The sequence below is a fragment of the Hyaena hyaena genome, unplaced genomic scaffold (genome assembly GCF_003009895.1).
Source record: "Hyaena hyaena isolate Hyena2069 unplaced genomic scaffold, ASM300989v1 scaffold_161, whole genome shotgun sequence".
Taxonomy (NCBI): Eukaryota; Metazoa; Chordata; class Mammalia; order Carnivora; family Hyaenidae; genus Hyaena; species Hyaena hyaena.
In genome coordinates this window covers 2,665,229-2,800,791 of record NW_024080792.1, presented here as the reverse complement: position 1 = coordinate 2,800,791, position 135,563 = coordinate 2,665,229, and the positions used below count along the sequence as shown (strand labels likewise).

The 135,563-nt window shown below is 34.9% G+C and overlaps 1 protein-coding gene across 4 annotated transcripts; it reads left to right on the top strand.

The window, feature by feature from the left end:
- Nucleotides 1-34,963: 34,963 nt before the first annotated feature.
- POT1 (protection of telomeres 1) lies at nucleotides 34,964-110,921 on the top strand. 4 transcript variants are annotated; one of them, XM_039239695.1, is made up of 20 exons: nucleotides 34,964-35,139; nucleotides 35,940-36,121; nucleotides 44,281-44,353; nucleotides 47,595-47,686; nucleotides 57,762-57,875; nucleotides 58,651-58,698; nucleotides 61,295-61,409; nucleotides 73,767-73,897; nucleotides 77,197-77,487; nucleotides 82,443-82,598; nucleotides 87,466-87,635; nucleotides 88,741-88,829; nucleotides 93,140-93,196; nucleotides 95,254-95,410; nucleotides 96,829-97,034; nucleotides 100,465-100,600; nucleotides 104,985-105,073; nucleotides 106,405-106,496; nucleotides 108,008-108,113; nucleotides 110,060-110,921. In XM_039239695.1, exons 2-20 carry the CDS (start codon nucleotides 35,999-36,001, stop codon nucleotides 110,170-110,172), a joined length of 2,358 nt encoding a protein of 785 aa, XP_039095626.1. In that variant the 5' UTR covers nucleotides 34,964-35,139; nucleotides 35,940-35,998; the 3' UTR covers nucleotides 110,173-110,921. The 4 variants fall into 4 exon arrangements, with proteins under 4 accessions (XP_039095626.1, XP_039095627.1, XP_039095629.1 ...); XM_039239696.1 differs by having other exon boundaries at nucleotides 35,937-36,121; XM_039239698.1 differs by lacking the exon at nucleotides 82,443-82,598 and having other exon boundaries at nucleotides 34,971-35,139.
- The last annotated feature ends 24,642 nt before the right edge of the window (nucleotides 110,922-135,563 follow it).

Below are 135,563 nucleotides of genomic sequence, written 5' to 3'. Positions count from 1 at the left end.
TGTGTAGCAACATGGATGGACCTTGAGGGTGTTATCCTGAGTGAAATAAGTCAGGCAGAGAAGGACAAATATCATATGTTTGCACATATAGGAGGATTAGGAGGAACTTGATGGAGGAACAAGGGGGAGAAGAAGGGGGGAAATGGTGGGGGAAAGGGAGAGAGGCAAACCATGAGAGACTCTTGAATGCTGACAAAAACTGAGGACTGATGGATGTGGGGGGGAGGAGGGGATGGGCATGGAGGAGGACACTTGTGGGGATGAACACTGAGTGTTATGTGGAAACTAATTTGACAATAAACTATTTGTAAAAAAAAAAAAAAAAAGAATTTATTAAGCCCAACAGCCAAAAAACAAAGAATGCAGTTAAGAAATAGGCAGAAAACATGAAAAGAGTTATTTCCAAGGAAGACATACAAATGGCCAACAGACATGAAAAGATGCTCAATACCACTAATCATCAGGGAGCTATAAATCAAAACCACAATGAGATACCACCTCATACCTATCAGAATAGCTGAAATTAACAACACAGGAAACAAGAGACATTGGTGAGGATATGGAGAAAGGGAAATCTTCTTATACTGTTGGTGAGAATGCATACTGGCACAGCTACTCTGGAAAACAGTGTGGAGTTTCCTCAAAAAGTTAAAAATAGAACTAACTACTCTATGACCCAGCAATTGCATTACTAGGTATTTACCCAAAGGATACAAAACTACTGATTCAATGGGTCACATGTACCCCAATGTTTATAGCAGCACTATCAACCATAGTCAAAGTATGGGAAGAGCCTAAATATCCATTAACTGATGAACGTATAAAGAAAGTATATATACATACACAATGGAATATTACTCAGCCATAAAAAAGAATAAAACTTGAAACATCTGGGTGGCTCAGTTGGTTAAGTGTCTGACTCTTAATTTCAGCAAAGGTCATGACCTCACCGTTTGTGAGTTTGAGCCCCAAGTTGGGTTCAGTGCTAATAGCATAGAGTCTGCTTGGGATTTTTCTCTCTCTTACCCTTTGCCCTCTTTCTCTTTCTCTCTCTCAGAAATAAGTAAATAAACATTTACAAAAGAATGAAATCTTGCCACTTACAATGACATGGATGGAGCAAGACTGTATTGTTAAGTGAAATAAGTCAGTCAGAGAAAGACAAATACCATATGATCTCACTCCTATGTAGAAGTTAAGAAACAAAACAGATGAAGATAGTGGAAGGGAAGGAAAAGTAAGATAAAAACAGAGAGGGAGGCAAACCATAAGAGATTATTAATTACAGAGAACAAACTGAGGGTTACTGGAGAGCAGGTGGGTGGAAGATGGGCTAAATGAGTGATGGGCATTAGGAGGACACTTGTTGGGATCAGCATTGGGTGTTAGATGTAAACCAATATTATATGAAACCAATATTACACTAGCTGTTAAGTAACTAGAATTTAAATAAAAACTTGAAACAAAAGTCAGTTGTATTAATAGACTCAATACGCTTATGAATGAATAAGTGCAATGAAAGAAAAAATTTGATTATTACATAAATATGAAGTGTTTGCCTTTTTCTTAAAAGGTGAGGATCGAATTGATGCATGATTATATAAAAAGTTGCAAAGCAATTTCCAGTGGTCACCCCCCATTCAGTTAAGAGGACTAGGAGGCCACTTTTGACCATTTTTCTATGGCTGCCATTTTATGTTTTCCTATTTATTTTTCTTCCTGTTTTTAAAATGAATCCTGACAAATTAGTTAATTAATTAATTCCTTACAGCTAGTCTTAAAACTTCTTTCTTTCATTGGAAAACTTGCAATAAAAATATTTAAAATAACAGTTAATAATAAACACATGCATGGCATCATGTAGTTGAAAAACAATTTTACACTGGAGATTACATTTTTCAGATATCCTTCTAAAGTCCTTATTGATACATCATATACTATTTTGTTTCTTAAAGACAGGTTGAGATGTGTGTAGAACTTAAATGAAGTTGCTTTCATGATACTAAGGATTAAGTTGTATTCAAATTCATTGGTGCATCTTCCACTTTTCACACATATGCAAAGTAAAATTGAACTCCAAAATAATTTTAGCAACACAAAAATTAATGTTAAAAAATATATATCCCCTCAAACTGGCTAGGGGCAATTTATGAAAATATACATTTTTGTAATCATTCTCAAGAATGAAAGAGACAGAGAAATAGAGAAAGAAAGAGAGAAGGAGAAGAAGAGACAGAGAGAGGGACGGTGCACAAGCATCCAGTAAGTCAATTTTTTTTCCTTTAGAAATTGCTTACATTTCATTTTTGTCCCAAAGAAACAGAAGTGTCATATGGAACGTTTCACTTTGACAGAACTAACATCTTAAAACCAAAGGCAAAATGTGACAAGATTTTTAACAAGGGTGAATGAGAACTCTTTTTAATTTGGAGCTGCATAATGGATCAGGATGCAAGAACTTTCAACTGGAGGAGAACAGAGAGTGTTTCTCAATAAATGTCTTCTCCAGAGCTTTTAGAATTAATACTCTCCTCTACAGATTATATCTTGTACATCAGCCTCATCTTCTTAATGACAGATAGCAAATACCACAGAGGAAGTTGAGGAGCTGTGCAAGGGAATACAGACAGAAGTGAAATAAAATCCTCTAAACTATATGGCAAACATACAAAAATAAATATATAAATAAAAATAAGAACCGGTCAGAAATAGATGCCCAAACTTTAAATTTTCTCTGTTGCTCAATCCATTAGACCATGTTATCTCTCAGGATGTGCTGAATTGAGCAATTCTTATTCACAACACTAGAAACAATTGGGGAAACACTGATTCTGTTTTAAGCCTGAATGGGTGTGAACCGACAGGCAGTTTGATGAAGGTAGTCATATGATGACTCTTTGTAAGAAAATGTTTGACAAGCTGTCAAAACTCTTTTAGAGAAAGAAATAGTGGATAGAATTGCTCTAAGGAATACATGTCAATTCAGTTATCCTATTTCTACATCATATTTTGATGCTAGTTGAGTAATCTCTATGGATCTCATGCTAAAAATCAGGATGAAGTGAGTCAGATTGGTTTTGAAGCATTTAGCTAATGTTTTCAGAATATTCATGCCAAAATTTTATCACAGGGTAAGGTTGGTTTTACTATGGTTTAAAAACAAATACTGATAATATACAAATGCAAGCTTATGGCTTGATCAGATAATTCAACCAAACACTGCTGTTCAGAGGCTTATGTATCAAATGTCAAAAGTTAGAATCTGAAGAGAAAAGATGCCAGGGAATAGGGATAGAAGGGTAATTCTCTGAAAACTGACAAAAACCTGGGGCACCTGGGTGGCTTAGTCGGTTAAGCTTCCGACTTTCGCTTAGGTCATGATCTCGCGGTTCGTAGGTTCGAGCCCCACGTCGGGCTCTGTGCTGAGTGCCAGCTCACAGCCTGGAGCCTGTTTTGGAGTCTGTATGTCCCTCTCTCTCTGACCCTCCCCTGCTCATGCTGTCTCTCTCTCTCTCCTAGAAATAAATAAACATATTAAAAAAAAAAAACCTGCACTCTGTCAGCTGGGTAATGAGATCAAGAAAGAGTTGTATAGTTGACATGCTGAGTGGAATATGATTAAAAACAACAACTCTATCACTCACTAAAATAATTTTAGGACTTGCCATTTCTCAAAGACTATTATGCAACTACTTTAACTTTGGCATTCTAGGCCCTCTGTGATCTCAATGTCATATGTCTGTCCTCATTCCCTACATTCTGGCAGCCACACCAGACTTACCTGATGTCTACATTTACTGTCTAAAGCCTTCATTGCTAGTGTCCTTACCTGAATTCCTCTCTCCATCTCTGACTGCTGAAAGCTTACCCAACTGTTAAAGCTCAATTCAAATACACAAATCTCATATCTTCCTAGAAAACACTTTCAATTCCCTGGTGAGAATTATACTCTCTTGTAATACATACAGATTTCGATTTGACTTTCTAATTGACTCATCACATTCTACCATAAATTATGGTCAGTTTTATACATCTGTCCCTTCCCTGTATCTAGTCCTAAAGCACAGGAACTATATTGATCAATTTGTATCTCATTTATATTTGAAAGGTTTGTGGAATTTGACTACCATTGACCCTTGAACAACGTGGGTTTATACTGCATGGGTCCACTTATGGGTGATTTTGTGTTTTTTTTATATATAAATACAGTACAGTACTATGAGTGTATTTTCTCTTCCTTATAATTTTTTAATAGCATTTCCTTTCTCTAGGTTATTTTATTGTAAGAATACAGTGTACAATATATATTATATTTAAAAATGTGTTAATCAACCATTTATGTTATTGGTAAGGCTTTCAGTCAACAGTAGGGTATTAGAAGTTTTGGGAGAATCAAATTATATGGGATTTTTGAGTGTGTAGAGGGGTCATTGCCACTAATCCCCACGTTGTTCAAGGGTCAACTGTGAATGAATGAATTAGCAGATTAGCAAATCACAGATGATGTTTCATTTAAATATCCTGTATAAAACAAAAACAAAAACCTCAGAAGGGCTTTGCAGACCTTGATTTCCCATTTTATATAAAAGGGGAAAACACCCCCTGCTTCTTTGCCATTTGAACACCCAAGTATTATTCTAGACCAATAACATATCTTTGAAAATTCTCAGACTTACCTTATTTATCTCCTGGAATCTGACTATAGCATCACATATTCATTTCTAAAAGCGTCACATATTCCTTCTCATTTGGAGTAACAATGGTTTCCGGGCAAAACATTACACTGACTGTATTTTGAAGGCTGAAAATTAAAGTTGGAGGCATGAGATATTGACAATAATTTTAATATACTTTTATATCTATGTATGGTTTCAGATGCTAGACTAAAATGAGGAGTGTTTCTTTACCCTGCCATAACTGCAGAGTGTTTTGCAATAACATTCTGACGTTTCCTCTGTAGTGAAAGGGAAATGTATCTTTGTGTTTACTGACTGAAAAAAAATAAAAAGACTATGTTGGAGTTACAACCCAACATAAACTCAGACCTCACCAGAGCACTCAGCAGTTAACATCCTCTAACTAAGCCTTGTAATGTTAATATTTTATGAAGAGACTGGCTTAAATGATCAATATAAGAACTACCTCTGCCAGAAAATTGTGTCTTCACCCTGTTCTGGCAATCCCAGAGTACTCGGCTATTTGTTTTCAGATTATAATACTTCTATAGGCATCCAGACAAGAGTTACTTGGGTCTGAAATTCATCTTTTTGAGACAAGAATAAAGAAAGTTTGGGGAAACAGTCTCAGCTTCAGAATTCCTTTTCTTTCTCATTCCTCTGGCTGTGCCTCTGTTCTCAAGTTACATCGCCCTTGTTCCTTCAATTGATGAAGATTTCTGATCCATCAGAGTCTTAAGCAACCCATCTCCTACTGGTGCTTCAATTTCTTCAGATCTCCTGATCCTGATTAATACATGAAACTTGTACCTCCTGCTCTGCTTTGTCTCTTATTCTACTTACCTGGGCATCGGATACTTCCCTTGCCGGGACATAGCATGTTTGTCTGTGTTTGGCTTCCTTCATTATACTTCTTCAAGGGGCTTCTCTGTCCACTGCTTGAAGAGGCAATCACAAATAATAGTTTTCACCTTCTCATCTTTTCTCAAATACCAATTGGCCATTGGCTTTTTAAAAGCACTGAATTAAAATTTTCACTGTGAGGAAAGGATGAGGGAGAAGACAGTATGGAAAATTACCAGAAACTGAAGGACCTCAAAAAAACATTTATTCTCCCCCAGTTCTGGAGCCAGAAGTCCAAAACCAAGGTATCAACAAAGTTGTTCTTACTGGAAACTCTGACAGATAATCTGTTCCATGCTTCTCTCTCAGCTTCTGGTGGCTTCTGGAGATCCTTGGTGAGCTGGTTTGTAGGTGCACTCATTCCAATCTCTGCTTTTATCATTACATGGTGTTCTCTCTTTGTGTCTTTGTCTCTATGTTTCTTCTTTTCCTCTTATAAGGACACTATTAAAAGCCCACTTGACTCCAGTATGACTGCATCTTAACTAATTACATCTGCAGCAACTTTACATCCAAATAAGCTGGATTCTGCGATTGTAGAGATTAAAATTTCAACATATGTTTAAATTCATAACAAATGGTCATAGGCTGACTGGTCACATTTGTTAGCAGAATTTTAGGACTGTTCAAAATTATTAGAATTTCTGACTTCAGATAAATATACCTCTGCTTCTATAGGTATGATTTCTCTGCCTCAAATATGGGTGGGTTTTTTTTTTTTTTTTTTTTTTGAGAAGAAAACTTCTTAAAGTCTTTGTGTTAGGTATATTAGTGGGGTTTAGGGTGTTTTGTTGTTGTTTATCTTGTTTGCTGTAACTGCAAATACTTTCACATTTATACTATAAACAGGCATACACTTTATTCAATAAATATTTACATCTCTATTTATCACAAGATACTATTTTAGGAGCAACAGTTTATAAAAACATATAAGGGCAATTCATTCCTTCAGCAATGTTTTAATTTAGAAGACTACTTAAATTTTAATTCAGAAGAAGACTACCTAAATTTGAAGGTATTTGCTGTACTGAACTTCTAATAATCGTACAAACAAAGTATTATAGATTCCAATAGAGGTGAAAATGATAGCTGAAGATATGAAGAAAAGCTTCCCATTAATACAGTTTTAAGTTTAGGTGTTAAAGGATAAGTTAGGAGAAGAGCAATTATTACTGGAGTAAGTGCAAATGTGTATATCTTGCCCCAGAATTTTGAACTTGATTCCATCATCTTACAAATATAAACATAGATTGATAATGGGCAACATTCCAGGCAGAAGAAAATTGAATTGTGAATCAATCATTAAAGGACAGCAAGGACAGTACACCTCAGTGTGGTTGGATTAGAGCTAAGGGACCTAACTGGAGATGAGACTGGAAAGGTGGGCCATGTATGACCCAAGCTAGTTGCTAGCAACAACAGCTGAAATTTCTGCTTTCAGGACCAATCTCGATCAGAAATAAGAGAGGTATAAACATTTCCCAGCTAAAAATCTTAAGTTTCAGATCATCTTTACTGCAAGTTCTGCCTGCTCAGTAATGTCATTTGTGTCTGAGTTTGCAAAACCTTAAAAGAGCACTCTGGGGAATGCATAGTCGCTATGTATTACTAGTGAAAATTTAAACTGTAAGATGTTTGCTGAGCAATCTTACAACATCTGTTAGAAATGAAAAATATATAAATTCTCTATCCAGGAATTCATCTTTTCAGCATTAAACAGCTAGATAAAAATCTAATAGAAAGATATATGGTAGCATTGTTAATAGTGAAGAAAAGATTTAAAAAACTAACATGAAAAAACTATGAACAGGAATGATTGAATGAAACAAAATTTATTAATGACTTAATTTTGCATGTATTAAGCTGTTATTTAATCCATTCACATTGATATGATTTCACCGTTCTGTTTGGAAAGGATTACTCTATTACTATTATCAATAGTGTTCTTTTCTGACTTTTCCTTTAGAAAAATAGTAGAGTGCATATGTCCCATTATTACTTTTGAGTATCTTGACTAAAATCATGAAAACAATTCTTTTTCTGCTTTAAAAACTCATTATAGAAGAAACATGTATGTATTTTAGAAAATCTGAAAATGATATAAGCAAAGTGAGGAAAAACTACCTATTGATAAATACTATACTCCTTTTAGTGTATATTGCCCCAGGATTTTTTTCCTCTGAAAATATTTTTCACTAAAATGCGATCATACAAAATGAGATGTTGGGTGATAAATTAGTTTCCTATTGCTGTTGTAACAAATTATCACAAACTTGGAGGCTTAAAACAAGACAAATGTACAATATCACATTCCTGGATGTCAGAAATCTTAAATGGGTTTCACTGAGCTGAAATCAAGTTGTGTGCAGAGCCATGCTCCTACTAAGGACCCTTAAGAAGAATCCATTTCCTCACCTTTTCTAGCTTCTAGAGGCTGCATGGTTTCCTAAGATCATGGCTCCTTTCTCTATATTCAAAGCCAGCAGACTACCATCTTGGAATCTCTCTGAGTCTGACCCATTTTTTTTTAAATCATATCTTCTCTTCTGAATCTAATATTCCTTCTTCCCACTGGTAAGGATCTTTGTGTTTATACTGGGCCCACCAAATGGTCTCTACCCATTGTAAAATCTTAACTTACACCTACAAAGTTCCCTTTGCCATATATGTAAATGTTTGGAGCCATTCTGAACTCACTAGCTGAGAATACTCCTTGTGAGGTTAAGGCAGGCTTGCGAGGTGTCCTACCATCAGGTGGCGACCAATAGCTGCCTCTTTGTTCTTAGAGTTTCTGCTTGAGCACCGTACACCGGAATGCTTTGTTGATTGAGATCAGGAATGGCTTGTCCCCTTGCTCTGGCCCTGGTATGATGATTGCACCTGGTTAGGGACTTGTGATATGGAGAGACATTAATGTTCAGTAGCCTGGGAATTATGATTAGAACTAAGTAATTGATAACTTCGAAAGGTTAGATCCCACCCTGAGTTTAACAATTAATAAAATAATATTACCATATAGAGTAACACACTATTCCTGGGCACAGATGACCGTTGTGGGAACTATGGGCTCTGTGGCTAATGCTAAAGAGATCTTCTTTTGAGGTTGTGAGAGCAGACATTGTATCTCCAGCAGGTCCTGTTTTCCTCGACACTTCCCTTGAGCTCTAAATAGGCTAATGACTCTTACTCATAAAAGATTGACCTTTACTTATACAATTCTGTTTGTTTCTTGGTAAAAGGTTTTTCTCAAGGCTATGCTGGAAACATTGTAAACATCATCTACTAAGGCAAATGCCACTTTTCTTATTCCCTGTAACCTCACATATAAATTAAGTTGAGAACCCAGACTGAGCAGAGATGCCTGCCTGGTGATCAGAAAGAATCTCGGGGCTCTCTCATCACTCTCTCACCGACACTGTCCATCCTTCATGGAACCCTGGACTGGCTGGAGCTGGACTCTGGCACGTAAACATATTCATAAGATCCTGTGATTACAACATGGATATCTCTGGGAGGAATTGTACCACAGATGAGTTCTCCAGAAGAAGATGCTGAGATGGAGTTTTGGATGGAAGATGTTTTTAAGAATTTAACCTGTGAAAGGGAAGGGAAAAACAGGTTTGGGGGGAGGAAGAAATTAAGCTTTTTCAGGTCTAAAAAACCTCAGCCAACCCAAGGAGGACTTCTAGAGCAAATCTTATTTTTCAGAGTGGTTTATGTGAGGTCCAAATTGTCAAGTCCTTATACCCCAACCTGCATCAATCACTGGGTGTGGGCTGCCCCAGGAAGGGAATGAGGTGAGGCAAAGCAATTTTCTGAAGCAGAGGCTGACCCAAAAGGAATGGACAGCTGGAGGCTGTCTGCCAACTACATTCCCTGTGGCTGAGCAGGAAATCTATCCTTGAAGAAAGGATCTGGGTGGCATGTCCTCACGTCACCTATGTAATGTTTGCAAGACATTATCTATGGATTACTCTTTCATAAATTATTTTTTTCATTTAATATATTTTTAAACATTTCCCAAAAGACTGAATATTTCTTAATGTCTAATACTCATGGTATCTATAACAGGTATCTCATAGCTGAATATTAGGGTTATTTTCTTTTTTCACTCTTATGAATGATTATGCCATGAACTATGAACATTAGAAATATTTGCTAATATTCACCTTATATTTGCTCTTTCTTACCTGCCCAAAATACTAATCACACTTTTTTCCCATCTCTCATAACAATGAGACATTGGAATGAGACACAGTAAATCATTCAAAGCCTAAACTTATCTTTCAAAAGTTACGTTTTAGAATAGGATGTTGTACTTTTTGTGGCATTAAGATCTAGAGTGTTCCTTAAGAATGTACTTTTACCCTAAAGAATGCTAAGACAGGAAATCTTGTCAAAATTTGTAAAAGTTAAACATTCATTCTAAAAATAAAAATCTGTAGCAAATCTAACATTCCTCATTTATAGTCAACCTGCCTATTTTAGGTATTCTATGGCTCTCACTTCCCATTGACTCTGCCCTGTTAATCCCATTGTCATGGAGTTTGTCTTTATTCCTAGGGAGACACAAAGGACTGCTCTTCCAGTCCTTGAACTTTAAACTAGACTAGAGATAATACCTTGAAATCATGCAGACTAGGGAGATTTCCAAAATGTAAAATGTAAATGTAAACATTCCTTTTACATTAAGCCTATCCTGAGTGCACGTTTACATTAACAGAGGAGAGCCAAGAATTTTCCAACCACAGAGAAAAAGTGGTTGGGAGATGAACCTCATCCCTCTCTGGACCAAAAGTTAGTTATTTTAGGAGTCATGTCTGCTTATTTTCCTGGCTGATGTCTTTATCCAGATGCACTGAGAGAATTAGAACACATTTGGGAACAAATTTGTACCAAATAGGGAAAAATCTGATAATGTTTTCAAATACGAATCTCTTTTACATAGACAGATACAGAAATAATTCTGCCAGCATTTGGAAGTAAAATTGCATTCATAAAAATAACTTTTTACATCCTTAAAGACATCCTACTCATAATTGCTCAGTACAGAATGTTTATTTTGCGCCTGTTTCTTTCACTTTTAAAAGAACACCAACTTCCAAAATTTCATTGGCTACTAAACTGTCATGTCACAGATTATACAGCCACATGTAATTTTTAAGAATATTATAAAGAAATATTCAGGGAAAATATTTAAAATGTTAAATGCTTAGTAAACATGTATTAAAAATAATTTTAGGTTTGTACTTTTAAAATGTCATATGCCTATACTGTCCTTCACTTAGGAATTAAAATGAAATATTCCACAAGACACATAAAACGTTATGTAAAAATCTCCTTTTTATGAGATAGTTCATTAGCAAAGTAAGTGCAATTATTTTTTGCTAGAATTTATAAACAAACTGGTATTTGCATGTCTGTGTCTGTGTACCAAATTTTTTATATTCCAAGGTAAGGAATATTATATCTGAATATAAAGCAGTCACTGTGACAGATTATTGATGAAAACAAACAATAAGCTATTGCTTACTTTTATGGAAAAGCGTTGGGTGGAAATGAAATTAATTGAAGTAAATATGATCTGACAGTTGGATGATAGTTCTGAACTAATTAGTGTAACACTAAATGAAAAGAAGGCATAATTGGGTACCAAACCAAGATATCTCATTTTAAACAGATGCTTCCTCGTTCTTTTAAAGTATGTAAAGAAAATGACAATCTCCAAATCAATCTCTCACCCACCTTAGAAGTTAAGACACTAACAGTGAAAATGGGGGGAAAGAGGATCACAAGCATTGGTGAGATTGTGAATCACTTAGCACTTCTATTTAAATTGCTATGTTTTGGGGCGCCTGGGTGGCTTAGTCGGTTAAGCGTCCGACTTTCGCTTGGGTCATGATCTCACGGTTCGTGGGTTCAAGCCCCGCGTCGGGCTCTGTGCTGACTGCCAGCTCAGAGCCTGGAGCCTGTTTCAGTCTGTGACTCCCTCTCTCTCTGACCCTCCCCTGCTCACGCTGTCTCTCTCTCTCTCTCCTAGAAATAAATAAAAAATGTTAAAAAAAAAAATTTAAAAAAAAAAATAAATTGCTATGTTTTTTTTTTCTCATTGTAAAGCCATTTTTTAATAACTGGTAAGACAGTAATACCTTGAAACATAATAAGTGTGTGATCATTGTTAAAACCTGCCAAAGTTTGCCATCAAACCAACTGTTATCAATGGAACTTATTCAATGTGAGGCCATGGTAGACCCAAACAGCATAGAGGAGAAAGGTGATTATTCTCTTCAGATATTGGTTCTAAAGGAGACATTTATGGTAGGAGGAATATAAGCCCTCCTATACAAGCACTCTAGCTCCCCATTTTTAGTTGTTGGAACAGGTCATAAGTGTCTTGAGGGACCTCACAAAGGGCTGTTTAGCCAGAACAGACCTACGTTGATAAGACATTTCCAGTGGTAAATGTTGCTTTGGCTCATTGTTCCTACAATTTGTTATAGTACCAGGAATTGGTCTCCAAGTTTGTAATGGCATTGGTTGGTGCCAAAAGGTTGGCAGTTTCTTAAAGTCCTGGACTTTCATCTGAGGCTGACTCATTCCTATATTTTTATCTAATGAGGTAGAATTTTAGTTCTTTCATCCCTGTTAATGGCAAAATATCTGGACCTTCTTTTTTCTTGCTCTTTTCTTTTTTCTTTTTTTCCTTGGGATCTATTCTTGATTTTATTTAGTTCTTCCTGCTCCTACATGTGTTGCCCTGGAAGTTACAGAAGACAATGGGTTTGATATTCATCCTTTGTTCCCGGACTCTCTTTACCTCTGGCCAAGCCACGGAAAGAATAGGAATCAGAATCAAGGCAAGTTTGCAAGCAAGAAAATGGTGTTAAATAATAGTCTCGCAAGGCAATAAAAAGAGAAAAAAAAAGTGAGGTCAAAAGAGTGAAAGATTAGAGACAAATTAGAATGTGGTGGGTATAATGTTAGGATTTAGTCTTTATGACAGTTACCAAGAAAAATGTAAGGATGTCATTGACCACTTAAATGAAATGCCAACTGTGTATTATAGACAGGAGCTAGACAGCATGTCCCTTGGAATGCATTTGTTTAACCCCACCTCACCTGCCTGAACACCTTATTCATTCCTCAGCTTCCTCCAGTGGTCTCTTTCAATTATCTGCTTATTTCTTTGATAACATTTGCAACCATTTGAAATTAATGTATTTTATTTATTTTTGAATGGGCTTATTGTCTATTGTATCTAATGGAGAGTATGTGATATGATTGTTAGGAGCCTCTCTTTCTTGTTTACAACTATAGTCACCAGTAAGCACAGTGCCTGGCACAAAACTGTTGCTTAATAATTCTGATAAATGCATGTATGCACAAATGGATGAATTATGAATTTAAGATATATTTCAAGCATTATATTCTTTGTGAATTTTTTGCTATATACCTTAGTAATTTCATTCTTGCTATAATGATGGCACCTTCTATATACAATGGTATTCTACTTTAATAAACTCATTTGTTTAATTCTTATCTCTAATAAAATATGAGTCCCTTAAAGATTGAGCCATATATTCCTGTTGGAACTCCCAACCATTTATTATATGGTTTTGTGAGTGAATGAGTACTTTTGAGAAAATATTAGGTTTCCAGAGCCATAATGATCACATGAGAATATTTAAATTTTGTAAGTTATCAGATGTATAAAATATAATTTTTTACAATTCAGCTGGCAAGAGGGTTTATGATATTTGCTTATGGAAATATATCATAATTTACCTACATATTTTCTCCTTACCTAAATTCTATAATCAGTTTTATCCACTGTTTTACAAAAAAAAAGTTATTCAATATAGGGATATTCAAGGTTAAGAAACATTTCTGATATGTTCTTAAGAATTGGTTACTAGGCTTAGAATTCTTTCACCTTCTTCAACTTATCAGATGCTGTGATGCTTGAAAATAATTGTGAGTTTCTATAACTTACTTAATAAAAATTCCAGGAATACCAGAGACTTCTTGACAACAGATCTTAGTTTAAAGGAAAAGTCATTTTCCACTGCTTTGCAAATTTTTCACTTCATAGATTCCCTACATTTAAAACAAATTATAAAGGGATAGGCTACAAAATATGAATATTTTTTAAACAATAGAAATAGAGGACTCAGATTAAGCAAAACTGTTTATATTTTTCTCCATTATAGATATTAACTTTTCATCTTTTTGCCTAAACATTTACTTAGGTGAATTTTCAATAAAAAGTATAAAATGTATATGCTTTGGCTTTCGCAAAAGAAAAGTGATATTATTGAGCAACCAAGTATCCCTGGTGCCTGAAGAGTTTCCTGGGATACAGGACTTTGAGTGCTAAAATCGGGCAAACCAAGATGGTTGTTCACCCTAGATTGATAAAACATTTTTTTCTTTTTTAACTTAAATAATATACTTGAAAGAGTTTTTAGAATTTTACAAGAATATATCTCTAAGGTATAGTTAAAAAGAGAAAGGTAACTCATTTTTGTTTGAAAGGTTGACACTTTTATGTTTCATTTTTATCCCAAGATGATGATGATTATTTATTTATAATAGTTGTAAGGGTACATGGCACTTACAAACACATAAAAGACAAAGCTCCTGTGAGATTTCCCATCTACCTCGATCTACAATATGCCATGTAAAAGCAAAAGGGGAGACAGAAAAAGGTTGGAAAAAAATCAATACTGGAAGGCTTAGTGAAAGAAATGTGTTCTAAGCTTTCAAGAAGAGATGTCAAGGAATAAAAGGAAGTTTATTCAAGTAGGACTAATCTAGTTTTAAACCTTTTGAGAATTATACATGCATAAGTAATAGGAAAATGGATTTCTAGAACTCTTTTCTTATTATATTGTCTTAGTGAAGTATTTTTTTAATTTATGATTTTACAGTGACTCTTTAACCTTACTAATGTTTTCTGCCTTAAACTATTTCCCCTGGGAGTTGTATAGCTACACCAGCTTCTCATGGTTAATATTTTTCAGGTATATAATTTTTATTCCTCTTGCTTTCAAATTTACCATGTTACTGTGTTTTAGATGTGTCTTTTTAAAATAGCATACAGCTATAAATTTTGGAATCCATTCATCAAATTTTCACCTCTTAAATGTTAAGTTTATTGCATTTTCCTTTGCTGTGTTTCTTAGTGTTTTATTTCTGCCCACTTACTTCATATTTTCATGTTCTTTGTTCCTTTACTGTCTCCAGTTGCACTGACTAAAGAACTGTCTTTATTCCATTTTTTCCCTCTAAACTACTGGAAGTTACACATTATTTTTCTTTATTGAACAATTCCCCTTAAGTTTCTAATATATGTAACCTACGCTGACAAAATCTGATATTAATCAATATTCACTCCTCACCCATAAGATAAGTAACTTTTAACCCCTTCCCTGTAAATTCATGTCTAGTAATTTAGTTGTCTTATTTTTAAACCACATGCAATTAGTTATCTTTACAGTAATTTTAATTTAGATTCTCTCGTATTTATCAACACCCATTCTTACCATCCTTTTAAATCCTGCTACTACCGTCTGTGTGTAATTTTCTTCTTCCTACAGTAAATTGCTGAGTGGTATTTAAGTGATGAAAGGTATTTGTTGAATTTTTTAAAAAAGTCCAGCAAACAAAAAGTCCTCTCTATCTGGAAATATCTCTACCCACAACTCGTGAAAGAATTATTTAGTGAGGTATAGAACTCTAAACTGGTAGTTACGTTCTCAAAGCATTGTGAGACTATAATTTATGCTTTGTTTTCTAAGCTCTTTTATTGTTTTTGATATACCTACTATGGTCTAATGTTATTACGGTGTAGTTAATCTCTTCATCTCTCTTACCTTTTCTTTCCTGGTAACCTTCTTTCTCCTGATTGTCTTTATTTTCTCATTGCCTCTAGTGTCCAGCCATTTCAACTAGATATTATTGGTATAACTTCATTTTTATGTAGCCTGCTGAGAAATCATTTTGCTTCTGGACTGTAAGGATTCTTATTTTTCTTCAACTGGAAAACACTCTTAACCGTTTTCAAGTCAAATACTGTCCCTTTCCTACTTCTTTATATCTTTACATGGATATATATGTTGGCTCTTCTCTTCTGTCCTCTATGTGTCTTCATCTCCCATCCATTTGTCTAATCTTTGCATCTCCATGGGCTACATCCTTAGAAATTTCACTAGCCTACCAAGTCTACCATTTTCTCTTCAGCTTTATTTCATCTACTGTTTGGCCTGCTCATTGCTCATTTTCATTTCAAGAATCCTTAAAATTGTTTAATTTTTAGAAGTTTCAAGTGATGATTTTTCAAATCAGTGTGCATTTTTTTCCTTGTGCATAATTCATTTTTTATGGTTTCTCTTCATAGATGGGTTTAATTATATTAAATAAACTCATTTTATTTTCTGTCTCAGTTTTATTATTCTTTTACACATTTCAAATATATTTCTTATATTTGCTGGATCTCAGGTAGATAATTTCCTTATGATTTTTTTAAATATTTGGTTGTGATCTTGCAAATCAACTACTCCATGGGCATTTTGTGCAGCATAGATTATAGAAATATCTCTTGGAAGTAGTTTTACATTTGTTTTTTCCAGGTGTGTCAGGAGAAACACTGACCTACAAATAATTTTTAAGCATCTTTACTGAGATACAGTTCACATACTATAAAGTTCATGAGTTTAAAGCTTACAATTCAATGGCTTTGGTATATTCACACAATTCTGCAACCGTCATCACTGTCTCAATTTAGGAAAAGTTATCACCACAAAAAGAAAGACTGTACCCATTAGAAGTTACTCCCTAGCCCCTCCCTTTCCCCAAGCAACCACTAATATACTCTCTGTCTCTAAGGATTTGCCTATTCTGGATTTTTTTTTTTTTTACATAAATAGAATCATGCAGTATGGGGTCTTTTGGCTTCTTTTGTTGATTATGTTTTCAAAATCCATCCATGTATCAACACTTTACTCCTTTTTATCACCAAACAATGTCCCACAATATAAATATACTGCATGTTGTTTATTTTTTCTTTAGTTGATGGACATTTGTGTGCTTTTCACTTTTTGATTACGAATAACACATTTATGAATATTCATGTATAAGTTTTAGTGTGGATATATGTTTTCATTTCTCTTTGAGTATATACCCAGGAGTGGAATTACTACACCATTTGGTAACTCTATGTTTAGTATGTTAAGGAATTGCCAAACTGTTTTCTATAATGTTTACAGCATTTTGTGTGCCCAGCAGCACTGTTTGAGGGTTCTGCTTTTTCCTCCTCCTCATCATTTGTTATGATCTATTGTTTTTATTATGAGCCATCTAGAGAGTGTGAAGTGGTATCTCATTGTAATTTTGATTTGCATTTCCCTAGTGGCTAGTGATGTTGAGCATCTTTTTATGTGCCTATTGGAATTTTGTATATCTTTTCTGGAGAAATGTCTATTCAATTTTTTTTAATGTTTTATTTATTTCTGAGAGAGAGAGAGAGAGGCAGCATGAGCAGGGGAGGGTCAGAAAGAGAGGGAGATACAGAATGTGAAGCAGGCTCCAGGCTCTGAGCTAGCTGTCAACACAGAGCCCGATGCGGGGCTCAAACCCACGAACCGTGAGATCATGACCTGAGCCTAAGTCAGATGCTTAACCGACTGAGCCACCCAGGCGCCCCGAGAAATGTCTATTAAGATGATCATCCCATTTTTTGATTGTTATTTGTACTTTTTTTTATTAAGTTATAAGTGTTTGTATATTCTAGATACTAGTCCCTTATCAGATGAATGATTTATAAATGTTTTCTCCCATTCAGTGGGTTGTCCTTTCACTTTCTTGATGCAATTACTTTCAGAAAAAGCAATTTAATTTTGATGTAGTCCAATTTACCTATTTTTTCCTTTAGTCCATGTTGCTTTGGTGTCAAATCTAATAAACCTTTGTCTAATCCAAGTTCATGAAGATTTCTGTCTTTACTCTTATATTTTCTTGTAGGAATTTTACGTTCTCTCACTCTTAAGTCTATGATCCACTTTGAGTTTATTTTTGAATTTAGTTTAAGGAAGGGATCCAATTTCATTCTTCTGCCTGTGGATATTCGTTTTTTTTTCAGCACCATTTGGTGAAAAGACAATCTTCGCTCTAGATTTGTCTTGGTATCTATGATGGTGAATTTTATGTGTCTGCTTGGCTAAATCATGGTAACCAGATATTTGGTGAAACATTGTTTTGGATTTTTCTTTGAAGGAGTTTTTTTATATGAGATTATTGTTTAAACAGGTAGCTTCTGAGTAAAGCAGATTACTCTCCACAATGCCGATTAGCTTCAGCCAATCAGTTGAAGGCTTTCTTAGAACAAAGACTAATTCCCACCCTCCCACCGCACCCACCTCCTCAGCAAGGAGGAATTACTCTAGCAAACTGCCTTTGGACTCAAGCTGCAACTTTTTCCTTGGTCTTCAGTCTGCAGGCCTACCTTAAAGATTTTGGACTTGCCAAGCCTCCACTATTGTGTAAGTGAATTCCTTAAAATCTATCTATCTATCTACACACACACGCACACACACTCACACACGTACATTTTACTAGTCGTCTTTCTATGGAGAACCCTGACAACCCTGACTAATACAATACCATTGTCAAAACTTAACTGGCCTTAATTACAAGGGTTTATTTCTGGACTTTCAATTCTCTTCCTTCTATTCCATTTATCTATATGTCTGTTCTCATAACCCAAACTACCAATTTTAATATTTATGTTTCTGTTTCAGGACTCACACATACAGGATTCATGCATAGAAATATTAGTTTAGGATCAGGTTTCAAACTCATGCATGGCACACACTTGACTTTGAATTCTTGTGATATATTTCTGTTTTCTATCCAGAAAACTTAAACATACATATGATAATTTGATTCATTATGTCACTGGAAATATTTTGTAATCCCTTTACCATCAAAAAAAAAAAAAAAAATCAGAGGGCTCCAGATATGTGCAGGTACCTTCATTCCAATTTCAGGTCTTAATTGCTTCCAAAAGTCTCACCTCTGTCTCTGCATGGCTATTAAACTCAAGACTTTGGGCATTGGAACTCATATCTGAATTTGATAATCACCTCCTAGATGTACAGCAACTTGTGTTCTTAATTGATCACACTTATTTTTAACACTTCAAGATTTGTATTCATTCATTGCAAACATACATATTGAGATATGTTTTTATATTTATATCTTTATATATCACTTTGCGTTGTAATTTATTATGTCTTCTAAGTGTTTATGGGAGTAGAGATATTTTGGTCAACATCTTTGCTGGAAACAGAATTCAAATATACTGATTATTTTTCTTTGACAACTTCAAAGGTCCACAAATGAAAATGCAAACACAGATGAAAAAGTTCAAATATGGATTATATATATGGAAACAAAAAAATAAGTACTCTAAATTCTATTAACATGAATACTCTAAATTATTTATATATTGAATATACAAAGCTATTATCAGGATTAAATGAGATAGTCTGAGCCAGTGTGTTAGTAATTAGCATAAGTTAGTTGCCACTCAGTAAATGAAATTATTATATTAATTTTGTTAATATTATTTAGTTATACATTGAATTACATGTGTGTCTGATTTACCTTGGGAGTTAATTAATATTATGTTTCTTTCCTTATAGGAAAAAATGCATTCTGAGTTCAAAATAATTTACAAATGGATTTTGAAATAAAAAGATATATATATATATATATATATATATATATATATATATATAGCTCTATTTACTTGAAGTTGAAATCATTTAGTCAAATATAAAGGCAGGTTATAGTGTAGTGAAGCATACAATTTCTAAATGTTGTTTCTCCCTCATTGCAATGAAACATTCATAGAGATGCATGATTTGAATAATTGATTTTTAACGTCTCAGAACAAAGGTTCCAGAGAGAATTTTAACTATTTTAACTGAAAGAAATAATTAGCTATGGAAAACTTTCCAACTTCAATTATTAATGCACTGAAATGATGCAATGAACCACAATAATCTTGAGAACATTTACCTTTAATTTGGGGGGATGGGCTATCCATCTTTCATTGTAATAAAGAAGCAATAAAATAAATACTTATTTCTAATATTTTTAGTATTTTTCAAGCTCTGATTTTTTCATATTGATGACATTATTCAAAAAGTTCATCTACAAAATATGTCTTTTAACTAAAATTTTAAACATTTAAATTTTTTCTTATCAAAATGTCTATTTCTAGAAAGCTATTACTGTGTTGTATGCTGTTAAATACATTTTGAGAGGCAATAAATCAGTATTTTAACACCAACAGTTATCTTTTTCTAATAAATATTTTAACGAAACATTAATTACAAATCAGAGGTTTTCTTACAAAGCACCGATGACTTCACGTAGCCCAAGAATATTTTCTAGTCATGCAACTTAGACTATCAGCATTTTACTTGGCTAGAGAGCTAGCAAGTTTGGTATCTGCATTAGATTTCTATGGGCTTATTCAGGAAAGACAAGCAAAACCAAAGATACAAAATCCTCTTCCTTTGAATAAATGTATCAATTACTCCATCAATTAGAACAATTGCTAAGCTATACATCTCATACTATATGTACTACATTGCATAAGCAGAATTTTTCCTAGCTTCAACACAAAGATTTTACAGGATCAGATGGTTATGTCTACAGAATGTAAAACTGTTTCATTTTATATAAAATGCTGAAATTATTTCAGACATTTTTGAACTTGTGATTTGGATGAAAATTAATCTAAGCATACTTCCAGTTTATTAAAATGGATATTTGGCTTTCCATAATTCTATATGTTTGATGTAGAATGAACCTTTAAACATGCTTTCTCAGCAGATATAGTCTGCCTTAGCCATGTGAACTTATTTCATAAAGAATTGTTTTGCTGTTGTATTTCCCAATAGATGTTAATCTCATTTTCTCATAATTTAATCTTTTAAAATCTTTAGAAGTATTGTTTTATTATGTTAATTAATTTCTAAAAAGCATTTCTCTCCCACTGTGGAAATGTAATCTATTCAGTTTCACATTTAGGTGAAAGTATAAGATTTTTATTTGTAGAATATCTGTTTTTGTAGCTTATTTGCTTTTATATCATTCATTATTTGCAAGTTTCCTTTCAGTTGTTTGATCAAATAACAATGGTGCCATAAAATAAATATAAAGGGCTTTTTATTATATATATTTGAGATCTAATAGTCTATCAAATAGTAATTGATTAATAAAAATTACATTCTCCCCAAGATGCCAGGAAGAAGACCCTCACTATATTTATCTCAGAACCTTTTTTATTAAAATAAAGGGAAAAGACATGACTGCCTGCATTACTCATATTTAATAGATGAAAATTCACAGTGAAAAGTTAAATATCTGACCCATCCCAACAGAGATTTTGAAAATGATGACTTCATTTCCTAGACATTAAAAATTAGTCCTAAAATAATTATTAAATATTTTGAATAAATTAGCAGAAACTGCAAGAATAATGTCAAGTACAAATGCAACACATAAGTTTTTGTCACTTATTATACTGACATTTTCTATGGAGATTCTCATTGGTGTTATAGCTTACTTAGCAGTTTTCTTGATATATGTGTTGACAGAAAGATTTTGAAGACCGGTACGAGATAATGGCTAACCATAAGAAGTAAGAGTAAATATGATTCTGTTTTCATTTCAAAATATCTTCATTTTTGAGATGATTTACTTTGTTTCACATGAGCTCTATGTATGAACAATAGAATGTGCAGGCATGTTCTTCTCTGTATAGATTTGCTGTGTTTTCACAATGTAAGATTCTAGTTACCAAATAATAAAACAGCAAGAAAAAGCCAGACGGCCTGGGACAAGTTAACACCAAGAGAGAGGTGTAATTTTGCTCTATTTATCTTAATAAAGTGTTAACTTCAGAATATTTAAGTGCTTACAGTTATATTCCAAAATAAAAATGCTCAGATCAGTTGTGGAAACTTAATGAAATAGCTTTTCATTTCTTAATATCTTCCTTAGGTTCTGCTATTTAACTACTACTATTTTAAAAAGCATTCTTAGAATTAATGAAAGTAATTGGCAAAGTAGATTTCTGAGCATAAACACACACAAAAAAGCATTTCACAATACTGCCAAAGATTTTATCAGTAAAAAATGAATAATAATTCACCTATCATGTTATAAAACTGCAACGTGACTATAGAATCATACATTGGCATAGAACAGGAATTTACCTTGATTTTAAAGTAATGAGTCTGGGGGCACCTGGGTGGCTCAGTTGGTTGAGCATCTGACTTTCCACTCAGGTCATGATCTCACCATCTGTGAAGAGTTCAGAGCAGCTGGGGGGTGGGGGGAGGGGGGCAGAGAGGCTGTCTGGCTCTATGCGGACAGATCCGAGTCTGGAGGCCGCTTCAGATTCTGTATCTCCCCCTCTCTCTGCCCCTCCCATGCCCATACTCTGTCTCTGTTTCTTTGTTTCCACTTTTTTTGTTGTAATATTATTTCTTCTCTGAGTTCCTGTATTTCTGTCTTGACATCTTCATGCATGGGGAACTGTTTTTTTTTTTGTTTTTTTTTTAACAAGGTATTTGATTCCAAAGGAAAATACTTCACCAAAAATTTGACTTACTCCATGTTAAAATATTTTGTTGGCCAGCTTTCTTTTTAACTTTTCATGTTTTTTTAAATGACTTTTTGCCTTGTATGTTCCTTTTAGAATGCTGCACATCTGTAAATGTGAGAGGTTCTTTCCGGCCCCGGTTATTTACAGAATTTGAAGTGGGAAAAGGCCATATGAGTACTTTGGGCTAACATAAAGAAGAGTGTGGTAAACTGCTTTGTTGCAAAAATGGAACATACGTAGTTTTTTTCCTTCAACTGTAACTCCCTTGCCACTCCATGGGAACAAAGAAGGATTAGGAAGGCTTCTTCAGACCACTCACTGGAGCCTGATTTCTAACACGAGTTAATTTCCCACTGGATGGCACCAACCACTTTGGAAAGCTACTGCTCTGACAGATTTGCTCGTGATCTGAAGTGGTCTGTGATCTCTCAGCCTTCTATCTCAAATTGGTCCCCTGTTCGATGCGCATCATGTCCTTTATTAAAATATTTTAAAGTTTGGGATTATGTGTGCTAATGTCATCTACTATAACATTTCTACTTCCACTTATCATTTTCTTTGTTAAAAGTTGGCAGAGATTTTGTTTCTCCTTCAGCTTAAAAGTGAAATGTCTTCATTGTGTATTTTTTAAGAGTAGTCCTTCTCTTGTCTCTTCCATTTTATCTAAAATGGGTAGTTAATTCAGTTTCTATAACCCTAGAGCTAATCTGAGTAGTTTATATTTCCCCTCATAATTATCCATTTCATTTAGCCTTTAAATATTATTGGTGTAAATTTTTACACCAATTAATGTTGCTTATTTGAGCTTTTAAAATTTTTTCATTATTATTTTTTTAATGTATATTTATTTTCGAGAGACAGAGAGATAAGTGGGGGAGTCCAGGCTCTGAGCTGCTAGCACAGAGCCCTACAACAGAGCTCGAACCCACGAACCCACACGCTGCAAGATCATGATTTGAGCCGAAATTGGACGCTTAACTGACTGAGCCACTCAGGTGCCCCTGAACTTTTTTTTTAATACAAACATTACAGCATAAATTTCACTCTAACACCTACTTCTGCTGCATTCCATAGGTTTTTGGAAAATTGTGTTTTCTTTTTCTTTTGTTTTGAGACATACTTTTCTTGAGGCATTTTGATTTGCCATTTGGTTTCTTGTTTGGCCCATTGTTTGTGTAGCCATGTGTTTTTTCATATTTACATATTAAATATTTCATATTTATAAGTAATTTTTACACCAAGTGCTTTATACTCATTTTACTTCTACAATAGGTCCCTTTATTATTTGTGATAGTTTGTAACATCTAGACTCACTTCAAAGATGTTAATTACATTCCTTTTAAAGTCTACTGTTAGCTCTCTAAAATCTTGAGATTAATTTCTTGTCAAATTGGGTTTGGTGACTGTTAAAACATATTTTCCTCAAAATGTTGGCATTTTTTTCCCTAGCTTCCCATATTTTTGTTTGATGATTTCCCATATTTTTGTTTGATGATTTGTTTTTGCTTGACTGTGGATGTACATTCTGACATTAAGAGCTAGCCTCAGGAGATTGTAGGAGCAAAGTGCTGGTAGACTACGCCAGAAATTTGTCTGATTATATCTGGCTTCAAGGATGCAGGCGCTCACCCTTGCCACTTTGCTCCAAGGGCAAATGTAGCTGCTGCCCAGGGAAGGAGAGGACTCTGTCCAGCTATTGCACATTCACTTACCCAAATAATCCCTTCTCTGGGGGCCTCTCCAACTGTTTGAATGTGTTACTCTGGGCTTGAAGCAACCTTTGCTACCATGTCACATCTGCTGCTCAATCCCCTTCTGTAAGCCTTTTGGGCTGTGGTTTACATGAGCCTCTTTTCTCCGTTTTCTGTATTTAATGGATTCTTCAAATGACAAGACCTAATTGATAAAAGATATTCTAGTTTTCCATCACAACTTTTGATTTATTATTTTGTAATATCTATGGCCACTTAAAGGTGCTTTGGGGGGCAACTGGTGGCTTAGTAGGTTAAGTGTCCTACTCTTGGTTTCGCTTCAGGTCATGATCTCAGTTTTGTGAGTTTGAGCCCCACATCAAGCTCTGTACTGGCATCTCGGAGCCTGCTTGGGATTGTCTCTCTCTCCTCTCTCTGCCCTTACCTGTCTCATGTTATCTCGGTTTCTCTCAAAATAAATAAATAAATAAACTTGAAAAAATAAAGGTGATTTGGGTTGGAGAGAGTTCTGATGTTTTGTCGGCCATCTTCGTCCAACATCCTTGTTTAGCACTTCTGTGATAACTGATTTGAACCCGGTTTTATTTTTCTGTAGCTTGGGCTAAACATTTCTACAAAGGTAATGTAGTATCTGTAAAGACTTACCTTTTCTAGGAATCTGGAGGTTTGCTTTAGTGGCACTTTTTTTTGAGGGAATTTGTCACTTGCAGAATGTTTTTCCTTGTCCGTTTAAAAGACAAGGCAGCTTATAAAGGCCGTAATAGTGGAAGACTGACCTGATTTTACTTTATATATAATTCATGGTACAAAGATCTGAAGAATGTCATTAGATATTTTATTAATTAACAGGCTTAACTATAAGGGGCCTTTCCTAATTTTTTTAAAATTATTTTTTAAAACTTAATTTTTTATTTTTGTAAGTTTATTTATTTATTTTTGAGGTGGGGAAGAGCACAAGCAGGGGAGGGACAGAGAGAGAGGGAGACACAGAATCAAAAGTAGGCTCCAGGCTCTGAGCTGTCAGCACAGAACCTGACACAGGGCTTGAACTCATGAACAGCAAGATCATGACCTGAGCTGAAGTTTGACGCTTAACCGGCTGAGCCACCCAGGTGCCCTGAAGGGGCCTTTTTAAACTTTTGATTTAGCTTATTGGGGCCTTCTACATGTTTGGTGGTGCCTATGTTTTTCATCTCTGTGGTAGTCATCACCATAGAATGAAAATATCAGGGACCAGACACAATACAGACAATTCTATGAAAAATGTGTCTATTTGCACTACAACTTAACTGGCTGTTGGTTTTGTTTGTATTGAGAAGGAAAAACTTTCTTCTACCATTGAAGATTCTTTTGGCTAATCTAAGAATTAAATTTACAAGAGACACATTAACAGGAGAAAATCAAATTTAATTATGTATACACAGGGAATCCACATAAACTTGACAGACTCTAAAGACAGTAAGGCAAAATGAGGTATATACATATCTTTCTCAACTCAGGACAAGTGGGTAACTGATCTGGGACTTCAAAGGGAAGGAAAGCAATTCACAGGAAGAAAAAAAAAGTAATCAAATGTTTGCTGATTTGATAATCAAATTGTTGCTGGGCCATTCTGAAACAATAGGACATACAGAGAAATCGTAACAGATTTTGCTAAGTTCCTTTCTGTCTATCACACTTAGCTCATAATATACTGTAGTTATTTATAGTAATAGCTCACTTCTTGGAATAGGTCCTATATCTGAATTCTTTTAGGCAGTTAGGGAGAAGGTGAAAGGTTCACCCTGAGCCTTCTGTTTCTTAAAACTAATCAGCCCAAAATAATCCACATGCCAAAGAGACACATTTTAGGGTGGTAAATTTTCTCCCTTACATTTTCTTGCTTTAAAAAATGGGGGATATGACAAAGATAACTTAGAAAATCATATTAAATCTTGGAGCTATCTGAATATAATCAACTATGCAAATATAATTAGAAATATGCTTAAACCATCAATCTACAAATGACTCTAGCTATACTGTATATTTTACTATATGCTTCTGAAGAAAGCTAGAAAATGGTAAAGTTTATATAGGCTTATAGAAATTATCCCATGTAAAATTTCTGGGAAGGGTCTTAACATTTTAATGTTTCATCCTTACATTAATTTTTAAATAGGCTTTCAAGGATTTCTGATAGTGCTAAACTGTGATAAATAATTGTATTTACCAAAGGGTCCTATGAAACTGGAATTAGATTAAGAATTGATCACAAATCCCAGTTAGGTCCTGAAAAGTGTCTTTGTTCCTGTTTTTTCCCCCGATTGCTTTATTCTGAAAAACAACCAGTTTGAATTAAGTTTGCTTTGCCTTGAGGCACTCACTGTCTGGTCTTGTTCTTTTTTATTCAGTAATCCCTAAAGGGTAATTACTTTACCTCCTAATTCATATCTTGAAAATAGTTTTAAATTAGTCTTCAAAAAGTGGAGGAAAGATTCCCAGAAGGACATGCCATATATCCTCTCTTTGTCCTTCCAGACCTTCTTGCTATTCTGTTTTGACCTGCTATCTTCCTGAGAAGGCTGACAGGTACAGACCTGTATTGTGGCTACCCCATATCGTCTAGCTTCTGGATGGCTTCAGCCAGCGGTAGCCCTGGTGGTAGATCTTAGGGGGTATGGCTCTGTGGGGTGGCCTGAAGTCTGCCACCTCATTACATTGAAGGTCACATCTGTGCTCAAGACAGTCTCCGTTTAGCAGAGAGATTGCGGAGGTTATTTGAATACAAAGTTGAAGGTGGTGGGAGGCAAGATTATTTTTTTCTGGGTGTGATAAAAAGACATTTAAAAATATTACATAGAAGAATGTCATTTTCTGATTATATATATATATATATTTTTTTAATGTTTATTTATTTTGAAAGAGAGAGCATGAGTGGGGTAGGGGCAGAGAGAGAAGGAGAGAGAGTCCCAAGCAGGGCCTGTACTGTAGGCACAGAGCACCATGTGGGGCTCCATCCCACCAACTGTGAGATCATATGACCTGAGCCAAAATCATGTCTGCCGCTAAACTGACTGAGCCACACAGGCACCCGAATTATATTTTAAAAGACTAACTCTGGGTCCAATGTGGAGAATCAAATGTAAGAGAATAAGAAGGGAAGTTTGGAAAGCAGTTTAGGAGGCTGTTGCTTTGAAATAGTGAGAGATATTTGGCCTAATGGATGTGGTGAGAAGTGCTGGATCCGGGGTGGATATGTTCTGAAGAGAGAGACATGACTTGCTTACAGATTGGCTATGGGCTTTTATAAGAGGAATTAAGTGTACCTTCAAGGTGGCTTGGCTTAAGGTGATTAGTTGTATGAAGCTCATCGTGTTTGTTGAGTTAGGGAGGTATAGTATTAAAGAGGAGCAGTTTGGGGGTTTATAAAATCAAGAGTTCTTTTTTGGGCTTGGTATGGTTTGCAAGTTGGAAATATCTTCTAGACATCTGAGTGGAGATAGTTGAGAATACAAGTCTGGAATTCATAGGAAATAAGAATTTTGTTAATATGTCTAGAGCAGACATGTTTACTGGGAAGTCATGAGTATGTAACTGCTTTGAGAGTGGGAAGGGAGTGATTCACCAATAGAATGTCAAGGTGTTGTAGGGCAGTGGATGGACAAGAAATTAAAATCAGAATCCTTAGAAACTATTTTTTTATTCTCTCATTTAGTATTGGATTTTGCTAAGGGGAGATTTCTAGTGATGTTAGATGTCTTGTACCTATGAATTCAGGTGTTCACCTGAAATAAGGCTGCTTTTGACAGCCAGCAACAAAAAACTGAAAACTGGAAATGATTTAAACAATAAGGAAATTTCCTAGCTCATATACCTAGGAACTCAAAGAAATGTCAGGTTTCAGAGCTAGTTGATTCAGGGGCTTAATACTATCATCAAGTTTGCATAATAAAAACAAAATCTGGTATTCTTTAGAGTCACTAGGGACTGGATTCATCTTAAATTTGGTTCCTTTTCAGTCATGGAATGGGTGTCAGGGGTCACTGGTCTATGGGTTTCCTCACTTAGTACCAGGAACAAGGGAGGCTGATGTGTTATGTTATCTCTACAGAGACAAAAACAAACAAACAAACAAACAAACAACTCACCCAGTAGTCTCCAGCAAATATCTCTTCATCTCTTTTCGGATTGCATTGGGTCACATGTTCCTTCCTGAACTTGTAACTGCGGCAAAGACAATAGGATTTTTTTAATGGAGGAGTAGATGATTTGATATGAAGAGAATCAGGCAGAAAAGCGGGATGGGGAAGAGGCATTTCTAATATAAGGAAATATTAGAGAGGAGGTGGATCAAGGTTAATATTATTAGCATTTGGAAGTCTAATATGAATAGAATTAGCAGATTACTTTGAGTACATAAACTCTTAATGGTCAGATATAAGTGATAAAACAAAAAAGAATATATTTTCTTTTTATCTTTTTTAAAAAATTCTAATACACTTACAAGATGGTTAAACAAACGTGCCTCTAGACCTGTTTACATCATATTAATATGAAAATAAGTAGGAATGGACAGAGTATTTGTTTTTATCCATCTGTTCTATTCCTTCGGCTGTGCCAGACTCTGACACTGCACTCTGGGTTGAATGTACCCTAATTAAATGGAAGTTTTTCAAATGTGATTATATGGTAATCATTTCTATTCTGCTCTAATTATAGGAAAGATGTTTTGGACTAATTTTTTACTACTGAGAACTAGATAAAAGTAGGGCCAACACAAATGGTATTTTATCCTCTAATTAATACCATAGCTACAACCTTATCATTCTAGCAACATATAATCTTTGATGGGCAAGTTGTGGGAAGAAAAGATACACTGTCACTTAGCCATAAAAAAAGTCTCACTGTTATTGTACACAAGTGAAAAATGAATAAAATACCCTCAATGTTTGTCAAGGGAACTCTGTGATGTTAATTTTTCCATTTCCTGAAAAAATGTGTGAATATAATGAATAAATGCAAATTCTATTTAAACTAATAGAAGATCTGACAAAGTTACAAAATGTCTTTCCGTGTTAAAAATGCATTCTGAACTTATAGCAAATGTGGTTCTCAATTATTCAAAATAAGCATGATGAGTTTGAAAAATATGCAACTTCCTAATCAATTTTCAATTACTTACAACCTTTCGTTATAAAGGGTTTTAAAAGTGCCTATTTTGGGTCACTCAAACAAGAAGGGATAAAAGAGAAAAATATCAGGCTAACAAAGAGCTCCCTGCTATGGTGCTCTTCAACTTTTAGACCATTGACTTTCCAAAACAAATAAGACCTCAGTGCAATATTTATCCAAATTTGCAGAGAATAAGGTTCTGTATGTGCTATTGTATGATTTTCCAGGAAACCCGCATGGTATAACATATAGGGCATGTAGAAAAAGAGGTACTCTAAACTCTAGACACAAACCTTTACTTTTATAGTGTTAAGAAGTTGAAATATCCTCAAATTTATCCATGTCTGTCCCTCTTACTTTTCTTCATCTCCTTTCTGTGTATGCTGCCTCAACTATAATTGTATCAATCTGAACATAAACCAAGTTCTTCACTTCCTTACTATGAGCTCAATAACTTTACTAGAGATTATTTTTTCTTTTCAGAATGGGTGAATGGAGGACAATGCAAGCAAGCATCAGAGGGTGTACACCGTCTACCTTTTTGATGAGCCCTCCTCAATTTCTCTCGTCCCCACCTCCACAGAGAAACCTGAAGAATCAACCACATTCTTAGGGAATATGGTTCTTCTCACACATAGGCACATGTGTGAGACATGTGCTCACTCACAAATGTGAGTCTCATTTCTTTTCTATAAACCAGCTTGTCAGAGAATCTTTTTCTGAATTAATACTCCTGTTAATGTTTGTGAATCCAGGTTTTTTCCCATCTCAACGTGTATCATTGGTGTAACTCAACAGAAGGCTATCTCTGTTGAGTCAGCCTATCTTAACCCTCTTATACACTGTGAGTCACTAAGTGCCACATGGCATGGTCCAAAACAGGAGGATGACTCCTTCTTCATGTGAAAATGTTGGCCCTTCTTGCTGGGTCCAGGCCTTGCTTTGTACTCTCAGATTCCTTATTATGCTACCTTGGTGTTTAGTCATTTATTTTCTGTTGTTAGTGATTCACTTTTCCCTTAGTATTGGCTTGTCCCTTAGCATTCCTCTCAAACAAGGCATTTTGCCAAATTTGATTTGAAGGAAAATGGAAGTTATGCATGTAAAATTTTTAAAATTCGCTACTAAAATACATACATTTTGGGGAGTCTTCAATAGACACTGATGTTTTTCTCAATTTATGGTATTCAATATTATGATTTTAAGAAATCTTTATCTTCTTAATACACCCTGATTACTGACTTCATTTAATCATAAATTAAATTTATAACTTACACATAAATTTTCTATAAATTTATGTTTGAATTCTCTTGTTTTAAACATAGAGAATATAAAAAGTTGATACTTCATTGAAATAGGATTTTATACATTGATCAAAATGTTCAATAGGATTGGACAAAAATGCCATTAGATCACTAGAAAATGAACTCCAACCAATGTAGACTAGCTAGGAAGTCTGCTGGGAAATCTCAGAAAATAGTAGATGATATTGTCAAGCTGTCGGGATGCAACATGACAACAGTAGCTTCCAGGAAGGTAGTAAATCACAATAGAAATGGATTAATGGTTCAGCAGTTATCGCAAAGAAAATAAATGTAAAATGTTGTGTGATTAGAACATGTAAACCCAAGTTTCAAGTTAAAAAGTAAATAGTAAAGAGCAATTTGAACATGCTAAAGAGAGAAGAAATGTATCAGGGAGACTACTTAGCATGTCTGACTCCAAATTGCTTCTATTTCTTTCGCTGCTGTGACCTATAGCTTAGAAACTTCTGCACATAGGCTAAGATTTATAAAAACTGCTTTTTACCCCAAATCTACCTCATCTAAGGATATAAGGAAATATAAACAGAAGTGACTATGCTATGTTTAAGATTTACAGAAATGGCATGACCAGATTTCTGTATGCAAAGATGAACTGACCAAGGACAAAGAAGTCACACAACTTTTCCTTGGATGTCTACTGATGTCAGTCACCTTTTGACTCCAACTTCCTCCCACTTTCCCCTTTTGCTAACATAAAAGAAGCTGGAATTTCATGCCAGGGGAGATGGTAGTTTGGGACAATAGTTCACCATCTCCTCAGTTTGCTGGCTTTCCAAATAAAGTTGTTTTCCTTACCCCAACATCTTGCCTCTTGACTTACTGGTCTATTGCGTGGCAAACAGAAGGAGCTTGGACTCAGTTACAGAAGTCCCAGAAGTTTGCAGATTAATTCTTTTCATCTTTGCTTAATTATTTATAAACAGCACCATATCTTTACATTTACACTTTTATTAATAAAAATACCCACCCACTTTTAATGCTTATTACTTATTAGTGAGAATCTAATTTTAAATTTTTTAAAATTTAAACATTTCACATAGTAGTTTGAACTTGTTATGACTGCAGCCATTTTGAAATAGAGCTGGAGTGGCCACTGCAGAAAAAGTGCTTACCCTGCCTTTGTTTGAACTGGGCCATAACCTTTGCACTGAGCAAAACAGAAATTGTTCTAAGGAATTGCTTGAGAACAGACATCCTGATTAACAAACTAATGATTTGAGGTTTCTGAAGATATGATTAGTAGTCAATCAATGGATAACCTAGAACAACTGGTTAACACCCACTGAAAACTTTTTTTCCATCTTTAACTCATGTAATCAGCTCCCTTTCTTTTCCTCATAAAAGCTCTTATAATCAACAAAACTAAAAGTCAACCGACTGAATGAGAGAAGATATTTGCAAATTACATATAGGATAAAGGGTTAGTATCAAAAATCAATAAAGAACTTATCAAACTCAACACCAAAAAACAAATAATCCAGTGAAGAACTGTGCAAAAGACAAGAACAGGTACTTTTCCAAAGAAGACATTCAGATGGCTAATAGGCACATGAAAAGCTGCTCGACATCACTCATCATCAGGGAAGAACAAATCAAAGTCACAATGAGATACAACCTCACACCTGGCAGAATGGCTAAAATGAACAACTCAGGCAACAACAGATGTTGGTGACGATGTGGAAAGAGGGGAACCCTGCTGCACTGCTGGTGGGATTACTGGTGCAGCCATTCTGGAAAACAGTATGGAGGTTTTTCAAAAAATTAAAAATAGAACTACACTGCTACCCAGCACTTGCACTTATAGGTACTTATCGAAAGGATATAGAAGGGATGATTCGAAGGGGGCACATACATGCACCCCAATGTTTATAGCAGCATTATTGACAATAGCCAAAGTATGGAAAGAACACAAATGTCCAGTGACTGATGAATGGATAAGAAAGATGTGGTGTATATATATATATATATATATATATATAATGGAATATTACTTAGCAGTCAAAAAGAATGAAATCTTGCCATTTGCAGCAACGTGGATAGAACTTGAGTGTATTATGTTAAGTGAAATAAGTCAGAGAAAGACAAATGTCATATGATTTAACTTATGTGTGGAACTTAAGAAATGAAACAGATGAACACAGGAAAAGAGAAAGAAAAATAAGATAAGAACAGACAGGGAGACGAACCATAACAGGCCCTTAATTAAATATAGAAAACAATCAGGGTTGCTGGAGGGGAGGTGGGTGGGAGGATGTGCTAAATGGATGATGGGTATTAAGGAGAGTACTTGTTGGTATCTGAGCACGGGAAGTGGCTGGGAAAAAGGTGTGAGGGGTTTTACAAGAGGAGATAATTGCAAACCTACTTAGTCATTGGAGAAAGAAAATGCTTGAAAGCCTGCTTTACCCTAAATTGCAGTTGATGGCTGGGCCTGCTAGTTATTAGCAAGACTGCATTAAAGCTTTCATTCCCCAGGTTGGGGGCTCCCCCCCACACCCCTATTTTGGTTCTTCCTGATGCAGCCACTGCGGGCCACCTACCTAATTGTAAGTGATGAATAACTAATTCTACTCCTGAAACCAGTATTACATTATATGTTAACTAGGATTTAATAAAAATAAAATAGAATATGATGGTTTAAACAATAAAAGAAAAAGTTGCTTTTCCTCTACAAGCTGGACACTATTTCAGTGTCCGTCTGATTCTGTGCTCCCTGAATTGCAATTCTTTGATCCCAAATAAAATACTATTTGCCTCTTGTTGTGGTTCTTATTTTCAAGTTAACACTTTTTTTGTATCAAAAATTTAGTCATTGCCCTTTAAAAATCGTAACTTGTAATAGATAATATATTAATTGTTAGTTTTGGAATTTTTTTAATGCTGCTTCAATAGACATAGGAAAACAGTAATGGATTGCTTTAACATTTGATTTCAGTGCCTCGTCTAGTTGATCCAGTTTTTTTTCTCTCATCTTAAGTTGTATTGTATATCCATGTTTAATGTTTAATTTTCTTCACTCGTAGAACAAACTAATTGCTAATGTGAGGGAAAGCAGTATAGGCTCTGGAGTCAGACGTACCCGGCTCTACCACTAACTGGGAGATAGTAAAGAAGAAACAAGGTAAGTTACTTGGATGTGTATGAAATATTTAGGTCCTAGAGAAGCAGAGAACAATCACAACCAAAAAAGCAGTTATAGATATCTTCATCAGAGTAGAATATGGACATTTATAGGTTAACTAGATGAAAAAAGAAAAACTTTAAAAAAGATTCAGTTGATATAGGATAATAGGTAAACAAAACATGTGTTAACAAAATGAAAATGTTTAGAAAGATGTGTAAGAAACACTAAAGCATGTAAAGAGTGCCCTTTGGCTTAGCAACGAAGAGATCTTCAGTGATATTGGCAAAGGCAGATTCAATGTAAGTGGCGTGGAGGTGGGACCAAGATGGAGAGGCTGAAGCCGGAGGTGAGGAAAGAGAACTTTCTTCCTGAGCATTTGTTCATTCAATAAATACTTAGCCCCTACAATGTGTGATTCACTGAATAGGCTCTAAGCATATAATAGTGAACAATTCTCCCTGCCCTTAATAAGCTTAGGCTGTGGAAGAATATGTTTAAATGCCAATGGGAAAGAGTAAGATGAAAATATGCTGAGAGAGAATATATAACTGATGGTAGGAGGTGAAACGAAAAGCGGCCGGAATCCAGAGCCAAGGTGGAGAACTTCCCTTAGGGAGAAGAAACAGTATTTCTGGGCTGGGTGAAGCTAGGGTAGGAACAAGGAGAGGATCTAAACCTTACTTAGTATAGTTTCCTACAAACGGACAGCTCAGCTTGCGAGTTCAGACTCCTGTCACCGCTGGTTTATGCACCATATGTGAATACATGAGTGTGAGGGAACGAAGGTGGGCTGGTCCCTCCTAAAAAGTTACTTTAAGCAGCTATTTCTTCCTGCAAATACGTATCTACAGCTGATATTTTAGTCGAAATTAGCCTTGGAAATATTTATGTAATTATTACATCAGGTCTTCGCATTGAGGTGGTTTCACTTCTATAAAATGATCGGGAAATAGAAATCAGAGATTAGCCAAGAAGTCACATTTAATAATACGTCTTAGTAATTGAACCCCCAAACTATAAACCTATAGACCAATGAGGAGGTTAAGCTGATCTATCTAAAAATTGCCTTAGTCATTGATGTAATTTTTTTCTTTGCAAAACCTGCCTTTGTGGTGACTGCTCCTGAGGTGGAAAATCTGTAGTTACAGGAAGTGCCCTGCCCACAGCGGCTTCTAATTTCAAATCTCTCCCGGGTTTGGGGGAGACTTTTTATTGGTTGCAGGATGTTTGAATCGCGCAGCGGACCGCCCCCGCTTCCCTGTCCCGCGCCTGCAGCCTTGACCGCTGGAGCCTAACCCGAGACCGGGCTACGGGGAACCAGAAGATTCCGGACGGATACTGTGCCGGCTCCCCACGCTACCCTGGCGCCGCGCCGTCTGAGTATTTCGTGAAACTCTCAGGACATCTTACACCTGGGAACCATCATGCAGTTTGTCCTCCGCCGGCGTAGGAGCAGTATGCTAAGCCCTGCAGACCGTGTACGCATGCGTGAGAGACGGGCCGTCGGCGTGCGTGTGGCGTCACGCGCGCGCCCTCTAAACTTCCTTGTTTTTCTCTAGAGTGGGTGAGTGAATTTCTAAGTGGGTTTGCGGCTTCTTATGTGAGGGCAGGGTGCTTCGGGTTCTGGATGGGTATGACAAAGAGGCAGATTTAGTTTAGATCAAAACAGGGTGTAGTTATTGCAGAATGAGCTTTCATACTTACATATAGCGTGAGTCTGCTGTGGTTAATAGCCTGCTTGGCGTTTTGTGAGCAGCTGACTTAATACAAGTCCCCGCCCTCACTGAACTCACTGGATTGGGGAAGGTTGGGGCGTACGCATTAAAATTAATATTTATATTAGTGTGTGTCCTAGTCAAGAAGTATGTGAAATAAGATTGAACCTAGAAAGCACAAATTAATATCAGTTCAGTAGTTCTTTCGATTATGTATAGGGGCTGGAGAGAGGAGACAACCGGTATGTTGTGGAGTAATAAGCTTTTGGTGTCCAGTTTGCGTACACAATATTACAATGGCCAAGGGGATTGAAGAACAAAACTTTTCAATCCCCCTCTTTTCCCCAATAGCTTGTATATTTTAAAGCACAATTTTGGTAAGGGACATTGTTAGTGTGGTTTTTCACAGATCCTAAAACGGGCTTTTAGAGGTAGTTCTTTAATCAGAAAACTAAATAGAAAAGGCTGGAATTTCACTGTCTTAGGGGAATGGTTGTATTGATCTTTGTAATAAAATTATAGACTAATCCACCCCACTGCCAACAATGATTACTGACTTAAAGGAGAGGAAAAATAAAACTAAGTCAAAGAAGCTTAAAGCAATTCTTAACTGCATTTTGGATAAAACATTGGTCTTTGTTTTCAGCAGCAAGCTGTCAGATTCCCTAGTTGAATTTGCTTTGGACAGTATTTTGAAGCAGATCTGATATGCCCCTTGAATTAATAAAAGAAGTGAATGGAGTGCCTGAAGTTGAGCTGCTAAGTGAATTAAGCAAAGTAGATTTCAGATCTCTACAGCCAGGTTGTGATTATAGCAAAAAATACATCCAGGTAAGAATTTTCATAACTCAGAATGCTTTTTGTCTTCCAAAAGGGAATGCTCATTTTTATGTTGAGCTTATAAGAGTTGTTTTAGAAATGGTTTTATGTGTGTCATAGTGACTGTTTTGATGTTGTTGTTCGTAATTATTTAGCAGACATTGAATTGTTTTGTGATACAATGGAATAAATTTTGAGGGTACAGCGATGAGTGGATATTGTCCTTAAACTAAAGGGGACTGATTTTTTCTAGGTTTGGACAGGTTACCTAATCTCTAATTATAATAAGTTGGTATTAGAATCATGGTATGTGAACATTTAGGAGGGAATTTTTGGTTTTGACAAGTTAGGTCTGGAAAATTGATCTGGAAATTAAAGGATGACTGACATTATACCTTTTATTTCGGGTCTGATAGTCTTAATTTGCATATTGAAGTGTTTGGATGTTACCCTAAAAACTGTGGGAGACACTTAATTTTAAGCAGGACAGAGACATGATTCACATTGAGTTTAAATTACTCTGCCTCCTGTGTGAAGAATATATCAGAGAGGGCAAGGTTAGAGGAAGGATAATTAGTTAAGAAGTAGTTGCAATAATCTAGTCTAGAGTTGATGCTGGTCTGAGCCAGGGACAGAGGATGGGAAAGAGACAATATCATAATAAAATTATAGTAATAACAAAAGTTAACTTTGAGCTCTTTATAGAAGTTAGGTGGTATTTTAAGTGTTTTGCATATATCGTTTCATTTAATCATCACAAAATCCCATGAGTTAGGTCCTATTATTCTTCATCTGTACATGAGGATACTGCATTTCCAAAAGGTTAAGCTTAAGGCTTGGCCTGAGATACAGCTAATAAGTAGTAGAGTTGCCATTAGAATCTCGACATTCTGCTTTCAAACTGACAGAATAAAGAAGCAGAAGCAACAAGTCTTGGAGAACAATTAGATGAGAGAGGTAAAGAGGAGTTCAGGAAATTTCCATGTTTTTAAGCCCTGTCAGCCTTGGAAAGATAATAGGAATCACACATTTAGGAAGAAAGATGAGTTCAGTTTTGGATATCTTCAGAGGTTTTTGGAGGTATCTAAGTGGTAATATCCTGTAGGCAAATGGATTTGGAGCTTAATGGGTTCCCTACTTAGGAAGATTTGGTCCAAAGAATAGAATGAGGAGTGTTGAAGGATTTCAATGAAAGAAGGTAGCATGAATAAGCATCTGAGTTGATCCAGAGGTGTAGAAGAAAAAGCAGGAGAGAGCTGTGTCTTGGATATTTAGTAAGTTTCAAGGAGTGAGTAATATCAGTAACTTTTACATAAATTGCTGTTTGGTAAGCACTCTCCTAAGTGCTTTATATATATCCCACTTTTAATCCTTGGAAGAACCCTGTAAATAGATATTATTATTCCCATTTTATAGTTGGGAAAACAGATTAACAGTTTAATTCATTCAAGGTTAGATCCAAGGTTAGCTAGTAAGTGGCTGAGTGGGATTTGAATTTTCATTGTCTTTGCTACTAACCAGAGCATTATGTTGCTGCTAGATACTCAGTCTAAGGTCTGAAAAGCATCTGTTTGATTTAATAACCAAGAAAGTATAGATCATTTAAAAGACTAATGTTGCTCGGTCGGCTTTTTAGTGATTTGAGAATTGAATGTGGGTTGAGAAAGTGAAAGCAGGAAATGTCTTTTGAAGAATGTGTAGTGGTATTTTGATATTTTAATTACGGTAAGTTGTAGTCTTGAAATGGGAGTGGAAGACTTTTTAATTGTAGCCAAGTCAGTTTTGCATTTGGTTAACAGTGACTGGCTTTTGTGCTACCTAAAATCAACTTCATAACTACTGCACTAAAGTAAAATAAAATAAATTCAATTTTTAAAAATTAATCTGCATTTCCTTTTCTCTTCTGTTCTGCCCTTGTCCTGTCCCTCTTTCCCCAACACACTTACATTCAAACTCAAACTCACGGCCCTGGTCACAAACTTAACTCCTATAAGAGTTTAGCATTCTAAAAAGAAGTGGAAGTCCTGAAGATAGACTGGCTGGATTCAAGCACAGATACACGATATACTAGCTATGTAATTGGAAAAGTGATTTTACCTGTCTATACCTTGTTTTTTTCACTTGTAAGCTAGGAATTATAATATCCCATTTCATAGAAATGCAGTGAAGATTAAATGATTATTAAATTCAAGACATTTAGTCAATGCTGGTAAAGATAATGATATCATCAACAAATGCTTTTGGGCAAGGCTTTTACCTGGTATCAGTTTTCAGTGAAAATAATGTACCATAATCCCATTGACCAGTGACAAAATTATTTTGCAGTTAGCAGCATTGAAGTTTCAAAGACTCTACTTCAACAAGCCCTTCAAAGACCATATTAGGGGTCTTAGAAATGAATTTACATTTTTACATATCTGTAAAATTTACACACATGGCAAGTTTTAACCTAGAGTGGTCAAGATTGGTGTCTCTTTCCATTTTTGACTTCCCCTCCATCGCATTTTCTGTCTTGTCAAGTGGCCTTTGGAATGATTGAGAACAGTTTTGGAATGTAGCTAAGGGGAAGTTGACTTGTGGAATAATATTAGTGAGATATGTTTGTGTGGTTTGCAGCTACTTCCACTTGCAGGAAGGATATGCCAGCTCTCCTGATATAGGAATGTTTCCCAGGAACATTCCAGCTCACTGGGTAGTATAGGAGAAAAATAATGGGGCCAGAAGTTGTACCAGGGTATGAAAATATACTGTCACACCTAGCGTGGGGTGTATATAGTTGGTAGACAAAAATAAGTACTGAAACTATGGAATCTGAAGCTTTGAGGACAATTGTTACAAATCTTACAGCTAAAATAGGAAAGAGACTCAATAGAAATTTTTTCAAACTTGACAACAGTCCTAAAAATTTACATGAGGTTACTAAGAATGAGTGGCGAAATTAAATACAATTGTTGTAAACTATCAATAACAAAAATAAAATTTTAATCAACTATGCTATAGGGAAAATGGAATTTCTTTTATATTTTATATAGAAACCATGCAGGGCTCAATTCCAGGAACTGTGAGATCATGACCTGAACTGAAATCAAAAGTCAGATGTTCAACCAACTGAGCCACCTAGTGCCCCCAATTTTTCAGTGTTAGTCCTTTATTACAATAATTCCTTTTAGTTAAAAATGAACATATTAGTATTCAGTAGGGTTAAAACAAGGAAATACCTTTTACTTATTTCTCATGATTATCACATTTTCATGAACAATTCTCATTTAATTCATGAGTATCACATTTTCATGAATAATGCTCATTTGTTAAAGTTAGGTCAAAGTGTATGATGTCTGTTCTTTTATCTATCTGAATGAATCTCTTATTTTTCAGATCTCAGTTTGAATACTTAATTCTTTTTTAAAGAAAAAAATTTTTTTAAGTTTATTTTTGAGAGAGAGTGAGACAAAGCTCCCACAAGCATGGGGGAAGGGCAGAGAGAGAGAAAGGAAGGAGAGAGAATACCAAGCAGGCTATGCTCAGCACAGAGCCCAATGCGGGACTCGATCCCATAACTGTGAGATCATGAGCTGAGCCAAAATCAAGAGTCAAATGCTAAACCACCTGAGCCACCCAGGCACCCCAACATAACCTTTTTTTAACCTGCAAGTATCTCTTATGTTTCTTGAATTTTACTAAAAGCATCTTACTGCTGAATTCACTTTTTAGTATACAGTTCTGCAAGTTTTGACAGATGTATAAGAATGTATAACCACAAACATAATTAAGCTGTATAACAGTCCATCACCCCCCAAAATTTTATAGTCTGCTGCTACTCCCAATTCCAACAGCTGGCAACCACTTTTACCAATTTTCTGACAGTGTGCTTTTGCCTTTCAAAAATGCCATGTAGATGGAATCCTGCACTAAGTAGCCTTTTGAGACTGGCTTCTTTCACTTAGCATGATGCATTTGAGGTTCTTCCATGTTGCTATATTTATTAACACTTTTCCTTTTTATTGGTGACTAGAATTCCATCACAGCCCATTCCTTCGTTCCTCAGTGTAGCAGTATTTGGATTCTTTCCAGTTTCTTTTTTATAATGATACATAAAGCAGCTATAAATGCTCATACAAATTTTTACATAAACATAGATATTTATTTTATTTGGGTAAATGTCAAATGGTCAAATAGTTCTTAAGCAACAGTATATAATCCAGCTTCTAGGCTGATGTGTTGCAGTTCAGTAGATTTGGTTGGTCAGGAGACAGGGAGTCCAACAGATCAAGCTCCTACTGTGCACGAAAGCATTTGTATCCCATTTGAGAGACACTGACCTCAGGAAAACCCCACTCTTATAATAGGGTGATACATTTTTAATATCTAACACCAGTTCACTTTTATCCTGGAAGCTAACAGATTTCTGGAGTATAAGCTGACTATTATTTTTACTCTCAGCAGTGACTGCGTCAGTTTTCTATCCTGTCTTCCTCATTCAAGACAGTACAGTGAGGATCAAAAATCATCCTGTGTGTATAGAAGGGATTTCTTGTGCTGTAGAAAAGGAACCTTGAAATTATGAACCTGGGAGATTATATAGGACAGCTATCCAACTTTGCCTTCCCCTCCTGAGAGACGGAGAGAAACTAATCTCCCTAATGTGCGTACATCATTTGCAATGTAGAGGAATGTCTCTAGGTTTCACCCACCCCTTACTGAAATGAAATGTAAACATAACTGGGGACATAAATCCCCCGAAAGTCTCTCACTTTACAGTTATCTTTAAACTTCAAAGCTTAATTTTTAGTTCAGCATCCAATTTTCTCTGCTCACTTCAGCTGAAGACAGGAACAAGTTTTATACTATCTTTCTAATGGAATAACTCTTACTGTGAATAAAACTGCCTACTTTATATATAACTGAGGGCCACACAGTCAACTGAGGGTGTTTTTTTAAACGTTTGAATATTTTTTTATAACTATCTCTAGGAGCCAGTCATACTGTTTGTTTTTAGTTGATTTCTGCTTCTCACATAGGAAGCACAATACTAAGGGCATACATGCTACCCTTGGAAACAGAGTTGTTAGGGGTCCTCAGAAAGGATGTGGATCAATCAGGCAACACAGGTTGACAGGGTCCATCTGTCCAGACAGATGGTCTGCCATCTGGGAAGCCTTACTGCCCTCTATTCAGTCCTAGTACTTCAGTTTAGTCCTTGTGTCCAGAGAGACCGCTTGAGGACAGTTCGTTACATGTGGCCTACTTGCCCAGTTCATTTGCCCTATAGGTTGTGGAAACATTTGGAAGTATCTTCTATTGAAGGTACAGGCTGCGCCATGCCCTGCTGGCTCCTAGTTAGAGCCATCAGGTGGGGGACGCAGTTACTCTTCGGAGTTCCCTATAGTTTGTGAGAGCAACTCCAGTACCTTTTCCTTTGTGGTGAGGGGAAGTCTTCTGGAATAGTTATGAAAGACAAAAATTAAAATGCTTTCTTTCCCCTTTACCTCCTGATGTGTGAGGAGTTCCTTTTCCAGGTTTGGAGGGGGGGTGGGGTTCCTCCCCAAGTGCTGGACATTTCTCCCTGGGTATTTGAGTTTTTTGCTCTCCATTGTTATAGACCTGTGTGTCTCATTCCAGAAATCACATTTTTCAATCATTCTGGACTCTCGCTTAGAGCTTTCATCCAGTTGGATCAGGTGCAAGAGTAACAGAAGCATCTGTTTGAGTTGTTTGATTAATCTGATTGAGGTTCTCTTGATTGCTTTGTGTCTTGATAGTGTGTTCTTTCCTGTTTTGTTCTTTTCCATATGCCTCTGTAATTTGTTGTTGTAAGCTCTGGCTCTTGCGAAGAGCAGTGGAAACCATATTCAGTAGTTTTTATTCCTGGAAAAGTGCAGGCCTTTCTGCTAGACCTTTTGTGTGGTGTGTTGAGTTAATCTAGTGAGAAGTTGAGAAAGGTTGGGGATTTGTTGTCTGGTTACTTCAGCTCACTACAAGCTTTAATTCCTTTAGAGTTCCTTTGTATTTAGTATGAGGTCTGGTCTGCCAGACGGGACCAGATGGGTTTTCTCATTGTCTAGTTTTAGATCTTTTCCTTGTCTTCAGCCTCCGCTAAAGTTTCTCTCCTATCTCTTTTGCTTTTGTGTCAGTAGCAGGTCATGTTGATTTTGTCTGGACATTTTGTTAGTCTTGGCAATGAATGAATGTTCTCTGTTCTGGTTTAGCCTCAGTCTTTTCAGGCAACGTCACCTCGGTCTTGTGAGTGAGGTCTTCTCAGTGATTCTGCCCTGTCCTTAGCTGTAGGTCTGGCCCTCACACCTGTATACCTATTCCTGCTTATCCCTAAAAGGAGTAAAGAGTGGTTTTTTTTTTTTTCCCCCTACAGTGGGTTTTCACTGAAGCTCTAGCAAGATGCATAGGTTTCTTGCCCTTCTCCCAGCAGTGCAAAGACATTGTTCTGAGAAAGATGGGGAACATCCAGGCAGGGTTTCCTACAGTAACTGCTACCACCCTTGCCCCCGACCCCTTCTTGGCCTGAACTTTGTCGGGTTTGTGGAGAATAGCTTGTAAGTGGGTGAGCTCCTGTAGTGTTTGCAGCTCCTACGAGCTTCATTTCCTCTCACTACCTACACTTAGCAGCTTATTAAAAATGTTAGATGGGGATGCCTGGGTGGCTCCGTCACTTAGGTGTCTGACTTCGGCCCAGGTCATAATCTCGCAGTTCTTGAGTTTGGGCTCCACATCAGGCTCTCTGCTGTCAGCGCAGAGCCCACTTTGGGTCTTCTGTCTCTCTCTCTGTCTCTCTCTCTCTCTCCTCTCTCTCTCTCTCTCTCTCTCTCTGCCCCTTCCCCACTTGCACTCTCTGTAGTTCAGAAATAAACATTTAAAAAAAAGTGTTAGATGAATTTTCTGACACCTGTCAGGCAGCACTTGCCATGTACCTCAGGTAAGCAAGTGGTTGCCCCCCATCTTTCCTTGAACATTTTCCCTGTACATTTCTGAGTAGTTGGTTGCCTTGCGTCCTCAACTCCCTCTTGCCCTTCTCTTGCTGGAGGTACTTCTCTTTTCCTAGATTTCTGATTAGTTGGTTGTCTTTTGACTTCAGTTCTCTGGTGGGTCAAGAAAGATGTTGAAATGTGTACATTGTCCACCTTTTTGTTGTTCTTTCCAGCTTTCTGCCTCCTAAGTGGAACTATTTACTTGCACTTTTGACCGAATCCTACATGACTGATAACCTTGTTTTAACTTTTTTTTGGATTCCTGTCTTAAAGAAAAATTGCTCTATGCGCATAGCTTTTTGTTGTTGTTGGTTACATCCAAGTCTAGAATATTAGTGTGGGAGATCTGTTTTATAGGATCCATTTAAAAATTTTATTAAACTTTTATTTCTATATGGAAGTTTTCAAACTTCCTATATATAGGACCTATAATATATTTATTCATAGAATCATTAAATTTTAGATCCAGAAGAAATTATAGAGACTACTTCATTTTGTCTAAGAGACTCTGATTAAGTAACTTTTTTAAGCAGACAGCTGGTTCATTACAGAAGATCAAGGCCTAAACTTCCTGTGGGCCTTTGTCCATTGCATCATCCACACAGACCTTTCTTATGAAATGACCATGCTGCACATTTTAACTCTATTCAAAAATTTTTTTCAATGTTTATTTATTTATTGTGAGAGTGAGAGAAAGAGCACCAATTGGGGAGTGGCAGAGGCAGAGGGAGAGAAAATCTTGATCTCATGAACTATGAGCTCATGACCTGCGCCAATCAAAAGTTGGACACTTAATTGACTGAATCACCCAGACACTCCTTAACTCTTCTTTATAGTGTTTATTTCTTTCCAGGAGCAAACTCTTCATTTTCCTTTAGTAGAGTATAACTTTTTAGGTTAAAATGGAACTGAAGTTGAGCCTGTTCATCTTTATCTGTAAAATAAGGAATCAGATAATATTTGATTAATAAGATTGTTTAAAAATTAAATTGTGAACATAAATAATTAGGTCTTCTGACATTGCTCTAGGAAAATCACTTTCATGTCTTAAATATGGTGACTTGAACACAGTACTTTTTTTTTTAAATAAAAGTATTGCTTTTTAAAAAGTTATTCCCATTTTTCCTTATTTCTTGGTGTTATAGTAAATTCTTTTTGCTTTTCTGTATAACTATTTTTCTTTCATTTTAGGGAAAACTCTCAACTATCTCTTCTTTAACTTCTGGTGGAAACAGAACAGCTGTTTTGAAGATTGCACTACAAGGTATACAGTATGATGAAAATTATCTCTCCTTAACTTTTTGCTTATAATCTACAAATGGATAACTTAATATATATTCATACTCACTAAGTCACAAAAATAATTTCTAATGGGTAACATACACACAGTAGTGTAAAAAACTGTAGAATGGAATAATTTTTTTCATTTGTTATGGAGCTTTTCAGTGTTTCTAAAGGAATGTATCTGTTTTATCGTAGTTGTCAAGTATATTGGCATAAAGTTATTCCTAATATATTTTTGATATACTTTTATGTTGGTAGGATCTGTAGTGATATCCTATTTATTGATTTGATAATTTGTGACTATTCTCTCTGTCATTTTTCCCTCCTGATCATTCTGGCTAGAGATGTGTTTTGTTGATCTTTAAAGTCAACTTTTCATTGATTCTTCTCTGTTTTTCAGCTTTGTGTAACATTTTATTCTTTTTAATCTGCTATTAACTCTACTCAGTGTACTATTACCTTTTTTTTTAATGTTTATTTTTGAAAGAGAGAGAGACAGAGAGAGAGTGTGTGAATGGGGGAGGGGCAGAGAAAGAAAGAGACAGAATCTGAAGCAGATTCCAGGCTCTGAGCTGTCAGCACATAGCCCGACACAGAACTTGAACCCATGAACTGCGAGATCATGACCTGAGCCGCAATCGGTCACTTAATGGACTGAGCCACCCAGGTGCCCCATTATTCTAATATTATATTTTTCTACTCTGAAAGTTCATTTTGAGATTTTTTTTATGTCTTCCATTTTCTCTTCATCATGTTCATGGCTGGTAATTGTTTTTTTTTTTTACTGGATGCTGGACACTTAGAATTTTATATTATTTAATATTAATTTTATTTGCTATCCTTTAAATACTATTTGTCTTGGGGCGCCTGGGTGGCTTAGTCGGTTAAGCGTCCGACTTTCGCTTAGGTCATGATCTCGCGGTTCGTGGGTTCGAGCCCCGCGTCGGGCTCTGTGCTGACTGCCAGCTCAGAGCCTGGAGCCTGTTTCAGTCTGTCACTCCCTCTCTCTCTGACCCTCCCGTGCTCACGCTGTCTCTCTCTCTCTCTCTCTCCTAGAAATAAATTAAAAAAAAAAAAAAACATTAAAAAAAAAAGTTTAAATACTATTTGTCTTTATTTTCGGATATATTTAATTTTCTTAGAATCAGTGTGGTTAGTGGTTAGCTTTGTTGGGGTGTGTATAGAACAGCCTTTATTTTCAGGCTAATTTGGCCTTATCACTAAGAAAATAACCTTTCTGACAATTCTACTCTGGGCCTTCCATATGAGGATTCCATTCTGTCTGGTTGGAACCAGAACAGTTCCTATCCCTATGTGAGTGTCAGAATTGTTCTGCCTATTCCTTTCAAGTGGTTCTTCCACTTCATGAAGTTCTTGCCTTCGTGCACTTGGAGGTCAGTATTCAACCAAAGACCTGTAGGCACCCATCTTCAGGTCACCAGAGCACTCCCTGTCTGGCCTGCTGTCCTCCACTTGACACTCTTCTCTGAAAATTCTAGCTACCTTAGTATCCTCATATCTGAACTCTTCTGAATTCAGTGAGGTTGTTGAGCTTTGTTTGGATTTTAGCTCCATTTTCTGTTGCCTGGAAACTCTCCAGGAGGTAAGCTAGGGTATTGGTTTATTTTCCTTCTCCAAGAGATTGCTTTCTGGGGCACCTGGGGGAATCTGTCCCAATTCAGTTCAGGTCATGATCTCACTGTTCATGGGTTTGAGCCCCGAGTCAAGCTCTGCACTGATAGTGTAGAGCCTGGAGGCTGCTTCAGATTTTGTCTCCCTTTCTCTCTGCCCCTCCCCTGCTCATGCTCATGCTCTGTCTCTGTCTCTCTCTCAAAAATAAATAAACATTAATAAAAAAACAGATCGCTTTCCTACACTTCTTGTTGTCTGATACCTGAAAACTGTTGTTGCATATTTTTTTTTTTTTTTTTTAGTTTTCTAGTTGTTTTAAGATGAGAATACATCCAGTCTCTATTAGTCCATCATGGCCAGAAATAGACCTCTGATAGATCATTTCAAATACTAACCAAGTGTGTTGTATTTTGATTAGAAGCCACTATGGATTTGTGTTTCAATTTATGCATATACTTGTTTTGAGGAGGTGGATTCACGAATAAGTGAAAGGATGGGGCGCCTGAGGGGCTTAGTCGGTTGAGCATCTGACTTTCGCTTAGGTCATGATCTCGCGGTTCGTGGGTTCGAGTCCCGCGTCGGGCTCTGTGCTGACTGCCAGCTCAGAGCCTGGAGCCTGTTTCAGAGTCTGTGACTCCCTCTCTCTCTGACCCTCCCCTGCTCACGCTGTCTCTCTCTCTCTCTCCTAGAAATAAATAAAACATTAAAAAAAAAGAGTAAGTGAAAGGAGGCGATGTGCAGCTGTGTGGTAGTTGTTTCACTGATGAGTGCCACCAGACCTGACAGACTTCTGAGTCACACACCCAGGACTGTCAATTTGGCAAAGATCTTTCATATACTCTATAGATTCATAAAAATCTGATATGATGGCAGTTTCTTGGAGTAGTTGAGTATTTGAAAGCTGATAAGAATGAGACTTTTCTCCGATGATATAACTGAGTCGTTAGTGTTTGGCCCTGCCGCACTGGTTGTAGTAGGTGACCTCTGGAGAAGGAAGACTGTGGGGATTCTTTCACAAAGCCTGGAAGATCCAAATGACATTACTTGTAGAATATCCATTCCTTATTTCCCAAGTAAATTTCATTTTCAAAGTCACAGATACTTTGGTCTTTACATCACTCGGTTCTTTTACTCTTCAACTTGTGAGTGCTAGAGGAGAAAATCACTTTTCTAGAATAAAACTTAATGTACTGGACACTGTAGATTACTAGAAGTTCAATAGAAGTGAACTACTTTGGGATGATATGCTATATAGTATACAAATTGAATAATTACTGTATTCAATTTCTTTTGATTATAAACAGAAAATAAATAGAAAGTGGTTATTGTGTGCTGTTAATATATGTATAGTATAGAAGTTTATATAATATATTCTAGTTGAAACTTGTTATAATTTTGATTTTGGTACCTAGTGGCATTCTGTGCATTATTTTTGCTATATTTAAAGTTAACTAAAAGTAAATGAAAAAAATTTTAATTCTCCATAATTGCACTTTGAAGTATTGTTTTTAGAATATAGCTGTCATCAATTTTCTTATGTGTATAAAACTATATGTAATTTTTTTTGTATGTGTGTTTTTTTTCTATAGAACAAGAAAATTCAGATTCAGAGATCAACACCATCAATGTGTTATTTTTTGGAAAATTAGCAAAGGACTGTGCAAAAGTTTTCTATGAAGGGGTAAACTATTTTCATATTATTTTGTTGTTTTAGAAGTAGATTTAAAATTATTGATATTCATCCTGTAGATCTTTTTTTGAAATAGATTCATTATATATTTGTAGTTATATAAAAAATGATACTCAAGCAACATTTTTTAAATTGCAATATTCTTAAGAGATTGTAAAATTTATCATTGACATAAAAGGAGACAGATTTTTCCCTTACTTCATTTTAGTGTTTAATGTTCAACAGGATGTCTTAAAGATATGTACATTTTCCCCTCACTTAATTAAAAATAATTCTTAATAGCTAAAAACTAATATAAACTATAACTGTATTTTTATATTATTTTCCGATAATTGTTTCAAAATCCATACCTCCTAAATCCAACAAGATCCTACCAAACTGATGCCAATTGCATATTAATAGGAATTGACACTATGACCAAGTGGGATTTATTTTAGGAATACAGTTTGACTCGTCACACAACAATCAATCCTTATAATACATCTCATTGATAGAACAAAGGGAACAAACAAATAGTTGTCTTAATTGATAAAATTCTACACCCTTTTATAAGTGGAACACTCAGGAAACTAGGAATAGAGGGGAAACTCTCAACATAATACGGATCACTTATGAGAAACCACAGCTAACATCAAATTCCATGGTTAAGGAATCAAAACTTCCCCCTAAGATTAGGAACATAACAAGGTTGCTCTTCCATGTTCTACTAAAAAGTTCTAGCCCCAAAGACAAAAGGGCAACTATTGTGTTTCCATTCCTATGAATATATGGAATAGGCAAATTCATAGTGTTTGAAAGTAGATTAGAGGTTACCAGGGGTTAGGGTTGGGAGGAAGGGATGGGGAGTTATTGCTTAATGGTTAGGAAATTTCTGTTTGGGATGATGAAAACGTTTGGAAATAGATAGTGATTGCATACATTGTGATTATAATTAATGCCACTGAGTTAGACACTTAAAAATGGTTAAAATGGCAGGGTGCCTGGGTGGCTCATTCTGTTAAGCATCTGACTTCGGCTCAGGTCATGATCTCAGAGCTTGTAGGTCAAGCCTCACATTGGGCTCTGTGCTGACAGCTCAGAGCCTAGAGCCTCCTCCAGATTCTGTGTCTCCATCTCTCTGCCTCTCTCCTGCTCACACTCTGTCTGTCACACTCTCTCTCTATTCACTGAATAAACACTTTTTTTTAAGAGTGTTTTAGAGCAGAAATATGCAAGTAAAAATGCTCTGAAGTATGAATACATGTTCCAGATACAGTAGGGAGTCAGTGTCTAAATTCCAGCAGGTATGACTGGGCAAAACACTCAACTCCATTCAGCTTTTTTAATTTTAATTTTTAGAGATTAAAAAGTTCTTTCAAATTTTTTATTGTTAAAAAATCTCAAGTTAAACATTAATAAAAATTAATTTAAAAAATCTTTAGATAAGTCATAAGATAGGAAAAATAATACTTACCTTTCTGGATTGTCATATGGATTAGAGATAGATGTACCTACTGCTGGGAGTAGGCGGAAACTCAGTACATGGCAGCGTTGTTATTGTTGTTACCACTTTTTATCTTACTGAAATTAGGTGTAGCCCCAATGATGAAGAGCAGTATAGAGAAAGGCATCTGAGAGTCTGAGCCCCAGAGTGTGGCTTCCAGTTAATTACTGGATTTTGAATAACTATTGATAATCTCCAGGTATACATTTAATCAGATATGAAATGAGAATGTTGGATTAACTGAGAGTTCTGAATAATTCTGGCATACTATAATTTCAGAAAGTGATGATGTATAAATAATTCCATGGACTTGAGAAATGGTGCTATTTTTGTAAATTCTGTCTGTGGAATCTAGAATAAAGATCTATTTCAAGGAAATTTTAAAAATATCTACCCTTTTTTTTCTTCTACAAGCATTTTTGGGAATAGATTGCCAAACTCAAGTTTTGTCTTTCTGCTAAAGCTTTTGTAAAGAGGTGGTAAATCAGTTAATTTTTTTCCTACTTTATAATTTGAAAGAAGGGAAGGAGAATCAGTGTAGTGATTTTTCCCTCCTGTGAAAGTTGTGATTGAATCACTCTTATATTTTAAAGTCTTACTTTAGAATTTAAGGAAATCTGGTATTTGCTGTGTAATTTATGTGCTGACATTCCTAGGACTTTTCATCAAACTTTTTTAGAATGATAGAGTAATTGTGGGTACAGTTTTAAAAACTTGAGATATATAGCTCTAATCTAGTTGGTGTGGCACAGCAAAGTTCCAGAAGCAAATATACTTAAAGAAGTGTTACCTGACCGTCTGCTTCTGGCCACTTAGGTAGGGTAGGAGTCAGTGGCTCTATAATAGCTGTTTAGATAGAGCAGTTTTGTGAGTGCCTCCAGTAATGACATGTTATTATTATTATTATTCTTGCCCTTGAAGACAGGACTTTATTTCAGCTTAGGTAAAATAATTAATATTCATGATGGCAGTTCTAAATTATTAAAAATTCATTGCTTAAGAAGATCTGAATGCCTTTTTTTTAAGGGAGATATTCTTCAGAAATGATGAGGTGGAGGAGAAAGGAGAATATGGATGAAAGTGAGACTATTAAGTAGGTGTTTAACAAGGGAAGATTCACTTATTTGGGGGAAAAAAAACCCTTACATATCCTTTTTCCTCTGAACTAGGAAATGGTATGCTACAGTACTTTGTTAGATAGGGAAAAATGAAACATATGAGTTCAGTGACTAATTTGCATGTGAAACTAAGCTTTAACAGATAATTTTTGTGACTCTCCATCCTTGTCAAAACAAAACAAAACAAAACAAAGAAATGCTGTTAACAGCTTCCTCAGTTTTATTCTACTAGGTGTGCATGGCAAGGTTTGCTCTAATATGTTAAATTAGTAATATTTAGTTTCATGGATTATAATGTATATGAAATACATATGTAGTTTTATGTTCTTCAGGTGAACTCTTTCCATCTGCAAAGAGGTATATTTTTAACATTTTTAGAGATTTCACAGACCAGAGCCAGAATTTATAGTCAGCTTCCTTTGAACATGCTAAGATCATTAAAGTTGCCTTTTCCTTTCTTCCTCCTGATATTTTTTAATAAGTAAGACATTAATCTATCTGCTTTAAATTCCTGCTGCAGAGAAAGGAAAATTTTAATGCATGATCAGGAGGGAGGCTCTGTTATCTTTTTAAAAGAGTCAACTAGCTATAAAATTAAAGCCTACTTAATTTATGTGAGAGGGCCATTAGTTTGTAGACGAAGATATGTAGTCTAGGGTACAGAGGTTCCCAGTGAACCCCCAGCAGTGTACAGATCATCAGAAGAGGTTTTTGAATCGACTAAATGTGTATGTAAATGTACTCTCTCCCTCTAAGGAAAAACTCTTATTCTCAGAGAGATCCATGAACCCACAATCATGAAGAAACAGCTTTTTAAGGGCAGAATTTCATATGATTCTACTATGGTATATAGTTGTGTTAATATTGAACTCTAAAAGTAATTATTTATGTGCCAACATTATACAGAAATAATAATGATTTGATATTAGAAATTAGTATCTTGTAAAAATCCTGTATTATTCTTAGAAGAATTTATTTGTGAAAGTTAAGTGCTAATGTGAATACGGTGTTTTTTGGAAACATTTTTAAAAAACAATACAAAAGTGTATCTTTGAGGGAAATGTTCTAGGTATGGTTTTTATGAGAAAGGTGTGTATTATATTTATTATGCATACAGTAAGTGTATGGATCTCTGTCTTCTGCTTCCTCGTTACTCCAAGGGTTTTTCTGTGACTGTGCATGTGTGTGCATATCCACGTGTGTGTTTGTTTTTTAAAAGGGTGGTTTAGAACTTTTAAAGAGGTTTTCTGGCTAGCATATTTGGTTGCTTTGAAGTACAATGATATAAAGAGATTGCTAATATTAATTTCTAGTGATTTAAGGAAAATGAACTTCAGTGTCTTCTGTTCTGTGTTTATTTTACACAGTTCAATAGCAAATATTACAGGCTATACTTATGAGACTGTTACCTAGATTTTGCTTAAGAAATGTGTAGTAGAAAACACTGTTTCTTTTTCATACATTTATTACAGCCAGCTTCTACTGTTTAACCAGTTGTGTTTTTTCCCCCCTAATCCTTTATTTAGGACCTTAAGTTTGTATGGAATTTTACAGATTACAAAGTGCTTCTATATATGTTTACCATTTGAGACTTTAATAACCCTCTGTGGTGAGGGTCATTTGTAGTTTTAAGAAGATAACCACTGTAAAGCTAAGATTTGTTATATGACTTGTAGTAAGCGGGGTCATGACTCTGTCTCCACGACTGTATTCTTTGCTTGCCTCAGGAAGATCATATGGACTTGGATTAAATCTTGTAAATATTTGGTTTAGAAGATTTTGTTTTTCTTGTCTGGTCATGGTTTTGTTGTTGTTGTTGTTGTTTTTTCCTTAAATAGTTTATTGTCAAGCTGGTTTACATATAACACCCAGTGCTCATGCCAACAAGTGCCCTCCTCCGTGCCCAGCACCCCCCTTTCCCTCCCCCCCACCCCTATCAGCCCTCAGTTTGTTCTCAGCATTCAAGACTCTCTCATGGTTTGCCTCCCTCCCTCCCTCTCCCCAACTATTTTTCGTTTTAAAAAAACATTCCGTTGGTACCGAAGGGAGAAGGGTATAACTGGGAAAGCCGAGGCTTCCTCTTTCCCTCTGAAGCCACTCCTATTGCCTCATCCATTTGTTAGATAAAACCACAGTGGTGCTGCGTTTCCTTGCGTCTTTCCAGCTGTCATTTATGTGTATAATTATCTGTGTTTGTATCTGTGTGTGCTCACAGATGAGCTCATATATGCACGTTTTTCATCAGATGACAGTATTTTTCATGTTTTGTGAGTTGCTTTATTTTACAACTTATCTTGGACATCTTTAGAGAAGAAAGATTTTAAAAATAAATATGTGGTATTGAATATTAGGGGTCTAGATTTTTATTTTATTTTTAATTTAATTTAATTTTATTATTTATTTACTTTATTTTATGTTAGAGATAGAGCATGAGCAGGGGAGGGACAGACAGGAAGAGGGGGAGAGAGAGAATCCCAAGCAGGCTCTATGCTGTCAGCACGGAGCCAGACACGTGGCTCAGTCACCCCAACCGTGAGATCATGATCTAAGCCAAAATCAGGAGTCGGTCGCTCAACCAACTGAGCCTACCCAGGCATCCCGATCTGTTTACATTTTAAAGACATTTTCATCTTTCTTCTTTAAGTTTCTTATATTAAATTCCTTTTTGGAAACAAACTAAAGGAGTTCTAATATAATGGATTAGCAGAACATGGGCAGTGCATCTACAAGACATGTACAATGTATGAGATATTAGTATTTTGCCTAACTGGCATATGAAAGGTGTTTTCTGCAATGGAAATATATTTTAAACAGGTATTCATTAAAATAGAATAGATCTACACTAGCTAATTAGTACTTGTCAGATAACGGGATGTTAATGGTAAGTCAGAGTTTCTCCTTCTTAAAACACAATGGTGTGAAGACTAAGTTCACAATTTAAAATCTTTCTGGGTTTAAATTCCATGAATGCTGATCATTTGTGAGGTCTAATTAGGCCATTTATTTTAGAGTTTGTAGTATTAAGGTTAAAAATTGTTGAAAATCAAAGGTAAAACTTTTTGCCTAAAAGAATGGATTTTCTAATTCGATTCTTAAACCTTCTTATTCATCACTTGTTTAGTCCCTTAAGGTTACCTCCATATTTGATTACAACAAAAATCCTAAAACATTAAGATGAATTTTAGCAAAGTCCTTGCTTTGCTAAACTAATGGTACATTTTACAGGAATACATGTGCAGTAACATGAGGCATTTTTTTCTATTTTAACTTTCCTTTAAAGTAAGATTTAACATTTAATATATGCATACAAAATATGGGGAAAGACTTTCAAAGTATTTTGAAAGTTAAAGTCTTGTCGCAAAACCATCAGAATTATAGTTGTTTATCAATAATACATTGTTTTCCATCCTTGTGAGATTTAGTTCTGAAAGACAGAGAATAGTAAGATCGAGATTCTCCTCTTATCTACAACTAATTAGCTGTATGTGACCTTAGACTTATCCTCTCTGGCTCTTATATTATCTGAAAAATGAACATGTTTGAGTATATGATTTCTAAAGTCCTGTTTTCAGTTGTGAAATATTAAGATTCTATGAAGTAAGTTTTGTAGTACTTGTACAGTTTATTTAATGAAGGTTTTATATAAAACCGCCCCCTCCCCCACATATTTGATTATTCATTTAGTTGTCCAAGCGTTGTTGAGTGTTCTCAGTCTTCTTTACTGGATGTCAGAAACCTCTTAACTGAATAAGAGGATTATGGACCCTGCCATCGTGGGACAATGCTCAGGGGAGTAGAGGGACTTAAACAACTGTTATGTAATTATTTTATCAGGATATGATAAGTAGCTAAGAAGATTGAGTAGTAGAATGAGAAAAGTACCAGAAAGAAGGAAGGAAGGTAGGCACTAGGAGAGTGTGCTGGTTAGAGAGAACAGCTTACACAAAGGCCCTGAGTGAAGATCCTGGAATGTTCAAGTATCGTGAAAAGGCCAAATTCCAGAGTGGGTCACACAGTAAGTATATGGCTAGTGACATGGTGGCCGTCAGATCATATAGTGATTTGTGAACCACTATATGTGATTTTGGGTTTTATGCCAGTCTGACATATATTACTTCCAATTAAGTTCTTGGTATTATGTGACCAAATAGATGTTAATGCTCATGAAATACGTGTTTTATATTAGAGAAACATTTTCTGTCAATCACTGCCCTACCAATGATGTCAGATTCCTGGCTTCTTCCTGTACTCTTTCATTCTTTAATGGTGCTTTAAGGTATGATAACAAGATTTGCAAGGTCATTATGGTAAAAATTACTTAATGCCTTTTAAAGTCAAATAAGTGCTTTTCTCTTTGGACTATCAATTTTTTCATATTTTCTGTGTCCATTTTATACTTAGTAAGTGTAACAGGTTGAGAATTTTGGATACACCATCTATTAAAAGTTAGCGCATTCACTGGTCTTATAGTTTACATTTTTGTTAGTCACATATTTCTTATTCCACCACTGAGTATAAGATATTAGCATATAAGAATCACATTTGTTAATATGCAAATAAGTTGCCTGATCTTTTTTTCTTTTAAGGTTTACTGTTGATTATTAAATAACACTTCTTTATGTTAAAAACAGCCGTGCTTATTTCATTGATTTCTCTCTGAAACTGCTTTGCGGTAGATGTACTCTTATTGGCCAAATCAAAAAGGAAATTGTTTAATGACAAAGGCTCACTCCTTTTAAGGCACTGTGACAGAGTAGGTCACACACAAAAGGGAAATGACCCACTTGTTGATATCTTAGTATCCTGAGTTAAGTTCACAGATTTTCGGTATACCAAATATGTTTTCATTTTTAGAACATTCGTGCCGCCTTACTTTTTTCAGCACATTGAGACAAACACCTGCTTTGTATATCATATACTCTTAGCACTGAACTGTGTAATTCCTATTCTCGTCTGAATGGCCTCAGTATGCTCTTTTCAGAAGCTCAGAACTTAGAACAATGCATATTAAATCTCATTTTGAACTCAATCTAATGGGTGTTTGTACAAATTAATACTGCCTATTATATGTTTATCTTTCTTATCCTCTGTGCGTTTGAATTAATTTAAAAGCTGTTATGATTTGTAAATTCATGGGAACTGGATCCTAAGAACCATTCATTTTTTCCCCTCTTTTGTTTAGATCTGTCTTTAATCTTACCAGTATTAGTTTTTTCAACGTATACTTTTTTGAGCACTCACTGTGAACAGAAGCCCCTTCCAGTCACTTGTATGGGATATATATATATATAGATAAGACATTCTTAGTCCCAGGGAGCTTATAGGCTTTTAAGAGCATTAAAAACATTAAGAAACCTTTGTAAGTAACACGCAAGTGAAAAATATTAAAGTACTGCAGAAGAGAGTTCAGAAGAAGGAAGAATTCTTTTTCTCAGAGACCATCTAAGACAGACCACATAAGAAGGAAGCATTTACAGTCCAGGCTTTAAAAGATAGATAGGCTCAGCCATATGCAAAAGGGAACAATACTATTTATTATCAGTGGATGCTCAGGATAAGCAAAGATTATATGTGAAAAAGCACTAGACCCATAAGAGAGTCTAATTTGTATGGCGTTGTATAGATGTATCTGGAAATAAAACAGGCCACGTTGGTGGGGATGAAACCACTGAGGCCCTTTAGCATTTGTGGTGTGTGTATGTGTATGTGTGCGTGTGTATTCAAATATAAGTTCATCTTTATCAATATAGTAAACACATTGTTTTTCTTAAAAATTTTTGGTTATTTCTATGTTGAATTTGTGCTAGAAGAAAAGTTTTAGTGTAACCTTTTACTGAATTAATTGTATTGCTAGTGTTAAAATGCATTACTTCTGAGAAATTGTTTCTTATGAATGTTAGTGTCCTGCTTTTAGTGATTTAATTTAAAATGTTTTCATTATTAAATATTCATTATTCTTAAGTTTATACATAAAAATAGAAAAATGTTCCTCTGAGGCACTAACACCTGCATTTAGTATATTTCTTTCCATATAATGGTTAAGATATTTTCAAGAAAAATAGAAAAGAATGTGAAATAGGTTATTTTTTTGTGCTTTTAAGAAAATTTAGAACTGATAAATCAATGATTCCTTGATTCTGTCTCTCTTCCTGTGTTAGTTTGATTAAACAACTTTAAATCTTTGACTAAAATCTTAAGTTTTCATTTGAATCAGAATACATTGGTCTGAAGTAAGTTGAATGCATTGCATATTTTTCAGTTTATAAAAGTAATTTATTCCAGAAAAAAGTCTTACTGTTTATTTTATTTCCCTTTAAAATTGCCAAAGAAACATGGTAAAAACATAAAGAATATTCAGTGAGAAGGATAATTTTTTCTCATTTAACTATGAAGAGTTGTGTTCATTTAGCATTATCAGCACAGACACAATTATGTTTGCAGTCTCCCATAAAGAATGGAAAAAATGCAGACATTTGTGGAGTTAAAACACCTGAATAGGGCTAGAGGTCTTAGAAAGGCAACATAAGGTCCATATTTTGATTCAGTTTTTCATGGCCTACTTTGTGCCAAGCTCTATAACTACAGAGCCGAATAAACACATGACCGCTGTCTTCAGGGTGTTCACAGCCTTGTTTAATAGATCTAAGTTGAGAATCCTTGGATTGACACGGGACCCTCCCTTGTATGTGCAGAGCAAAAGTCGGTAATGCAGAAGGCTTCCATTTGGTAGAAATTAAGATTATTGAAGGAAGCTGCCTAAAGCCTACGAGTTTTTATGCATCTTCAGATTTTGGTGTTAAAATTAGAAGAGTAGGAATGTATCAAGACAAAACTTATTGAGTGTTTGTTACAGTATTTGGAAAATAAGGAGGTTTACCTAAAGAATGAAAGAAGCGGGAATAAATGGGGACTGGCTTCTTATTACTATTGTAAACCTAAGTAGAAAGAAAATATTTTTTCATATTAGTATATAAGTGGAAATATCTTATTTATGTCTTATACCCTAGATTTATATGCACATACATTAGCTTTATGACAGTATGGAAATTTTATACTAATGACCTGTCTTTCTCAATGTAGTTTCCCAACTGACATTTTGTTTCATTTAAATTTCATTCTTACTACTCTTGGATCATCTCTTGTTTCTTCATTATTTATGCAAACATATAAATTGAGGTAAACATTGATTTTTGAACTCCCACTAAATAAATTCCAATTTTTAAGTGATTTACTGTTTTCCTGGTCCTTGAATTAGGACATTGCACTAGTCTGTGGCTACATTGTTGATGCCTTTCAGAGGAAGAGGTAGTCTCAATCTTATATTCAGAAAGCATTAAACAACTTTAGGCTAACCAGTTTTCCATTTTATATAAATTACTCTGTTTTTAAATAATAAAAATAAGAATTTACATGACATTCAGAATTACAGATATTTTGATGTTTTAAAACCATTTTTTCTATGTAGGACACCATTGCAGTGGCTGGATTTACTGTCTTGTCAGCATCTTCATCTACAAGCAGAGATGGTAAACATTGCTTATTTTTGAAAGCATTTGAGGACTTCAGATCAACCGTATATGTAAGTGTGTAATTTTTAGTCTAATCATACTGTGCTTTTAGTGAGCTAAGATGATGGAATAGGAGTAGTATTTCTGTAAATCTGCAAATAAACTATTTAGTCTGACTGAATTTTTTTAATTAAATATTTTAAGTTTAAAAAGTAGAATTTCTTTTCTTGGCTTTATGTTTAGAATGACTCCAGGAAGAAAGGAAAGATCCTTTAAAGATAACTATTTATTAATGAAAATTTTAAAACTTTATAGGTACTCTAGACCTGATGTTATTCTTTGCAGTTATACCATCAGACTCTTGATGGTGTATTTGATTTTGCTTTGTTGATCAAGTGCTCCTTTTTAGGTAAAACTGATTTCCATTTATTTTATTCTTTATGAGGATGCCCATTCTCTGCTTCTCTCTTCACCCTTCCCTCCACAGCCTCGTGTGTGTATGCCCACACATGCACAAACATGGAGACTACCTGTTTGGTCAAGGCTGTCAGAGAAGTAGAGCTGGGCCAAGCCATGTGCCTGTGGGCCACTGTCAGCCTGTTTTTCTCTAGTATCCAGAAAGGGCCTTATAAAGGCCAGGGCTCTTTCTATGATTTGCAATTAATGAATTAGACTGAAGCTTAGCTTAGAAAACTTTGCATGTGTCTTAATTTGTAAGAAATAATTTTATGCCATTCCAGTGAATTTGAATATTTTACAGTTAGGTGTTTAGCTTTAGTGCAATTAAAGGTCTGCAATCACATTGGAGGTTATTTGTATACAAGTAAATCCTCTTTCTGTTTTCAGGTTTATGTTAAATCCGTAAGAGATTTTTCTACAGAATCAATGACTTTGGTAAGATTTGCAGTTGAATATAGAATATGCACACACCTCACACACACAGACACACACACACATAAAAATGCACACATGTGTATGCATACATATACATATTTTTTGGATCCACTTTATAGTCTGATTTTAAAATAGTGTCAATACAGTGGGAAAACATAATCTCTACCTTTTTGATATCTAGAAATGTTAAATTTGAGTCATATACTTACCTAGTAATTTATACTTGGTTGTTCTCTTGTCTGAAATATCTCCTGATATTTTGTATAAGCTACATATACAAGAAAATTAAAATGGAAAGAAAGTTTTATTGTGTGAAGATAATGGGATTAGTATTCCCCACCCCTCCCACCCCTAGAGAGAGAGAGTCAGAGAGAATTTATCTTAACACAGAACCCAACATGGGGCTTGATCCCAGGACACAACCTGAGCAGAAACCGAGTTGGATGCTCAATCGACTAAGCCACCCAGGTGCCCACATTTATTTGTTTGTTTTTTGTTTGCTTATTTTTATTTTGTATACTTTTTATTTTTATTAAATTAGTACTACTTTCAAACCGCAGGCAAATTCTTTTGTTTCTTCATCAGCTATATTTATAAGCAGATTATTCAGGTGCCAAATTATGGTTTGAAAAATAATTTAAATTTTTCTATTAAAAATTTTTTTAATGTGTATTTATCTTTGAGAGACAGAGAGAGATCACAAGCAGGAGAGGGGCAAAGAGAAAGGGAGACACAGAAATAGGAGCAGGCTCCAGGCTATGGATAGCTATGAGCTATCAGCACAGAGCTTGATACTAGGCGCAAACCCACAAACCGTGAGATCATGACCTGAGCCGAAGTCAGACCCTTAACTGACTGAACCACCAAGGTGCCCCTAATTTTAAGAAGTTTATTATACTTGTGACAACATTTTTTCTTTCTTTCAATATTTTATAAAATGTTGTTATAGCTGTAGGAAAGTTTCCATTTTTACAGGTGAGGTACAGTTGCTTAGACTGGAAAAAGGGTAATATATTGATGAAGTTTAGTATAAAGTTTACCTTCTACCTATGTTCTTAAACCTTTTGTTTCTAATGGACAGAGTCAGGGACCTTGTTTTGGTTAACAGTGATTATGAGATATAAATTTTATGCTCTGAATAATACTATATGGTAGAATAATTTAAATTTGTTATTTAGGGAAACTAATCAATAAAAGGAGTGATAAACTTTTTTAAAAGCATGAATTAGCCCCAGGTATTAATATTTCTCAAAATTATTTTAGATTGCTCAGCTTCAGATATTTGATACATCCTGTATATAATTTGTATATAAGGAAGAAGTAAATAAGAGAGCCTCTGAAATTGGCAAAAATGAGTTTTCAAAGAGTGCAGGTATTCTGAATATTAGAATATAAGTTAGATGCTGTGCACAACATGCTGGCTTATTTACATGGAAAGTCAAATTATAATCAAGAAGTTGTTTGTTGTTCATGAACACAAACACAAGCACATTACATGGATTACCTGAGTGGCTAGTGTCATGGAGTTGTGCTGGCCTACCCCAGTCATCATGAGGGAGATAAAGTGTTTTAGATAATATCTTGGATCAAAAGTTAGTTTGTCAGCTGATCACATACCTTCTCTTTTCTGTCCCATATGATGACCATTAGTTTTATTTCGTCATTGATGGCCTACACCTTTTTCTATATCAAGGTTTGATGAGATTTCTAAGCCCTGCCTTTTCTTGTGTTTGAACTGAGATATCAGCTTCCTTGAAAAAGCCAATTAACTTGTTTTGATTTGATTTTTAAAAGTTTAACTCAGTAATGTGGTAGGTAACCTTATTTCTGGTTGTGGGTAGGATGAGTGGGTGATAGGGCCAGATGTCTGACCCCTTTTAAGGATTGCTTGACCGATCTGCAGACCTGTCCTTGTAAATCACTTTCCCTTTTCTTTTTAAACATCTGTACAGTTATTAAAGAAAACTTTTCTTTCTATTATTACCATTAAAAATTTTTAAGTTTATTTCTTTTGAGAGAGCAGAGACAGTGCAATTGAGGAGGGGCAGAGAGAGAAAGAGAGAGAATCCCTAGCGGGCTCTGTGCTGCCAGCTCAGAGCCTGACGGGCTTGAACTCACGAAACTGTGAGGTCATGACCTGAGCCAAAACCAAGAGTCATACGCTTAACTGACTCAGCCACCCTGGCGCCCCTCTATTATTACCATTTTTAATGTCTTTTAACATTTATAATGAAAACCTGGCTTTATTTAGGCCTAAGTAAAATCTTTATAGTATATAGGAAAAGAAAAAAACAAGTATTATCACAAGTTTTGATATTACTTAAGATTAAAATCCATAGTCCAAATCTCTTAAACTTCATTTCTTAGAATTGTTTACAAATTACACTATTTATAATCAAAATTCTTTCTACGAAAAACTGGTTGGTTTGTATAGTAACCTTTATAAGCTGTGTATTTCCTTTTTTCCATGCTGTAGCCTCTTTTAGACATTTCAAAGGAAAAAATGCAATTAGATAGATTTGTTAATTTAGAAAGTTAACCGAAACATCATTCTAAGTACTTCGTATCGATATATTCACTGTCTTCTCTTTCTTAGGTTCCAACAGCGCACTATATATATACACCCCTGAATCAACTTAAGGGCGGTACGATCGTCAATGTCTATGGTGTTGTCAAGTTCTTTAAGCCTCCATATCTGAGCAAAGGAACTGGTAGGTATTAAAATTAGCGAAGGTTTTAATGGCCTGGAACTGCTTGATTGGTTTCAGAATCATAGCTCCTTCAGTACCCTAAGTCTTAGAAGCTCAGGTCTGCTTTGTAATTGCTACACAATATGGATGCATGAATTTTGGCCATTTTTATAAAATAAATACGGTCTTAGGAATCTAAAGACTAAATTAAGAAAAGAATGGTAAGGTGTGCCTGACTGGCTCATTCAGAAGAACGTGTGGCTCTTGTTTTCAGGGTTTGAGTTTGAGCCTCACATGGAGTGTAGAGATGACTTAAGTAAATGAATCTTAAAAAAAAAAAAAAAAAAAAAAAAAAAAAAAAAAAAAAAAAAAAAAAAAAAAAAAAAAAAAAAAAAAAAAGGATGCTAAACTGCAACATGACCGCATATGAAAGCTTAAAATAGGCTAGGAAAAGTAAACATATAAACAAATGTAGAATATTTTAATACTGTACCCCTGGTATATAAATTACTTCTAATTCTGGTTATAGAACATAAAAAAGACAAAAGTGTAAAGAATAACTACCTGTAAACACGTGTTAAAAAATACACAATATAAAAAGATACAAATTATAACATCACATAAAGTGTATGTGAGGAGGAGTAGAAGTATAGTTTTTGTATGTGATGTTTCTAATCAGCTTAAGGTAGGTTGTTGTAACTGTAAGGTGTTTTATGTAAACTCCATGGCTACCACAAAGAAAATACCTACAAAAGATACACAAAAGGAAATGAGAAAAGGATCAGGGTATGTCACTACACACAAAAAAAATCAGTGAAATAAAAAGGAGGACAAGACAACAATTAACAAAATGGCAGTAATAAGTCCTTCCCTATCAATATTACTTTAAATGTAAAAAAAACTAAACACCCTAGTTGAAAAGACATAGTACTTTTGTTGTTTTTGAAGATAATTAAGGTTAAAAAATGATTAAGTTTAAAACTTAACTTATGGGGCGCCTGGGTGGCTTAGTCGGTTAAGCGTCCGACTTTCGCTTAGATCATGATCTCGCGGTTTGTGGGTTCGAGCCCCACGTCGGGCTCTGTGCTGACTGCCAGCTCAGAGCCTGGAGCGTGTTTCAGTCTGTGACTCCCTCTCTCTCTGACCCTCCCCTGCTCACGCTGTCTCTCTCTCTCTCTCCTAGAAATAAATAAAAAACATTGAAAAAAAAACACAAAAAAAACTTATCTTCTATTACTATATGGAATTAATTAGGTTACTCCTTATCATTTTTTAACATTACATTTTTTAGAATTACATAGAAAAATATGGATTTCAATTTCCTGAGTTACTATAGTGAACACACTATACACCTTTACCTTGGTTTAATTCAGTTTGACTAAATTTAACAGTCATTAATCTATTTAATCTGAAACAACATTTGTAAAAGGCATCATTATTTATGTATCATTCAGAAAAGCTCTGCCAATGGAACTATGCTTCACTGTCCATCGTAGATGTAGCCGTATTTTAGAGATGTTAAAAGTGCAAAATGGTGCTGTTGATGAAATACTGTCTTTATCTGCTGCATGCCTGCCCATGTGGCTCATGCTTAGAAACACAAAGATGTTCCACTGAGTTCATATATACAAACTATTTTATTAAATTATACATATGCAAATTTTATTATTGTGGAGTGAACTTGAAGTGTACTCTTTAGTGGGGAAATGGGGGAAACATTTTATTTTCATGTGGTCAGAGTATTTTGTTAACATAGTAACGTAGAATGTGAAGCCTTACCCTGTGTGTCCATCTGACTTGGTAGAAGGTATAATTTAAAAATTTTATGTACTTGATATGTTGCTAATCCTTGTCATTGAACATTTTTACTAATTAGCAAATACATTCTAAAATAACAAATGATAGTAGTATGGAATAAAATAATAGTTGTTTTTATAACATTGATGACTTACGATTAATTTGTTATTAGACAGCATTATCATGTTTTCTTTTGACAATGTTAAATCGTGTATATAATGAAAGCCTTGGGGAGCTATAATATTTATTATATATTCATATGTATTTTATATCTATCAGATATGTTTAGTTGGATCCAGCCCCTTAATAAAAAAATCATGAGTAGTAATAAACCATCTGTTATTACAATGATAATATGTTTCTCTATTTCCTCTGAGATACTAAATTAAAATGAATGTCATCAATTTTATTACAACATATTGAAATTATATTTTAAAGTATGGTGATATGTCTTTACTACTAGCAGGGCGGTAAAGTTTTAAAATGATCTATCTTATATAATTTAAGTTACACTTTTTATTTCTGTTGGTAGAAATCATCCTTCAATGTACTGCAGGAGAGAGAGTCAGACAAAATAGTACTTTTTGTGTTGAGGAAAAGATCAACTTCATTAGTATTACCACTGAGATGGCCCTGAACAGTCCATGGCTGTACCTTTTGTATATTACACGCATCAGCATTGTTGGGCAAATATGGGGCTACAATCTTCAATACTACATCCATATGTATATAACTAGTTCTGTGGAGGAAAAGTACCTTTATGCAACTCAAATTTAGTAAATGGAAAGTTTATTCTGTTCTATATCATTAGCTAGAATTTTCATTAAAATTTATAAATGTTAAATTCAATGCCATAGATGCCATTTAGTGCACTCTAGCATTTGTACTTCTTGACTTAAAATTTCTTGACTACACTCCTCTCCATAGTAATAATGATTACATATGACCTATAGCATGCTGCTATCTTCTTTTTGGTAGCAAATGCTTTATTTCTCAAGCTTTATATTCAGTCTTGAACAAGTTGTAGCTTTTTATTCTTGTGGAAGCCTCTTAGTCCTATTGCTAAAAAGACAATAGATATTTACATTCTTCTTCAATTATGATAACATTCATCATGAAAACTGATAATTTCTGAAAGATTATGGAAACTATATATTGAAAGATCATCATATCATCAAAATTGATTTTAATAATGACTTATCAGAGGTACATAATATGTCCTCATTTGTATAGGAAGACAGGGTCATTGCTGCTGCCTTAGAGTTTTGAGATTTTATAGCAGTTAAACTTTGAAAGGCTCACATTTACTTTTGCTTTAGAGAGCTGGCTAGACAGAGTTAGATTATGTATGTTTTCTGCCTTAAACAGATAACATTGATTATATTTTTTTAGGTAACACCTCTGAAGAAGTTTAATTTTAGCTTTGTGTCAGATTTTAAGAAACAGCATAGTTTTTTTTAAGCTTGAGACACATTTACTCTGTTCTTATTGTCTGTTCTTGCTAAATAAAATAAATGTATGCAGGCCATAAAGCACTTCCAGGCTTAATAGTAGGCGACTCGTGCTTGCTTGTTATTAACAGCATAATGTCTGCTCGCTCAGTGAGCAGATGGGAGGGGTGAAGGGAACTCTGCTTGTCCTTACTTTTCTAACAGTTGAGTCCAGAGGAAGGAAGAGGATCACCAGAATACTTGTATCCTGTTTTGCTGTCTACCTCTCCTTTTTTTTTTTTTTTTTTCTTTTTCTTTTTCAATTGCTGGGGCCCTGCAGGTCTCTCCCTTTTAGTGCCACAAAATGTGGCACGTTGCTTGTAGCTCCCTAGCTTATTACCTCAGGAATGCTTTATGTTCCTGAATTACTTGTTTACTGCCTCCCGTTAAAATTCTCCATTTTTGGAAAGCGGTTTGATTACCCTCAAACAGTTTTAGATGTTACAGTGTTTCTAGAAGCAGATCTTCCATTTGCTGTTCATTATCTTATAAAAGGATACCTGTTTTAACCACTAACTGAGTATATAATCAAATTTCTTAGAGGAGTACCCAAAACATTGGACTTCTGAGAGCCCCTAATCTATTTTGCTTCTTTAGTTCTTGTGATAGAGTGCTAGGATATGGGGCCCTAGGAGTTTCTCTTCCCATAAAACATCCCAGCTAATGCTAGAATGCTATTTTTGGCGGAGTAAAAATATTTTCACTTAACAGGAATAAATGACTTGCCATGTATACATTTATATCAAGTAGCGTTATTGCTTGAATGTTTTTGTTTTGTAGGAGTGATATTGTTGCATGTTAAATGATTATATAGTGTCTTTTAATTTTTTAAGTGTAACAAACTCCTCCATATTTTACATTAAAATCGTTAAAAATTATTAATTACAAAATAATAACTCATTGGTGTTACATAAGACCTGATTCATCAAAGTGAGATTAAGGCATCTAGTACAATTTAAAATTACATGTATGTTGAATTATATTTTTAACTTTTTTTAATGTTTATTTTGAGAGAGAGCACATGCAAGCAGGGGAGGGACAGAGAGTGAGGGAGAGAGAGAATCTCAAACAGGCTCAGCACGGGGCTCAAACTTGTGAGCTATGAGATCATGATCTGAGCCGAAATCAAGAGTTGGATGCTCAACTGACTGAGCCACCCAGGAGCACCCCCCACTTTTTTTTTTAATTTTTAAAATTGATAATGAACCTTTGGAAGTTTTCACCCTTTTGCAGTCCTGCATCCTTATGAAAATGAGGACCGCTATAGAGCTTGTCCTACAAAAGTGCACATGCATGCCTAAAGACTTAAACATACCATGTGAAGTTCATGCCCCTATGAACTTCTTTGAACCCCAGATTGCAAACTCCTCATCTGTGGTACGTTCTTATGTTATTTGAATATTCAGCTGATATCAAAACCACAGCATACATTTTTGATGTATGGCTTTAAAAAAGATTTTTGGTTCACTCATCTGTTTACTTATTCAATAAACGTTAAGTACTTTCTATATCCCAGGTATCATATTAGCCATGGGAAATTCAAAGATACAGTAGTCATTTTTTCTGCACTCAAGGAATGTTTAAGACAGATAATAATTACAATATAATGATTATAATTCTTAATGATTTTACTTTGTTTTTAGTCTTTCCTCAATTTATGAAACTCCACTTTTATTCATCCACTTTATTGTTGGAGATGTAAGATGGAATCTTCTTTGTAAAACATACCATGCTTTTGAGTTTATGTATTAAAGTTGAATAATGGATTTACCTGTTACAAAGGATGGAGGTTTGGGATTGGGCAGGCATGGGGTATTCCATTTTCCAAGAGCTAAAAGTCATGTCGAGGTGAGACTCTGCCCAAATGTTTGGCTGTCCTGCTTTCAGGAAGGGAAGGATCTAGGGCATGGTTAGTCATCACTTAACCTCTTGAAGGCTTTGGAAAGGTGAGTTCAAACTTCTCTTTAAAACTATTTCTAGCTATTTTGTCCATGCCAGTAAGAAGTAGGTTTCCACTGGGACAATGAAGGTGGAGAAAGATTTTTTCTTCCCATTTCACTGAACCTTTGTATTGCTTGCTTGCTTATATTCAGAAATGACTCTGATGAAGCCTAAGGCCTCTATCTGGCTTTCTATCCATATCCTAGAACTGACGCTGTCTTTTATGATCTTTTCTTCAAACAAGTTATTAGCTTGCTAATTTGGAGAATTGTCCTTATGTTTCACTAGTTTATAATTTGAATTGCTTTAATGGATCATAAAAATCAGTACGGTTTCTTCATTCTTTCTTAAAACTTAAGTTACATTCTTTTATTCATTCAATTAAAGAATTTCTTTGCCAGATTTGTGTAGCATTGCACTGGACTTGGTTGTTGTCCATAGTGATAAAATGATAGACTCTCAGAGAGTTTTATCATGAGGGAGATGAAGAAGACCCAAATTTAATCAGTTTGCTAGGGCGCAGTTGTATGCTATAACTAAAGAAACAAAGTGCTTTGGGAGCGAGAATGGAGAGATTAATGCTAACAGGGGAAAGGCTTCTAAGAGATATGGCATTTAAGCTGAACTTTTGAGAATAAATTGGATTTTGATAGATGAGGAAGAAGAGGCCAACATCCCAGACTTTGGAATAGCAATAAAAGTTGTCAGACTTTTATAATGAAAATGTGAACTTTCAATTTCAAAAGCTAACTGGCGAGGAAGTTAAATATAATTTTAAGCGATGGAATATCTGTAGTATGTTGATGAATAACTTTATGCTCTTTTAGCAGTCTTTTTCACAGATCATTATTAAAGACTTGTAATACTTCCATTTTATACACTTTGTTTATATTCTAGATCAAAACTTAAAAAGTGTTATTTGTATTTAACTTTCTAAAATTGTTTTAATGTTTTATTTCTGAGAGAGAAAGAGAGAGACAGCATGAGCAGGGGAGGGTCAGAGAGAGAGGGAGATACAGAATCTGAAATAGTCTCCAGGCTCTGAGCTGGCTGTCAGCACAGAGCCCGACATGGGGCTCGAACCCACGAACTGTGAGATCATGACCTGAGCCGAAGTTGGACGCTTAACCGACTGAGCCACTCAGACACCCCTGTATTTAACCTTCTATATTTGGTAAAACTAATTTTTGTATATTATATATGTAATCAGCAACTTTATTTTTATGCTAGAATTGTAATACAGTTGGCAGTAGGTCTTTGAAAGATTATTCAGAATTATTACAAATAAAATGTTTTAAGTGGCCATCAGTGGAATGCTTTGCTACATCACTTACCAGGTCAAATGAATTCTAGTAATATTTAAGTTCACAGATATTACTTTCAAGTTATAAATTGCTTTGATTTCTATCTGTATTTTTAAGATCTTTTTCAGTGTACTACTTTTCTTCCACTTTACACTCATTGATTGAGATAATCAAAATATATTTTCTTTTTTGGTTTTGTAGTCTTGTCAACAATTTCTTGAAGCTTCTTATTTACTAATGGTATTAATCTCTTTTATGTCATAAGTATTAAGATGCTGTTTCCAACTTTTTAGTTTTAGTGCTTATAATTTTCAAAATACAAATGTTTAACATACTTTTAGAGTCATAATTTTGTTTGGAAAGGCTTATTCATTATAAGATCTGAAAAATATTAGTCTTTATTTTCTTAAAATTCTTTAAATTTTTTTTATTAAAGTTTATTTTGAGAGAGAGAGAGAATGTGTGCACAAGCAGGAGAGGGGCATGTGAGAGAATCCCAGACAGACTCTGCACTGAGTGTGTGGAGCCCAGCATGGGGCTCAATCCCCCGAACAATGACCTGAGCTAAAATCAAGATTTGGGGACACTCAACCGACTGAGCCACCCAGGCACCCCTTAAAATTCTTTAATATTTTTAAGAACAGATATTGTATATATTACCTGGAACTTTGTTTTGTATGTAGTGTGAAATGGTTTGACATTTTCCTGATAACTTACATGTTGTTTCAAAATCATATATTAAATAATGTGATGTGCAAGTCACATATAATACGTATTCTTGTATAAAACACCTAACAGAGAACTCCAGATAAATTTTCTTCTCCCAATATGTGACACTGTGATGGTTCTCCTTAATTAAGAGTAGGACTGTTCAGATGTCCAGTGTTTAATCATTAGGCAGAGTATTTGCTATAATCTCCACATGAACTTTTTGGAGATGTTTGGGTTGGTAAGATTCTTTATCTCCATTCTAATTTTTCATATAATAATACAGTCTTGTTAATCATAGTTTTTTGTTTCTTCATTTATCATTTTAGTATTTTTTAAGACTTGCAAGAATATGTTGTTTATATCTGCAGTATTCATACTAATTTGCTTTCTCTCTGTATCTTTCTGGACACTTCATATGGGTAGATTCATATAACATATGGTCTTTGCTTCTGGCTTCTTTCACTTAACAATGATTTTGAGGTTCATTCATGTTGTAGCATGTATCAAAATGTATAATCGTGTCATAGCATGTATTCATTATTATTGCTGAGTATTAATACATTTTAATAGTTATTTTGAAAATTACTATTATTTTGTTTTTCTCATTTGAAATACAAATGCTATGAAGATAGAGACCATTGCTAGTCTTTGTATAAATCTGTACACCTTAGTATACCATATCTACTGTGGTTGCTCAATATGTGGGGTAAAGCGTAAAACTCTAGACATAATTCCAGAATAACACATATGAACTCACAGAATATCAGCCTACATACCTACCTACCTATCTAATCTGTGTAATCTGTATATGTGCTAATATACAACTATATATATCTCTAACATAATGTTTATGCTTTCTTTCCTGCCTTTCATTATCTTTTTCAGTGTAATTAAAACATGAGGGGAAATTAGTGTAACTTCACACTAGCATAATTAAGGGAGTGCTATTATATGTTGTGTAGTAAAACGAGTAAACTTGTAAAACAAGTAATATCATACTGTATAATATTGTGTTGATTTATGATTTGCTTTTATAATTTGTATTTGGTTGTTTCAGTAATAAACTTTTATACAGATGGAAACTTACTGAAATACTGATAGTGGTTTATAAACAGTACTGTAGTTGGTAAGAAGGAGGTGAAACACTTCCATGGAGGAATTTTTTTGTGGATTGTATAATTTATACATGCAGCCTTTAATTAAAGTACCAGCCTCCCCTTATAATGAAACTCCAAGGCAGTTTACCCCTAATCATACTGATGAAATTATGTGAGTTACTCAAGAATGCAGAATATAGGACTTAATTTATCATTTGTTATCTTCTCCAGATTTATATCAGGTTACATGAAGTAAATACTTGGTCAATGGTTTACATATGAAGTCTTGCTAAAGCATTAAAGTCCGGACTTTCTCAAAAGTTTAAATATATATTTTATTATTCTAAAATATATTTTAAGGAATTTGTATTCTTATATTAGCACCTAAATGTACTATTTAGGTAAGGTAATAATACTGATTTATTAAAGTTCTTTCTACTCTTTCTACCTTTCTTGTTGGTGTTAGCTATCAAGAAAATAGACTATTCTCTTTTGACTTTGTAACTTTATTATTAAAATAGGAAGTTGTAAGTTGTAATTTCACAAGTTATGTTTCCTTCATTTGGGAATAAGCTAAAAATGAGGCATGGGGAAAGAATTTTTATTATACAGTCATTTTTGATGGATATTTGGTAAGACATTTCATTTCTTTGAAGCAGTAAAATAAACCATCAGTTTGCCTCTTTAGTATTTGTTAAAATGGGTAGGTTGGTTTCTAGTCATGTCATAAATCACATGCTACCTGAAAGAAGCTTTTGAAAGCTATTTAGTATTTCATTTAGATTGTTGTTTTATTATAATTGAGAGAAAATTATTGAACAGGTTTTTTTTATTTAAATACCACTTGTTTTACATCAGGCTCTGCACTGGCAACACAGAGCCTGCTTGGGATATTCTCTCTCTCTGTCTCTCTCTGTCTCTCTCTCTTTCTCTCTTTCTCTCTTAAAATAAATAAACTTGAAAAAAAAAGAAAAAGTAATGAAAGAGGACTTGGCATATGATAGCTCAGATATGTGGTGCACAGTGTGGTCTAAGGAGATGCCACTTTCATCCACATGGAGCCACTTACATGAAAACATGCAGGTGTGGATATTTCAGGCTCCCCAGTCAAGTCCTGATGCAGCTGGGGAGTGCCCTCTTCTACATAAATCTCTACCAGCCTGAGGACCCATTTCATCTGCCACTCAGAATTCTGAGCATACACCTGCACACCTGGCAGACACATACCTGTTGCGATGCTCTTTGGGCATCCCCTAAGGCTTTCTCTCTCCGTTGTCCATTCCCAGCCCAGCTCTAATCCGGACACCCTAATCACGCTAACTCTGAACCTGACTTCTCGGGAGCAGGGAAGGGGAAGGGCCTGGGGAAGGAATGTGTGCATTGCAAGTGGCATATGTGTTCCTCTTTCTGTGGGTTTATGTGAAAAAACTGGAATACAGATGCATGTGTATTTGCAGTGAAGACTGCTTCTCTCTTGGGCTCCGTAACATTCCTCTGGAAAGTCTTCAGGTCATGCAGTTTTTCTTTTTGAGAAAAGGGGAGGCTTTTTTCTAATTTGCAGTAAGGCACTGCAGAAGCTAGTGGGGGGTCTTAGAAAGACCCTATAGATGATGGGCATATGCAGTGTCACCTGAGGCCTTCAAAGCCCACCAAGTCATTGTTTAGAAAACTGACATTTTCTTAGGAAAAGCAAAACAATGAGAAGGTTTTCAATATTTTGAGGTTTCGATTAAGCTTTTTTAAAAAATTAAAATCCCAAAGTCAATTTTCAGTTATTTCTCAGTATTATGTATGTGCTACAAGGACGATGCTGTGTCAGTTCATCTTAGCTAACGTTTAATTACGCGTGCTAAATGTGCAATTTTATTTTTGCACTGTAGCCCAGTTTACATTAGTGGCTCCTTTTGAAGCGTTTAAAGTGAGGAGAATGATGTAGGATGACTACAACTTAAAATCACATTATGCATGTAAGTAGTAAAGAGTTCTCCAGCACAAATATGATGTGTGGGTTTGTTCATTCTGTGACAAATGAATCTGTGATGTGTGGTTTGCAGCAGCTGTCATGGAACAAAAAAATGTAAAAAAAAAAGTTCAAGTTTGATGATGCATACCTGAGTCGGATTTTGATAGACTAGTAATTTCTTTGCCCCGTATTTTGTCTGTCATGAAAGTTTATGGAATTTAAAACCTTTGGAGCCTTTGTGTTTTATTCAAAGTACATTCATCGTTATCAGTGGGATCTGAAGTGCTGCTCTCTTTGCATTTAGCTTTAGGTTCATCTAATCATGGTGAAGGGACTGGCTTTGTCACTTTCCTTCCCAGTGACTGTTGGCAACAATTCCTCAGTTCTTTATTCTTTTTAAAAATTTTTTGAATGTTTATTTTTGAGAGAGACAGACACAGAGCATGAATGGGGGAGGGGCAGAGAGAGAGGGAGACAGAATCTGAAGCAGGTTCCAGGCTCTGAGCTAGCTGTCAGCACAGAGCCCGACGCGGGGCTCAAACCCACGAACCGTTGAGATCATGACCTGAGCCAAAGTTGGACGCTTAACTGACTGTGCCACCCCGGTGTCCCTACATTTTAAAACATAGGCATGGCTTATTTTAAGTTTTAAACATTTATCTTGTTTGCTTTGTATATAAGTACTTTGTTTCTCCATACAGTTTTGATGACTATAGCTTTGTAGCCTGTCTTGAAATCTGACATTGTGATGCAATCTTAGATTGTTCTTTTTCAAGACTGCTTTTCCAATTTGACCTCCTCCTTGAATGGGAACTCTGACAGAGACAGATAGTACTTATATAGGGCATGCTGATTGATGGTGGGTGGGTGGAAAGGGAGCTGCCCACCAGGCTGTAAGCCCCCTAATGTGATAATATGGAAGGATTTATTATGGGTGATAACACCCAGGTTGGAAGACTTAGCACCTTCTGGTTAATCAGTGAAAAATGCCCTTGGAAAGCAATGTGTGTTCCCTGAAGTGCTAGGTTTAAATACAATGCTTCCTTACCTGAAGTCATTTTCCTGGGCAATAGAGGTCAGGACAGGTGGTTATCAAAACAATTGTTCTATATGAAAACTTTTAATTAATCTTGATTTTGGCTCTACTTTTCACTCCTACCCTTATTCCCAGTAGCTCCTAGCTTTACTGTAGCCGCTTTATACTATCTTCTGGATCGCAGTCTCCCTGTTCATTTTAGCCCCAACCATTTGTTTTCCCTTCTTCCTGGAACATGCTGCTGTTTTCTCCCCTGCTCCTTTGCTCCCCCTCTCTTCTCTTCCTTCACATTCTGGGTTTATTCTTTTTCTATGCCAGTAATTACTGGGGTACTGAGAAGGACTGAAGTCAACACACTTCCTCAGTGTGCAACTTTCTGAAACATGCATATCCAAAGGTAGCATCTATTACAGCTTTGACTACCACCAGTGTTTGAAGTTTTCATTTTCATAGCAAGCCAGTTAATTTTTTTGCCAGTTTCTTGTTCTAATGTGTAATCTTCTGTAAGTAACTGGCAAATCCTCATTTTTTCTTTTGAGTTTGTTTTTGTCAATATAATTTTCTAAGAATTGTTTGTTCATTTGAATTACATAGTCCCTGTGAAATTCTGGGTTTTATAATCAGTTTTCATAGGATCTTTAGGCAGAATATTGATTCTTCATTACATTTACTTCAAATATCTTCTAGTCTTTTGTTTTCATCCTAACTTTTTTATTTTATAAATTATATTTTATTTGAGTCTTTATTTGTTTCATGATTTCTAAACTTTGAAATAATATGTTATACCCATCCAGATGATTTATATTAATTAGGATTTTTGTTTTACTAACCTTTCTTAAATTTTTGTGGACTACTGCACAAAATAATACGGCAGTGCATTTTGAGAGCCAAGAAAATGTCTCTATGTTTTGATCCTGTTCTCAGAAGGCTTAATTCAAAGGAGGGATAAAAATTTGTTTGGTGTTTTGAATTCACCCATATTCTTATTTTGTCAAATTCTTTGCAGTATTGAAAGGTAAAATATTTTTGTGTTTTCCAGATTATTGCTCAGTCGTAACAATTGTGGACCAGACAAATGTAAAGTTAACCTGCCTGCTCTTCAGTGGAAATTATGAAGCCCTACCAATAATTTATAAAAATGGAGATATTGTTCGCTTTCACAGACTTAAGGTAAAATTCATACTATCCAGACTCAGATGTATTTGAAGAAACTCTGTATTTTTCCCTAATACTAGCTATCACTAATTATGTGGTCACAGTGGTGGAAAGTGGCATCAAGCATTTCAAGAGATAAGAAGAAATATAAATAATACCAGACTTCAAATAATTAATATTAGGAAACCTCTTCATTTGGACAAACTGTCTGCCTTCCTTCCACAGAAATGTATTAGATGCCATGATTAAGACTAGTTGCATTCTCACTTCTCATTTCTAAATATAGACTGATGGTTTAAAGGTTTTCCATGTAGAATTGAGTGAGAAAAAAAAAAAGAAGCCCTAGGCCAATAGGGTTTTGTTTTATTTTACTTTTTTATTAAAAAAATCACACAGAGATTGGGAGGTTGTGTTAATTCAAGTACAGCGAAAGCATTGAGATGTTAGTATGAAATCAAACTAGTTGATCTTTATGAAAAATGTATTAAAACATGAAAATGATATTTCAGTACTTATAAAATTATGCTAACAGTTAAGCAAGTAAAGTAAAAAAAAAAACGCTTTAATGTGAAGGTAGAGCTATTAATGTGATTTCTAAAAAAATTCAATACTTTAATATTTTCAGTCCGTGAGTTTTAAGTAATTTAGTCCCTTCATCTTTTCTTCTTGTTACATGAAGGTTTCCATGCAACTCTTTCATTATCTTGATTGTTGTTTTTCTTCTAATGCTCTAGTTTATCTGTGTCCCTCATGGTTGGTGAGATCCTCATAAGTGAGCACAATATTCTGGGTATGATCTATTCTTAGTTTTGGTAGGAATTACCTATCTTGATCTCTTAATCCCTTTTTCCTGAGAATGGAAGAGTAGTAGAGAATACCTGTAAAGTTAAAAGAGAAATAGAAATATTATCATCTTAGCATTATATTATAAGCTTATCCCAACTTCAAAAAATACCATTTCTCACATACTATTGTTTCCTATAGTATGTGTATTCTGGCAGTGCACTCCTCCCTCCTGATGTTTTTAGTTGTTATTCTTGTTGTTGTTTAACTGAAGTAGACTGTACGTACATCTTTCAGTTCACAATGTAAGTATAGTCCTGTAACTAGGACTCTAGAAACTTCCTTCATACCCTATCCAGGGTGGTCAACACTTAGCCCAGCCCCAGGAATAAATACTCTCCTAACTTCAAACAACATACATTAGTTTCATCCCTGTTTGTTCTTATATAAAGAGAATAGACTTTAGGTTTGGTTTTCTTTTTAATGTCTGGCCTGTGCCCATGTGATTCAATCATATTACTGCCTAAAGTTTTACTTTCTTCATTTTCATTGGTTAAGTGGAATTCCGCCGTGTGAATGCATCAGAATTTATATATTTTCTGGAACATTTAGGTAGTTTTCAGTTTGAGGATTATGCTGCTGCAAACAGTCTAATATGTTTTAGTGAGTATGTATATTAATATTTTTATTATTAATGAAAAATTTAGTGGATAAGCTAAATAGATTAGATACATTATGTTTACTTAAAGATAGATCACTAGAAGTTATCTAAAGAACAAGGATAAACAAAAGATTGACAGAGCCCTAGGGACCTGTGGAGCAATATCAAATGGTGATACCTGTCATTTGAGATGCATAAGAAAACCGTGTGAATGGGAAAAAAATATATTTATAAAAATAAATAGAAAGGACCAGAATTTTTCCAAATTTGAAGGAAAACATTAACTTGCAGATGATAGAAACTCAGTGTACTCCATGCTGGCACCTCAGAGAAAAGCACATCTAAACAAGTCACTGTGAAATCACTGAAAAACATTTAAAAAATCTTGAAATGAGCTGGCAGAGAACTAACACATTCCACACAGGAAACAGTAGTACCAGCCATCTTTGATTTCTTACCGAAAACATGGCACCTGAAGAACAAAGCAGTGAGAAATTAAAAGTGGTGATAGAAAATGTATTCACCTGGAATTTTGTATCCAAAGAAAATATTTTTTAAAAATGAGAGAATCCACAGCCAGTATATCTTCAGTATAAGTAAATGCTAAAGGGTTGTATTGAGGATAGAAGCATGTTACCAACCAGAAAATCTTGATAGTTAGGAAATGACCAAAACTAAAAAAGAAACTGGTGAATAAATGGGAAAGATAATGTTTTGTATTTCTTCCCAAAATTTCACTAACCGATAAATGGCTATTTAAAAGAAAAACAATAACATTGGAAGATGGGGTTTATAAAATATGTAGAAAAATGTGAATGATAGTACAAAAGATGGTTAAAAGTATCACTGAAAAGTTACTGTCTTCAGAGGTCATTGCACTTTCAGTAGAGAGTGTAAAACAGGATATGGGCAAGTGGAAATGTGATCTGGAAAATAGGGATTAGGTCATAGAACGATACTGATTCCAAATAGACTTTGAGATAAAGATTCATTCATAGCTCAGAAGAAGTAAACAGAACACTAATAAGGTCAAAATAAGATGGGAAAGGAATAGTAGAACAAAATTTTTAAAGAGCAAAAAGAGGGGAGTTAGAAAAGGAAAACAAGCAAGATAGTAGACTTCAATACAACTGTATCAGTAATTTTATGTAAAAGAACTAAACACTCTTTTCCAAAGGAAAAAAAAAAGACTGAGTTAAAAAGCAAGAACAAATATCACTCCCTACATGAATTGAAGGCACAAGCAAGTTGCAAAATGTGGAAAAGATATACCAAGCAAACAATAAGCATAAGGAAAATGAAATCACTATGTTAATATCAGACAGGATATTACAGATTAAAAGGGGGCATTTCATAAGGACAAAAATATTGCTTTATGAAGAAGATGTAACCATCCTAAATGCTTGTGCATCTAATAGCCGAGCCTCAGAACCTGAAAGCCAAAGTCTGTCTCACTGTCTTGGCTTTATCAGACTGATGAAACCTTAGCCTCTTGTATTTTGTTCACTTTAAAGTCTTATATTTTAAGTGTTCTAGTTTTCCTTGTAACATTCATAAGTAATTGTCACTATTCTTTTTCCTTTTGTAAATTATACTGTAATAAGAAAAGTAATAAGTGTAAAAGTGCAGCTTGATCAAATCAAGGAGTTGACCACCTAGACCTTTAACAAATAGAAATAAATGTTACACAGCAGATCTTGATGTAGCCTTATATAGCCATATAATTTCATATGCTAATTAAATGAAATGCATTAAATGATTATATATAAAGAATTATTCTGGCAAGATTTTATAAACCCTCAAGTGTCTTTAGTTTTTGGGTTCTGCATTGGCAAGCTGTTTTGTTTTCTACTTTGCTCGACTTTCTTAGATCCAAGTATATAAAAAGGAGACTCAAGGTATCACCAGCTCTGGCTTTGCCTCTTTGACATTTGAAGGAACTTTGGGAGCTCCTATCATACCTCGTACTTCAAGCAAGTATTTTAACTTCACCGCAGAGGACCACAGAATGGTAGAAGCTTTACGTGTTTGGGCATCTACTCATATTTCCCCTTCTTCGACATTAGTAAAATTATGTGATGTTCAACCACTGCAGTATTTTGACCTGACTTGTCAGCTCTTGGGCAAAGCCGAAGTGGATGGAGCGTCATTTCTACTAAAGGTAGGTATTTTAAATACTTGAAATTATAAGTTAGCACCACCTCCATATCTATACAGAGCTTATATTTCAGCATTCTGATGGAATAAATATGTATTCTATTATATTAAGAACTTTAAATCTAACTTCCCATTTTTGATGAGCATAGATATTCATCCAGCTCTACTCTTGAACTTCTCTTTTTTATGCCTCCAAAGAAAAATAGTATCAATAGTTTAAATATAGTTTATGGCTTATTTATGTGCTTATTTTTTTGGTATTAATAAAATATGGAGTTGTTTTCTACTCTTATATTTCGGTTATTGTTCTATGTGTGCATATTTCTGCTCCCTTGTTAAGGTAGCCTTGCTTCTCATTTACTTTCTTGGCTCATTGATGTTGGATTTTCTTCCCATGTCATTTCATTGCCTGCTTCGTGGATAGATCATGGATGGTTTTGAAGTGTACATTGTATTTCTTGTTATGTTTTGTTTTTAAATCAGGATTTCAAAAAGTAAAGTAAGACCTATCTAATCTTTGTTTACACCTACCTTATTCATGTTTACTCATGAATAGCTTCTGAAAATGGCATTTGTGCAATATTAACCTCACCTATCCACCCTAGTCAGGATGCATTTAAACAGACTGCTTCAGCTCTGCTCCTGTGGTTATTTCTTTAGCTTCTGGCTCTTTGAAACAGTAGGACAAGAAACCATACAGTGACACTTGGACAGGTATTGCGTTTAGCATTATTTTCATTTATACCTTGCCCTTATGAAGGAATGGTGAAGATAGAAGTTGTTGAATGAAATATGAAGTTTTTAAAGTTGAAAATAGCACATTTATATACACATGAAATACTCTGAGGAAAGTAAGTACATGATGTAAAAAAAGATAAGTAAGTCAAGTATGACAGGTGAAGTTAAAGCAAAGTAAAATCATCCAAAGTTAGAAGAAATCATAGGTCAGCCAGTCATACTGATCACACTCTGGATGCCCAAAGTGGCATCCTTAACAAGCGAGCATTTGAGAGGCACTAAATACTTCCAATGACAAGTAATATACTGTGCAGAATGTACTCCATCTTTCCACTGCTGTGTAGAAAATTTTTAAATTCTGAGATAAAATCTGCCACCTTTTAGCTGACATGGCGGAATGTACATTCACTTTAAAGCAACAAAACATACGCCTGCATCCCATTTTTATAGTCTTTTCAGATAAGTGAAAACAGCTTTTATGTAGATGTTATTTTAAAACACAGCATTCAGAAGTGAATGTAAGACTTTTTTGAGGACAATTTAAATCTCAAAAGTCTGTATATTCTTTGACTCAATAATTTTATTTTCGTAAATTTATTTTTGTAAATTTCCTAAATTTACTTTGTAAATGTGGAAAATGGATTTTAAAAAATATTCTTATATTCCAGTAACAAAAATTAGAAAACTCATACTAACTGTAGAGAATTGTGCGAAGTATTTACGTATTATGGAACATTCTTAAAATGACATTGTAGATTCATAGTTATTAAGATAGACATTTATAATATTCTATTGGAGATTGATGCAGTTTTATATACTAAAATGTATTATATGCATAGTAAAAATATATTAAGAAGAATATATAGCAATATTTTACTCATTACCGCTGGGAAATTGAATTTTGAGTGATTTTTTTATGAAATTGATTTTCATATCACATACCAGAAATAAGTTTTTAAATTATGTTTTAAGCACAAAAGGAGCCAACCATTAACTCCAAGTGAGGTGTGGAAAGCATGGAATGTAACAACATAATTATTTCCTGTCTCAACATGGAGACGATACCAATATTGATTCCTTTATTAGTGTCTATGATATAAATTCATTGTAATCATACCAGTTCTACCAATAATGTATTAAAGTAGTAATATACTGTAATCCATGGTTTATTTTAGAAATTAGAAATTTAGGAAATTGATTTTAGGGTAATTTTAGGAAAATTAGAATCCTCTTCATAAATGTTCAATACATTTGTGAAAATCTTTAGCAAATTATGTCGAATGTTTAGGATTAGAAGATGCCTCCTTAACTTGATAAACAATTGCCCTTGTAATCAAACAAAATATTTGGTGTTCAAATTTTGGAGTTAGTAATGCCACGAACCAGACAAAAATACCCACTATTTTCAGTTTTCAGTTCCCTAATGTTGTTCAGGAAATCTTGAGAAATTCACTAAAAAAAAAAAAAAAGAGCTATAACTCTTTGAAAAGAAAGAAGAAGAGGGGCTCTTGGGTGACTCAGCCAGTTAAGCGTCTGACTTCGGCTCAGGTCATGATCTCACTGCTCGTGGGTTCAAGCCCTGCGTCAGTCTTTGTGCTTACAGCTCAGAGTCTGGAGCCTGCTTCGGATTCTGGGTCTCCCTCTCCGTCTGCCCCTCCCCCAGTCTCACTCTTTCTCTCAAAAATGAATAAATGTTAAAAATTTTTGAAAAACAAAAAATAAAGAAAAACAGAAGGTGAGTAGTCACAAGATATAAAACCCAAACAATGAATTGAAAAACTATTTGGAATAATAAAATTATGGGGCGCCCGGGTGGCTTAGTCGGTTAAGCATCCGACTTTCACTCCGAGGGTCGATCTCGGTGTTCGTGGGTTCGAGCCCCGCGTCGGGCTCTGTGCTGACTGCCAGCTCAGAGCCTGGAGCCTATTTCAGAGTCTGTGACTCTCTCTCTGACCCTCCCCTGCTCACGCTGTCTCGCTCTCTCTCCTAGAAATAAATAAAACATTAAAAAAAAATTTTTTTTTAAATAAAATTATTCAGTGAGATAACTGGTTTAAACATTAGTAGAATATAGCTTTGGTACCTATCAGTAATAAATAGAACATAGAAGTGAACAAAAGTTCTTTCAAAGTCACAACAACCATAAAACAAGCCAATTCATGAAAGAAGTCCCTGAAATTCTGTGAGCAAAATTACAAAACCTCACTGATCATATTAAAATATTTTTTTATTCTCATTTAAAGCTTTTTTAAAAAATAAAATGCCATTTTAGTTAAAACCAAATTTTCTAAATTGATTTTAATTCTAAATTTTTTTAGAACCATTAAATAATCAAGAATAAAACAAGAAAAGCTTGACAAAAAAAAAAAAAAACCTCAATGGGACCTCCGTATCTGATATCAAAGCATATTATGAAATTATAGTAATTAAGATTATAGTAAGACTAGCTAATGGAAAAGATTAGGAACAGTCTTACACTGTACACTCAATACATACATGATAATAACAGATAACATTTCAAATTGATGAAGACAGATTGCTAAATGGTGATTGTTATCTATTTGGAAAAACGAATCAAATTTGTATATAAGATACAAATTCCTAACAGATTAAGTTTTGATACAGAATTACAAAAGTTCCAGAAAATATTAAAAAAAAAACACAAAAGACTGACTTCTAGGTGATTAGAACTGAAGCCTAAAAGCAATGTAGCAACGTTCTACTCTCTCAGCCCCTCCCCCCAAAGACTGGGAGATTCATCTGTAAGTAAAGCCATTTTAAAGTCACAAATACAGTTTGCCCAAAATGAAATAACAAATTCCAGGTGGACAAAAATGTTGGTGACATATACTGTACCAGTTCCCAAAGTGTTTGTCCTGGCTCTTTGAATGATTTAGGTAACAGTGAGTGACCCAAACTCAGTGATTGTTTATTTGAAACTTGGCATAGTCACCAGTATTGTAAGCGCACATTGGCAGACAGCTTCTCTATAGAAATGAGGGTATTCTGTTCAGAGAGCCTGTTTCTCTTGTCCAGCCAAATTTCTCACATGCAGAGGCATTCTTGTCTCATGCCAGATGTCTTTTGTCATACCCTTTTATAACCAAGCACAGCCATCTCTTAAACGCCTCGCACAGCACAGCTAGCTCACAGCCTAAGGAGAGGGTAGTGCCTACTCCTCTTGTGCCCATGTTTCCATCCTCATCCTAATGTAGCTTACATAGCAATCTATTATGTCTTTTCCTGCACCCACAATTTTTATTCATTTGAATTCATAACCTCTGACTTAAAAAGGATGTTCCTATGTATACTGTCAAAACCCTTTTCCAAATTAAAGTGAAAAAATGAGCAAAGGTTAGGATACATTCCTAAAAGTTAGGAATTTATACTTAAGAAAATTAGAAGATGTAGTCATAAAGGTGATTTTAAATTATTTAAAATAGCAAAATTTGGGGCACCTGGGTGGCTCAGTCGGTTAAGCGTCCGACTTCGGCTCTGGTCATGATCTCACAGTACGTGGGTTCAAGCCCCATATTGGGCTCTGTGCTGACAGCCAGCTCAGAGCCTGGAGCCTGTTTCAGATTCTGTATCTCCCTCTCTCTCTGGACCCTCCCCTGCTCACACTGTCCTCTCTCTCCTCTCCTCTCCTCTTCTCTCTCTCTCTCTCTCTCTCTCTCTCTCTCTCTCGGAAATAAATAAAACATTAAAAAAATAAAATAACAAAATTAGCAGATACAGTCATAAAGGTGTATTTTAAGTTATTTAAAATAGCAAAAGATTTGAAACAACTCAAATCACCAGTACAGGGATTAGTTTAATAAATTTTTATATATTCACACCATAAAATGAGTGAAGCAATTGAGAATCATGTTTTAGAAAAATATCTACATTAGATGATAAATTGCTCAATAAACTAAGAAATGCAAAGCATAATATAATGCCAGTTAAAAAGAGAAAAAGACATATATTATAAATACACAGAAGAAAAAAACAATATGTTAGTACTTTTTTTCTAGGTAGTGTGCATTTTTTTTTTTTTACAGTTTCTATATGACCTATACCTATGTAATCCTTTCACAATCAGAATATACACCGTATTTAAAGTTTAGCAGATATTTGGGGGAATATATTTAATTACTTTCAAGTTATATTACCAGAAATTTTTAAAGTCCACCATTACTCAAAAAGATCATTAAAGTTTGCTTTACCCTGTTTTGGCAGGTATGGGATGGCACCAGGACCCCATTCCCCTCTTGGAGAGTCTTAATACAAGACCTTGTACTTGAAGGAGACTTAAGTCACATCCATCAGCTACAGAATCTCACAATAGACATTTTAGTCTATGATAATCATGTTCAAGTGGCAAAATCTCTGAAGGTGATGTTGAGTAGCAATTGTTTGCTCTTTTGTGTTTTTATAAATGGGGTAAATCACATTTATAGATGATATTTGAGGTCTAGAAATTAACTCAATTTATTTTTCTTTAATTTTTAATTTGTAAAATATATTTAAAACAAATGACTAAGAAAAGGAAAATAGAAGATTCATGAAATTACAATGGCTTGAATAACCTATAAAAATTAAAGAATGTTTCCTGAATATTCTAAGACTGTACACAACTTTACTATAAAAGGAATAAGGAAAAATGTTCTTGTACACAGTTGTAGAAAATATTTGTAACGTAAACATTTATTAATGTTTCTTATTAATATTAATAATAATTAATAACTATAATAATGTTATTATAATAAGATTTCTTAATTGGTTTTTGAAAATGTAGCCCACAACTTTGTACTCATGAGTTTAAGAAATTGTTGATCCACCTGTAATAGTGTGTGTTTGTACTGTACAGTTTATTAGATTTGCTCACCACTTTTGAGTTACTGCTTTTGTTTAGGTAAAAGCACACTGTTGAGATGTGGCTCTTGATTATTAATATTTTGGGGAATATTTTTCTTTATTGTACCTTTTATTTGGAAGTATCTTTACTAGCAACGAATGGCATCATTATAACAACAGTGATAATAGTAACATTTGTTAAACACTTTGGGTATGTTTAGCACTATCCTGTGTAGTCACTATTGTCACCATTCCCGTTTTACAGATGAGAAAACTGAGCAGTCAGCTCTTAAGCCCAAGATTTCACGGCTACTTGGGGGAAGCCAGGATGTGAATCTATAGTGTTTGTTTCCAAAGCCAGTCCTTTTAGGCAGTATAAGGAAATGATTTTCTTTATTGCAAATAGCTTCGATCCTACCTTTAAGGAGTTTACACAGCCTGCTTATAGAAAGTTATATGGCCTCCTTATAGGAAGAAAACAGTAAAAGTGAATAAATGTTCTTAAAGAAGGAAATACTTCTTCTAACACTGTGTTACAAATAAGCCCACCCAATTTATCAATAAGTTAGGCTGAAATTTTGGGTTCAGTGATAACTGAACTTTCTTGTCCTGTGTGTGTGTGTGTGTGTGTGTGTGTGTGTGTGTCTCTGTGTGTACATGTTTTCCTGCCTAACAGATCAGAGAAAAGTGACTGTTGAAAATACACTTTTGATGCTTCTCCCTGACTTTCTCTACATTATTTCAAAAATAAACGTAATGATAGAGTCAATTCAAAGTTTTTTAAAAATACATATAGAGTTTTTTTTTAATGTTAGATTTACATTTTATTTTAGATTCCACTTCCACAATTTAATTCCCTTCTCCTTCCCTATGCTGCTCTTACAAGTCTTGCTGTTCTCCCGCACCTGTCCTAATTTCTTTGTCCAAGTCCTGACAACACCTAGCACAGTGCTCTCCCTACAGCAAAGATGAAGTAAATAGTATCTGCTAGTGAATGAACAAATCAATGACTGAATTTTTTCAGGTCCCTTTTTGTCTACCTTATCTTACCCACTAGAGGGTGCTCTGAGCGCACATTGCTAAGAAAATATAGGGCACTTAATCTTTTTCTAATGATATCATAATACATGATTTATCTGCAATGTAATAGAAAAATGGAAAGGATTGTCTCTGTGTAAGTAATGTAACTGTAAGCTTTTATTTAATTTGTATTGACATCACATTTTATTTGTTCTAAGAAAACCTCTCTACCATTTCATATTAACTTAAGAAATTCCCAGTCAGATGATGGTAATACAAATGAATTCTTATCAGCACTTGAAGACAGCTGTTTGAAATTGAATTTTTATACTGAAATACACGGAATATGTGTGTTTTTGTATAGGAATAGGAAAGAAATATTATTTAATAGAGGACAGTGAAGGCAATCTTTAAGTATAATATAATTGGCTTTTATATGCAGTACATTTTACAGTTGAAATCACCCTTAACATTCTTCCTAAATTTTGCTTTTTGAGGGTTACACAAGCACACATGCACAAACCCATGTAACGGGGGCACATACTCATGCACACATGCATATACATGCCCACACACACAACAAACTTTTGTCTAGAAATTAAAGCAGTATATTTATAATCCCTAGTCTTATCCTGACACAATTTAAACATTATTATAAAAAATATATAGGCATAATTATGTTTTGGCCTTCAGTGACCTAAGAGCTATATAGTTTCGTTATTTTCAGACATACACAAGTAATTAAAAATATTAAAGGGAACTTGTCCATAGTTCATGTGGAAGATTTAAATTATTTCTGAAGTGAGAGTGATTTCTTAATAGCTACATTTCCTTTGCTTTTTAATTTGCTAGTGGGGAGGGACAGACGGATAGGAGAGAGAGAAACTTGAGTGGACTCCACACTTAGCGCAGAGCCCAACACAGGGTTTGATTTCACGATGAACCGTGAAATCGTGACTTGAGCTGAAATCAAGAGTTGTATGCTTAACTGACTGAGCCGCCCAGGCGCCCCTGCCTTAGTTTCTTTTTGGTATCTATTGAAAGGGATATTTATCACAATTTTTGAAAGTATATTTTTATAATTCTTGATTATGACTTCCTCACTTATAATTTTAGAATCTTATCACATTACTGACAAGACTAAGCAGAATGTGTCTATTATAGTAGAGCATCTGGCACATTTCATGTTATATTTAGCAAGCTCAAAAAAAAAATACAATGCTGCCTCCAGAAGGAATTTTTGGAAATAACAATTTGTCATCTTGATAGCCTATTTATATAAATAAATTCTTCCTTGGTCTTTAAATATTGTTTTATTATGAAATACTGTAGTGGAAAAGATAGTGTAATAAATACCCAAGTGCCTACCGTCCAAACTTAATATTTTTAAATGTTTTGCCACACTAATTTCAGGTCCTTTTAATTTTTAGGACATAAATCTCTACATGTTGAATCTTCTCTGTTCCTCCGCTCATTCTCATGTTTTGCTCCTTAGTATCTTTCTATTTATCCTAACATGTAGGTATGTACACTCAGGTTTATTATGCTTTTATTTTATGTACTTTTCTCTGGAAAATGCATAAAGTATATGTATTATTCTGTAATTTCCTTTTTCCTTTTATATTTTTAAGATATATCCATGTTCATATATGTGTCCTCATTTATACCAGAGAGTCTTAATTATTATAGGCTTAGTTTTAAATGATTCTACAGATCAAGCAAACCTTCCCTGCCCCCACCCCCCACCCTTGGAGTTTAGTTTCCAAACCTGACTTGCTGTTCATGTTCACATGCATTTTCAGATCAGCTTTTCAAATTCCATGTAAGACACTGGAGATTTTGGTTGAAATTATACTGATTTTAAAAATTAATTTGGGGGGAATTACTATCTTTATAATGTTGAAGCTTCTCATATATGAATATGATCTCTTTCTCCATGTTTAGGCCTTCTTTTAAACAATTTTTTTTTTAATTTACATGGAGCATTTTATTTAGAGGGAGGTGGTTTTTTTCCCCCCCTTAAGTGACCTCTTCCCCCAACATGGGGCTAGAACTCATGACCCCAAGATTAAGAGTTACATGCTCTACTGACTGAGCCAGCCAGGTGCTGCATGTGTTTAGGCTTTCTTTCAGTGCTTTGTATATGCATGTACTAGTGTATTACCTACTTTTAAAAGGAATCACAGAATAATAAGCATTCAGAAAAGGTGGGATAAAAGTAAATAGAAATTTTTTTTTCCTCCAGTATCTTACTTTAGAGACCATAAGGAAAAGTCATTTTGTCTTCTTTTCTTTTTTCTTTCTGAGTTTTCTTTCTCTTGACTCTTTACCCTGCTCCCCTGCCATGTTGTAGATGTATGTCAGTGGAAGAAGTCAAAGAAAAAAAGACCTAAATGCCCTATCTCCTTCTCACAAAAACATGATGACTGGGTTAGAAAAAGGTTATATAGCTTCTTCCTCTGAGTAGGTGTCAGTTTATTTTATAAACATTCTGCATCTGTCATTTTAAGTCTTCTCCCTTAAACAAATACTCCATAGTTAAAAGACATTTTCAAGATGAAACAAAACATCTAAAATTATAGAACATTTAGTTAAAAATTATACTTGGCTTAGTCTGGTATTTGAACTTACAGAATGTATTTCACATTATGGTGACAAAGTGTGTATTACAAAAGCTTTCTTTCCATAGAACTTGTGGAATAGGGGGATATTTATTATTTTGATATTGTAGCACATTTAAAAAATATTTAAAATGTATTTTAAATAAAATACATTTTATTTAAAAAAAATATTTTCTAGTATTTTCATAATGAGAATATTTTAGCAACTGTATTTGATGAAATCTTACCTTAAAGTAGCCAAAGCAAGTTGTTTCAAGAAACCTTAAACAGGTTTTCAAATCAAATAGAGAGCTTTGGTTTGACTTAATTTATAGGTTTCTTAACTAGTGTATTTTATCAGTGCTAAGATTCAGTTTTATTTCACACTTCAGTATCTCTGAAATGAAGATAGGTCTTTCATTTGAAAAAACATATGGATAGATAGATATGTAATATGTATATATACATGTACTTATATATTACATATACACATCTACAAAAATACATGGGCCTATGTATACATATGTATATATACATCCATAAATATACACAAACGTGTACATGTATATACACATGTGCACACACACAAAAACAAGTTTTGATTTTGATACAGTGTCCTTGAGACTGATATTCAGTACATGTCAGCATCGCATACCAGTATATTTTCTGACAGGTCAGCACTTTTGACTATTGGTCTGTGCCCTATAGTCGATGTTAAGTATTTTATGTATCAGAAATTGTTTGATTTTTCTCCATTTTTAAAATTATGAATAATCTGTCTTTAGGTTGGAAGCTTTCTTAGAATTTATAGCCTCCATACCAAACTTCAATCAGTGAATTTGGAGAACCAAGCAACATTGTTAGCTCTAGAGTTTCATCTCCATGGGGGTACCAGTTATGGCCGGGGAATCAGAGTCTTGCCAGAAAGTAACTCTGATGTGGATCAACTGAAAAAGTAAGCATATTATACACCCAGTTAGAAATTGTTAGTAAGGTATTAATTAAGCTGATTTCCAAGATACTATTGTTCTGGGCTGGGGTTGGTGGATCTTATATGTTCTTTATAACTGATTCTCATAGGCTACTGTGCCATTATCCATTTGTCTAAATAGATGAACCAGATGAAACCGAAATCAAGTGCTTGCAGATTCAAATATCTAAATAGTAGCAGAGCTAGGGGTATATTGTCAGGTTTCCAACAGCTCCTTGTACACTTCTGTCTACTCTGTGCTTACGCTCTTCTCCTGCCATGGGGCACATTCCCCAGGTACACAAGCAAACAGTTGAAACTGGAGCTGAGCTAAAGTTTGGAAAACTTGATACATATCGAGAATCCCAAATGTCCTTAATCCTGCCATGAAAAAATAATTCTCTTTCTGTAGTGCTTAGGACTGATAAAATAGGTAACAGAGATGTTTTAGAGTGTCATATTTTAAAAACTTAGAAATGTGCCCAGAAAAAGTCCTGCTACATATGCAGTTTCCTTCTTTGTGAAGTGTTTGTAGTGCTCCCTGTGTACAGGAACTGTGTCTAGTATTCTAGAGGAATAAAAGATAAATCTTTTGTGTATCTTCAAAGAGCTCTAGAAAATGACCTGTTCAGTAAGTTCAAAGAAATAATATTTTAATGTTTTAGTATATTGAAATAGGATGACTTTTAAAACCAATTAAATTAGCTATTTTAATAACCAATCAGTTGTACTCCTTTATTTCTCATATTGCCATGTATAGAGCATAGTATTTCATTTTTCAAATCTGGAATAAGATTGTTCTGAAAGAATCCCATCCAAGAAATTCTTGGGTTTATTTTTGTGTACCGTATTTCATCATCCTATTGTTTCACTAGTATCTTTCTAGAATCAGGTTTTTTAAATTTGGGGGATTTTAGAACTCTCAGATATTCTGAGGAAATCTATAGGCCTTTTCCTGAAGAAGGTGTACCCATATACATAATTTTTGTACAATTTCAATGATTTCTTGTTTTCTAAGGATAGAACGAAACTGATCACATTGACTTTGTTTTATGCAATTTGATTTGAAATTATATTCTTTCATTTATAGGGTTTTAGAATCTGCAGATTTGACAGCCATTCATGGTTTTGATGGTATATGTCAGTCAGAACGTGAGGACAGCTTTCGGTCTCTTTCAAGTAAGGATAGTTTTTAATGTTAACAGTTTAGTCTCTGCTAAGTAAAATGGTGTTATCAATCCATATTCTCTTTTTTTAATATCTTCCCATCTCTGCCTGTTTCTCTTTTTTGTTAAATCCATATTAATTGTAAAGGAATAGGCTAAATCTTTATCTGTGTCCTATGCAAAGGTAAACATTATTCTTCCCTTAATTGTATAATTGCATTTTCAAATTGGGATGGTAAGGATTACTTAATTTGTGATATAGGTAGTATTTATATGTATGTATTTGTGTATACGTATGTGTACACATTAAAATCTTATATTTCCTAGGCAACCATTTTCCTTGTCAGTTTCTAAAATGAACAGTGATTGTTTTTGCTGGTTTATTTCAAAGAGTTCAGTTATTTTTTGATCATACATATTTTAGAGATGCATATAGGTCCCAGTCTTTATCAATTTATCAAGTTAATAAAGTACCTAGTTATATGATCTTAAACACACACTTAGTTCTGTATTTGTATTTTATACTATTCAAATCTAAATTTCTGTAAGATTTTTCTCCTTTACCATTTTGTGTTAATGTCTCCTTGTACATTCTGGGACCTAGAATCTGTGCCATTTATATACATATACATATGTATATGTATGTATACATAAACTTATAATCTATTTTATGAGTATTTTCTTTTTCTATACCAGTAATGACAAGCATTAAAATTAACATGTATTGCTTGATGTAGGAACTTACTAAGTGCCTACATGCATTATTATTTAATCTTAACAGCATTCCTTTGAGGTTGAAATTACTTTGTCCCTTTTATAGAAAGCAAACAGGCTTTGAGTGATAGGGGTCATGTAATTCACCCAAGGTTACTTAGCTATTAACTAATGGCAAAGTCTGTCAGATTCAAGTGCAGATTATTTGATTTTTTTTTTTTTTAATTGAGAGAGAGAGTCCAGGCAGGGAGGGGGGAGAAAGAGAGAGAGTGAATCTTAATCAGGCTCTATGCTCAGCACAGAGCCTGATGCAGGGCTCGATCCCACAACTCTGGGATCATGACCTGACCTGAAACCAAGAGTTGACATTCAACCAACTCTGAGCCACCCAAGTGCCCCTGATTTTTTGTACATATTTTACATTTATTTCTTTATTCTTTCTGCCTTAAAACTCTCCACATTTCCTAGCACCTTGGTGATGGCATTTTAGACTGATCTGTGATTATTTAAACTACAATTAGGACACCAATTTACTTCAATTGACAGTCATTTGGAGACAGCATAATTTATAATTATACTCTGAAATTTCTTTTCTCCTTTCACAGAGATTTTTAAATTGTTTATAAAGTTAATAATAACTGTCACGATACCAAGTGACACAGCTTCCTCATGCCTTTATGCCCACTCCTGAGGTAATGTTTAGTGTGGCTTCTTCAACACTTTCGTGTTTATACAGACAAATATTTCTATAGATAAACAGATGTGACTTTCCCCTCTGTTTAAAATATTAACAAAAATGGGATGTACTACACAGTTGCTTTCTTTATCAATATATCATAGATCTTCTTATGGGGTAGTCCATCTTACTCAAATTCATTATTTTAATAGTTGCATAATATTTTATAATGTGAGTCTAAGGTTATAAATTTACCTATTTTCCATTTGATAGACTATTAGGTTTCTAGTTTTCTGCTCTGACAAATAATGGTTTAATAGCTATCCTTGAACAATTGTACATTCCTGCTTTTCTTTCTCTAAAATGAACTACTGAAAGAGTGGTTGACAGATCAAAGGATTAACACATCTTTTATTTTAATAGATGTGGTCAGATTATATGACAAAGTGGCATAGAATTCATATTCAAATAGGAGTGTAGGAGAATGTCCTTTCCTCACACTCTCAATGGAACTGAAGGTTAACAGGATATATACATTTTGACAGTTTGGCAGATATAAGGTGATATCTTATTTAGTTACCTTGAGTACTTTGGAAATAGAAAATATTATATATTGTATCAACCCTTTCTTATTTAAAATATTTTTAATGTTTATTTTTAGACAGAGACAGAGTGTGAGCAGAGGACGGGTAGAGAGAGAGGGGGAGACAGATTCTGAAGTAGGCTCTAGGCTCCGAGCTGTCAGGACAGAGTCTGAAGCAGAGCTCGAACTCACGAACTGTCAGATCATGACCTGAGCTGAAGTCAGACACTTAACTGACAGAGCCACCCAGATGCCCGTATCAGTCCTTTTTACTTCCTCTTCTTTTTACTTACCTCTTCTTACCCTTTACCTGATTTTCTGTTGGGTTTTTAAAATTTTTTTAATCAGTTTTTGAGAGACCATGTATATATTTTATGCATAATTCTCAGATTTTCTTATTATTCTGCTGCTTTTAAGGTTTTTACAAATGTTTTCATTTCATACAGAATGGCTAATACTAGGTGATCAGATTCATCAAAATTCTTCTTAGTCAGCTTATAATGTCCAATCAGGTTCTCCTGTCATGAATTCTTAATGCCATTTATTAGTGATATTGAGGAAGAAGGACAATTAATGCATGTTTATATATGATGCCACATAAAATAAATTATAAAAACATACTATAAATTTTTTAAATTTTATTTATTTTGAGAGAGAGGGTGGGAGAAGGACAGAGAGAGGGGGAGAGAGTGTATCCCAAGTAGGCCCCATACTGTCAGTACAGAGCCCGACATCAGGCTGGATCTCATGAACTGTGAGATCATGATGACCAAGAGTCAGATGCTCAACCCACTGAGCCACCCAGGTGCCCCCCAAAACGTATTGTATATAATATGCAATAGAATGTAAGCTAACGTATTCCAAAATATGGATACTCTTTTAGTCTCAAATTCTTGATTTTAGAAACCACTATTAAAACTTATTGCTGTGTTCACTACCTTTGCTTTCTTGTTAAAGTAAAATCCTATTTTATGGTATTCATCAAGTTATCATATTAAATTTAGTAAGTTTATTATCCATGTCTCCATTTATTTTTTTCACTGTGTTTTTCCAAAATAATAAAAATATTTAAGCATGCAGAAAAATTGAAACAGTTGCACAGTGAATACTCATATACCTACTTTCTGGATTCTCTTTGTTCTGTCATATATTTCTCTCTCTCTCTTTTAGTCAACCCATCATATATTTTGACATATGTCAAACTAAGTTGCAGAAATAAATACACCTCCTTAAAACTTAAGAATAACATCATTAGCTAGAATTCAGTATTTGTTGAGGATTCTTTTTTTTTTTTTTTTTTTTTTGATGTAAAGCTAACTGCAGTGGACAACTGAAGTGTACCAGTCCACAAGTTCTGGCTAATACATAAACCTGTGTAACTTCAATCCCTTTAAAAATCTAAAACTTCACCGTGTTGTAGAAAGTTCCCTCATGTTCCTTACCATTCAGTCCAACCCCAGAATTTCTGATTTATTTTCCACCATAGATTAATTATCTAGAACTTTAAATAAGTGGAATAACATTTACTGTGCTTTCTTATGTACGGGTTTTGAAATTCATCCATATAGCATGTATTGTTAATTTGTTCCCTTGTAATGCCCGGTAGTATCATATGAGGTAGACGTTGCTTTTAATATGAATTTCCAATCGTTGCATCATTAGTTTTTTGGGGGTTGTTTTGTTTTGTTTTGTTTTGTTTTATTTTTCTGTGAGATGGCTTGGGTGTCTGTCAAAAATCAAGTGAATATAAATGTGGATTTATTTCTGGGCTTTCCAGTCAGAAATACTTGGTCGTATGGTGTGAAGTGAGCATTTTTCTTCTTACACTGATTTCCAGTTGTTGTCGCACCAGGGTTGTGCTTTCCCTTTGGCTTGTTTTCTGTTTTTTCAGAAATCAAGTGGCCATGTAAGTGCAGCTTTATTTCTAGACTTTCTATGTAATTCTCTTGATATGCTTGTCAGTCTTTATGCCAGTACCATATTGCCTTGATTACTGTAGCTTTATAATAAGTATTGAAGTCATGTAGGATAAGTCGGCCAGTTTTATTCTTTCTCAGAATTATATTTTATGTTGTGGATTCTCTGTGTTTCCACGTAAGTGTTAGAATCTCCTGTCTTTCTGTAGTAAAGCCTCTGCAATTTTTATTAGGATTATATTGAACCTACAGATCAGTTTGGGGAGAACTAATGTCTTAACAGTTTTGAGCCTTCCAGTCCATGAAGATGGCATATTTTACTGTTGTTTAGATTTTCTTTAGTTCTTGTCAACAATGTTATATAGTTTTCAATTCCACATGGAACTTTTCAGGGATTTTAAAACTGTATAATTCTTCCTTTCTCTTTCATCTAGGTTCTGGATCAGTATCACTATATGAGGTAGAAAGATGTCAGCAACTATCAGCTACAAGTAAGACTATGTTTCATTTTTAAATAAGGGTGTAATAGTGTGCATACTAAAGCCTGTCCTTACATTTATCAACTAATTTGTTCGTATCTAGTTTTGAGAGCAGATATCCATGAGGGCAAAAATATATACATATTTATCTTTCATTTCCATACCTCCTCCTAACTGTCATAAAATGGAACTCAGAAAGATACATGTTTTTACATTGAATAAAAAGTCCTATATGTATAAGGTTTATAAAACATATTCTACTATTTAACATTGCAGTGGGGCTTATTTCATTTTGAGGCTGTAATAAAATATATGACATAGTTTTTATCATTCACACTATGAATTTAGTGGTGTGCCCATAAAAGCAGTATACCCCAAAACTTTAATGTTAGCATTGATAGTAAATCTGTGAGATGCTGTCTTTCCATTAGTTCAGCTAAGATGAAAAAAATTAATAAAAAAATATTTTTAAACACAAGTCTATTAAATGAAGTTCTATAATATACTATTATAAAAATATGAGTTTCTCACTGAGGAAAGAACGTGTAATTGTGAAATGAGGGAAAGCTAGGAGAAAGAAACTTGTGGTGTTGTATTGGAATAAGAAATGCCAGTATGGATTCATGGTTTTATAAATAGACACTGAAATAGATGTAGATATATACACGTTTATACACGTGCAGGAGCATGTGTGGAAGTATCAACACATGTGCATGTATATCCTATTTCTGTCCAGTTAAAGAGCTTCAAAATAATGGCACCCAATAGCAACGGATGCACTTCATGCACAGATCTTGATTTACAAATAATATTCTCTTTTAAAAAGAATCAGAGCTGCCTAGAGAGATAGCAGATATCCAGCTGATAGCAGGATTGGGACAGGAGAATTACAAGATGAATCTAGAACATCTTGTTGTGCCAGAAGGTAAAGAAATTCTCAGTTAATTATGGAGCATGTTAAATTTGATACAATTTGAGCATCAAAATAAAAAATTTACTCCTAGTTTATACTAGGAGTAAAACTGAATAGTGGTAGGAATCCATTAGTCTGTGTGGATAGTAAATTAAAAAAAAAAATGAATGAGTGAATGAATATGTGAGATTGAGTGGGGAGCTCCTAGTTAGAATGACAACTGTAAGAAATGTAAAAGGAATGATGAAGTTAGGGGAAAAAATCATTTTGCAACCATGATAGTAGTAACTGATTTAGTTGTAAATCATCCATAGATCCTAAATGTTGACTGAGAAGTGAGATACTCCTATTTCCCCATGTACTTTCTTATTAGTTATAAAGGGGAAATCAATAAATTTATAGTAGAGAAGAAACTTGTTGAACACCACCATAACCAACTGAACAAAGTTAACATCTCCAGGAATGAAAACACTAATGACATGTATGCCTCTTGTTATGAGACAGAGAAGGACACTTGTACCATTTACAGTATACTCTACTGCCAAAAGTGCATGATCTGTATCCAATCAGGAGCAGAACCAGACACACCCAAGTCAATGGCCTCTACTCCTCCAATATATCAATGTCATGAAAGACAAAGAAAAGCTGAGGCTCCATTAAAGGAGTCCAAAGAGACAGGAAAAATAAATGCAATGCACGGTTCAGGATTGGATTCTGGACCCGAAAATTAAAATCTAAGTAAGAACATTTTAGGGAGATATTTGGAAAGATTTGAATAATGTCTGTTGATTCAGTGATAATGTTACATATTCTGAAGTTGAAAATTGCACTGTAATAAGCCAATGAAATTTCTTCTGAAATACACACTTAAGTATTTAGGGATAAAAGAGCATGATATCTGGAAATTATTCTTAAATGATTCATGTGTGTGTGTGTGTGTATATACATATACATATATATATATCTGAATCTGAAGGAGATATATATGGAGAGGGAGGTAACAACAGATGGAGATGATGATAAATGTGGCAAAATATTAACAAGGTTGGCAGTATAACTTAAATAATTCAGTTTTATTGTATCTTGTTTAGGGGAATTCGTATTATGAATATTCTTATTATTCTTATAGATTATTACTTAAAAATTTTCTTTTTAGTACTTACAGATCATTACTATTTGGAGAAAACCCCACTATGTGCTATTTTGAAACAAAAAGCTCCTCAACGGTATCGTATCCGAGCAAAATTAAGGTCATATAAGCCCAGAAGTCTCTTTCAGTCTGTTAAACTTCATTGTCCTAAATGTCATGCACTGTAAGTATTTTCTGTAATAAAACAGAAGTTTTTATTTCATAATTTTGTAAATATACATTTTCATATATATCAATCAGTTTAAGTCCTGGCAGTGAGTAAATTGTGACTTTGTATATTGTATTTTGAAAAAGTGGTAACATTTTTAAGAGAGAATGCTAATAAAAAAAAAAAACATTTAAAAAAAAAAAAGAGAATTCTAAATTCTTCTGATATTTCTTAGTAATAATAAATAAATGTGGGTACTATTTTCAGATCTGAAATTCAGTTTAGTAGCTCTGATACATGCATACACACACACATTTATATATTTATATAAAATAAGTTTATAAGATATTAAATGAATGATTATGTACTTACTAGCTCAAGACATATTCTGAATTTATTTTTAATCTCTTTTCTTCTTTTTTATGCAATTTGACTGTCTTCTCTCTAAACATATAAGATGTAAATATAGTACATGTCCATTATATTTGTGTGTATGTGTGTGCACATGTGTATGTATCAATTATATAATTATATAATCCAGTAGATTTTTATATATAAATATAATTTGTGTATCTGTGTACATTTATATATGTATATTTTCCCATCCAAAATCTAAGTATAATACTATTCGTAGACATTTTTGATCATCAGACCTCCTTAAATACAATGGGGGACCATCTTCTACCCATTTGAGCTTTAATTGATAGTTGGAATTAAAATATAAATACAGATTTTAGGTAATTGTTGAAGTATTATTAAATTATTAAATTATAGTTTGTTAAATTCTATAGTCATATAGCTTTGCCAGACAAAACTACCCTCTATGAGCATGTTTTTAAACAAATAAGAAAATCACCTCAGTAAGGTTAAATCACCTCCAGTCACACAGCTGGTTGGTGGCAGAACCAAGGCAAGTACATAGACATTTTGGTTCTAGATCAGGCCATTTCCATTGTATACATACTTTACCATGTGACTTTTTAAAATTATTAGTCTAGGTTAAAAGGAATTGAAAGGAATGTTGGTTTGTAAAGTGGGTGCCCTGTGAAAGAGAGATTACTTAGGTGGGAAGTGGATATTTAACAGAAAGCTGTGTCTTTTTCTTCCATGGAGAAATTTAACATTCTTTACAGAGGAGAATGAATTTGTGTTAGAAATAGTTATAAGATCCTTGGTATCACAAAACCAGATAAGGAAATTGCTAGCAGTTAAAATAGTTATGATATGGATCTACTTAGTCATGAAGTATCGTCAAATCTTTTTCTGTGAATAAGAGTCATTTCATCTGCCAAGTGAATTATCGCCACATTTTAAAATAAGTAGCTGGCTCATCAGCATATAAACAAATTTGTCTTAACTGGATAATTTGTTAACTTTGAGTTTCCAAGCTTATATCAATTGTTTTGTATTATTTCATTGTCAATGATTTTTAGGCAAGAAGTTCCACATGAGGGTGATTTGGATATAATTTTACAAGAGGGTGCAGTTAAAACCCCAGATATCAAACTACAAAATACATCATTATATGATTCTAAAATGTGGACCACTACAGATCAAGGAGAAAGAAAAGTAGTTGTTCATTTTGTGAAAAATAATGGTATTCTCCCACTTTCAAGTGACTGTCTGATTTTGATAGAAGGTAAGGTATCTAAGTTACTGTTTTATTAGAATATAGCTTTTGCTTCTTTCTTTCTTTGATTAATGATTGTTAAATATTATTTTAGAGGCAACCTAGGTCAAAATATTGTTAATTTAAGTTACATAAAATAGAATATATATAACAGATAGATTTAAATGTATACATACACACATATAAATTAATCTGAATTACATTTTAAAATCATATATTGAACTCAAGTGTTTGCATTTGTCCATCTTGTTGAATTCTGGATATAATCTTAATCAGATTCAAGCTCACTGTCGAGCAGTGTTTAACCAAGAGGCTGGTTGTTATGTACAGTTGCTGTTATCTTGGCCTCTGGATGTCACTGTTGTTCCATAAAAAAATGTGAAAGTCATCTATTGATATTTAAGTCAAGGAAGGGACCCTTGAAACAAGTAAAGATGACAGGTTTTAAAAGGAAGAAACTGAGTCATATATAATTATGCATTTCCTTTCCTTTTTTGTCTGATTTTAACATTTAGTGTGTGTATATATATACATATATATATATCTCACATATTTTTCCCCATGCCAAATTTAAAGTTTCATTATTTTCCTTGATACTTTTCTTCCTTAATAATATTCTATAATAGAAGGAAAACATCATCTTTAATTTGCAGATAAATCTTTAGTTTTATTTTATAAATGAATTGATCTTTATTACAATGGAATGTGATCATTTTTGTTACTGGCATTTTTCTGCTTATAAAAGTAATACGAACATGAGAAAATACATATATGTGAATACACATGAATGTGACCATTGGTATCCTTCCATGAATATCACTTCCGTTAAAGTATCACTTTAATACATTTATAGCATGCCAGCAATGATTTTTATTTCTATATATTAATCATCACAATATTCCTATTCAGTTGATCCTATTATAAGCTCTTTTTTATACATGAGAAAACTGAATCATAGGGAAGTTGTGGATCTTTCCCACTACAACTAGTAAGTGGAACTGAATTGTTTCCGGTTTTTTAACATAGTAACTCTGTCATGAAGTCTCTTCCCCCTGGATAAAATGTAATTGTGGGGGTGGGGAGGCACAAAGAATGAAGTAAATGTTGCCCGATTATTTTCCAGTAAAGCTGTCATAGTATTCATATGCTTCAGTAGCATATGAGATTATCTCTTCCCCCATCCTCATCATCATATACTAGCACTTTAAAAAACGTGTCCACTTTGATGAGTGGAATGTGGTATCTTACTCCATTAGCAATATTTTAATCTCTACCATTAAGTAGATATAAAAACAAAGCACACAGACACATGCACACACACAAAAAATTGGAGTAAGACTATTCATATGCCCTAAAAATAAAATAAACCTTTGAAACTATCAGCTTCTATAAGAATTGTCCTTGTAGGGCCAGCTAAGAGGGTATCAAGTATATCTCTATGGTTCTCCTGTGAACTGCCTCCCAGAGATTCTGTGTTAAAGTCAACTTGACCTTGGGGGTCCAAAAGAAGCTTAAAGAAGTACCTTTAGCCCCTGATCCTATCTTTAATCACCACTAGCCCACAAACTTTCAGTATCATCTCCTCCCATTCCTCAATTCCCATCATACCCTCTAGCATATTGAACCAGGGGCAATTGGCAATTTCTTTTTTTTTTTTTTTAATGTTTTATTTATTATTGAGAGAGAGAGACAGCGTGAGCAGGGGAGGGTCAGAGAGAGAGGGAGTCACAGAATCCAAAGACAGGCTCCAGGCTCTGAGCTAACTGTCAGCACAGAGCCTGACGTGGGCCTCGAACCCACAAACCGTGAGATTATGACCTGAGCCGAAGTCTGACGCTTAAACGACTGAGCCATCCAGGTGCCCCACCAGGGGCAATTTCTAAACCCAGGATATTTCTCTGTACCTCTTTGCCATTCCATTGCTATTCTCCTGAGAATTTCTGCTCTACAATTCATAAGTAACTTATTAATTTCCTTTGTTCGACAATACATGTGAAATATTTAACGAGCACCTACACCTATTAAACACTCTTCTGATTCTCCAGGCAGATTTGAGTTGTTCTTATTGCATACTGTATGAACTTTCAGTAGATCACTTTTCTTCCTGTATTATATTTGTATTATATCTGTTTATAGACCTGTTTCCTTACTAGAATGTAACTAGGATCCATGTTCCTATTAAAAATCTTGTATCTTTAGCACGTAGGGTAGGACACTAGGCATGCAACTGGCTCTCAGTAAATATTTATTGAATAAATAAATATATCCAGAGTAATAACACTGACTTATAGAACTTTTTAACAAAAGCCAAATGTGATAATATATCTGAAAGCACTTTAAAATTTAAAAGGGTTTCATCAAAATGCAAGCTATTTTTATTTTATCATATTTCTGAGTGTCATAACCTTACGCAGGGGCTAGGACCTAACTGCAGTGTGACATGGCAGAACTGTGGCTTCTAGCTTCGCAAAGCTGCAGAAAGAGGAATGGGGGCTGGGCAACTTAAAACACCACAGAACTTGTTCTTACCAAGATTTATCTGCTTTTTCTGAGAAACACTCCTTAGATTGTTGTAAGACTTTGGTTAATTTCTAGAGTTCCAAAAAAAGTCAAATTTGACAGTTCTTGCCGTTGTTCTTTTTCCTTGTATGGAGCAATGTATTTTTGGACATCCTTACTCTGCTGTGCTGGGAGTGCCTCCCTCTCACAATTGAATTTAAGGTTACAAATTTTAGGAAATACACAAAAGTGTTCTTACAAATCATATTCTTTTTCCCTAGGAAGGAAGAATGTTCAGTTTAGGTGAAAAATAAACCAGGAAAGAAACTAGTAGGTTTGAGTTATTCTAGATAATCCTGCCTTCTAGTAGTCATGCACCATTGGGCATATCTTCTCAGCCAACGTGATGGCTTTCGTGGCCACTCTGCCATAGAATTAGAAGTGTGATGATTTTTTAGGAAAAATGAACAAGCACTATACATGAATTCTTATTACATGAACTGTTCACATCTATATTTAAATTTAATGTTAACCTGAAAGTTTAAAAGACTTATTTCAAACTCAGGACTAAATTTACCTAGACATTACTAGTGTATAGCAAACTTAAAATGACAATCCTGTTTCTTTTGAATACTTTAACCAAAGTGTTCTGGGATAAAAGAGCAATTTGTATAAATTTAGGAAGATGGTTAAAGTTTCACAAGCCTTATATTTTGCTCAAATCTTGGCATTTCTGTATAGTGGTTTTTTCCATCAGGGCAGGATACTAAGTTTATAAGTTATTATTTTTTATAATAAATGTAATAATCATCTAAATTCTTCATCATATTTTCCTTTCAGTCCTTTTAGTCTTTTACTACTCGTTTTTCTTTAAATACACACTTGATTTTGCCTTCATTATATTTGTACTACCTGAAGGATTTATTTATTCTCTTCATAGGAGGAAGACTCGGTGAAATCTACAGACTTGCAAATAAGTTTCATAGTGTAATTCCTGTGAAATCTGGCCATGATGACCTGGAGGTCCTTGATCTTTCAGCACCATTCCTTATACAAGGAAAAGCACATCACTATGGGTATGCTTTCACATCTGGGAATTTTGAGAATTAATAACTGCTTAGGAGTAATTGTTACTATTTTATCCTACTAGTTGCTGTATATTCAATGGATACTTATTGAATATCAATTTATACGCACTAGATTCTAGATTTTTGTGGTATATATTTTATTCTTCTGATAGCATATATATCTAGTACCTACAGTGTGCTAAGTATAAGACTATCCCAGAGGTTAATATTCACTTATTATTATTATTCATTCATAATAAAATCATAAAGATCTAGATACTAATACAGAGAAAGGTTTAGAGCTGTATTCTAGTAAAAGTTAAGTGATTGAATTCCAAAATTTCTGTGCCACGATGTTACAGATCAGTTGCCACTAAGGAACTGGAAGATATTAGGAAATATTAAGAGCTAGAAGCAGATATGCATTTCAAGAAATTTATAGTCTCTCTCTTATACCTTTTTAATTTATGGTTTCTTCTGTTTTATGAATTTTTAAAGTATTGACATAATCAAATTTATCAAAATGTTTGTGAAACCTTAGGTTTTACCTTTACATCTTTTATGTTTTTTAGAGTTTTCATTTCTTATGTAAATTTACATTTATTGACATAAAATTATTCATAATACTTTTGATGATTTTTTACGTATCCACTTTGTCCTTGAATCCACTTAATATTATTGGCACTTTTTTCTTGACTTTTTTTGCTAAAATAACTAGTTTTTGTTTTGTTGATGCTCTCTTGTTTTATTACTGTTCTTATCTTTATTTTCTGCATTTACTTTTTCTAGATTTCTTGGGGTTTTTTTTAAGTTTATTTGTTTATTTTGGGAGAAAGAGAGAGACAAGTGTGCACGAGCAGAGGAGGGGCAGAGTTAGAGGAGAGAGAGAATCCCAAGCAATCTCCTTGTCAGTGCAGAGCCTGACACAGAGCTCAGACCCACAAACCATGATACATTACCTGAGCTAAAATCAAGAGTCGGATGCTAAATGGACTGAGCCGTTCAGGTGCCACTAGGTTGCCTTGGTTTTTTTTTTTTCAAATGTTTTCAATTGAATGCATACCTCACTTAATTCATTGATTTTAATATATTTTTTAATGTTCATATTTAAGTCCATAATTTTTTCCCTGAGAAAATAGCCATAGCTTTACCCCAGCATTTGATATGTAGTGCTTTTTTGTTTTTTGGTTTGTCAGAATGTTTCTGTTTCTCATTGTGATATCTTCTTAGGCCCATGAATTACTTACCTGTGTATTTTAAAATTTTCACACAGACATTTTAGGTGCTATGTTTGTTTCTGTTTTAGTTAGATTACTTATTAACCAAAAAGCTTGATAAACTTCATAATGATCTTTGAGATTCATTTTTCTTCTTTTTATCCTAAAATATGTTTGTTCAGATTTTGTATATATTGCCTATATTTTAAAAAGAACATGTATTCTTTAATAGTTGTATTTAGTTTTTTTAATGTTTTATTTATTTCTGAGAGAGAGAGGGAGACACAGAATCTGAAACAGGCTCCAGGCTCTGAGCTAGCTGTCAGCACAGAGCCCGATGCGGGGCTCGAACCCACAAACCGTGAGATCATGACCTGAGCCAAAGTTGGACGCTTAACCAACTGAGCCACCCAGTCGCCCCAATAGTTGTATTTAGTGTTTAATAGTGTTTAGTTATGTCCCTTAGAAAAGCTTGTTAACATATTCAAAACTTTTTCCTTTGTAACTTTGTTTAATCACTTCTTAGAGACTGTGCTTAATGTCCTCTGTGGTTGTAGGCTTGTGATCTTTTATTCAGTCAATGTTTGCTTTGTACATTTTGAGGTTCTTTTGCTGGTTTGCTTTCATGTTTCTTTGTTGTTCTATTTTATGAAGTCATAAATAAATAAATTATGACCAAATTTTAGTTGTTGTTTAATAGATAAGTTTAAAATATGTTAATTGCTGTTATATTTAGGTTTTATTTCTACATCTTATGTTGTTTTCCACTTACCGTATTACTCCTTCCTTCTCCCTTCCCCTTTTTTTTTATTATTATTTAGCTTATTTTTTTTCCTGTAGTCTTCTATTGGATTCATTTATAAAAATGTTCTTTATATTCCCCTTGTTCATCTTTTACTGTTTTGGAAGTAATAAATCTCTACTCAATTTTTACTTGTTACACTTAAATTTTAATTTATATACTTAATTTTAATTTATATACCTGTTTTATCAATGTCTAAAGTTACTATCCTACCCCTTTTTTAAGAAAGTAATATTTCTTCATTTTATTGCCTTTGGTTTTTTTCCTAAAATTTTATTTGAATTCTAGTTAATTAACATAGTATAATATGGGTTTCAGGAGTAGAATTTATTGATTCATCATTTGCAAATAACATCCAGCACGCATCATAGAAAGTGCCTCCTTAATACCCTTCACCCATTTAGCCCATCCACATCCCTACATCAACCCTCAGACTGTTCTCTATCATTAAGTCTCTTATGGTTTGCTTCCCTCTCTCTTTCTTTTTTTTCCCCATCCCATATGTTTATCTGTTTTGTTTCGCAAATTCCACATGTGAGAGAGATCATATGGTATTTGTCTTTCTCTGACTTATTTCACTTAGCATGATATACTCTATGTCCAGCCATATCATTGCAGATGGAAGGATTTCATTCTTTTTTATGGCTGAGTGTAATATTTCAATTGTGTATATGTACCACATCTTCTTTATCCATTCATCAGTTAATGGACGTTTGAGCTCTTTTCATAGTTTTACCGTTGATAATGCTGCTGTAAACATTGGGGTACGTGTGCCCCTTCAAATCAGTATTTTTGTTTTCTTTGGGTAAATACCTACTAGTGTAATTGCTGGTCTTGGATAGTTCTATATTTAACTTTTTGGGGAACTTCCATACTGTTTTCCAGAGTGGCTCTACCAGTTTGCGTTCCCAACCACCAGTGCAAGAGGGTTTCCCTTCTCCGCATCATTGCCAACATCTGATATTTACTGTGTTGTTAATTTTAGCCATTCTGACAGGTGTGAAATGGTATCTCATCATGGTTTTGATTTGTATTTCTCTGATGAGGAGTAATTTTGAGCATATTTTCATGTATCCTGCTAGCCATCTGGATGTCTTCTTTGGAAACATGTCTATTCATGTCTTCTGCCCATTTTTTCACTGGATTACTTGTCTTTTTTGGTGTTGAGTTAAGTTCTCTATAGATTTTGGACACTAGCCCTTTATCAGATCCCAGAAGATCAAATATCTTCTCCTATTCCATAAGCTACCTTTTAGTTTTGTTGATTGTTCCCTTAACTATGTAGAAACTTTTGATCTTGATGAAGTTCATTGTTGCTTTTGTTTTCCTTGTCTCTGATGATATGTCTAGTGAGAAGTTGTTACGGCCAAGGCCAAAGAGGTTGCTGCCTGTGTTCGTCTCTAGGATTTTGATGGTTTCCTGTCTCACATTTAGGTGTTTCATCCATTTTTAAAATTTATTTTTGTGTATGGTATAAGAAAGTGGTCCATTTTTATTCTTCTGCATGTTGCTATCCAGTTTTCCCAACACTGTTTTTGAGGAGACTTTTTCCCATTAAAGAAGAAATTTCTATGTATTTGAAGGGTGGAAGGGGATAATATTTAATATAGGTACCCTCTACTTTTCCCCAGATTACAAATTAAAAGGAGTTTACATGAACCTTTTGAACATTGGTTTTTTTAATATATTTTTACTCAATATATATTTTTACTTTTATATATTTTCTTAGTAACATTGCCTAATCTTATGATAATATATAATAAAAAATAATTACTTGTACTTAAAGTATGTTTGTATATAAATAAAGAAAAATACCTATACTAAATAATGTGCATGCTTAGTATATTCTGTAGTTTCAGATTGACTTATATTACTAAGGATAAGTATAGTATTAGGCATTACAAACTATGAACCTCTAAATACATGTTTACTGAATATATTATACAAAGTCTTGCTATTACTGACTTCTGTAATGAGAATAATTTTCTTGTATTGGTTATATTATTTAAGACCTTAGCTATTATCAAAGATCCATAAAATGAAAGTCTTTAGATATCATCTCTTTAATTTTTTTCATTTTACCAAATTAAGAAATCAGCCAAATTAATTAACAATCTGGATCTGGACCCTCTCTCTTATTTTCAACTTAGTGTTGTTTATTCTGAACCATACTACCTCTGTGATTGCTTCTGTTGTAAAAATCTTGTTTTTTTTTTCTAATTCTGCTTGGAATATGTACATTATAATATAGAAGGTGCAACACTGTTTAATAATTAACTTTTTAAACTGCGTGTTGGAACAAGGATAAGGTATAATTAAATGAGTTATAATTGTGTTTAAATGTATATGGTTTTTTTCCTGTCATTAATTTCAGATGTAAACAGTGTTCTACTTTGAGACCAATACAAAATCTAAATTCCCTGGTTGATAAAACACCTTGGAGTCCTTCTTCTGTGGCGGAAGGTTAGCTACATTTCTGTGTCTGCAACTGCAACTGTCTTTGTGTAAGATGAACTCACTGACTGTATTTCAGTGTTTGTGTATATAGTAAGACCAGACAAAGACTGAGCTGACTAACTTTACTTAAGCAAAACCATTCACAATGATTATAATAAGAGTATAACGTAGTTTAAAATACTTGAAAACTTTCTTTCAGGCATCTGCCAGTATGTTTAGTCATTGCTCACATATTAATGTTCAGTAGTTTGTTTTAGTATTAATTATTAATCACAAATAGGAGATTCTGAAAAATTCCTCCAGTTCATAGTACCTTAGAATTCAAAACAGTTATAGAGGCAGCTATTACACTCTCCACCCAATATACATCTTTAGTTGAAACAACAAGAAATTTTCTATATCCTGTTCTTAACTGTGCTCATCCAGTCTTGGCTTAAAACTCTTGCGGTGACAGGGGACTCATTACATTGCAAAGCAACATATCTATCCCCTTTAATTTGTAAGTAGTTCTTAGCAGTGAAGCAAAATCTACCTACTTAAATTTTAACATGGCCCACATTCTGTCTACTAGAATTAGAGTATAGGTCTTGTATAAGATCAACAGCTTCATACATTTGAAGATATCTGTCATGCCTTCATTGAGTCTTTCTTTCTCCAGGTAGACACCCTCACTTCATTTGGTATTCACCACATTCCTTACTATTCTGTTTCTCTTCCTCAGAGGAGAATATTAATTGTCTACCATTTCCAAACACAAAGTAATACTTTAATCCATGGATTTTCATATAATTTAGTATCTCTTTAATTTCTTTTTCCTCATCTTAGCAAATTATTAATGCCATATTCTCACATTTTAGGACATTCAACCAGATGAGATCTCTTAAAACATAAGTGATCCCTGTGTTTATAATATAAAGGGGAGAAACATTTTACAAAGTCATAAATTTTGGACCACATGCTATTTTTTAGAACATTCTAGTATTTTAATTGTGTCTTTCTTGTGGCTAACATTTAATGAGTAATAGTTCATGAATCAGTTTTTATGTTTTCTATCAAGTTATCAACTCCTTGTAACGATACATTATATTAATACTTCATCAAAAAAGGATAGAATTGCTCATGAGTCATTGTCACTACATAGATGTGTAATATAATATTCCCAAATGAACTTGCTAAATAAGCTTAATATATTGCTACTAGAGAACAAAAAGCATATATATATTTTTAATCTCAAATTATTTTAGTAAACAAAATCAACATCCTAAAACAATTTTGACCTCACTTTAATCATAAGGAATAGAAGATTCATATGCTTTGATCTTTTTTTCCTTCACTAGTGCTGGGTATTGTACCTCTTCAACATGTGTTTGTAATGACATTTACTCTTGATGATGGAACAGGGGTACTGGAAGCTTATCTCATGGATTCTGTAAGTATCAGAGGAAGTGTAGATATTTCTAAGAGTATGTTCTTAATTTTAATATATTTATTCATACCAACTTAATTACTGAGAGGATTTAAGGCAACTTAGAAGAACAAATAAAATGCAAGCACATAAATCTTGAATTGTCTGTATATTTATCCTGTTTTGATCTGACTCTGTAAATTTAATATCCAAATAATGAAAAATCGAAGAATAGGAATTTGAGGAGAGAGTTTTCAGAAGTTTCACTCCAGGAGCCAAAGGTAGAGTTATGGCCACACATTCTAGACATTGTCTAGCAGCATTTTACCAGGTTTTTGGAGTCTCCACATTTCCATAGTAGAGGGAACGAAATTACTTTGGAAGAGAGATGGTTATAGCGTATGAAGCTAGGGCGCTATCCACAGATCTCCCTCTTTTCTAACAGCAGTTCCAAGTTTGGGCATTCTCAGGACCACCGTTAGTTGTGATAATCCCCTAGAATGACTCACAGAACTTACTGAAAGTTATTATGCTATTTTTGTTTGTTACACCTAAAGAGTACAAAGTAAAATCCTCCAAAGGAAGAGGTACATAGGGCAGAGTCCAAGGAGTTCCAGACATGGGGCTTCCAGTTGTCCTTTCCTGTGGAGTAGCAGACAGCGTTACCAGCCTAGCAGTGATGTGAAAGGGTACACATGTGGTACTGCCAGCCAAGGAAGCCTCACCGAGCCTTGGTGGCTGGAGTTTTTATTGGGGCTCCATCATGTGGTCATGGTTGATGGCCATCCCATATGGCTGATCTGTTTTCAGTACCTCCAAAGAGCAAGCTAATACCACATGCCACAAACTCTGTGCCCTGAATCACACTGATGGACTTAGCTAGTGTGACAAACAAGAATATTCCTACCAGGCATGATATTCTAAGGGCTTAGAGATTTTTTCCAGAAGCCAAGGGCAAAGACTAAATTTCTTTTAGCGGTAAGGTCAAATTGTCTTGCTACACACATTGGGAAACAATCTGAGATGGATGTGAGAGAATTTTTTCTCCTCCATAATTAGTTCATTTGTCCATTTATTGAATAAATATTTAATGAGCACCTGCTTTGTGCCAGATACTGTTGTATGTGATGGGGTATAACAATGAACTAAGCAAACAAAATCCCTTTTCTTTAAGAAAATATAATCTTATAATCCGATAGAGAAGAGAAAAATTAAATATACACTATATGTTATACTCTTAAATTTAGTACTAGATTTTTTCCTGTACACAAAGAATGATAAACCTCACTCTTTTCTAATTATTAGTCTCATTATCATTATATTATATATATATATCATTTGATATATCTATATCAATGGCTATTTAGATTAAAGTAGTAAATCAGATTTTAGAGTTTAGAACTCTATGAAGTCTACAATCTTGACAGTGAAATAGTTTAGTTATTTTAATTAGATAATATGGAAATGCTTTTATATTAATTATGGCTTTTAAAAAAGATTAATATAATTTCCTTTTCTTCTATAATTTTTTTAAGGACAAATTCTTCCAGATCCCAGCATCAGAAATCCTAATCAATGATGACTTGCAGCAAAGTATGGATATGATCATGGATATGTTTTGTCCTTCGGGAACAAAAATTGGTAGGCATTAATATTTTAACAATCTCATTCATTCTTTTTCTTGAAATAGTACCTAACACATATCTAATCTGTAGACATAGAGGTATGAAAAACTTTAAAATCTGTATCTTCTTACTAAGTACTAAGTAATTATTGTCTGATCTGCCTTTTTATGCAGACGTTGGCAGGGAGAAGATAGGTAAGAATCATAATTCCTGAAATGAAAAGATTTATAAAATATTTTGAAATATAATAACGGGGAGGCAGTTTTGATCACAAGCACATTTGATATGATGTTTATGCATATCAACATTTTCATTGAAATTATACCAACAAAGATGTACTTTTGACAAGAAACATTTTCTGTAATAGACTACATATAGCCAGTTTAATTCATTCATGAATTTTCATTCTCTCTCTTTTTTAAATGTTTATTTACTGAGAGAGAGCATGAGTGGAGGAGGGTCAGAGAGAGGAGAGACAGAATCCCAACTGGGCTCTGAGCTGTTAGCTCAGAGCCGGACATGGGGCTCCATCCCACGAACTGTGAGATCATGACCTGAACCGAAGTCAAGAGTCAGATCTCAACCATCTGAGCCACCCAGGTGCCCCTCATTCATAAATTTTCTACTAAATATTAACTAGTTTAAGATTTTATGCATTTTTATTTTACCAATTACTTTTATCAGCTTTAGTTGTTCTCTGGATAGCATTTGATTCATCAACTAGAACTTCAGGTCAAATTGTATTGGTCCCATCTACTGCCACTGAGTTTTCCTTTTGTGGTCATTATTTCTGTTTACACTGAAATTTGCAAATCTCCATCATAGTAAGTTAGTTTGACACTATTAACAATTTTTCGTCAGTAACAAATTTTACCAGCTGCAGATTTGGCTGCTGTCACTTTGCCTTTTATAGGTTTTTTTAAGTTTATTTTGAAAAAAAGAGAACATGTGGAAGGGAGGGGCAGAGTGAGAGGGGGAGAGAATCCCAAGCAGGTTCTGCACTGTCAGCACAGAGCCTGATGTGGGACTCCAACTCACAAACCTCAAAATCATGATCTGAGCTGAAACCAAGAGTCGGACACTTAACCCACTGAGCCACCCAGGTGCCCCTTATAGGTTATTTCTAATAAGACTTTATTTTTCCCTCATCAGTGTTTGCATTTTATAACAATTCCAGAAAGATAACTTTTGTACATCTTAAGAAGCTTTAATTTACATACTTTTTATTTGGTGTCAGTTCTTTTGGATAGATTTCTGGAAATAAAACTGCCATATCAAGAAGGATGGGTTTGGTAGGCTTTTGATACATGCTGCCAGATTGCTTTTCAAGAATTATTTTTACTTATTTATAGTTCTTCCAGCAGTGGAGGAGAGTGCCGGTCTTGCTCGACTCTTGCCAAGATTGACTATATTAAGTATCTTTAAACTTGAACTTGAAGAGGCACTAAGAAACTTTTCTAGAAGTTTTAAATAGATTTATTGTGGTCATAATCAGAGCTTGGAAATACCATCTGCATTGTTTGGACTCAGTGCTTGGAATCTGATGGGAGTTTCAGCTAGACAGGTGTTAAGGGCCTGAGTTGATGTGAACTTGGGGTTCATTTTCTTTCTAGTCAACCAAGAAAAAAAAAAAAAGGTCAGTAAGCAATCAGCAGAAATAAAGAATAAAAGCTGGGAATGAGATGGCTGCTACTTTTGCTATCAAACATATGGGAAACTCCACATTTAATTATTGTTTCCTTTTGGGGGAAAAAGATTAGTTAGGATTGTTACACGATAATAACATGAACCCAGTGTGTATTTGGAAGGGTAGATAATTATATATTTGCTAAGTGTATTTTATTTACTTCTCCAGCTAAATTAAATATGTTAATTTTTCTAGCTAAGCATTATGCTTAGATACATATTTTAGAGATATTTGTTAAGTTTTAATGGATAAATAACATTTTTTTTCATCTGTAGATGCATACCCATGGTTGGAATGCCTCATCAAGTCATATAATGTCACAAGCGGAACGGAGCAGCAGATTTGCTATCAGATTTTTGACACCACGGTTGCAGAAGATCTAATCTAATATTGTCATTCAGCTTAGCACATGTAAAATACTGTAATTTTAGAAAACATTATTTTCTGTGAGATCATTATAAAGGTTTAGCTGTATAGTTTATTTTCTACTTTCACCACAATTTACAATTTTTCTGACAAATAGACATTGTGTTATATTGATGCCCTCCTGTGAGTAAGTTAGAAATGTTTCCGTTGCTCAAAATTCCCAGTATGATGGCTGCTGGGGATATAACAGGAAAGTGGAAGAAATCAGGACTGTGTTTTCATTTACCCCTTGCAGCCTTTTCAGAGAGGCTGTTTTGTCATCCTGATCTAAGTTTGTTTTTCCACATGCCAGCCACTGATTTCTCTGCTGGCCGTCATCCTAGGCCGACTTTCTTTTCCTGCCCTGATTTTTGTATCAGCAATGTTAATGCATGGGCGTGGGGTTAGAGAATGTCCTTACATTAAATCACTCCGCTTTTACTGAGTGCGAGGCAAGTAGCAGCTAGTGGTTTTGTTTTGTACAAAGGGATATGCTTAAACAAGGACTCTTTTTGAGAAGTGCTCTTCTGAGTGAGCTACAGAGTACTTAAAGAAGTGGTTTACTTTAAGTATATGTGGCAGAATTGCTTTCTTTCGGTGTTATTGACCAATTTAGGATAAATACATTTTTTTAAGACCTGAACTATGTTCTTTTGATTGCTTATTTCTCTACATGATACTAGAAGTTATTGCATTCCACCTTGATCTAATAAAGCAGTCACATTTACAGTGTTAGTGACTTACATTTCCATTTTTTAATAATCTTATGTAGTGTGCACTTATATTTCAGGTCGAACACAAAATGACATATTACCTCAGTATCATAGTCCACTTTTTACCTGACAGTGCTTGTGAAGTTTAAAATCATGAAGTTTAAAATATTCAGTTCTATATATTTGTATATATGTATAGATTTGAGTATGTTATTTGGTAAAGACTAAGACATACAGGTCTGCCTAGTTCGGTATTAGTGAAGAATAAATTAATGCACATATTTCAGCTGTTTTCTTTGTTTGCCCTGTGTTGAGGTGAGACATGATTGGAGGTAAAGAATCAAAGCAGAAATGTCAATATAACATATATTTAGGACTGCCTCACTGAGTTTCATAACAACCCATTTTCCTGATAAAACTGATTTCCTGATAAAACTAGATTGATGAGCTGACTTTACTATGTTCACACAGTTATTAAATGCTAGTCAGTACTCGCATTCAGGTAATCTGTGTTCGGAGACTGCACTGCCAACCACACTAGGATTCTGGGGCAAAAGCTAGCGTGGGGTTTTCTGCAAATGTGTCTTCCCTTAAATATTTGAAATAGCGCTGGTAATAGATTATGAGAGGAATCAGTTTATATTTCCTTATGTGATGAAAAGACTTTTAACATTTTATTGGCAAAAAGGGTCAAGCACCTGATTTCCTATGCTTATAATAACTCTAATTTTTTTAGTGTTTTTTTTATTCGTTATGAGAGAGAGAGAGCGAGAGCTAGAGAACAAGCAAGAGAGGGGCAGAGAGAGAAGGAGACAGATAATCCCAGGCAGGCTCCATACTGATGGTGCCTCATGCCCAGCCCAGAGCCCAACTTGGGGCTTGAACTCACAGACCATGAGATCACGACCTGGACTGAAATCGAAGTCAGACGCTTAACCAACTGAGCCACCCAAGTGCCCCAATAACTCTCAATTCTAGTTCCTGAGTAAATTCGCCCATCCCCTGACATAATTACCCATCTCCCATCTCTGAATTGTCAGCTTTTTGGAGATGGTGAAAGAAGCTGATGGCTGCTCTTTGGGAGATGTAAACATTTGGGTCAAAATATCTTCCAGGAAAAGTTTTAAGAACCCTATGGGGCGCCTGGGTGGCTTAGTCGGTTAAGCGTTCGACTTTCGCTTAGGTCATGATCTCGCGGTTTGTGGGTTCGAGCCTCATGTCGGGCTCTGTGCTGACTGCCAGCTCAGAGCCTGGAGCCTGTTTCAGTCTGTGACTCCCTCTCTCTCTGACCCTCCCCTGCTCACGCTGTCTCTCTCTCCTAGAAATAAAAAAAAAAAAAAAAAAAAAAAAGAACCCTATAGATGAGCAGATAGATTTCAGTACCAGTGGTATTCAGAGGATACAAAGGTGAGAGAGCCATTTTCTCTATGGGAAGCGCCCAGAAGAGGAGAGGTCAGAAGGTAGAGCAGGTCACAGTGCTGCCTCCAAGTTAATAAAGTCAAACTCCTCATATGAATCTTCACAGTGATAGGTCACTTGTCTCTTTTTTTAATAACCCCCCACGTTGTCATCATTTGTTTTTTAACTTCTTAGCTTTGAACAAGAAGGGTTCTCTCAACACCTAGTGTTTGTCCAGCGATGATGTATATGCCATATCTGAATCATGAATCCAGAATGCTAGGAGAATTCTATTTCTGGAGAAACAAGTAGACAGTACTTCACTGGGCCTTGATTTGAGCCATGTCCTCTTTATTGTCCATGTGAATACTGGTACCCTTCTGGTCAGATTCAAAATTATTTCAAAATAAATTTAAGAAAGTAGTTTGTGTACAGCTTCTCTGCTCAATTTCCAGTCCCTGTAGCATCCATTAGATACGGGTAGATTGTCTCTTGTAGCCCCTGCACGATTTCATGGGAGGAAGAGAGGTCGTAGCCTAGAAAACCTGAGGCAGTCAGTTATGCAGTGATGAAAAATGCACTGCTCACACGCCCTTTCCTCTGTCCCTACCCTTCATTATACGGCTTTCCTTCTACAGGCCGAGATGCAATGCCTCACTCCCCCTCCTTTTTTTACCCCTGGTCATGTTGCACTTCAGGAGTTGTTTCCGAAAGAATATAGAAAGACTGGTGTTGATGAAGTCTAAGCTGAAGACACCTCTGTCTCCCCGAGAAAGCCATCTCCATGCACTAGGGCACCGGCTGCCCAGGCTTTGAGTCCGTGTGTGTGCCGTGCCGCCACTGCTTACAGGTCACAGGGACGGACCCGAATCTTTAACCTGCTGTGCTGTTTGGTTTCCAAAGTCAAACCATGAGATTGTCACAACTTGTGACTCTCATTCCGTCCGATTCTCTTCTACACTTTCTGAAAACTTTCCTTGCGATCTGGGGAAATAGCTAGATTCTTCTGGTTATTTTCACTGTTTTGAATTTTGACCATGTGTTTCATCAAGTTTTGTTTTTATCCAGAGTTTTGTAAAATAAAAGCGCTATGTGTTTCTAAGTATTGAAACAATACAAAGTATATGAAGTTGGACTAATTCTGATTCTAACTAGTACCCCAGAGCAAACTACTTTTAACTATGTGGTGTATACTTTTCCAGACTGTTTTCCCTAAGAATGGGTAAATATATGTATATATGTTTTAAAAATAACATCATGCTATAAATATATTTTTGCAACTTGCTTTTGTCATTTTATAAAGTAGACTTCTTTGTTTTTTTATGTCAATACACATAAGAGAAACTTGTTTGTAATTACTTGGCATAAGTAACTTTTTAGTGAGAATTCTCCGATTATTTGACCTTCTATTTTTGTCATGGTTTTTGGTCTATTTATTGTGTTCTATTATTGTGAAAGTTTTGGAATTTTATATTTTTATTGTTACCGATTTTGTTGACTTTGTTGCCTTATAGTTATTCATAATATTTTGTTATCATTATTATGCTGTGTTTTGTCTGGTGTTATTTTCCCTTTAAATAAATCTGAAGCTCCTGGGACCTGGTTTCACTGCATCTACTGGAGGTTCTTAGGGGATCTGAATTTTGAAGTCCTGTCCAACTTCTAGTACAGATAGGACTCTGCCATGACACAACTGTCTTGAAATGATTCTTACATGCTTTAAAGGACTAATTATAGTATGTTAATATATATGTTTATATATATGTTTATATATATATATATATATATATATATATATATAAATGTAAGAAAGGAGAACGCCTCCTCTAATCTTTTCATTATGAGAAAGGTACTATGATGGCTATGATGAGTCACCCTAAAGTTGTAAAACATCATTTTAGGGGAAATACAAATATCTCTTCCTGTGCCTGCCCTTCAGGGTCTCTGGATGATGTGAAAGTCTTCTACCCACTCCAGGAAAAAGAATAGTCAGCTAGTAAAATCTGGGCCTAGTGATATTCCTTCTCTTCCCTCTGATACTTGGAAATAGTATCAGAACCCACTAAACAGGAAGTCAGCAGTGTGCTCAAGTATGTGAGATCGTATCTTGGTTTGGCAGCCAGAAAATGAATTAGTAGTACCATGTATTATTTTTCTCTGCAGTAAGTGATTTAAGCTGTTATGAAATTTAAGATCATGCAAGGTTTCGCAGCAATGGTCATCTTACATGGAGATAAATGTCCTTTCATTCAGGACTGCTTTTGATGGGTTGAGAAGTGTTAGATGTCAATTACGGTGATAAGGATAATGCATTAATGTATATGGGAGCTTTCCCTCAGATGCTCCAGCTGGTGAAACGTGGATAGTTCAGAGTCTCCTCTGCTATTTTTAGACTGTAGCAATATCTTAATGTCTATTTTTTCCCCTTGAAATCTAGGCCACAAAGGCACATTGGTATAATGCACGTGCATGTGTATTTGTGAGCACACATGCTTGCTTTTATTCTGTACTTTGAATTCACTTTGCAGGGTACTATATTAGAATTTTCCTAACCTAGTCCACAGCTACCAAAGAAAGGCATTTTCAACTTGAATGATGTTTCTTATATTTCATCTGTTCAGAACATTCTGAGGATTTGGAGCGGGTATTTATTAACTACCTTATTATCATCTGTTAATATAGTCCATCAAGTGCTGTTAATTTCTAAACAAGTACCTTTTTATATACAACCCTGAATCTATGGTATATAATTTTTTTTTCCTATACCTTCAGAATGATTTTTCCCTCCTTTGGAATATGAACTCCCAGGGACACCTGCGTGGCTTACTCGATTAGTTTCCAACTTGATCTCATCTCAGGACTTGATTTCAGGGTCATGAGTTCAGGTCCCACATTGGGCTCTGGGCTGGGCATGAGGCCTACTAATAAATATATGTGTGTGTGTGTGTGTGTGTGTGTGTGTATAAACTCCCAGATAAAAGCCAATTTGTTTTTACATATGACTGTATTCCTCAGCAGAGTTTTGTTCTCCATTAGAGGGCAAAATCCTTTTAAAATGTAAAATCTTGTACCAAGGTTAGCTACCTCTTAAATGACTTTCTGTCACAAGCTTCTATAACAGTAAATAGGAAAGACAACACATTTGGAAATCAAAAGTATTCATTTGTGAGTCACATGAAAACAGCTTGCAGTGGATAGACATGGTGGTTTTTATGTGGTTGGATAGGATTTCTATGTGTTTACTCCAATTAGATTAGGTTTAGGAGCAATAAAATTAATACTTAAATTTTGGAACATTGGCAAATATTTCTGCACAATGATCAAAGCTTGAATGGAGGTTAAGCAAAAGAATACAGAGTACAAAATAGGTATGTATTTAAAAGTCAGCTCATACCTTTATATTCATTTATTATTCATACAGTATCTGTCTCCATAAAGGATTTCACGTGGTTTACAATAAAAGACAGACATGGGACACAATCTTTAGAAATAGGGCACACGTGGTTTACAATAAAAGAGAGACATGGGACACAATCTTTAGAAATAGGGCAAGAAGACAAGAGCTAAATAGAGTAGTAGCTATTAAATCAATTCATTATCCCTAACCTAAGGGATGCTATCGGTTTTGAACAAAACTCAAACACAAAAATGTAACAGATTACATTGCTCTTATTCACAAAGTTATATCATGTTATTAGGAAATACAAGCCTTTTGCCCAATAATAAGAGTAACAAGGTGGGGTTTTATGTTAGGCACACTAAACAACAGAATGCTTTTGTAGTAGCAGTTATTTAAAAATGCAGAAATTGCATCCAAAATGGCAGGATGTAAACTCTGAAGATGGAAGAAATAGAGCGGGAATTTTCCACTGGCTGTCTACCTCTTGGCTCTTCTTTGAGGCACTTTCTTGTTTTGTTTTTATTATTAATGATGAGTATAAAGTGTTTCCAATACCTCCACATACTCAAGAATTAGAAGCATTAATTAGTATAGGAAAAATACATATTTTTCTGGTACTAAAAAATTCTGATGTAAATATCCTTGAGAAAATGAGCACTTCTTACCTTTTCCTATTGTCGTTACAGGTAGTGAAAGAATTACCTTGTTTTCAGCGTTTCATGTCAGGAAGAATATGGGTTTTGATGAATCACAGTCATTTGGAAGATGTGTACTCCTTCATTGACCCTCAGTGCTCCATGGGAAGTGTTGCTTAAGTCCTAAGTAAAACAAGCTTCACACCTGTATCCAACTGGGAATTTGCTGGGAGCGTATTTTACCTATATCACATTTATTAAACTCTAAATGCCCAAACATTAAATCTAGTCATCCTTGATCTCTCTCTCTCATTCACGGCCCACATCCAATCCATCTGAAAAGTCATCACGATGCGCTCTTTAAAATACATCCAGAATTTGACTACTTCTTACCACTTCCTCTACCACCATGCTGGCCATGCTACCATCTTCTCTTGCTTGGACTTCGCGCCCCAGTTCGTCTTCCTGCTCCTACAGCTTCCACACACACTATATCCTCTATACAGTAGGTAGGCTGATCCATTAAAATGTAAGGCAGATAATGTCATTTTCCATTGTTTCCTAATGTCATACAGAGTTGAGATTACCATGGCCTCTACCACCCGATGTGATGCATTACCTTTCTACCTCTGATATATTATAACCTTTCTCCTCTCACTTCTGTCCAAACACTGGTCTCCTTGTTTTTTCAACATACCAGCAAACTTTCCCTTCACAGGCTTTGTACTTTCTGTTGTCACTTTAGTCTGGACATTGTTGAGCTGTTCCAGGTTCCATGATTCACTCTCTCACATCCTTTGTACCAATGTGACCTTATCAGAAAGTCTACTCCGACCATATAAAAGACCATTCAATCCCATCATCTCCCCCCCTTCCAACTGACTTTTCTCCAGTGCACTTACTCATGTAACATATTTATTCGCTCATACTCTGTTTTCCTTCCCCAGCAGCATATGAGCTCCTTGAGGAAGGCGTTAGATTTTTTCCCTGATGTTTACCCAGTGCCTAGAAATTCCTTTTTTATAATAGATGCTCAGGAAATATTTCTAGAATGAATAAAGTGATCATCTCATATTTGAGAACCCAGGCTCAAAATCAGAGAATACTAGAATGTATTAAGCATGTAAGGCGATTTTAGAGCAGTGGTTATTGGGGACACAGAAATTTACTTTTAAAAATAAAATCTAGGTAATTTTGATGCAGATTGCACAAAGATTTTATGAAGCCGAGGCTTAATAATTTGCATTTTTAACAATCTCCACAGGTGATTCCTTTGCAGGTGAAAGATTTAGTACCATTATTATAGAAATTAGAGTATGGGATCTGTATTTGCTTGCTTCAGACATATTACCTGCCTGATCCTGAAAGCAGTTCAGTTGAAGCACCTTGATATAGAATCTGGACCTGTCAATGGTTCTTAACTCTGGCTTACAATCATCTGGGAAGAGAGCTCTCAAAGCATCAGATCCTGGGGTGTCCCCTTCAGCTCTTGTTTAGGGCCATGGATTCAATCTCCGGCTACACCTCTCACTAGTTTTTTTTTTTTTTTTAATATTTTTATTTATTTCTAGGAGAGAGAGAGAGACAGTGTGAGCAGGGGAGGGTCAGAGAGAGAGGGAGTCACAGACTGAAACAGGCTCCAGGCTCTGAGCTGGCAGTCAGCACAGAGCCCGACGCGGGGCTCGAACCCACGAACCGCGAGATCATGACCTAAGTGAAAGCCGGACGCTTAACCGACTAAGCCACCCAGGCGCCCCACCTCTCACTAGTTTTTTGACCTTAGGCAAGTTGGTTACCCTCTCTTCGAAACTGTGAGTAGTAATAGTGCCCCTTTCAGAACATCATGGAGGGACCCCGGGGTAAATGAAATCAAATTATATATGTAAAACACTTAGAATCTGGCCCATAGGAAACCCTTTTAAAGGATTAGATAGTATTACTAAGTTTTGGTGACAAAAACTAATCATTTTTATTGCTATTCTCTTACAGAGAAGATTTGAGATTTATTTTATGCTACTTTGCTGATTCCTTAACTTCCAAGCAAACTCAGCTGCAGTGGTGACAAAGGAAAACAGCTACACACATTCTTGGATCATTTCAGGCCCAATCTAGCAAAGCTGCTACAAACACGGAGTGAACGGAATGGAGTGAATAGCATTGGACCAACTGACCAAAAAATCCTTTCCTGAGATGGTCATTTTGGATAGTTTTATTCTTTCAAATCCCATTTTCTTAAATATCTCATTCTTATTGGGAAATAAGAGAAAAGAAATTCAAAAATCCATCATTATGTACCTGTAGGGCTGATACTTATTTTTAAATAGGGGATAGCTTGACTGAATAACAAGGCGAGGAATCTGAAAATAGCACAGTGTGCAAGCACTAAAAGAGAATGAAAATATTTTTGTTCTGTTTAAAAAACACAGCTCTGAAACAATGGTAGAGAGGGAAGAAAATGTCCTGGGGAAGTTTCATGGGGAAATTCTTTGGCAGTATAGTCTGTTTATAAAAGTCGCTTCGATTTCTTTATTGGAGTCGCTTGAAACTAAAATGCAAGTAAAGCTATGGATCTTCCAGTGCTTTTGTCACGCAGAAGTGGTTATGTTTAATGTCATTGACTAGCTGTTAGTTGTTTTTCAGAAAGTCATCAGGAAAGTTTTTACTCAATATTTGGTAGGATCTAATTTTGGAATGGGCTTCTATGACTCCATGTACCTGTCTCTTTTTGTAATAGAAATTTAAACAAAGAATAATGATGTAATACACTGCAAGTATTGAGTCCCTTTGGTTTTAGTTAAATCTAAATGCAAATCAAAATGCATTTTTTATGCCAGGATATTTGGTGAGCTACTTTAATGCTTATTTTATGGTTCCACAGACCATAACTGACACCTATTTGAAAGTACTCAATTTCCAGTATTGAATGTGCAAAATTGCTTTCTACTCTAAGATCACAAAAAGGGCAAGTGACACATACCATAAGTTATCTGCCTCAGAAAATAAGGTTTGGTTTTTACAAAGAAGACACATGTTAGTTACTTAAAATTTACTGAAACCTGGCTTGCTTGCATTCCTTAGTCTTGATGATACAACATTTGATTATCCTAAGGTAGTGGTAAGACAGAACTTTCAGACAAGACTACGCCCGCAGGATCATGGCAGATGAGGTTAGACCACATGGCATCATCCAGTTACTTCCCTTATAAAGGAAGCCAACTCTGCAGAGGTTCATAACCTGCTGTGTACCTCTGGGTCTGATTTAATATAACTAGTGCTAATAACTAAATTCATCGAATCCTAAGCAAAAGCAAGGAATCAGCACAGATTTCTCATGGGTGATTGTACAATTTTTAAAGCTTTTTGTAATGTTGAAAGTAGTTTAAGAATCTTATGTTCTACCTATTACTTTTCTAACGTCCTCCAGTAGTTTGGAAATTCAGATTGTAAGCCAGTCGACCAGATGATTCTTGAAACTGTTTCTTTCCTCTTCCAAAATGAGAGTTTCTCTGGCATCTGTAAGATCTTTCTTGGAGAACTTTAAGTCGTCCACAGTCATTTCAGTGTTTTAAGGAAGAGGAATATCAATTACTTAGCCCCTCCTTCATCTGAATGGAGTTGGGGTTTTTTTTTTTTTTTTTTTTTGCTTTTTTTTTCCTTTTTGCTCTTACTCTTGTTTTCAGTCTGAGTGTGTGGGTCAAACAGTAGTGTTCTGGCAAACCAGAATGTAATCATTAATATTGTTTAAGTTCCTGGCAGTTCATTTAGGAAGTAGGTGATATTTTAAATGGAAAATTACAGACTTAAAGAAATAACAATATACATTCGAATGACCCTTTACAATTTACAGTGCACTTATATAGAATCCAGATTGGTGGTATTGATCTGCTCTAGATTCTCCTATGTACCTCCTCCAACCTTGGAGCAATAATTACTTTGATTTTCTTTGTTTGTAGGAAGAATTCACAAGTACCATTCTACGCTTGTGGAATGTGGTATGAGTTAAATAGATAAAGAAATGAATATGATATTACAATGTTTATTTAGAGTCTACCTCTTCTAGTTTAGGGGGTTATGAGGAAACCTTCAAAAAGTCCTTCATCCAGTGACAATAGATTAAAATAAAATTGTGCTCATTTGTTCCTATCTTTGTATTAGAAATTTTGTCTGAAGATATATTTTTAAATAAAACCTTCATATGGTGTTAGGGATTGAACTTTTTCCGTAAGATTATTTAGTAGCACAAGTTTAAAACTTTAAAAATATTGTCCTCTATATGCCAGTTTTTCCTCTTTTATGAATTACAGAAAATTGAGAATGACTGTAATGCCCCAAAAAGATAATATTTTTAAAAATGGAAACAATTATAATGTCTCCAGAATGCTGATTAGATAAATTACTGATTACCTTTGAAGAAAAAAAAAAAAGTGTGATGCAACCTTCAAAGATCATGTTTTAAAAATACTTAGGGCATTCTTCTATTTATTGTTACATGAAAAAAGTATATCAACAGTTTGACCCCACTTTAGTGTGTATGTCTATGCATTTATTCAATGAGCAGATTTCACTGAGCATTTACTTTGTTCAGGGCACTGTGATGAGAACTGGGATATCAGCAGTAAATAAGACCATCCCTTTTCTCAAAATCATATGCATGCCAAATAGTACAGGCAGAACCAGTCAGAATGCTAACAGTTTGGGATTTTGGTGTCTATTTCCTTTTTTAAACCTGAGTATACTTCTGAGAATCCTAGCAGGATCATGTATCAACTCATATTTAGACTACAGCATAAACATGTTTTTGTAACTTTATTCACTTCATGAATATTCAAGGAGAGACCCTAGCAGAATAAAAGTTATATTCTTAAGCAGCTTAAGAAAAGCAATCTCAAAATATCATAGCTTTTATGATAGTCTTCACAACATGTTGCTACTCTCTAATATAAAGAGGGAAGCTAATGAAAAGACCACTTTGGTGTCTGGTTTTTCCATTTTTCAATTAAGAGAGACATTATTTTAAAACTTAGTCAAATGTTTCTAGGGAGAATTGATAGAAAAATAGAACTCTAGAATATTACTAATGCTTTGGCTGTTCAGAATTTGTGTAAAATCACTAATTTAATATCTATTCAATAAGTCGAATACTGTGTATGGTCTATCACTTTTAATTATGCTAAAAATCTCAAATAGTTTAAGTATTAGTTCATAATTATCCTCAGAAAAAGTCTTGATTCCACTGGGCTTCTCAATTTATTGCATAATTCAAGGAAACAATCGCTGATTTTAAGTTAGCTTTATGTAAAATAAGTCACATTTTTCATAAGCTTAACATTAAGCAGAATTTATTATTATGTCCTTAGTGATGAGAAGGTTAGTTTTGTTAGGACTTTATGGATGAATAGAAGTTCAAGTTAATAGTTTAAGGATTTGACAAGAATTTTTGCTACCTTTTTTAGTTGTGACTGGGCCATGATTTCAATGATTAAATTTTGCTCCAACCTTAAAAAAGCTATCAAAATCATGCTACAGAGAAAATAACACACTTGAAACAACCAAAGAAATTCAAATTTCTGCTTGAGGTAGGCCATTTAAGACTTCCTCACAAAGTTATGATAATTGATACATGTCATTGCCTTCACTTTAGCAGTTTTGGATTTGATAGGCAGGAAACAATTCATTTGATAGATCTTTTCTACAATACTCAAATTTTTGTTTCACTGATTCTAATCAGATGTATGTGGTTTGTATACTTTGCATTTGTTTATTTCTCCATATGAAATCTATTTGAAATTGCTTTCCAAAAAGAAAAGAGGATGGATTTAGGGCTTGTGAATGCTAAATAGAAACTTACTGCACGTGTGACAGAGATGTGCTTTAGACTTCAAACTTTAAAATACTGATTTTGTATCAGGTGAATAACATTTGAGTCATGACTATGATGGAAAATGTCAGAATACTAACCAGTTTTTCTGAATAGCCACTATCCATATCTCTTTAGAGAGTAACTCCTTTTGATCCCAAATAAATCTAAGTAAAAATAAAAGTATCTATGAGATTAGTCTGTCATTAAACCCAAACCAAATTGTCCTTGCTCTTGCCCTGCCTTACCCTGATAAAGCAAATAGTCTAAAACAACAGCAACATAAACAAAAAACAATATCTATTGGAAAGTCAATATCCGTCTAAAATTTGAAGACAAGGCATGAATTTTGATGAGTTTAGGAACCTTTGCTTTCATAGTTTTAGTCTCGAAAGTGAATTTTACTGAATAGTTTATGTAGTTCCTTTAGGAGAGTCTTTCTTTTGTCCTTTCATTTAACAGATATGCATGGATTTCTGCTGTGTCAGAATAATAATTCATCATCCACTCTGATTATCAAGAACAAATTGAACAACTCTCTGAGATTCCAAAAAAGAATGGAAATCTCTACTAGGCCCAGAATGTTCTTTTAACTAAGAAAAGTCAGCTGTACTGAAATGTCTTATTGGTCTGGCATTAACTTAGTGTGTGATCTACCATACATGACTCTATTTCCTTGTGCTGCATTGTTTTTCCAGGTTTGGATATAAATATATTTGTCATCTTTTGAAGCACTATTAACTACCTGTCTTCTGTAGTGAACTTTTGTAAGAATTAAAGAAGATGCTTCTGTGAAGCTTGTCAGAGTATTTATCTGCTGTAAAATTAGTGCAAACCACTTTCATTAAGGTCAGTAGAAAACTCTCATCAAGATTTAGAAATCTTCATTTTCAGATCTCACATGCAAATATATTTGACCTTTAAATTCCCTCCACAAATTCAGTCAAAATAACAAAGATTATTTGCAACTTTGTCCTAAATGGCAGATTTTGTGCTTCTGTTGTAGTAGGACAAAATAGCAAAATAAACACTAAATTAGACTAATTTAGTTTGATGGTTGTCCATTGACTCTTCAGTCATCCTTTTTTAAAGTCCAGACATATAACTGTGTAAATTTAAGGTGTACGATGTATATTGATACACTTATATATTACAAAATGATTACTTCCATAGTGTTAGTCAACACCTTCAAATCACATCAAATAAGTCCTTTTTATATGTTTCTCACCACACATAACAATTGAGACCTCTCTCCATGCTCTTAATGTATTTACTTGAAACTCTGGTTCTCTCCAGTATGTCATTCTCTTCTTTCATGACCATTTCTTAGAAATGAGAGAACATTTGATTAAAATGAATCAGATTAGGATTTCCAGGGAAGATGGTGGAGTAGGAAGATCCTAAGTTTATATCATGGATACAACTAAAAACACCCATATTTGTGTAAATAACTCAGGAGACGACCAGAAGACTGGCAGAACAAACTCCCAACAGCTAAGTGTAGAGGAGAGGCCGTGTCAAAGTGGGTGCGAAGGGCAGAGACGCAGTCAGGAGCCAAATGGACTTATCAGTGGCAGGGAGGGATGCCACATGTGCATTGAGGGGGCTGGATAAAATCCTCAAAGCAGGCACCAACAAGCACAGAGAAGATGGACCTCCATGACATTTGGCTTTGAAAAGCAGAAGGGCCTAACAATCAGTGAGGCTTAACATGTGGAACTTTAAAAATGAGCAGGTTCTGCACTTGGGGAACCTGGAGGATGAAAGGAAACTGAGTCCCTGCCCTCGAAGAGAGAGCACAACAGCCCCCTCAGAGATACAGCATAGAAGCAGTAGTTTGAAAAATGCCCGTGCTGTACAGGAGGGACATTTATTTACTAATCTCAGAACATGTTCTGGGGGGTCACGGAACTTTAGAAAATGTCAGGAACAAAGAAGTTGGTGGGCACCATTTCCCTGCCCTACCCCCCAGCCTGGACACACAGATGCCTGCAGGAAGCAGCTCAGTGCCACCACACTCCACCTAGCTTGCTAACAGTGTTCCCTGTCCCCATTTTGTACTGTGGACATGCCCCTTCCAACCCTGCACCTGGGGGGAGCTCTCTCTTCACACAGCAAACCAGCAAGGACCTTGCTGGCACCACAAGTCCCACCCCCATGCTCTCCTGGGGACTCACCTCTCCAACCCTGGAGTTCTCTAAAGCAGCTCCAAGTCCCTCCCACAACACACCTGTGCAGACTTGTGCCCCCATGTTCTCCAGTAGTCCTCCCTCCAGTACACCGTTGGCTGGAGCCCACCCAAAGCGGTGTCACAGCCTGGCAGCACCCAAGCAGCCCTGACAGGGGTCAGTGCAGCTCCAAAGTGACTCCTGCCCTGTGGAAAGGGGAAGATAACCACACACACCAGTCTGGCTGAGGCCTCAGCAGCGGGCTGGAGCCAAACATCTGGTCTGACTGCAGGCCCCATGCACCAAAGAAGATTTCTCAAGGGACAACACAGGAAAAGTGCCCTGCAGTTCCGTGCTACTGCATCTCTGGTCTGACTAAACTCAAGCCTAAGATGGCTCCAGAATGGCCCATTAGCACGGGGAACAAAAGTGCCCACAATGGGCGAAGAGAGCCATTGAAAATGACAGTACTGAAGGCATAGGCAGCTCAGCCACAATAGCAGGGTACACACAACACACATAGGAGACACCTTTGAAGTGTCAAGTTCTAATTGACAGGAAGCATTGCTCTTCAGAATACTACAGGTCTCTTCTTCATTAAGCTGCTAGTTTCAAGATCAGGAAACGCAGCCAACTTTCCTAACACAGAAACACAGAAAGTTAGACAAGATGAGACAATAGGTTATGTCTCAAATGAAAGAACAAGACAAAATCACAGCAAAGAGCTAAATGAAACATAGATGACAAATATGTACGATACAGGATTTAAAGCAATGGTCATGAAGATATTCACTGGACTTGACAGAAGAGAGGAGGACTTCAGTGAGACTCTCAACAAACAGATAGGAAACAAAGAAGAACCAGAGATGAAAAACTCAGTGAGTAAAATTGAAAATACACTACATGGAAGAAATAGTCTAGAGGAAGCAGAAGAATCAATGAGTGACCTGAAGGACAGAGTAATGGAGAGCAGCCAGGCTGAACAAGAGAGAGAAAAAAAATAATAAGAAATGAAAATAGACTTAAGGATCTCAGTGACACCATCAAGCGTGATATACGTAATATTCTCATTATAGGCATCCTAGAAGGAGAACCTGATAGATAAAGAAAAGAGGGGGGTGGTTGCCAGATATTGGGGTAGGGAGGAGGTATGAGGGGGGGAAGCAGTGAAGAGTTTCAAAAAGAGTTTAGAGGTGAGAGCTACTGCTAAGTGTTTTGTTTTGTTTTTCACCATTGCTATTTATGAGGAACACAACTGGTTGGTAGACCCGATAGCCATCTACTAGCCCTTTCTCTCCAGCAACATTTCCGTTAATGATGACCATGTGATACATTTCTGAGTCATAGATATAGGTAGAAGTTACTATTTTAGGGGTTTGTTTTCCTAATAAGAAGAGAAAAGCAGAGCTGGCACCACACTCTAATTTTATGCTTTTCTCTCCTTCCTCCCTTTTTCCTGTTTGGAATGGAGAGATGATACCCAAAGATACAGCATCACTCCATAATCATGAAGCAATAACTATGAGTACAGAGACCTCCACACTGAAGATTGTCAAGTACAACATCAAAAAAGAGCCTGCGTCCCCGACTGCATCTTTGGGAAGCTGAACTAACTTCCCACCTCTGGATTTACTGTTCTGTATGAAAAATGAATTCCTGTTTGCTTAAAATTTTATTTTCATTTTGTTTCTGTTTTGGATTTTATTATTTGCAGCTGCATTCATTCCTAATCAATTTATAATTTTAAATCTTTTGGTTATCTGCCATTAACTGAGTACCTGTGTGCCAGGCACTGTGCTAACTGCTTTATATATATTCATTAATTTCAGCCACATAACAGCCATGAGGAAAGTGACACTTGACTATATACACATAACACACCGGCATATGGGTGGATGGATCCCTGTGTGACTGAAATGGATTTATCAAATGAAGAAACTGGAGCACGAAAGTGTTAAGTGACTTTGCATAGCTAGTAAGTGGCAATACTAGAATTCAAACAATGTCAGTCATACTACCAAATTTCATGACTTTATAATTTCCTTGACTTAAAAGAAGCTCATTTTTGCTAAAATTTGATTTATGGCAACGCTGAAGTTCTTTTCAAATGCATTTGTCTTTATCATGAATGTTGCCCACTTTTCTATCAGGGCATTCCTATTATTAGAAATGGGTCTGAACCTCTTCCGTTCTTTCCTATTTGTCATTTGTCATTTTCAGTTTGCTCAGGGGTTTTATTTTGTCATACAAAATAATTTTATTGTGACATTAAATTCATTAATAATCTCTTTTATACTTTCTGGTTATTATATGTAGAAATTTCTTAGACCTCTAAGAAAACCATATTTGCAATTTTATTCAAATACTTTTATAGTCTAATTCTTTCATTTTATATCTTTGTTCCACCTAGATGTTATTTTGGTGTAAGACACAGGATAAGACTGCAATTTTCCCAGTTTGCTAGAATGCCACATCTATCATGTGTAAATACTGAACAAAAACAAAGAAAAAGTCCTGTATATTTTGTCTATAACTGAAGTTTCTGTTCTTTTTTTAATCAATTTCTTATGATAAAAAATATCTCCTTCATAACTGTGGTCAACATCATAAACATTATAACTAATAGAGAATTATATGAAACCTTTTTGTTTTATTTAAAAAAATACAAGAATGTGACGTGACTCTATAGCTTCTTAAGATCCTGGAGATTATGGCCAATGTACTAAGTTATGAAACAGACCCATTAGTATAAACCTAGAGAAGGGAAACAAAATATAAATATATGCAAAACATTCTATGATATTAGAAAATCCAAGCATTAACTAGAAATGTATTAGAACTAATCAAAACAATTCAGTAAATTGGCAGACCAAAATTTAATTACCCTCAAATCATTAGTTTTCTTAAATATCATTGAGGCTGGATAATGTTTCAAGATTATGATTTATGTTTCTTCTTTATCTACATCCTGACCATCCACAATTTAAGTAAATCTGAGTTCTGCATTTCATTTCTTCAGGGGAGCATTGACTGAGCAGGAAGCAGAAAGGTTTGTCATATGTTCTGACTTCTTTTTGTCCAAAGACTTTTGAATAATACTTAGGAGAACTTGAGTTCTCAAGGCTAGAGTGCCTTAGAGTGTATATTATCAAGATATTTTAGGCCCAAAGTTATAATCTACCTCCTTCCTCCTTTTTTATGCATTCTGCTTTGCAGGTTAGGATTGTGGTCTTTTTATTATAATTATTTTAGAGAGAGCACGTGTGTGCAAGGGGAGGGAAGGGCAGAGCGGGCAAGAGAGAGAGGGAGAGAGAGAGAGAGAGAGAGAGACTTAGTGTGAAGGAGAGAGAATCTTACACAAGCTCCACATTTAGCACAGAGCCTGACATGGGGTTTGATACCATGACCCTGGGATCAGGACCTGAGCCAAAATCAAGAGTTGGATTCTTAACCAATTGAGCCATCCAGTCTCCCCAGGGACACCTGAGTGGCTCAGTTGGTTGAGCCTCTGACTCTTGACTTGCACTCAGGTCATGATCTCAGGGTTGTGGGATCCAGCCCTGTGTGTGGCTCTGCGCAGAGTGTGGAGTCTGTTTAAGACTCTTTCTCTCTCCCTCTGCTCCTCTCCTCCCCACCCTGACCACAGTCTCTCGCTAAAATGAAAAACATACATATGTGCATACATACATACATACATACATACATATATAAATATGTTACCCCTACTCCTGAGGGTAGAGGGACACAGGCCTTCATGATGCCATCTTGAGCCTGATGCGTGCCATGAGAGCCAGGTGCTCTGAGTTCTTTGCCTTCTTTTAAACTTAGTTCTTCTGATTTCAAGCACTGATTTTGAAGACTTAAGAGAGGCTCTTAAAATAAGGCTGTGTGATTTTTCTATGTAACGCATTCTGATCTGTCGCTAAGACAGTTCTTAATGCGTCTACTTAAACATTTAAGTCTTGTGGGATCACCAAAAAAATCCCCAAATAAATGAGAATAGATGTTTTTTTAATGTGTTAGACTATCTACAAATTTATTTTTATAATTACAGATTTAAAAATAAAAACTTGTGCTTCTTCTAGTTAAAGTTCAGTCAGTGGCACATGTTCGCTAAAAGTATGATTAAGAAAGAATGAGGTCTTCTTGTGTTCCTCTCTCATTAATAAGCTGGAGTGGGTCTATGAGACTAACCATTTTTTCTTTTCCCATTTATAACCTCAAGTTTGGGATTTTGGTTAACTTGAAAGCTTTAAAAGCTCTTACATAGTTTTACTGCAATTCTGGACTGTCTGCAATGTTTCTTTTAGCAACTGTAGGCAAACCAGAATACGTATCTAATAGGCCACATAAGTTCTCCATTGAATCATGTGTAGTGAGATGTCTTTTAGTATCTCCTATGTAGCAGGCATCGTGTGATTGTCTCTACAAAGAAAGGAAATGTTAATAATATACAACCGCATAATCCACTTAGGCAAACAGAGAGCTATTTTAGTAAAAAAAAAAGAATGGCCATAATAATGGTTCCAGGCCCCTCCAAGCTGGGACTCATGCAGTTGTTTAAGGTTTAGCTATCCCTTCACCGATTCATATGGTTTACCCCTGAAGATTCTTTGCATTTAATTATCTGTAAACCAGTCATCTGTTTAACATGTGAGAACTAATTTAAGAATCAGACAAGTTTAAGAATCAGACAAATCTCAAGAAAACTGTCCTGTTTGTTGCAACTTTAATCTCGTAATGATTAGGATAATTCACCTGACCATAAATCTGAAACTTATGTTTGAGCTCTTTGATTCTATCTGTTTTTGATTTAGATGTATTTCATCCAGTACACACAATACTTGTGGTCTCATAGTTTCTTTCTTATATATATCTAGTTAAAGAATTTAGTGTTAGCAGAGCACAATGACCTTAAGCAACATTTTAGTCAGAATGTCTTAGAAAATGTTATCACCTCTTTTTAGTATGGGTGTCTACATGGGTTTTTACTGATCTATTTTAAAAAGAGATTTTTTTAAGAAAAAAAACCAGACAGTGTTACTGTACTCTACTAGTTGTGTGCTATTGTTTAGGGACCGAATGAAAAAAAGAAAAACCATTTTCAGTATTTAAAATAAAAAATTTGGGGGCGTCTGGGTGGCTCAGTTGGTTAAGCGCCCGACTTTGGCTCAGGTCGTGATCTCACAGTTCGTGGGTTTGAACCCCGCATCGGGCTCTGTCCTGACAGCTAGCTCAGAGCCTGGATCCTGTCTTCAGATTCTGTATCTCTCTCTCTCTCTCTGACTCTCTCCTGCTTGGCTGTCTCTCTCTGACTCTCAAAAATGAATTTTAAAAAACCATTAAAATAAGATAAAATAAAATAATAAAGAATTTTGTGTAGGAAATGCATCGAATGAGTGATGGAAGGAGCTGAGAAGCTATCCAGAACCAAAGAGGCTATCCAAAGATTGACAAAATCAAAGCTCCCACCATTTGCAGGCTGAAGGACAAAGGAGCAAGAGATATGATGGTAACCATGGTCATGGGTGACCAAATATCCATGAAGGTGGACCCAATAACTCTGTCTCCTGTACTACTTAGTTCATGCTACTTATATACTGAATTGTGGTGATTTATGATGAGTATGTATCTCCCACTAGATTCTTTTAAAGATGGAACCTACCTGGATGTTCCCTTTCTATGTTTTAATCCCTGGCCATTATCACAGTGGTAGTGCATAATAAATTCTCATTACATATTTGCCTCGCTGAATGGATTTGTAAGGGAGAACACTGTGGACAGGGGAGTGACAGGGGAATCTGCAGAGTGATAATCCTAGAGGAAAGGAAAAAACTGAGGGCAGACATAGAGCACATGTGAGCCAGTAGGACTCATGGGGAGTAAGGACTTTAGAATATTAGATAATTAAAAGGTGACTTGAACTGGAGATCTTTGCATTGTCTCCTTGCAAATATAAGAGTAACAAGATAATGTTACGGTTGGTTTTATAATATTTCAAATAGCTTGATACAGTTTGTATTTTTATAATATAAATACTTATAATAAAATGTTTTTAAGTTATAGCATTAGATTACAAAATGGCTTTTAACCATTTTGATTTAAATGATATTCTGTGCCTTTATTATATGTATTTTTAATTTTATTGTAAAGGTTTTGATGATTTATCTTTTCAGTAATGTGAAGGGAGAAGAGGAATAGGTATACCTCCTTATTCTGTTTTAAATTTTTTTATGGAACTTATCACCATATGATATTACTTTCTGTTTATTTTTTTTCTCTCTTTCCCTACTCCACTAGAATTTCAGCTCTCAGAAAATGGGGAAATTTATCTACTTTGTTCATTGTTGCATTGTAGAGCCCGGAAAAGTCATCAGCATATAAGATATGCTTAGCAAATAAATATTTAATGAATGAAGCAAGGAGAATCTTTATTTAAAAACCAACTCGCCACCTGACCAAATAGATATTCTGGTTCTGATAATGGTGGAGTAGGTTTGTATTTGATTGACATTCCCCATATCTGGCCTTATGTAACAATTATAAAATCTTTTTTTTTCCAGCTTTTTGAGATATAATTGACATACAACATTGTATAAGTTTAAGGTATACAACACAATGATTCGACATGTATGTGTTATGAAATCATAATCACAAGAAATTTAGTTAACATTTATCACCTCACATAGTTCCAAATTACAAAACCTTAATGAGAAGTAATGAAGCCACTAGAGAATGACCGAAAGCAGAATTTGACCTTTGATATAAGGGAACTGTGCTTATCCTTCTTTCCCACTTCTTGGCAGCAAGAACTCCACAGAGAGCAGAGAGCAGTATTCAAGGCTGCCTGCATTTTTGAGAATTTCTTCCCAGTAAGGAAAGGGTTACAAAGGAGGGAACACCACATTATAAAGATAAACTTTCTTCAGACTTTCCTTGGTAACTGTTTAAGTGTAAAGGAGAATACAAGATCAGTGGAAAGCAATGGCTTGGAAGTTTAAAATCTCAGTAGAGGTAGAGATGTTAGCTGCTGCCCACCACAGGGAAGACAAACATTTGGAACAAGAATCATGTGGCAAATTAAAGGGCTTGAAAAATACCTTTTTTTAAAAATTTAAGTTAATTTTAAAATGTTTCTAATGTTTATTTATTTTTGAGAGACAGAGACTGAATGGGGGAGGTGCAGAGAAAGAGAGGGAGACACAGAATCTGAAGCAGGCTCCAGCCTCTGAGGTATCAGCACTGCACCTGATGCGGAGCCCAAACTCACGGAGTGTGAGATCATGATCTGAGCCGAAGTCGGATGCTTAACCTACTGAGCCACCCAGCTGCCCTACCTTGGTTTTTTTTATTGAAACATCAAACTTTCAGACTAAAAACTATAATGCAGGATTACCCTTGTGAGATTTTCCCTGAGATATAACAAATCTAAAAGTAGCCCTGCTGTAACAATATGTAAAAACAAGCATTCACAAGTTCAAGGTGAGCAACCAATAAAGTAACTGCTAGAGGAAAAAAGTAGCACGCAGAGAAGAGCATAGAATCCAGTTTCTCACCAGTGTACCATCCATGATGTTTAGAAAAAACGAACATCACTAAATATGCAAAATAAAATCATGACACTAGATCAAGAGGAAGAGCAATAGAAATAGACCAACTGCCTCAGAGATGGATAAGATGCTGGAATTATTTTAATAATTTTAATTTATTTAAATTAAATTAATTTTAAAGTACTTTTCAACTTCTTTTATAAATATGTTCAAGGGCTGAAAGAAAAGATGGTCGTATTGAGTCATATGGTCATGTGGAGAAGGCCAGCAGAGAAATACTGACCGTAAAAAAGAATATAATGTAAATTTTAGAGCTGAAAATGAAAATATCTGATATAAAGATGTCACATGATGGATTTAACAGCACATTAAATATGGTGGAAGACCAATTAAAAATTATCCAGTTTACAGAACAAAGAGAAAAAAAGATTAAAGACAAGGAACAAACATTCAGAGATGTGTGGGATAATATCAAGTTGTCTAATCTATGTGTATGTGAAATCCCAGCTGACAAGAAGAGAAAATGGGAAAGAATAAATTAAAAACATAATGACTGAGGTATGAAAACATACCTCAGATTTCAAAATCTTAGAGTATTCCTAGTAGAATTAATACATAGAAAACCTTAAGTATATACATCATAATCAAACTGCTGATAACAAAAAATAAAAAGAAAATCTTGAAAGGCATCAGAAGTGTGTGTGTGTGTGTGTGTGTGTGTGTGTGTGTGTGTGTGTGTGTGTGTAATATTATATACAGGGAAACTGATTCAAAGATGAATTGAGATGATTGAAATCTCAACAAAAGACAATAGAAGAAAATGTTTAAAGTGCCAAAAAGAATTCCTCTCAACTTAGAATTCTTTCTTCAAAAGAAATATCTCTAGAAAATAAAGGCAAAGACTTTTCAAGTAAATAAAAGCTGCTAATTTCCTACCAGAAGACAGTACACTACAAGAAATGCTACAGGCTTTCTTCAGGTTGAAGGAAAATAATGACTGGCAAACTCAGATCTCTAGGAAGGAATGCAAGAGGAAAGATGAATATGTATATACATGCAAAAGAGTTATCTTTTTCTTTGCCCCTTAACTTCTTCTTATTAAAAGACCACTACCTTTTAATGCAAATATGATAAGCTTGTATATTATTTAATTGTTTAATGCAAATATTATAAGCTTGTGGTTTACAATGTATCTAGGTTTGAAACAGTAACAACAATAACAGAAAATGGGATAAATGGGATCATGTTGTATTTAGGCTCTAGCATTTTAAGTCAAGTGGAAAAACTTTAACTCTAACTAGACCAATAACCTAAAGACATATGTGGTAATAACACATAAATTACTTTAAAAAAAAATCAACAGAGAGGTAGAGCTAGAAGCCCAAAAGATTTAAAATAGAACGATAATTAATAGCTAACCCAAAGGAGGGCAAGAAAGAGATCTGTGCATTTCACTGTATGTAGAATTTTACTTTAATAAAGCATAAAAAATATAAAACAAAATGAACAAAAATAGATCTGGTGGATCAGAATTAGGGAGTGGGGTTCAGAAATTTGTATAACACCTACTTCCCCCGAATATGATGATCACTTGGTTTGAAACTAGTGATGTAGATTGACTTCACCAACCTTCCTGTGGTTATGAAAGGATAAGGCCTCTCTTGGGCCATTATCTCCATGCAGACACATCACTCAATTGGAAGAGTAGCCAGAACCTCAGACTTTGTCATCTGGAAGGAGCTGGCTGTGGCCTGATGGTCTACAAGAACTGTGTTATCAGAATGACAGCAGTTACCACAGCCGTGAAGAGCTTAACAGCTTGCTATTTTCTCTTTTATTCTTACGTACCACTTGTTAACTTTTATCTTCCCTCAATTTGTCTGCCTTTTATAGGCATTTGATGGAGAGAGAATTATCATAATCTGACACTTCCATTTTTACGGGAAAAGGAGACTTGTAAGGGAGTATCAGTGTTCTCTGTCAACTCACACGTTTATGGCCTGAGCAGGTTTGGCATTGAGGTTTTAAGGAGACAAGCCTGTGGCACTTACTATATTTATATAAAACCAAAGCTGTGTGAAAGATGGAGAATCTGTCAGAAATGCTATTGAGTCCAATGAGACGTGTGCAGTGCATTATCAAGCAGGTCATGAGAGATTTGATATAAGCCTATTTCTTGTGCCCTAGATGTCACCTTCTATCATGTTGATGCAAAAATGTAAAAGAAATCTCTTCAGGAAATATGCTGATTTGAAATCATGAGAATGATTTACAGTGGTAATATGCATGTGCTGAGCATGGAGATTACGTGTACAAACCTCAAGGTGGACTTTTTTTTAAAAAAAGTCAAATTCTTGGAATATAAATACTTATTTAAGGTAATAAAAAGGCAATTTTAATAATCATTTTGGATATACTGATTTTTTTTTTCCACTAGCCTTCCAGAAGGGCAGATGAGGTTCCATATTTCCAGGTACATAATCTCCTAGGGAACCTCTAGTTTCTTAATTTAATACCCTGATTTATGGGTAGGTCTACTTAATTTAATGTCTCTATTTCTGACTCCTTGAATTTTTTTTTCATTCGCTTAATATTTATTCAGTAGCTAAGGTATTTTAGACTGTGCCCGGCCACGGGGATACTATCCCCATCCTTATCTCTCTCAATCTAATGAGAGGTGCCATAATTAGAGTTATGAGTTATTGTGTTAAGCACTATGATAAGGAAGTACAAGCACATTGGAAAGGGCATGGAATTCAGACTTGGGAAATCAGGGAATGCTTCCTGAGAGATATGATCTCTAAGGTGAGACTTAGAGAACGATTGGCATTTGGGAAGTAATGGAAAAAGAGGATAACGTACAGAAGAATGTTCCAGAAAGAGAATTCAGCACATGCAAAAGCCTCTAGGTGAGAGAAGGCATGGCAAATTCAATAAACCCAAAATAACTCAGTCTACCTGAAATATGGAGTGAGGTAGAGCAAAAAAATTTATTAATGAGAGAGAGAGAGACGTGAAGAAAGTAGCTTCTAGACCATGAAAAACGTAGAAGTGATATTTAGGAATTTATGGCTTATTCCTGAAGCAACTGCAAGTTGTTGCAGTGTTTGAAAACGGGGAATGACATGGTCAGGTTTGTATTGTAGAAAGATCACTCTACACTGCAGTGTAGAGAATGAGCTGGGGAGGGAGGTATGTTTGGAAGGACTATGGTTGGGAACATCTACGTGGATATTGTTAGTTAATCTGTGTGCAGGGTAATGGTGACTTGAAATGGGGTGGTGACTGGGATAAAGAGAAGAGTGCAGATTTCTGAAATACTGAAGTGGTAGAATTGAAGGACTTGCTATATAAAAAAAGGGCCATTGGAATGTATAATTTATAATGTAAATTATAAAAGATATGAATATCAAAAGCAGTTTATAGGAGTGGTTTCAAGAGAACCGAGGTCACTATGAAGTAAAACTGCGTTTAATGAAAGTCACAGATTGAGAAAGCTGGAAGAAGGAGACTTTGTACACACAGTAGGACTTTCTTTTTCTTTCTTTTTTTTTTTTTTTCAAATAGTTTATTGTCAAATTAGTTTCCACATAACACTCAGTGCTCATCCCCACAAGTGCCCTCCTCCATGCCCCTCCCCCCCCCCCCCCCTC

Excerpts from the sequence above, each read along its gene's own strand:
- POT1 (XM_039239695.1), top strand. The coding sequence starts at position 35,999 with ATGCCCCTTGAATTAATAAAAGAAGTGAATGGAGTGCCTGAAGTTGAG. Across the intron at positions 57,876-58,650 it reads ACTTCAGATCAACCGTATAT|GTTTATGTTAAATCCGTAAG; the intron begins GTAAGTGTGTAA and ends TTCTGTTTTCAG. Across the intron at positions 97,035-100,464 it reads CTGTCTGATTTTGATAGAAG|GAGGAAGACTCGGTGAAATC; the intron begins GTAAGGTATCTA and ends TTCTCTTCATAG.